We start from the raw sequence: 144179 nt of genomic DNA on the forward strand, positions 1-144179 counted from the left end.
ACACGGCAGCCAATTTGCGCTCAGCAAGGTCCCACGAACAGCAATGTGATAATTAACAGAGAATCTGTTTTTTTAGTGATGTTGATTGAGGGATAAATATTGGCCAGGACACCGGGGATAACCCCCCGCTCTTCTCTGAAATAGTGCCACCTGAGAGAGCAGAGAGAGCCTCGATTTAATGTCTCATCCAAAAGACAGCACCTTCGACAGTGCAGCACTCCCTCAGTACTGCACTGGAGTGTCAGCCTAGATTTTTGTGCTCAAGTCTCTGGAGTGGGACTTAAACCCACAACCTTCTGACTCAGGAGGTGAGAGTGCTGCCCACTGAGCCACAGTAAAATGTATATATATCTAGTAATCCAATCAGAAAAGAATAATAAAATCTTTCTTTCATCCCTCTTTCTTTCAAGTTTCTTTCATGTCCATTTCTGTCTCAGTGACTCTCTCGCCCCCCCCCCTCAGTTCCATTCTCTTTCCTGCACCCCTCAATTCACCCCCCAGAAGATAAAAAGTAAAGAAATCCATGATAAGATGCTGAATAGTCCTTTTCATAGCACATTTTCTCAGCCAACATTTTACTTTGCAAAAGTACAAAACTGGTTCAGTATAAATTTCAGTTCTCACAATTTTGAAAATGACAGAATAAACTCAACAATTAAGACCATTTTCCATGGCCCTAAGATTCCTACACCTATGCTTTATATCCATGAGATTTTTACGGTACATGTCTGAGATTCCCCTCACCCATTCTATCTCTCAGATACCCAGTTATTCTGTGCCAAGAGACCCCTGCCTGCTTCATATCTGCGATCCTTCCATCCTTTCCAAGTCTCCAAGATTTTACTTACTTGCTTTGATAATTGGCTCTTTGAATATTCATGTCTTTAGTCAATTTAAATGAAATTTCTTCTACTATTTTAAGAGATATGAACCTATTTATTTTAAACTGATTAGTGCCTCTGTAAAAATAGCAACTGCAACAATTCTGTAACTCCTCCTTCTTGTCCAACACCACCTGACTTACCTCCAACTCTGTGCCTCTAAAATCCCTGGCCTAGAAATTCGTCTCGGATGGTGGGACAAAACGTGCGGTATCAGATCGGCTGCCCATTATACACAGTGCTTGATATCCTGTTTCATTGACTGCAATGGAACTGAACATCAGGCGCTGTGTATAACGGGCAGCAGATCCGATACCACATGCTTTGCGCCACCATCCGAGACGAATTTCTAGGCCTCTATGTCTCCACTTTCCAAATGACTGACTGTGCTCACTATTCCTGAGTGACCCATCTTCATGCTTCACAGTTACTTAACACCCTCCTCTCCACCGCTGATTTAGATCCCCTTCCTCTTAGGAGCTCCCTTTTAATCTCAAGTCCTTTCCTGCCAACTAAGTCTCCCATGTATCTTTCTGTCACAACTCTCAATTCACCGTACCTCATTCTAACGGTGACCAGGGTGGAGTTTAATCTCAATATCCTCAATTGCAGTGGAAGTATTCTTATTTTCTTTACTAGCACTAACGATTCTTCAATATTCCATCTATTAATGCTCCCTACTCTTGAAAGTACAAATTTGATGACTACAACAGTGGTGATGAAGGGAAATGTAGGGATGGCAATGAAGCAGGCAGATAGAGCCACAAGGCAAGAGGTTGACGATAAAGATGTAACCAGAGTAGAATCAGATGGACAAGTCCCTACCTCCTGGGGGTAGCTTCATTATAGAAGTATCCTATATTGTCAGTTACAAAATCGTGAGTTGTTTATGATGTTAGACATATATCCAATACAAAATAGTGGTAAGCAAAAGCTGGTGCTCTATGGCAGAGGCTGCTGAATAATAGTAATCACATCATTTTTGTTTCGCATTCCTACCCTTCTGTACTCTAATCTTCTTAACTTGCCCATACACTTGGCATTAGAAAATAATAATGGAACAAGTGTGATGCTGACTAATCATTAAGCCTATGCATCAGTTACCTATGTAAAATGTTCATACAAAGCAATATTTTTCCCCATTAGAATAAGGGGGAATTGTTTAATGCCTGAGCAAATTCTACTTTTAAATTAATGCTTTTATTAAACAATGACTTATTAATGGCTTTTGGAAGTTTATTTGTTTTGTTAATGCTTCTAACCCCAATAACTAGGGCTGTAGAGAGGGCTTTAAACTAACTAGTGGGGGGGAGGTTCCTAGAGAGCAAAAAATAAAAATGACAACAGAGAAGGTCATAGACTTAGGTAGCAGGGGGAAAATTAAAAACCAGAGCGTGTCAGGAAGGGGCAGAAGGTATGGAGTAAAAGGTAAAGTAATAAAAAGGGCAAAAGCAGGAACCAAGTGTCACAAAACATATTTGAAAGTTCTCTATCTGAATGCACGTAGCATTCGTAACAAAATAGACGAGTTAATGGCACAAATAACTACATATGGGTATGATCTTGTGGCCATTACAGAAACATGGCTGCAGGGTGACAATGCCTGTGAATTAAACATACCAGGTTATTTAACGATCAGGAAGGACAGGCAGGAAGGAAGGGGAGGTGGGGTGGCTATGTTAATAAAGGAAGGAATCACTGTAATACAGAGAAATTATATTGGGTCAAAAGATCAGGATAATGAAACAGTTTGGGTGGAGGTAAGGAATAAGGGGGAAAAAACATTAGTGGGCGTAGTCTATAGGCCTCCGAACAGTTGCAACTCTGTTGGACGGAGTATCAATCAGGAAATAGTTGAGGCTTGTAATAAGGGAACATCTATAATTATGGGGGATTTTAACTATCATATTAATTGGACAAATCAAATTGGGCAGGGCTGCCTTGAGGATGAGTTCATTGAGTGTATTAGGGATGGGTTTCTTGAGCAGTATGTAACTGAACCGACCAGGGGGCAAGCAACCTTAGATCTGGTCCTGTGTAACGAGACAGGATTAATTAAAAATGTCCTAGTAAAGGATCCCCTTGGAATGAGTGACCATAACATGGTTGAATTCCATATTCAATTAGAGGGTGAGAAGGTTGGATCTCAAACAAGCATGCTAAGCTTGAATAAAGGAGACTATGAAGGTATGAGAGCGGAATTGAGTAGAGTGGATTGGGAAAATAGATTAAAGGGTAAGACGATACATGATCAGTGGTGTACATTTAAGGAGTTATTTTACAACTTCCAAAAAATATATATTCCACTGAGAAGAAAAAGGTGTAAAAGAAAAGACAGCCACCCGTGGCTAAGTAAAGAAATTAAGGATAGTATTCGACTAAAAACAAGGGCATATAAGGTAGCCAAATCTAGTGGGAGGATAGAGGATTGGGAAAACTTTAAAGGACAGCAAAAAATAACAAAAAGATTGATTAAGAAAGGGAAGATAGATTATGAAAGTAAATTAGCAAAAAATATAAAAACAGATAGTAAGAGTTTTTACAGTTATATAAAAAGAAAAAGGGTGGCTAAAGTAAATGTTGGTCCCTTAGAGGACGAGACTGGGAAATTAATGGTGGGAAATATGGAGATGGCAAAAACACTGAATGAATATTTTGTATCAGTCTTTACAGTAGAAGACACTAAGAATATCCCAACACTGGACAAACAGGGGGCTATAGGGGGGGAGGAGCTAAACATGATCAAAAGCAATAAGGAAGTGGTACTCGGTAAAATAATGGGACTCAAGGCAGATAAATCACCTGGACCTGATGGCTTACATCCTAGGGTCTTGAGGGAAGTGGCGGTAGGGATTGTGGATGCATTGGTAATAATTTTCCAAAACTCCCTGGACTCAGCAAAGGTCCCAGCAGACTGGAAAACTGCTAATGTAATGCCCTTATTTAAAAAGGGCAGTAGACAGAAGGCTGGAAACTATAGACCGGTTAGCCTAACATCTGTGGTAGGTAAAATATTGGAGTCCATTATTAAGGAGACAGTAACAGGACATTTGGATAATCATAATTTAATAGGACAAAGTCAGCATGGTTTTATGAAGGGGAAGTCATGTTTGACAAATTTGTTGGAGTTCTTTGAGGAAGTAACATATAGGGTGGATAAAGGGGAACCAGTGGACGTAGTGTATTTAGACTTCCAAAAGGCATTTGACAAGGTGCCACACAAAAGATTATTGCTTAAGATAAAAAATCACGGGATTGGGGGTAATATTCTGGCATGGATAGAGGATTGGCTATGTAGCAGAAGGCAGAGAGTTGGGATAAATGGTTCATTCTCGGACTGGCAATCAGTAACTAGTGGTGTTCCACAGGGGTCAATGCTGGGTCCCCAACTCTTTACAATCTATATTAACGATTTGGAGGAGGGGACCGAGTGTAATATATCAAAGTTTGCAGATGATACTAAGATGGGAGGGAAAGTAGTGAGTGAGGAGGACATAAAAAACCTGTTACTTCAGTTGTACAAGGTATTGGTGAGACCGCACCTGGAATACTGCATACAGTTTTGGTGTCCATACTTAAGAAAAGACATACTTGCTCTCGAGTCAGCACAAAGAAGGTTCACACAGTTAATCCCAGGGATGAGGGGATGGACATATGAGGAGAGGTTGAGTAGATTGGGACTCTACTCATTGGAGTTCAGAAGAATGAGAGGCGATCTTATTGAAACATATAAGATTGTGAAGGGGTTGGATCGGATGGATGCGGGGAGGATGTTCCCGATGATGGGTGAAACTAGAACTAGGGGGCATAGTCTTAGAATAAGGGGCTGCTCTTTCAAAACTGAGATGAGGAGGAACTACTTCACTCAGAGGGTGGTAGGTCCATGGAATATGCTGCCACAAAAAGCTGTAGAAGCTACATCATTACATAAATTTAAAACAGAAATAGACAGTTTCCTAGAAGTAAAGGGAATAAAGGGTTATGGGGAGCGGTCAGGAATTTGGACATGAGTCTAGGTTCGGATCGGTCATGGCCCTGTGGGTAGCGGAGCGGGCCCAGGGGCCGTGTAGCCTGATCCTGCTCCTATTTCGTGTGTCTAATTCTGTTAGATTCAGGAGATGGTTCTGTGATAGTAGATTGGCGGTTAGGATCAGATCAGCCATGATCTTATTGAATGGCGGAGCAGGCTCAAGAGGCTGATTGGCCTACTCCTGCTCCTATTTCTTATGTTCTTATGTACACTGTGTGCACATCACGCAGTATAAGGCTGCTGTAAAGTTTATTGCATAGAGACTGTTTTTTGCCCACAGGCTTTAGTAAAAAGTGGCATTAGTTCAGTTCATGTGTTTTATAGTTTATGTTCCTTGAAACTGCACTGTGGCAGTTGATTAAAAGGTTTGGAATAGCAACCAGAAGCTATAGACTTTTTAACAGCCTTACCAAAATGGAAATAATGGTTCAGTCAGTACCTTCCAAGCCCCTGAAAAGAACTATCCATCTCGACAGAAATATTCATTCTGAAACCGGCAAAACAATTTGTATACCTTGGTCATATATGGTCTAATAATGTGCTCAATGACTGAAAGGGACTGACACAAATGAAATAAGCAAGTTCAGCATCTTAATGACTCAAAAATAGAGACTGGAGACATTATGAAATTTGACTCAATACTTTGCTCAAGGTGCATATGTTGTAATTATTTCCTGCCTGCCACATTGACATATGACACCTGTTCCCAACGCCACTTCCATGAACTGGACAATGAACAGAGATTTTTTTTTAAACTGAGCAAAATCCCGAACGCTTGAGGTGCCCACTTGGGCACAGGTTCATGGTATTGAGTCGAGGCTGATCCATACACAGCTGAGATGGACAAGTTATCAAAATAAATGAAGATAGATTACCAGCGTGAGTCCTCTACCACAAGCTGAAGAAACATTATAAAGACACTTTGGAGCAGATCCTGTTCTAGTGATCCACCAACCTTGATGGATGGGGGAAGCTGGCAACTGTCGATATAAAATGATGCAGGGCTGTTCAACTAGGGGTGCAAAGCTGCACTCAGAAAATAGAAGCCAAGGGCTAACAGTGAAAACTACAGCAACATCAACCAGTTGCATCCCAGCAGGCACAAAGTGACTTTTCACGTGAAGTATATGGAAAACATAGTGCACTCGGAAGGGGGCTGGGGAGCAATTTCTCTCTAAGCGCCGAGCAGTAAGGGAAAGGCCGCTCACTGGTGGAAATTTAAAGGGACTACGCACTAAAAGTAACAGGCCGTGTAGAACAAAGCGCAGCTTACAGGGAACATTGCTCGGGAGTCCGGAATCGAGAGGGCTCGGGATTCGCTAGTGTCGGCAATCCCATCTCAGCAATTGGGGATTCTCAGTGTGGGTCACAGGGTCAACTCACTTATGTTTATGAAATTTTTATAGCCAACTCCCACTAAGACAACATTATTATAGAGCTGTAATCAGAGGCAAGGGCAAGGGCAAGTTGGTGCGTGTGGCTTAAATCACTTAGGTTTAGACATCAGGCTCTGCTCTCCTAACTCTCCTCTCAGGTCAGGTCGACAACTGTCAGCTTTTGGACTGGACATTTTGTTTTTTATGAGTACTGCTTGGAATTGTCAAAAAAGTAAATCAGACACCATCAGGGTCACCTCTTGATGTGATAACCTGATATGTCCTGGTGGTTCTCCCTGTGATATCCTGATATGTCCTGGTGGTTCTCCCTGTGATATCCTGATATGCCCTGGTGGTTCTCACTGTGATATCCTGATATGTCCTGGTGGTTCTCCCTGTGATATCTGGATATGTCCTGGTGGTTCTCCCTGTGATATCCGGATATGTCCTGGTGGTTCTCCCTGTGATATCCTGATATGTCCTGGTGGTTCTCCCTGTGATATCCTGATATGTCCTGGTGGTTCTCCCTGTGATATCCTGATATGTCCTGGTGGTTCTCCCTGTGATATCCTGATATGTCCTGGTGGTTCTCGATGTGATATCCTGATATGCCCTGGTGGTTCTCCCTGTGATATCCTGATATGTCCTGGTGGTTCTCCCTGTGATATCCTGATATGTCCTGGTGGTTCTCCCTGTGATATCCGGATATGTCCTGGTGGTTCTCCCTGTGATATCCTGATATGTCCTGGTGGTTCTCGATGTGATATCCTAATATGTCCTGGTGGTTCTCCCTGTGATATCCGGATATGTCCTGGTGGTTCTCCCTGTGATATCCTGATATGTCCTGGTGGTTCTCCCTGTGATATCCTGATATGCCCTGGTGGTTCTCCCTGTGATATCCTGATATGTCCTGGTGGTTCTCCCTGTGATATCCTGATATGTCCTGGTGGTTCTCCCTGTGATATCCTGATATGCCCTGGTGGTTCTCCCTGATATGTCCTGGTGGTTCTCCCTGTGATATCCGGATATGTCCTGGTGGTTCTCCCTGTGATATCCAGATATGTCCTGGTGGTTCTCCCTGTGATATCCTGATATGTCCTGGTGGTTCTCCCTGTGATATCCTGATATGTCCTGGTGGTTCTCGATGTGATATCCTGATATGCCCTGGTGGTTCTCCCTGTGATATCCTGATATGTCCTGGTGGTTCTCCCTGTGATATCCTGATATGTCCTGGTGGTTCTCCCTGTGATATCCGGATATGTCCTGGTGGTTCTCCCTGTGATATCCTGATATATCCTGGTGGTTCTCGATGTGATATCCTGATATGTCCTGGTGGTTCTCCCTGTGATATCCTGATATGTCCTGGTGGTTCTCCCTGTGATATCCTGGTGGTTCTCCCTGTGATATCCTGATATGTCCTGGTGGTTCTCCCTGTGATATCCTGATATATCCTGGTGGTTCTCGATGTGATATCCTGATATGTCCTGGTGGTTCTCCCTGTGATATCCTGATATGTCCTGGTGGTTCTCCCTGTGATATCCTGATATGTCCTGGTGGTTCTCCCTGTGATATCCTGATATGCCCTGGTGGTTCTCCCTGTGATATCCTGATATGTCCTGGTGGTTCTCCCTGTGATATCCTGATATGTCCTGGTGGTTCTCCCTGTGATATCCTGATATGTCCTGGTGGTTCTCCCTGTGATATCCTGATATGTCCTGGTGGTTCTCGATGTGATATCCTGTTATGTCCTGGTGGTTCTCCCTGTGATATCCGGATATGTCCTGGTGGTTCTCCCTGTGATATCCTGATATGTCCTGGTAGTTCTCCCTGTGATATCCGGATACGCCCTGGTGGTTCTCCCTGTGGTATCCGGATATGCCCCTGGTGTCATTCAGGGTTCTGAAATGGAGGGATCTGAAATGGGGGAACCTGAAATGAAATGTCCCTCAGTTTCCCCTGTTCCCCACCCTCTGATTCTTCACCCTCGATTTCCCCTCTTCCCCACTCTCACGTTCCCCTCTTCGCCTGCTCATGGGTGGCCTCCTGGTTCTTGAAACATGTCGCACAACAGCTGCTGGCACAAAATCATGAGCAAAAATACGCAACTACAGGGGACCCAACCTTTATAAAGTAAATGCAGTAATATTTGTAGAAGTCATGTGATCAAATGTCACGTGATCAGACATCACATGATCGTATGTCATGTGATCAAATCGCCAGGAATACCTCCAACCAGAGTTGGCAACCCTATGTCAACGAGGTAAGATTTTAAAATATACTTACTTGAATGTGGCGCCTGGAGTTGCAGGAGTGTTCCTCCTGACCCCACATTCAATGAACGCGGGCCACTGCTCCTCCCACCCTTCAGTCATCACCGATACCTTCCCCCACCACCCACCGGACATCGCTACTTCCCAATCTGATTGCGCCCCCTTCCCGATCCCCTTTAATTACTTACCCGAGGCCCAATTTCATGTGCGCCTCAGATCTCACCATTCAGGCACGGAGATTGATCCCTGCGCCCCCCAACACGCCCAGAGGAATTCCTAGGCCTGCACGTTTTATGTTCAGATTTTAGAGGAATAGCCAATTGCTGAAAACCTATCAGTGACATGCTGAATGCGAACAGTAAACTTAGTCTTGCTGATGTACTACAATCTTGAACACTGAATATAGTTGTATAATACTTTTATAAAGCAAACCAAACTGCTGCTGAGGTATTGGATTTAGACTGTCTCAGTTGATCATATATAGCTAAGTACTTTATATACTCCTCAATGCTTAATTTTGTGATGGCGTTCATTGTATTATCATTGATGTTGTTAAATAAACTGGTATTCATGTATCACTGTGTCTGACTTCACCTTTGATGACTGGCAGAAGCTAATCGCTTCACTTGGTCCTGTACTGCAGCTGCAGTAATTAGTTTGGTTGGTGAAACCATTAGTATAATTTAGACTGGGATATATAAGATGGTTCAAAGGTGAACAGGCTTATGCCATAGAAGTGAATGGTAAATCTCCAAAACAATTTTTTGATGTGAAAGTGTAGGGAAGGGGACAAAGATTCATCTGATATTCTTTGATTAATATTGATTAATTATTTACAGATTTGAGATTCATCAACTCTAATTCTTTTGATTTGCAGAAATTATTCTGCAAGGATTTCTGTTTGACTATTTATATCCAACAAACAGGCTTATCAAATTTTGCACTCAGCTCACAACTTATATTTATACTAAACTGAAATTTTAATCAATTCAATATTTTAATATTTTTGGTGCAATGGTAAACTGTTTGTTCAATTGACTAATGAAGTTTGTTTGTGTGGAATCATGTACACTACTTGAACAGCAAAGCCATTGTCTGTAGGTCTTGGCCTGTATTGAATTAACATTTACATAGATTTCTTTATATGCCTTTGTTTATTAGTCACTGCCTGGTAAACAGAGACATTTGTTGTTAAGTGTTTTGTGGATATTGGCACTGGGCCCTTCTTCAACACAACTTCTGTTTATACAATCCACAATGCAAACCTCTGATGCTGCTGTTAATACTGACCTGCAGGTGGCGCAACAGTGTTGTACTGAGCAGAAAGCTATGTATGCAGCTTAATGTCCAATTTAGAACATATAAACAGATGAATGATTAATTATCAGCAATAATGTCTAATACATTTACTTTCATTTCCACAGAGACCATAGTTAATGTACCAAACATTCTCCAAATGTCAAGTAATATTTAGAATTTCTATTTGGCCCACATTGTGGCAGTTTTTTGAGCAATATAATTGTTGAATGCCAACTGAACTCTTTAAATGCCAAAATATAGTTAGAATATATAGGTAGATAGAAAATGCAGGCAGAAGGATTTTAACCTGGAGTGGGAATTGTGCCCATGGTAAGAGAGACAAGCACCAAACCCCCTGACCTCAGCAGGATGAGGCCCAGGAGATTTTAACTTCCAGGTCTCACCTTCATGCCCCGATCAGTTGCCCTCCCGAAATGGACGGGAAGCAGAAACTGACCAGTGGGCAGGAGGGTAATTACAGGCGGCAGGAGACCACCGACCAGGACTGAAAGAACGGTCATCGGCACTCAGGTAAGGCGAGTGGAGGGGCTTTTGAGAGGGTCTCACGATTGGGAACAAGGGAGCCCAGGGCAGGGGAGGCCTAAACTTCCTTTGTGGGACCTGCAGGAGCACTCCTGCTCCTCCTGGCCCCACAAAGAAAGTAAACAAAAAAAAACTTTAAAGCGTATTTATTTGGGCCTGTTCTGGCCACAGATTCTCTTCCCGTGGACCCCAATGGTTTTCCCAGTGTAGATTGCAGTCGGAGGCTCAATGACATTATCGGTGATTCCTCTCCTATCACCTCATTGTTTATATTTTGTGCTTCGCCTGATCCCCTTGCCTCAAACTCATTAACTAAAGGCTACAGGGGGTTAGTATCAGTACTGGAGTATAGAGCAGGTGGAGTGCTCGACACAAGTGCTTGGGGCTAGGAAGAAAAGGATACGCTTTATAATGGATCCCCAAACAGTGGCTTCCAAGAGAAGTAAGAGTAACATGTCTTGGATTTGGAACTGAAGGCCTTGCTCGCAGGATTCAAAAAAAGTCAATATCCTTGCTGGCTAGCAATGCCTTCAACCAATTCACAAGGGCATAGGATGAATGGCAACTCCTCAAAAGTAGTGAGCCCCCTTATTATTGGTGGTTCACTTCCAGTTCTGGTTCTCTCCTGTAGCCAGCATTGGCCTGTAATCTATGGAGATGTTAGCAAGTGGCAGAGCAGCACCCCTGTTTTGTGGGTTGCCTGTCAAGAGCTCTGTATGTGGAACTATTGACCCCCACTGGAAATGTGGCAAGCACCTTCAGTGGAATGAAACTATGCTGCAAAAAGGAACAATTTATGTGCTGACTTGGCATGTCCACCTGAACAGAAAGGTGGAGCCTCAGTTTAACATCTCATCCAAAAGACGGCACCTCCGACAATGCAGCTCCCTCAGTACCGGTACTACACTAAAGTGTCAGGTCTGGAGTTTGTGCTCGAGTATCTGGAGCGGGGCTTGAACATATGGAATTCTGACTCAGAGGTGAGAGTGCTGCCACTGAACCACTTTCTCATCCACGTAGATGGCTTCTAATAAAATACTTTTGTGGCTATTTTTGCAAATGAAAATAGTTTAAAAAGTTAAATTTTTCTCTTTTTGTGTCATTTAACAAGATGAAGGATGATGAACCATTTTCCCATTTTTGACCAAATGACAGCATCAGGCAGTCCTAGGTCAGGCATGGAATAATTCGGATCAGTCAGAGCTTCTCCTGGTGTACATATCCTGAAAATGCTCCTGATCTGATCTTCAGTTTTATGTCATACCTACACAACAATTTGCACCCATTTATAAATCTGCAGTTGATTCACAGTAACACTCCCAAGTAATACATTGCACTTACTTACTCCAGCCTTAGGTTATAAAACCTCCATCTCTGGTTACTTAATTTTGACACAACTGTGTCTCAGGAGATTTGTATCAGGCTGGCATGAGCCCCTTATAAAACTCTCCTGCTAATTTTGTTGTTGTGGCAACTCAAAACTATGCCTTTGTCAGGGTAGTAATTTAATACTGCCTGCAGAATGAACTATATTTGGAGACGGATTAGTTTAAATAAACTGAGATGACATTTTCTTTGGAACAACATCTGCCTCACCCAGTGCATCAGCATGTTTTTTTTTAAATTCTCCGGTCTTCCTACCTGTCTATTCTCATGACTTACATGAGTGAACTTGATCAATTTGAGGGCAGTTTTATAAAGTGGCATCCTGGACACTAGGGACTGGATTAAAGGGGAAACACCAATGATCATTTTATTAAAATATCATGACTATCACCCACTAACCAACACTGCATCATCTATTCTTGTGACCTAAAGTGAAAAAAAATACAATGGCCAGACATATTTTCTTTGGTAACTTTAGCATGATGATAAGTGTAGACTGGCCTGGTATTTTTAAATATTTGTGTATGAGGGGAGGGGGGAAAGGCAGAGATGAGGGAAATTTACCCATAGATTTTGCATTAGTGCCAATCTCTGGTAGATGTAAGGACAGTGGTAACCCTTTTTATTGCCAATAAAATCACAGATGAGAAAAGTACTATTTGTGTAAATTATTCATAACTAATAGTAACAATCCCCACCCCATCCCATCCCACATGATTAAGAGACAATTTAACTCATTATTAAGAGTGGAACAGTGGAACACCCAATTGTAATTTGTGATTATATATCCTAGTGTTAAACATTGATTTAATCTAACTTGAAGTAGAGGGAAGTGGAAAAAAAATACCAGAGCTTGAAGGACTGAATGGCCCAGTTCTGTGCTGTAGTATTCTATGATTCTATATTTCAACAGTAGTATAAAAGTGTTCACATGAAGACAATCTTTATTTTGTTTTGCAGATATAGGCCTTGAAGCATCAATGATCCTTTTTGAACTGGACGCTAGGAGGATAATGTACCATCAAAACAAATAATTGCTAAGCACAAAGTTTCTAGCTCTTACTGTAAGAAAATGAGAGATTTAGGCCCAGCAGACAAGTTCCATGTGAGGAATTGCAGAATAATTTGCAATTTTGACCTGTAATTTCACCTGCATTACCAGTAACTTTGTAAGTCATGCTGCCATCAAGGCATCGAGTGTGGCACCAAGGAGCCCTACTAAAACTGAAATCAATGGCAAAAAACTGTTGAGGCTAGGTCAATTGAAATTCCAAAACTGAGATTGGTAGATTTTTCTTAGGCAAGGGTGTTAAGGGTTATGGAACCAAGTCGGGTAGATGGAGTTAAGATATAGATCAGTTATGATCTAATTGAATGGCGGAACAGACTCAAGGAACTGAATGGCATACTTCTGGTTCCTATGTTCCTAAAACTCTCCAGTGGCTGGAGTCATAAAGAAGATGGCTGTGGTTGTTGGAGGCCAACCATCTAAGCCCCAGAACATTGTTGCAGGAGTTCCTCAGGGCAGTGTCCTAGGCCCAATTATCTTTAGCTGCTTCATCAATGATAATCCCTTCATCATAAGGTCAGAAGTGTTGCAGGTCTACCCCAGGAATTCTGCCTTTTATGCCATTGCAAGGACTCAGTGGCACTTACGTCAGCTGAGAGCTGGTGTGAATCCCTTCAGAAACTCTGCCAAGTTTGTTTTGAACTGTCATCTTGATTTTTCAGCTGGCTGAAAATTTACCAACAAGTAACATACTCAGACTTTCTGCATACTGACCATCTTTTTGGAGAGGCCTAATTTTGGTTTGGAAACCAGGGACTAAATTCAGAATACTTGCCTGGAGCTTGAATTACTTAACCTACCATTGTTAAAAATACTGAGACAACAAGAGCATTTAGGTTGAGTACTGTGGTAAATTATGTATAACTGATATTTATTTATGAGTAACATCATTACAAAAAGGAAACATTTGCCTGACTCACTGTATGCCTCAGTAGAATTGTTCTCAGGAAATCTGCATTCCCCCCGCCTCATAATTATTTATAAAAATAATAAATTTCCTTCTGCAATGATAAACTGACAACAACCTTTTCTGGTAAACAAGGCTGTTGCCACAGAACCAGTCAGAAACTGTTCGGGATTAGTGTTAAATTTAGAGTTGTAATCAGTGTGGCAATATAGTTGGGTGTCCTGATAATTGTAAGATTATTGTTGCCACAAACTCCATTTCCTAGCCATGGACTCCATCGCTCTCCCTGGCCATGGTCTGAAGCTGAACCAGACTGTTTGCAAAACTTGGCATCGTATTTGACCCTGAGCTGAGCTTCCGACCCCATATCCATTTCAATTACTGAGACCACCTCCTTCCATTTCCCAAACATCACCCGACTCCAACCTTGCCTCACCTGATGCTGAAACCCTCATCCATGCCTTTGTGACCTCTAGACTTGACAATTCCAATGTTCTCCTGGCCGACCTCCCATCTTCCATCAACTTGAACTCATCCAAAACTCTGCTGCCCGCATCTTAACTCGCACCAATTCCCATTCACCCATCGCCCCTGTGCTCACTGACCTGAATTAGCTCCCGGTCCAGCAACATCCCAATTTTAAAATTCTTATCCTTGTTTTCAAATCCCTCCATGGCCTCGCCCCTCCCTATCTCTGTAATATCCTCCAGCCCTGCAACCCTCCCTGATCTCTGCCCTCCTCCAATTCTAGCCTCTTGCGCATCTCCAATTTTCATTGCTCCACCATTGGCGGCTGTGCCTTCAGCTGCCTAGGCCCTAAGCTCTGGAATATCTTCCCTAAACCTCTCCATCTCTCTACCTCCTCCTTTAAGAGCCTCCTTAAAACCTACCTCTTTTGGTCACCTGCCCTAATATCTCGTGTGGCTCGGTGTCAAATTTTGTCTGATTATGCCCCTGTGAAGTGCCTTGGGATGTTTTACTACATTAAAGGTGTTATATAAATGCAAGTTGTTGTTGTTGTAACGTGAAATTGAGAGATACTTAACAAAGTATAAAGAGACAAAGGCAGTCATTTGTAATGTACCGAGAAACTCTCCCAGAATAGAAAATACTGGAGCCACAGTATCTACAGGTTCTCAAAAGCCAGGGAGCAGATATGCAGCTTGAATCGTAACTAATCTTGAAAAGAACTCACCCAGTGTTTAACATCAATTAAACTTTATAACCTTAAAAGGGGCCACCTCTACATTGTAGTAGAATAATAAATTCTGGAGGGTTTGGTGTACTGTGGGAAGTCTCAATGATTTTTAGCACACCAGAAAGTCTGGATTTAAATATTTTTTTATTTAAGGCAAGTTCCACCTGCACATATCTCGCTTACATAAATAAATTTATATCTTTTATAGCAAAGGCCAAAAAATATATAAGGACATATTTTCTTTATTGCCCCCATCCCAACCTGGCACTTTCCTAATACACCTTAGCATTTAACAGAGGCCTTACTTTAAATTAACTTTCCATCAAGCTGTAAGTTTTTGTTAACCAAAATAAGCCAATCATACTTTTACATACTGATATAATTTTTTTTCTCTAAAGCAGTGTTATTGCAAAAAGTAAAGAATTTGAGGTACCTGGTCTGTACTATGCTTAGGGCTGTTATTCCTCAGCCAAAAGTGCTTGTCTGTGTTATTTATTATTACAATTATTTCCTATTTTTCGCTGATTACATTAGTTTCAACATCTTTTCAAGAACGTAAATGGACCTTTTTAAAAGCATCCAACATTCTAGCCCACTCCAAGGCCGTGATTTCGCCAATTGTGGCGAAAACGGTGTGGCCAGAGCAGACAGCGGCCTCAAACTCCGCGTCGTCTTCATCTCGCCTCCTCCAAGTGATTTTGCCCTGATTGGCCCACCCAGCTAGGTACCCGGCCAATTAAAAGGAAGCGGGTCAGATGACGTCATCTGACGTCATCAGCCGGTTTCCTTAAAGGGACCATGTCCACATTCATGTTGACAGTTGTGCTGTCAGTGTTCTACAGCACTGAGGTGCTGCAAACACTGACAAGCACTGCACAAAGGTGCACGGCTGCACCCAGGCTCTCCCATAACTCCCTCCATATGCTTATGGAGGGAGTCACAGTACGCAGGGAGGTTCTCTTCCCTTCCAATGGGCAGAAGAGACCTCCCCAGGAGACCAACGCAGCCTGGTTGCACATTGCACAGGAGGGCACAAGCAGGGATGTCGTTAGGAGGACCAGGCTGCAGTGGCGCAAACCTTTCAATGATCTCAGTAGATCACGAAACGTTACTGCCAAACCACACTCAGCCTCATCCTGCTGTGCCACTCATCACATCCCTATCACTCTGTCTACCCTACCTTACTCCTGCACATCTTTACTCACCCCACTTACCTTGCACCTCCACCTATAACTCCATATCTACATTATCCCTTCCCCATCTCACTAGCCACCCCTCACACTCACCCTCATCCTACTGCAAGCATACCAACTGAGAGCACACAAGGGTAGGCACTTGGGTGGTTTAGCCAATGGCCATGCAAAGTTACTGGTAATGTGCTGTCAAACATTGAAATCTTTATTTTGAACACTTTGCGTTCTTGGACAGATTTGTGTGCACCTTTGGAAGTGATTTAGTGAGTTGCAGTGAATGGTGAGACATAACGACCCCCCCCCCTCACTCAATGGTGATGAGTGTGAAAGGAATGGCTTGGACATTGTAGGGATGCTTTATGGTGCTGGTGTGGGGTGGTGCCAACCTGGTGCATCATGTGGCAAATGAAGCAAATCTGGCCATGGTAAATGAAGCAAATCTGGCCATGGTGAGGCCATCGCTGGTGTCCCGGGCAGCAATGTGCACGGTTGATGATGCCCTGTGTCCAGTGCAGCATCAGTTGATTGCGGAGAAGGCTGGTGTGGATGTTGGTGCTGCTGGTGTGCCCGGTGATGCTGGTGTTGGGGCTGATGGTGGTTGGATTCTGAGGACCAAGGTGAGATTTTTTCAAGGGCACCGATGCTGATGGAATAGATGGCAGATGAGGTTGAGATGACGGAATTAATCTGTCAATTTTGAGATAGGTTGTTCCAAGGAGGTGATAGTGGATAAAGAGATTACTTCAAAAGTGCGTAAAGCTCAAAAGTGGGTTCCAAATCATTAATGCTCCAGCTTCTGACATTGGAAAGTGGCCAGCTGTGAAATGGTAGCTTTTAGACCACTTTTGCAGCTTTTACCTATTCAAAGAAATGGAGAGTTGTTCAGAACCCAACATACTTACCTCTCGATCCTCGAGTGACGTGAACCTTGTGGAAAATTTGGGAAAATGCTTTGTACCTGGTGAAATGGTGATTAAATTGCTTTAAACACCCTCTTAACAAGCACAATTGCATGACCTGCCGCTTAGTGCCATGTCTGCAAAGCGCAGGCTGAACCGGCACTAGGGAAACTCACAAAGAGGCAGGTTTAGAGCGGGATACCGCTCTGCTGTCAATCTTTTTGATTTTGACAGCAGACCCGCCTCCGAACCCGCCCTCTGAGCGCCAGTAAAATTCAGTCCCAAGTGTGATCTTGGCTCAGTGCCAGATGCACTACATTAAGACCTTTCTCCATCTCACCAGTGGCTCTGTGATAGGGGCAGACAAAAGTAACAGAGGATGTTTTGGAACTGCACTTTTGAAAATCTTACTCCAAGTTTACCATTCATTTTTACCACTTCCGAAAAATGCAGATAAAGGGACGATAAAGGCAGCAGGAGTAAAGCTTTCTTTCCATCAGACAATAGTCCAGCTCACATGGTAGTAAATCAACCAGTTCAAATGCAAATACATTTGCTCATGCACCTGTACAGTTAGTTTCCCTAATATTGACATTAATTTGGTTTTGGTAGACCAACAAGTTAAGTTCCATGTAAATAGAATCTGCATAAGCTCAGTGTGAATGAGTAGTTAACTGTACTTGAAATCAATAGAGATGACGGAGTTAAATCCAGATGTGTCCCTCATCCAATTCCACACTATTTTACTGTGGTTAGTTGTGTTGAATAACCTTTCCTTCCCCACCCACGCATTCATCTGGATTTGAACCTTCTGAAAGCATAGTTTTATAGACTTTGCAAGTAATATGCTTCAGTGCTTGTGTACTTAGTACCTCCCTACCCATCAAACCTTAGAAACGAAAGATCACCTACACCCAATGGTAGGAGAAAGCTAAGAAAATTAACCACCACCCCATGACCGTGTTGCATTATTCGGCCAGGCTGGCTAGTCAGTAAGGAGAGCCCACCAATTTGTCCCAACGCTGGGATCTCTCAGCACCAGCAGGCCCCAGCACTGGGATCTCCCAGGACCAGCACACCCCAGCACTGGGATCACACAACACCAGCAGGCCCCAGCACTGGGATCTCCCAGCACCAGCAGGCCCCAGCACTGGGATCTCCCAACACCAGCAGGCCCCAGCACTGGGATCTCCCAACACCAGCAGGCCCCAGCACTGGGATCACTCAACACCAGCAGGCCCCAGCACTGGGATCTCCCAGCACCACCACACCCCAGCACTGGGATTGCACAACACCAGCAGGCCCCAGCACTGGGATCGCCCAGCACCAGCAGGCCCCAGCACTGGGATCCCTCAGCACTGGGATCACCCAGCACCAGCGGGCCCCGGCACTTGGATCCTTCAGCACCAGTCATCCCCACCACTGAGCTCCACAACTCAATGACACACAGAAAATTGAGTTTGTGTCCCACTCCAGGCACGAGCAAATAATCTAGGCTGATACTCCAACACAGTACCAAGGGAGTGCTGCACTGTTAGAGGTGCCACCTTTCAGAAGAGACGTTAATCTGAGGCCCTGACTTCCCCCTCAGGTGAATGTAAAAGATACCAGGGCACTATTTTGAAGAAGTTGGGACCACTGCTCTTTTTGATATATATTAATGACCTGGACTTGGTATATACAGGGCATAATTTCAAAGTTTGCAGATGATACGAAACTCGGAAATGTAGTGAACATTGAGGAGAATAGTAACAGACTCCAGGAGGATATAGACAGACTGGCGAAATTGGCAGACACATGGCAAATTAAATTTAATGCAGGAAAGCGTGAAGTGATTCATTTTGGCTGGAAGAATGAGGAGAGGCAATATACACTAAATGGTACAATTATTAGGGGGGTGCAGGAACAGGGAAACCTGGGGGGTTGTACCTAAACAACTCTGAACGTGGCAGGACAAATTGAGAAAGCTGTTAAAAAAAACATACGGGATCCTTGGAATAATAGAGCCATAAAGTACAAAAACAAGGAATTACATAGAATATTCAGCCCAACTAGTCTGTGCCAGTGTTTATACCTTCTCCCTGGCTGTACGGATAACCGTAGCTGTCGTAAAGACAGCGGGGTTTGATTGACAGCTGACGTCATATCCGGGGGCGGGATCCAACGCCATCTTGGCCATGCTTGAAGTAGTGTACTACGAGACACAGAGTCAGGACTGAATAAGTGGCACTCCACTACAACTGCTTGGGAGACTTGTAATTACGTTATTAAGATAACATTACACTGGCAACTGTCCGAGACTGAACCAGACTGTTTGCAATCGTGGTGTCGTATTTGACCCCGAGATGAGCTACTGACCACATATCCGCGCCATCACTAAGACCGCCTATTTCCATCTCCGTAACACGGCCTGACTCCAACCTGCCTCAGCTCATCTGCTGCTGAAACCTTCATCCATGCCTTTGTTACCTCTAGACATGACTATTCCAGTGCACTCCTGGCCGGCCTCCCATCTTCCACCCTCCATAAACTTAAGCTTATCCAAAACTCTGCTGCCCGTATCCTAACTCACTCCAAGTCCTAATCACCCATCACCCCTGTGATCGCTGACCTACATTGCCTCCCAGTTAAGCAACACCTCAATTTTAAAATTCTCATCGTGGTTTTCAATTCCCTCCATAGCCTCACCCCTTCCTATCTCTGCAACCTCATCCAGCCCTACATCCCTCCGAGATATCTGCGCTCCTCCAATTTGGGCCTCTTGCGCATCCCCAATTTTAATTGCGCCACCATTGGCAGCCAGGTCTTCAGCTGTTGAGGCCCTAAGCTCTGGAATTCCCTCCCTAAAACTCTCCACCTCTCTTTCCTCCTTTAAGATGCTCCTTAAAACCTACCTCATCTGCCCTAATAGCCCCTTATGTGGCTTGGTGTCAAATTTTGTTTGATAACACTCCTGTGAAGCGCCTTGTGATGTTTTACTACGTTAAAGGTCTGAGACAAGTTTAATGTAACTTCACTACTTTTGAATTCTATACCCCTAGAAATAAATCCCAGTGTTGTTAGCATTTTTAATTGCTTTGCTGACCTGCAATGCTGCTACTAATGATTTGTTCACCTGTATTCCTAGATCCCTCTGCTCTTCTGCCCCATTCAGTTTTTTATTTTCTAAGGTGTAGGTGATATTTCTGTTTTTCCTACCAAAGTGCATCACCTCACATTTATCTATGTTAAAGTTCATTTGCCACGTAACTGCCCAGTCTGTAAGTTTTCTAATGTCTTCTTGTATTATGTTGCATTCTTCCTCAGTGTTAGCTTGAAAGTTATGCTAAATCTTTGTCAAACACTGCTTAGGCCTCAGCTGGAGTATTGTGGCCAATTCTGGGCACCACTCTTTAGGAAGGATGTCAAAGCCTTAGAGGGGGTGCAGAAGAGATTTACTAAAATGGTACCTGGGATGAAAGACTTCCGTTACATGGAGAGACTGGAGAAACTGGGGTTGTTCTCCTCAGAGCAGAGAACGTTAAGGGGAGATTTGATAGAGGTGTTCAAAATCATGCAGGGTTTTGATAGCGTAAATAAGGAGAAACTGTTTCCAGTGGCAGAAGGGTCGTCAACCAGAGGACACAGATTTAAGGTAATTGGTAAAAGAACCAGACACGACATGAGGGGAAAAAAGTATGCAGCAAGTTGTTATGATCTGGAATGCACTGCCTGAAAGGGTGGTGAAAGTAGATTCAATAATATCTTTCAGAAGGGAATTGGATAAATACTTGAAGGGGGAAAATTTGCAGGCCTATGGGGAAAGAGCAGGGGAGTGGGACTAATTGGATAGCCCTTTCAAAGAGCCAGCACAGACATGATAGGCTGAACGGCCTCCTTCTCTGCTGTATCATTCTATGATTCATTTCTGCCGCCACAAATCTACCTCATCAAAACATGACTGGAAGTTGGTGGACAGTATAATTCGGGTGCCACCCATTTTTCTTCTGATTTACATTCCAAAAATAATAACAGCAGTGGCACAGAGCAGAGGAAAATCAGCCCTAGTGCCTTAATGGGGAGGGGAATTTAAAAAATGACAAGAAATGGAACAAGAAATGAGTAAATGACTATTTTTCTTTATTTTCTGCCTTTATTTATATGCAGATTAATTTTCCTGTAGAAAGTAGAAGTAGGAGCACTACAATATTGGAATATAAACAGATGTTGTAGCCTACCAATGCTGCTGATAATCTGGATTTAGAATCATTTCATTCATTTATTAGCACAAAAGGGTACCCTATGATTGTTGTTAAAAATCTTGAACTATTCCTATGGAATTAGTTAATGATTTGGTATAATTACACAAAGTAATGAGAATAGATGACATTTGTTAAATTTTTTTTACTAATAGATTTTTAGTGCAGCTATGTCAATTCTTCTCTAAATTCCTTCTTGCTACATCAGAAGATAATTAAGGGTACCTGCATGGGGTTAGAGACTGAAGACCAAATTGTGGCTCTTTCATTCATTAAAATATAACAGTTGCTGCTTAAAAACAGAAAGACTTGCATTCATATGTCTGATAAACATCTCAAAATACTTTTCACACAATTCATTATCTTGACATGTGGTGACTGTTATTATGTAAACAAACACAGCATGTATTTTGTGCTCATCGAGATTCCAGAAATGAGATGAATGACCTATTTTAGTTGGTATTGGTTGAGGGAGGAATGTGAGAAGTGAACGCTGCTAGAAAGCAGTGCCACTAGGCCCCTCGTCTACCTTATAAAAAGCAGTATTGGGCTCGACACTATCAGAAGGATATTGAGGCTTTACAGAAACTACAATGTAGATTCGCTAGGATGCTGCCTGGTATGAGGAAATAGAAATATGATGGAAGTGTTTACAATTATGAAAGGATTGGACAGGGTAGAAAGAAGCAGACTATTTCCAGTAGTTTAGGCCATTGGTTTTAAGATTAAATGTAAGATATTTAGATTAGAGGGAAGAAGAAACTTCTTTACACGGACAGTTTTGAGGCTGTGGAATTCACATCCAGGGTTAGTGTTTGAGCAGAAACTATGTCAACATTCAGGATTAGATTGGATAGGTGGATATGGGAACAGGGTGGGTAAATGTGATTAGAACTATTTGCTTGCATGGAAGGTCAACACCAACACAAACTGGTTGGGCCAAATGATCGGTTTTGTGTTGTAACTTCTATACATTTATCTATATATATATTTCTATATATGGATAGCAATGAAAATATTGGCTTAGCATTAACTGAGAAGGAGTGGGGAGGGAGAGTGCCAGCATGACCGTTGGGAGGAGGGAGGAATACCGACTTGAACTGGGGGAGTGAAGAAGAGTACCAGCTTAACTGGGCTGGAGAAGGAGAAAAGTGCCACTATGAACTGGAACAACTGAAAGAGAAGCAAGTGTCTCTGCAAAAGAGTGAGTCTTGGATGGGACACAGTGGGGGGGATTTTAACCCCAAAAATCAGGTGGGTTGGGGTCGGGTGGAAGGTTAAAGAGTTAAAAAACCAAATCCCGACCCGAACCCGGCCACTTCCGGTTTTAACGGAGGCGGTCAGCCAACCCGCTCCCAGGACGTGGGTCGCCCATTTAAATATTATAATGAGGCTGGCATGCCTCATGGTGATCCACCATTTCAAATTTAATTCTGGCTGGTCATGTTTCCCGGGCATCGGGCAACCCACCAGCTAAAGGGAGCCTCACCCATTCCCCCCTCAATAAGACACCCCCACGACCCTTCCTATCTCACCCCCACCAAGGCCTTCGATCTCCCCCGGTCTCACTCCCCGAGGCCTCTGATCCCCTTCCCCCTTCCCAGTCGCCTCCCCTCCGGTCCCAATACTACTCTGGCCCCCAACCACCACTCGCCGAAGCTCCTCCAGCCCCCAACTACTTAACCACCCAATGTTCCTCCAGCCCACAACCACCCCCCTGGTGCTCCACCCCTACCCCGATGCTCCTCCAGCTCCCAACCACCCTCCCACCCCGGATGCTCTTTCTCCCCGATTCTCCCCCTGCCCCCCGCCAAATCATCCGTTGGCCCTGATTCATCCCCTTGAGCAACTTCCGGTCCTGATTCACCCCCGATGATCATTTGGGCCCGATTCACTCCTCGAGCATCCTCTGACCCTGATTCATACCCCACACCCCGCACAGATCTCTCCCTGCCTCCCTCCTCTTTATGGCGTAGTGCCGCAAGCCTACCTGCCCAAAAGCCAGCCAGCCTCTCCATCTGGCTGGCTGAAGGCAGGAAACAGAGCTTTGAAATGTTAAACTCGGCAATGCCTGCGGGAAACCCTTTCTCCCGGGTTTCTCAACCGCTTTGTAGCCCTCACCCCACTCCCCACCCGTCTCCAGATTAAAATTCCGGCCAGTAGAACTGTGAATTAGATCTGGAGCAGGCAAAATATCTGTGCACTGAGGTGGTGGGGATTGGATGTGGAAGAGTGACTGTTGAGGTAACTTTTGTGTATGTATGGTCTGGTTAGACAATTGAAAATCCAAATGTTGCTTTGTTTTTCCATTTTTTATTATAAATGCATTAATTGTGAAGTATAAAAATGATTAAAATTAACTAGAAAGCAAAAATTTACAGGGAGGAATGACCGCAGACCTTCTAGAAAAAGAACCCATCAATGTGGCACCTTCAATATTTTCATTTCTGCTGCAGGATTTCCATGTTTTTTCCTCCAATACAAGTCAAGGAAAGTTCTGTATATCTATTGCTTATGTTACAAAGCCACTGTAACAACATGCTTTCACCCGCTAGGACTATTCTTGAGTTGTATTTTGGGAACTCTGCAGTGTCAGCTAGTATTCAAGGTTGGAATTAATGTATGGTCGATGTGCTGAGGGGGTTGGGAAGATGCTCGGAGAAACTTTGTAGGACCTTTCCTCGGGAGATTGTGTTGGGTACACTGTAGTGTATGTAACCGTTCCACCTTTAAGAGAACCGTTCCACCTTTAAGAGAACTATTTTAAGAGTTGCACTACTTTATCTTGGCTGCTGTATACTGTAATACCGGTGGTGACCACACCGGTATATAAGTGCTGTGTAATGATTTATTGGGCAGTTCCGCCCTGACCTTCAACCAGTAAAGACCTGTTAAAGTTTACTCTTGTGGTCTGTGTAGTAATTCTCAATATAACACACAGACTTAACAGTGGCGACGAGTACGATCTTACCCTGCGGCAGAGATACATCCAAGGCAGTTTAACGGGCGTTGAGAGGAGGCATCCGCCCTCATCATTCTGCTGAGAGAAGACTCGGGTCTGCAGAGCACAGGAAGAATTCTGACACGAAGCCTTCCATCAGCAACAGGCAGTGATCATCCCTTCTATCACGGTGGTGGGTAAGCCGATCAGCGACGAGCAGCAAGTCGGCCACGTTGACTGTGAAGTAGGGGAGGGAAAAACGGAGGATATAAGGGCGGAGAACTCAACCACGGCCGGGGAAAAGAGCCGGAGAGAAGTCGGGGCCAGAGGCGCTGAGACTGGGACAGCGTAAGGCACGGGAGCCGCGGTGAATGCAAACACAGCCGGTGCGAAAGACCGGGCTGCAAGCGGGCTGGGAGACGCAACAGCGTCGAGAGAGAGCTCGACCGCGACCGGTGAAAAAGGCCGGGCAGCTACCGAGGCCGCGAGGCGCAGCGACCGGGTCAGCATAAGGTGCGGGAGAAAATAAAACAAAAAAAACCGCGGAGAACTCAGCCGCAGCCGGGGGAAAGGACCGGACTGCAGGAGGGGCTGGGAGGCGCGATTTGAAAACCGCTGGGGGAGGGCGAACGCAGCAATACGGCAATCGCCATTACAGCCAGCGGGGGAGAAAGGCAAACGCGGGAAGCCGCCATTTTCGGAGGCGGGGGAAGAAGACAAGCGCGGGAAACCGCCATTTTGTAAAAGAAAAAAAAAATAATAATTCTTTTGTTTCTCAAGAAGGTTGCAAAGATGCCTAAGCGTGGTAACATCAATGATTTCGATCCCGATGTTGAAGATTGGGCCACGTATGTAGAACGCATAGAGATATATTGTAAGGCAAATAAAATATCAGATGAAGATAAAGCACTAACCTTACTAAATGCAATGGGTGCGAAGACATACGGGCTATTGAAGCATCTTCTATCACCAGCTAAACCGGCGGATCAGACTTTCGCTAAAATTGTGGCTGTCCTGAAAAATCATTTGAACCCCACACCGCTGATGTTAGCGGAACGATTTAAATTTTATGCGAAAACGCAACTGAAAGAGGAAAGCAACGCGGAGTATTTAATTGAACTGCGCAAGCTAGCGAAATACTGCCAGTTTGGGGAAAGCCTGACAGAGGCACTGAGAGACAAATTCGTGTGTGGATTGTCGAAAGAAGGAACACAAAAGCGGCTGCTTGAAGAGAATGGTCTTACACTTGATAAGGCTGTCTCTATTGTAACATCGCACGAAGCCGCAGCGAGAGGCACTGCGGAAATGCAGCTGAAGGCAGCGGTACTCAGCGTAGATCAAATGGCTTCGGGTACAACGAAATGTTATCGTTGTGGGAAGACAACACACGATCAGAACCAATGCTGGTTTAAAAACCAGGAATGTAGAAAATGTGGCAAGCTTGGTCACATAGCTAAAGTGTGCCGGTCAGGAAAGAAGACCAGCAACAAAAAGTCACCGCAGGGAAAGTGCAGAAAGGTACATAAGGTGGCTGAGAAGAGTTCGGATGAACAGAATTCGGATTCAGACTCCAACAGCAAGGAACTGGGTAGTCTGAGAATTCACAATGTGAGTAAGGAAGCTGACCGACAAACTATCTGGGTCACACTGCAGATAGCAGGAGTCCAAATGAAGATGGAATTGGACACCGGATCGGCGTTGACGGTCATGAATAAGCAAGATTACAAAAGGTTATTCAAACATATTCCCCTACGGGATACGAAGATAGTATTGCAGACATACACGGGACAAAGAGTATACCCCATCGGGAAGATAAAAGTCAAGGTGGTACACAAGGGCAAAGAACACCAAGGAATGGACTTATATGTACTACCTGAGGGAGGTCCACCACTTCTGGGACGGGAGTGGATCAGGAAAATAAATATGGACTGGCACTCCCTAAACGCAATAACGGTAGATTCCGAGAAAAAAGATGTCAAACCTGAACGATTGTCCAGAATATTGGATGAGGCTAAAGAGGTGTTCCAACAGGGACTGGGAACACTGAGAGGAATTAAGGCAAAAATCAATATTGCAGAACATGCAACCCCAAAATTTTTCAAAGCCAGACCGGTACCTTATGCGATACGACCTGCTGTGGAAGCTGAGCTGGAAGGGCTAGAACGTTCAGGAGTACTGTCTAAGGTGGACTGGAGTGAGTGGGCCACGCCCATTGTTCCCATCATGAAGCGTTCATCGAGTAACAAGCCAGGGAAGGTCCGCATCTGTGGAGACTTCAAGATCACAGTTAATCCGGTGCTTCACACGGTGCAATATCCGCTTCCGCGGATTGAGGATATCTTTGCTTCATTGTCTGGTGGGAAACGCTTCACCAAGATAGACCTGGCGCAAGCGTACTTACAGATGGAAGTTGAGGAAGAGTCGCGCCAGTATCTCACAATCAACACGCACAGAGGCTTGTATCGATATAATAGACTGGTTTTTGGAGTGGCTTCGGCTCCAGCAATTTGGCAGAGGGCCATGGAGCAGGTATTACAGGGAATTCCAAGCACTCAATGTTACTTGGACGATATCCTGATTACAGGAGATGACGATGAGGAACACCTTGCTAATTTGAAACTGGTGCTCACCAGGTTGAAGGAATATGGCCTTCGAGTTAATCGCCAGAAATGTGAGTTCTTTCAGAAACGGATCTCGTACTGTGGTCATATCATTGACCAGGAGGGGCTGCACAAGTCACCTGACAAGATCGAAGCTGTTGTGAAGGCTCCTGCTCCGGAAAATGTATCCCAGTTGAGGTCGTTCCTAGGGTTGATTAACTATTACCATAAGTTTCTGCCAAATCTATCCACGGTGCTGCATCCGCTGAATGCTCTTTTGCAGAAAGAAGTACCATGGAAGTGGAGCGAGGACTGTAAGAAGGCCTTTCGCAAAAGCAAGGCATTGATCACCTCAGAGGAAGTGTTGGCTCACTTCAACCCAACGCTACCTATTCGTTTAGCTTGTGATGCTTCTCCTTATGGTATTGGAGCAGTACTCTCACACAAGTTGCCAAATGGCTCGGAAAGGCCAGTCGCATTTGCATCCAGATCATTGACCTCCGCTGAGCGCAACTATGCTCAGATAGATAGGGAGGCTCTCAGCCTGGTGTGGGGAGTAAAGAAGTTTAATCATTACCTGCAGGGCCAGAAGTTTACACTGCTGACAGACCACCAGCCGTTAGTATCCATATTCAACCCTAAAAAGGGCGTTTCCATTATGACAGCGCAAAGGCTACAGAGGTGGTCCCTTTTCCTAGGGGCACACCAATATGACATCGAATACAAAGGATCAAAACAGCATGGGAATGCTGACGGTTTATCGCGCCTACCGTTGCCAACGGCAGAAGAGGCGCCTACAGTGGACCCAGTGGAGATGTTCCACTCAACCATAGTGGAATGTCTACCAGTAACAAATTCTACGATCGAAAAGGAAACAAGAAATGACCCGACTCTCTCACGAGTCTACGATTTAACGGTGAAGGGATGGCCAGCACATGGCGAACCACTGTTGCCAGCATTCTCGCAAAGAAGAGAACAGCTGTCAGTGTGCCGAGGAACTTTGATGTGTGGATCCAGAGTGGTGATTCCACCCAAACTCCAGCATAAAGTGCTAAAGGAGCTTCACGAGGGGCATCTGGGTGGAGTGAAAATGAAGAATCTAGCCAGAGCGTTTGTGTGGTGGCCAGGTATCGATGGAGACATCGAAGAAATGACCAAGAGCTGTTTAGGATGCCAGAAGGTCCAAAACGCCCCACCACAAGCCCCTCTACATCCATGGGAGTGGCCCTCATCTCCATGGCAAAGGGTACATATCGACTTTGCTGGTCCATTTATGGACTCAATGTTCTTAATCGCGGTTGATGCACACTCCAAGTGGCCGGAGGTAATAAAGATGTCCTCCACCACCACGGAAAAAACCACCACAGTATTAAGGACCATATTTGCCAGGAATGGGCTGCCGGAACAGATCTGTTCTGATAATGGACCGCAATTTGTGTCCGAAGAATTCAGGAAGTTCTTAAAAAACAATGGGGTTAAGCACTACACGTCCGCCCCATACCATCCCGCCACCAATGGATTAGCTGAAAGGTTTGTCCAGACCTTCAAGAAGGCCATAAAGGCCATGGGTAATGAAGACATAAATCTACAACATAAGGTAGATAACTTCTTGTTGGCGTACAGGAATGCAACACATGTGGTTGCAAACCAAACTCCCGCCATGATGTTTTTCAATAGAAGACTAAGATGTCGGCTGGATTTGATCAAGCCAAACATCAGAAGGGACGTAGAGAACCGGCAATTTCAAGGCATGAATGACAGGCCAACTAGAACCTTCCAGATAGGTCAACAAGTTTTGGCCCGGGACTACCGTACCGAGAAATGGCAGCCTGGAACTATTTGCACACGACTAGGACCGCTGATGTATACCGTGGACATTGGTGAAAGCATAATAAGGCGCCATGTTGACCAGATCATAGGGTCATCCGAAAAGGAACAACCTACTCCACAACTCTATACGTCTAATGATGAAGCAGAGATACCCATAGTATCTGCCTCCGATCCGGCGATACTGGAATCAGATGAACCCGACACTGGCCTTCAAGCCAAATCGACCTTGCCAAAAGAACCTACTACACCACCGAAAACTACTACACCACCGAGGCGTTATCCGGACCGAGTCAGGAAGCCTCCAGAGAGACTGAATCTGTGAACTGTTTTTACATGAAGTTGTGTATATATGTTATGATGTTATGTTTAATGGGGAATATATACGGTTAAGCTAAAAAGGGAGGATTGTAGTGTATGTAACCGTTCCACCTTTAAGAGAACCGTTCCACCTTTAAGAGAACTATTTTAAGAGTTGCACTACTTTATCTTGGCTGCTGTATACTGTAATACCAGTGGTGACCACACCGGTATATAAGTGCTGTGTAATGATTTATTGGGCAGTTCCGCCCTGACCTTCAACCAGTAAAGACCTGTTAAAGTTTACTCTTGTGGTCTGTGTAGTAATTCTCATTATAACACACAGACTTAACATACACCCCATGATGCAGTTTATTGTTTACCATGCTCTGTCAAAAAAAAGAGGCTGGATGGGTGGAATGGCCTTTTCTGGTCCCCAGCCTGTGCTTTAAACTCCAAATATATTACTGGTAATCCTTTCAACTTTTGCAAAAAAAAACTGCACTTCTATTTCACATTTATTGAGCAGCAATCTGCTGGTTATTCTCCCCAGCTTTTGATGCTCAATCCAAGGCATGGCCTGCATTGTTGCAGTGCATCCTTCTTGATTTGCATCTGCACACCATCAGCTAGCTCTCAGCACTAAAAAAAATGTGGCGGGGTTTTTTTTGGGATGAGCATTTTAAAATGGTAGCCCCAAGTGCAATAGCATCACAACTGTGTGAGGCTGAAGGGTGGAGTGGTCCCAGTGTGCACGTTGCTCTCCCTCCCTCTCTGAAGCGGCCGCTTTAAGAGGCCCGGGCAGCGCGCGCCCTTCTAGCGAGCTCGAGCCCATTCGGTGACGTCAGTGAATCATGCCGTCGGGCAATGTCCGCCATTTTGGGGAATCACGGACGGTTCGAGCGCGCTGTTCTTTCCGCTGTCACCTTCCCGACCAAGCCATTAGCCGCTCGGAATTGCAGAGCCGCCGCACGCCTCGCTCAGCCGGCCGGGGAAAGCTCGCTCCGTTTTATCTGAAAGCCATGGCGGGTAAGAGTGAGACGGGGTGTGTGTGTGTCTGGCGCCGGCTCTGGCTGGGGATGGATGGATGGATGGCTGGCTGGGGCCTGCTCACCTCTCCACTCCCGAGGGTGAGTGAGTGGGTGCGATTCGGACACTCTCCCTCCCCAACTTGCCTCAACGGCTCGTGTGTTTTTTTGCAGGGGTCGGAGGTGGCGGCGGCGGCAGCAGCAACGACTTGCAGTGGTGTTTCTCCCAGGTGAAAGGTGCCATCGAGGAGGATGTGGCGGAAGGTGAGGCGTTTGTCGGGGGCGAGTTGTCATCTTGCTGTCAAAGGTCACGCGTTAACTCATCAGCTGCTCCCGCAGACCGCTTGGTGTTGGTTCCCCCCCCCCCCCCCCCCCCCCCCAATGAGTGGCGCCGAGAGCTCGTCCCCACCCCTCCCGGGGCTGGCCTTTCTGCGGGCGGCCTTTCACACGGGAATGGCGCTCGGGAATCTTTTAATCTTTTAAGCAGCAGACCGAATAAAAGTTCCCGTTGGTGCGAGTGACGTAAATGTTCTGCGTCCGCCCCTGGTGTTGAGGATGGGTGAAGAAACGTGACGTGCTCCACATTTTATGTTCTGATGGTGCTTTTATAATTTAAAGGCAAAACACGAGACTAGATTTCCGGGGATCTGTTTAAGTGCACATATTAAATACATTGCTCTACACGTGCTTGAAGTAGGTTATAGTAATGTGTGGGATTTCTGGCACTTTTAGATACCAAGCGATTGAAAGCAGATCCTATTCAAGCGTTTCGAAACGGATATCCCTGAATTTAATGTTCAGGGAACTCCTGTGGGAACTTAATTATATGTTTTTTTTTAAATATCTCGTCAATACCCCAGTTTAAAATGTGGGGTGTATTAGAAAGAGAAGAGAAAATGCACTACTTTGTATACTAGTAGTAATCTCATAAATACAGCAGTGATGTGTCCTTAGCTTTTATATTTTTTCATAAGTAATGTATTTAAAATTAAAATATGATTAATATATACGGCACCATTATTGATCATCATGTTAATATGTGAACTCTAATGTTTATACTGCATGGCAGTAAAAATGTCTTTTATTTGACAAGTAGCTGCTGGTGAATTAATTTCTCAAATGTTCCAAGGACACTGATCATGAACCATTCAAGGATAGCTTTCTGTTAATTATGCCATCCAAAGCAATGAACAAGCTTCATTGTACCTTTTTTTTATATAGTCAACTGTTTATTATCTTGCCTAAATGCAGCAGATTATTCCCAGTACATACACCACTGATATAATCTAAATTAATTCATCATTATTGTTAAACATCAGAGTACTGCCTCACTGGAACATTCAGAAGCAGGAATGATCATTCTCATTAAGTGATATAAAGATGAGAGGTAGTGCAGTGATTTATGTCCATGGGGCAAAGCTAGATATATTGTATCAAGGGCATTGTTTCTAGTCTTGGTGTACTAATTGGAGGTTGCAGATTTTTTTCACAATCTGAGAAGTAAATGCACAATCCATAATACATGTTACTGTACTTTTCACCACGAAACCTGAGTTTGAATCTATTACTAAAGGAAAGACCGAGGATGGCTGCAATGGAAAATGTCAAAAATCACACCGGGAGTACAGGGTGCTCTTTGGGTTAAAGTACATTTTTGTAGTAGAGTTAAAAGGTCATTACTCTTTAGTTCAGCATACTATACTTGACCTGGGAATGCTTGTTGCTGATACTGGGTGTCTGTAATTGAAAATGCACAAAAATACACAGAAAATAGATTTATGATTTACTTTTAACTGTGATAACTAAGTTGTGAGCCCACAAAAAACCCTGTTTACATAGTCTCCCAATTGCTCCTATGGAGTAACAATCCTGTACAGGTATTACAAAGCAGTAATTCAATTGAGGGGTTCAGATTGTGGTAAACCACAGAAACTAGCTTCACTATTTTATGAATGTCTCTGCACTCCTTGAGCAAATTGCTATCATTCATTTTCTTCCTAGAATTTGATCTTGGGCATTGTGTATAATGTATGTATTTAGCTCAATGAGTTCACTTCCATTTCATGTTTTAGGATCCATTTTGTTATGTTGAGCTTTTCAGATAGCATTGGAAAGATGAAAGCTATGTGAGCATTTTGTCCTTTTTTTGAGGAATATTATTGGATTGTGTAGTAATATTTTGGCCAGATAACTTGAAATAATACAAAGTATAATAGCCTTGTAACTTCCTCTTGTCTGTTATTGCAACCATTATTTACTACAGACAACATGATGCAGCATAAAAATATGAAGAAAAGTGACATTAATAGAATTCATTGAGACTGAGGAAGATAAAACTTGCTGTGCTTTAATTTCAAATACATGTTTCTCTCCTAACCTACTAATTCAGTTCACTGGTTAGTACTAGTTGTGAAAATTCAGGTCAGTTTAATGTAAAAAAAAAATCTGTCTTGGTTTCAGGTGTGTTAATGTAGATAATAATAAATGGTATGAAGTGTGTTACAGAGCTATAGTATATTAGGGTATGGTTGACAATCCTAAACTGAGAGCATTCTTGTGTGGTATACAATGTTGCAGCCTCGAACATGCTCCCAGTAATTTTGTAAATTTTGTGTTATACACCAACTTTATTGCAATTTGTATCTTCTGTTACCACTGATAATTGCTCTCCAACTTTTGCCATATGGATGAGTTTTGCTGTTTTACTGCATTTTGTGCCATGAGTAAAAGCTTAATGTTAAGTAGGGTTGCAGTAGTGTCAATTGACAGGAAGAAAATATTTTACTAAAAATTAATGCTTTCGTGAGGGTTGTACTCTCTTTCGTAGCTGAAGGATGCTGAATATCTAGTGTAAGAAAGAACTTGCATTTATGTAGTGCCTTTCACGTTCTCGAGGCAGTGCAAACTGCTACACAGCTAATACAGTAAACTCGTGTTTAAACGGCACTTAATCATCCGGAATACTTTAATAACCGGCAAAATAAATAACCGTTAATTTTGCCAAATCCATCCAGCACTCGTTTTGCCGAGTCCAAGTCTCCTGCAATGGCCGAGTTAGTCAGTGGTTTTTATTTTTGTGTTTTAAAAATTGCCTTGGTAGGTATACCTCTCTTATCCAGAATTTTTCATCAACCGGCACCATCTTAGTCCCATAGGTGCCGGATAAGAAAGAGTTTACTGTAAATTATTTTTGAAATAACATCATTGTTTTGTAAGCAAAAATGGCAGCTGATTAGCCCACAGCAGGACCTCAAAATAACAATGAGAGGATTGACCCAGCTAATCTATTTTGAGATGTTAGTTGAGGGATGAATTAAGCAAATGTCCCCAAGTGCATTCTGGATATGCGCCCTAATTTTAAAAAAAATGAAGACAAAAGAATTGCCATACTTGTCTATCTTGTGTGTAGATGACAGTACTGCATTCTTGATCAGGCTGCTGATGAACATTTCCATCTTGACAGTATACAAAGGTCAAACTTTGACTTCTGTGCATTATCAGAATATATATGTCTAAATTTTCTATTGTGAATGTGGCGGGGAAACTGGGTTCAATGTAATTTTTTACCCAGAAAGGTGACGCTTAATGGTTTAATTGGTATTTATCTCACTGAATAAGAAGCAGCAGCTATTTGTGGGACGTTGCTGTAAGCAAATTGGTTGCTGCGTTTGCCTATGTAGCCGTAACTAAAGTTTTACGGTAATTCATTGGCTGTAAAGTGATTTGGGACATCATGAGGATATGAAAGGTGAAATATAAATGTGCGTTCTTATTAAATAAAAAGAAAAGAATTGGGATTCTTTTACTTGCTGAAGGGTACTGATGTTTGCACTGGGGTTGGATGACCACATTCTGGCATGGCTTAAATGTCCGAGTTTGGATATTGCATCATAAGAACATAAGTAGGAGCAGGAGTAGGCCATACGGCCCCTCGGGCCTGCTCCGCCCTTCAATAGAATCATGGCTGATCTGAACCTAGACTCACGTCCACTTCCCTGCCCGCTCCCCGTAACCCCTAATTCCCTTATCAGCAAGGAAACTGTTTATCTCCGTTTTAAATTTATTTAATGTCGCAGCTTCCACAGCGCTCTGAAGTAGCAAATTCCATAGATTTACTACCCTCTGAGTGAAGAAGTTTCTCCTCATCTCAGTTTTGAAAGGGCAGCCCCTTATTCTAAGATTATGCCCCCTAGTTCTAGTCTCACCCATCAGTGGAAACATCCTCCCCGCATCCACCTGATCAAGCCCCCTCACAATCTTGTATGTTTCGATAAGATCGCCTCTCATTCTTCTGAATTCCAATGAGTAGAGGTCCAACCTATTCAACCTTTCCTCAAGTCAACCCCCTCATCTCCAGAATCAACCGAGTGAACCTTCTCTGAACTGCCTCGAGAGCAAGTATATCTTTTCTTAAATATGGAAACCAAAACTGTACGCAGTATTCCAGGTGTGGCCTCACCAGTACCCTGTATAACTGAAGCAAGACTTCCCTGCTTTTATACTCCATCCCCCTTGCAATAAAAGCCAAGATTTCCATTGGCCTTCCTGATCACCTGCTGTACCTGCATACTAACCTTCTGTGTTTCATGCACCAGGACCCCCAGATTCATTTGTACTGTAGCACTTTGCAGTTTCTCTCCATTTTAGATAATAACTTGCTCTTTGATTTTTTTCTGCCAAAGTGCATAACCTCACACTTTCCAACATTATATTCCATCTGCCAAATTTCTGCCCACTCACTTAGCCTGTCTATGTCCTTTTGCAGGTTTTTTATGTCCTCCTCACTCACTGCTTTCCCTCCCATCTTTGTATTGTCGGCAAACTTGGATATGTTGCACTTGGTCCCTTCCTCCAAATCGTTAATATAGATTGTAAAGAGTTGGGGTCCCAGCACTGACCCCTGCGGAACACCACTAGTCACTGATTGCCAACCCGAGAATGAACCATTTATCCCAACTCTCTGTTTTCTGTTAGATAGCCAATCTTCCACCCATGCCAGTATATTACCCCCAATCCTGTGATTTTTTTATCTTGTGCAGTAATCTTTTGTGTGGCACCTTGTCAGATGCCTTTTGGAAGTCCAAATACACCACATCCACTGGTTCCCCTTTATCCACCATGCTTGTTACGTCCTCAAAGAATTCGAGCAAATTTGTCAAACATGACTTCCCCTTCATAAAACCATGCTGACTCTGTCCTATTAAATTATGCTTATCCAAATGTCCTGTTACTGCTTCCTTAATAATGGACTCCAACATTTTACCAACCACAGATGTTAGGCTAACTGGTCTATAGTTTCCAGCCTTTTGTCTACTTCCCTTTTTAAATAAGGGCGTTACATTAGCAGTTTTCCAATCTGCTGGGACCTTTCCTGAATCCAGGGAGTTTTGGAAAATTGCCACTAATGCATCCGCATTCCCTACCGCTACTTCTCTCAAGACCCTAGGATGTAAGCCATCAGGTCCAGGGGATTTATCCACCTTTAGTCCCATTATCTTACCGAGTACCACCACCTTACTGATTTTAATCATGTTTAGCTCATCCCCGCCCCCCCTATAGCCCCCTGTTTGTCCAGTGTTGGGATATTTTTAGTGTTCTCTACTGTAAAGACTGATACAAAATATTTGTTCAGCGTTTTTGCCATCTCCATGTTCCCCACCATTAATTTCCCGGTCTCGTCCTCTAAGGGACCAACATTCACTTTAGCCACCCTTTTTTATGTAACTGTAGAAACTCTTGCTATCTGTTTTTATATCCACAGTGACTAGATCAGTCAGGTCAGACCAGAGACCAACCATTGTTGTATGTTTTATTACAAGTTATCTGACAAAATATATGAAGCATAAAAGCTTGCTAACATTAACATTTAAAATAATGAGCTCAGAAGTAGTTCTAAAATTCAAGTTCCAGTTTGTTTTGAAGTAATTTGTAAAAACCAACATACAAATTTTATAGCCTGAGAATTATATTGACACATTCTTCACCCTGTATGCTCAGCTTGTCATGTAGCATCCTGGGAATTGTAGGCACAGGTGAATTTGGTAGCCCCCTTCAGCTAGCAGCATAAAAGCTCTGGGAACAATATGAACTTCAAGCCCAGATTTTTGACAGATCCCTTGCCTCTGAGCAAAAGCATTAATAAAAATGCTCCAACACAAGACAGCTTTATAGTAAGCTTAGGCAAGTTATTGTGAAAAATGTAATTTTTTTTAATGTTTAACAATATTCTGCTATTCTCCTTGAACTGCTGCAGTTGTGGTTATATTGCTCTCACAATGCTGTTAAGTAGGAATTTCAGGATTTTACTCAGCAGCGATTTAAACCAGACATTTTGTAATTTTAGCATCCTGTTTGAACAGGTGTTAAGCTTTGAACCACATATCCCTATCCATCTTGAAGACCATTTCCACCTCTGCAGTATTGCCTGGCTACATGCTACCTCAGCACTCTGGCACTGAAACTCTTATACATGCCTTCATCACCCCAAATTCGACTACCATAACCTCTTTACTGTCTTCCCATTTTTCATTCTCCATGAGCTCCAATTTGTCCATAACTTTTATCTTGACCCACACACAGTCGCACCCACTTATCACCCCAGTTCTTACTGACCTACACTGGCTCTCTGTGCTTGAATACCTTTGTTTTAAAATCCTTGTTCTTTATAAATCCTGCTCAAACATTGCCAGTTCAGACACGATGGGCTGAATGGCCTCCTTCTGTGCTGTAAATTTGTGATTGCTCCACCTTGCATCTGTAATCTGTGACCCTATTTACCCCTAGGAGCTCTCCTCTGACTCCAGTGCATTCTATGTTCCTTTTGCTCCACTGTTGATGTCAGAGCTATAAGTTGCCTCAGCTCTACTCTTTGGAACTCTGTCCCTGAATGTGTCCACCCCTTTCTACTTTAAAACCTTCTCGAGACCCATTTCTTTGACCACACTTTTGATTACCCCTTCTAATCTCTTCTTTTTTGGCTCAGTGTTATTCCTGTTTGTGAAGCATCTTGGGAGGTTTCTTTGTGTTAAAGGCATTATTTAAATGCAAATTGATAAACCTTAAGCATTTAAATAGGAAATAATTGAACCAGCGCTTTGAGGGCTCGATAACAGGAGCTCTCAGGCCAGATCTTGGGACACCCCTGCACTAATACATATGTTCTAGGATATCACCTTTTGAGAACTACCAGGTTTTTTCCACTTGTAACAATGGTCTTGATATGCCCATGTTTGTGAAGTTTCTAAATTAGTGTCTTTCACATTTGTAAAATAAACTCAGTGCTGGTGAAAGGCCCTCATTAATCTGTAATGCCACTATTAAAGAGCTTTGGTTGCACTTCACTGAGGACTTAAAAGCCTATATTTTCCATTCAGCATTACTTTAATGTTGGCAGTAACTCTGTTAAAATAACACTAATCAGAAAGCCACCTTGCTGGCTACCTGTATTCATTTCTATAGCTACTGTCTCTACATTTGTACACAAATTAAAGCATCCAAATTCACAGCCACTGTTTCCAACAAGGTTAGTTATAATCAAGTAGTGACAACACAAACCGGTTTCTTGTGAAGTGCAGGACACAGCCTATTTAGTTTTCAAGTGTATGCTGTGCACTACAGAAAAATTGCAAATCTGTCTGTCTTTTTCAAAATCTTCCATCTGCATTTATTTCCTGTCAATTTTTCCTATGATAAATTCCTATATCCACATTATTTTGGAAATTGCAGCACCAGAATTGCTGGGTGAGCGCATGACAATTTTACATAGTTAGCTTCCATTCTAAATCTGGATATAGCAATTTATAATGACATATAAAAGCAAGTATGGAATGTATGACCTTTTAAAATGGGGAGAAGATTACATATGCATGCCGTGATCTAAATATCCTTGGCCTCTAACCCAGCATCACCTGAAGACTGCACTTGGTCTTAACTCCCCAAGCTCAACGCCACAGGACATTGATTTAATATATTATATTAAAAAATCTTGTGTATACCTATACTGCTTGTCCACAAACTTCACTTCCGGTTGAAATTATTTTTGTCTCACTTTCATGCCAACATTTAACATTTGAAATTCCCTATGTACTCACTTTATATTTGAATTTCCTTATGTCAGCAGATGTCATTATTGAATCCTCCGATGCTTTTAGAAACAGTGGATGAGATTTTTTTCTAACGGTAACTGTAGTTTCTAGTGTCCAAAGAAGGGCTATAAACAAAACAAGTTACATATTTAATACCTTTTTATTAAAGTTTTTACTTGACGGTCTTTGCCACTCCCAAAAACCTGGGGTTCGACTTCCATATTTTTGCCCAAATAGTGACTTTGTTAGCGTAAGGCAGGTCTTGCAGTCTGAGCATATGCAGTGTGCACAGCTTTTCAGGATGCATCAGTCCCATTCAAGTTGGCCAAATGACGGAATGCTTCTCTCTCAGACTCTAACAAAATCTACTTGGTTGTTTTTCAAAATTATTTGAAGCTAGAGAACACATTTCAAAAGCTTTATTCAAGTAAAATTTGAGTAAGTGTGAGGTACATGTGAATTTACTGATGATGCAGCTGTTGGAGCTCCTGTTTTGCGCTTTAAGTTTATAAATGGTATAGAGAAAATGTCTTTTCCTAATTTTTTTTCAACAAAAAACGAATTGAATTTTGAGCCACCAAAGAGCTTCTAATTATCACACCTGCGTTTTGCTGACACAATGTGAACATTCTAAATGCTGACAACCTGTGCGATAGACCAATGTATTTTTTTGTTGTATTTTGATTTTTTAAAAGAAGCAAGTTGAATTCTGAAAGCAAACAAAAACCTTTTGAGGAAAATAGGGAGGAAGGGAACAGCTTGAGTAGGCAAGAAGTTGGGAAGCACAAGTGATGGAAGAGTAGTGGGGAACGAACAGGAAGGCAACCACTGAGGGCAACATTTTTTTCCCCTTTAAAAATGTCTGTAGCCATTGGACTTTTCTTTCCCTGGCTCCCTGCTCTGCCATGCCATCTGCCACCTCTCACTTGAAAGAAAAGAAGAAAATGCAGAGAAGCAGAAGAAGGGAGGGATGATGGAGAGAGAGAAAAACAAAGAGGAGCTAGGGAGGCAGACGATGAGAGAAACAACACAAAGACAACAGACAGGTAAGACTTGCCACATAGTGCTGCAGGAGATATTTTGTATTTTTTTTTTAAAAGGTATATTATGTATCTGTAAAATCACTGTTTCACAGCATTCCATTTGAAAATGCATTGAAAAGTCTTTTCAATGGGAAAATGCATTTAAAAAAATGTCAACATTTACCTCCGGAAGTTCGGCTTGTAGATGGTGCTGTAATGGTGTTTTAACACTATGTGCTGTGTCACAGGAGATCAACTAGTGTGTGTTCCATTTATTTGTAGTTTTCATAGAAAAATGGACAGTTTAGAATATAATCCACAAAACACTAGTAAAAATTCCAGAATATCATTTAATAAAAATTAATTTTGATTTATTCAGTCACTAAGTGATTGGTCCTGATGACCCCTAAATGGCATGAGCACCCCTATTGTTAGAAGATGGTGTAACCTCTCTGACTCACTATAAACAATGCCACAGCAGAGCTAATATACTAAGTCTTGCATATGGTGTGCACTTTCTGTCCATTTTATCCTCACTTCCCAATGTCCTGACTTTAATGTTCTTTTATGCCAGCATTTATAATGGAAACTGTATGTCAACATGTTATTTGACTGACTAAATTTGTTTGGTTGTTGCACTCCTCACTAGATGCACTCTGGCCCCAATCATCCAGGTTTGCCTGTTTTATTTTTTTCACCCAACTTTTCTTTCATTCCCAGGCTCCATGCCAAGTCTGAAGTTTAAACTATTTAATCTTTTAAATATTTTAATTGAACTGCTGCCACCCACAGCAGGTCCTGATTCTCTTTCCTGCCCCCACCCCGGTGGCTCAATGTGCAGTTCATCCTTCCTATTCAGGCTATTTTCTGATCTTTGCTGGTTTCCCACTGGGATACAAGCACTGCATCCCTTTCTGCTATGGCTGGTGTGGTCAAGGAATAGTCTAGAAGGGTTGTGAATGATGACGCTCCATGCTGTTCTGAATCCTTGAATACAGTGCCCTTACCTTTCTGGATTGTCAATTTATATTAAAGCACAATTAAAATTAGCCAGTTAAATAGCATTGAATATCAAGAGTCAATGCTTGCAGTATAGAGGTGGCCAACTGTTCAAAGCTCAAGAGCTGGAGGAAGAAAATTAAAAAGAAAATTTATCTGACCTAAGAGCTACAAGTATTCTGGGCTTTTTCCTTTGCAGTTTAGATCCAGAGAGTTATGGCAAAAGTGGATCTCTGCTGTTGAGACAGCTATGTTTGGGAGTGCTTCTGGTATTCCTAGAACCACACAGCTGGTATTCCTTTAGTAAAAGCATCGTAAAACATTTCCTAGTACAGATATATTCAGTATGGAGCATCTCACTCCTCACTTTTATACCTATTAGCTTCCAAAAATTACAATCATTCCTGCAATCAACAAGAAGCAAAACTCAACATAAGACTCAACAATGGCTAGTGACAAAAGTGTTAACTGCTGCAGCATTTGTAAAAGTGCCTATTTCACTTAAATTTGCCACTGAAAATTTCAGTAATCCCACCAAAAAATGTTAATCAGATGAAATGATTGACTTTTTTTCTTTGGCTGCCTTTGACAGTTTTCTCTCTTTCTCCTGAAGTCATTGAATCTTTAATGTGGTACAATTCTACAGCCACACTGATACATGAACAATGGCCATTTAGGTAAGGTATGAACCTTGCCATTTTGTGCCAGCAGACAATTAATTCATGTGGCATCACAGTCATATCCAGCCCTGCACTTATCTGATCTCCACACATGTACACTTTTAGGAGGTGTCATTGGACAGTGATCAGAAGCAGGAATGAATCCTGGTAAATTCTTCCCTCCTTTAATCTGGGAGTCCGAAGGTTAATTGTAACACATTTACCTCCGTCTTGGCTGAGACCAGTTAACTCAGCACAAACTGGGGATTGAACCTGGTAATACTCATCCTTATGGCTCAGCTACTCGCTGGGCATTGAAGGAGTCTGTGACAATTTTAAAGGGTATTTAGCCAGAACCATTGGGTATAAATCCAGGAAAAAGAAGTGAGCATATTGGTGTTAGATTTTAATGGCACAAAACCTATTTCTGTTTTGTCTATGCTAAAGTGACAATGTGGTGGCTGCCATGCAGATTAGTGATGAGCAGAAGAATTTTTGGATGTGATTACACTTTCAGCTTTCTGTATTCCAGTCTTGAATGTAACAGGGTACACAGTTGGAGGAGGCAGTTTTGTATACTTCAGTCCGAACAGTGAAACGCATGTATGTTTAAATTCATGGGTTCATGTAAATACTACTTGTAATGGTTGTTTATATGTTCACACATGCATTTGAGTGAGTTTTGAAGTGTGAAACAAGATGGTTAGCAAAATTACATTTTAATCTTCATGTGAGCCATTGTAAATTACTGCAGTATTCTTGCTCCTATACAAAAAAGTTACAGCAAGTTTGATTGACTTTGTACACATTACAGTTAGCAGTTTCCAGTGTGTTACATTAATTAAGTCCAGGAATTCAGTCCAGGAATTCTGTCAATAATAATTTGTTGTATATTGGACATTTTCATTCTGGAATCTCGACCATATTCAAGTAATCTGTCACAATTAGTTTTATTTGATTCTCTGAACAGGTTTTGAGTAGGTGCTTTACAAACTGCATAGATTCTTTTGCTCTCATGTTATTCACAATGCATTAATGACCAAGAGAAGATGAGTTTTGTTCATTTACTTTGGGAAGATTTGTATGTTTTGCCAATGCCAAGTCATTGCTTTGTTGCCCCATTGAATACCACATAGAAATAATAGCCTCAGTGACTTAAGTAATTGTTGAAAATTTCAGCTAGTAAAATCATTCTATGCTATGATTGACAACCTGCCTTTCTGTGCTAGTTACAGGTTTTCAAATGTGTATTGCTGTTGTACATTTAAATTCAATACTATCAGCCTGGAGCTTCTTCATCATTTTTCTTGGGTTCTTTGGTACACGTTATGCATACTTGTTTTTGTAGAGGGTCTAAGTTTTGTGTGAAATTCTGATCGACACTGTACGCCATGCTTTTTTCATTAAGGTTTTGTTATGTCTTGCTGAATAGTGCATAAATTATATAGATGCCTGAGCAAAAAATGTGAATTCAACAAAGATAATAAAACAGATTGCATTTGGATCAGATGTGGATCCTTGTGTAATTGATCAAAGATTGGCCATGTTTTTAGTCATAAGCTACTGTTTTAATTTTCCTTGTGGGTTTGGTTTCTGTGCTACTCTTAACTTAGTGGGTTTTTCAGAAAATACCATCCTGAGTGGTTTCCATATTGACTGCTAGAAGTATAGCAGAAAGAAAGTGGTCAATACAATTGATCATTGAGCTATACACCTTGAAAGTAAACTGTTACTAAACATGCCAAAGTGCTAGAGATAGGTGGCATATTTCAAAGGATTTTATGACTTCATGAAGTTTTGATGTACTCGCAAGTTACGGTTTTGGTCTAGGTACAGTGGGCGCAGAGGCTAAATGCAGCTCCGCAGGTAGAAATTTTTAGGTAATTCTGAAAGAGATTAAGTGTTTGAGATTGTGCAGCTACTCGCCTTTTCAAGAAGCATTTTACCAGGTTTTTTTTTCAACAAATCTGCAAAGAAAGCCACAAAGCCTCCGGGTGCTCCGGTTTCCTCCCACAGTCCAAAGATGTGCGGGTTAGGTTGATTGGCTATGATAAAATTGACCCTTAGTGTTAGGGGGATTAAATACGTGGGGTTACAGGGATCGGGTGGGATATGTGTCGGTGCAGGCTCGATGGGCCGAAATGGCCTCTATCTGCACTGTGGGGTTTCTGTGATTTCTGTGAACTCAATTGATGGATTTGCCTGCTTAATCCTATTACTGTAATAAATTAGTCCAAAACTGCTGTTTTTTGGGCTGACTTCAACAACTTGCTGCTACTACTTGTTTCTGTAAATAAACCTATTTAGTTTAGTTTACTCCTCCAGCCCTACAACTTTCCGAGATATCTGCGCTCCTCCAATTCTGGCCTCTTGCACATCCCTGATTTTAATCGCTCCACCGTTGATGGCCGTGCCTTCAGCTGCCTAGGCCCTAAGCTGTGGAACTCCCTCCCTAAACCTCTCTGCCTCTCTACCTCTCTTTCCTCCTTAAGACGCTCCTTAAAACCTACCTCTTTCACCAAACTTTTGGTCATCTGCCCATATCTCCTTATGTGACTTGGTGTCAAATTTTTGTTTGATAACACTCCTGTGAAACGCCTTGGGACATTTTACTACATTTAAAGGTGCTATATAAATACAAGTTGTTGCTGCTGCTGTCATGAATATCCTCTAAATCCAGAGGCAATAGACAAGCCTATTGTTCACCTGGGGCAAGCTGTCCCGGATTACTTTACACAAGGTCGTGCTTTAGTTGATAGCAAGTGTGGGTTTTCATAGTGTTTTCTCTGTTGAAAAAGTACCTGAAGAAGCCTGAATCATAACACTTGTATAAATGATTTGTTTTATGTTTTATGAAGAACACTTTTGTTTATTTATTTTGGAGATACAGGTACTGTTCTTGGCTATTTCTGCACAAGCAAGGTCAAGGGCTGGCATCTTTTCCCAGAGCTCTGTATTGCCATTCTGTAACTAGCCACTGGAAGCTCGAGGTGATGCGTTGTGCTTGTTGTCTAGTTGGCACCTGTGGCTGAAATCAGCTTGCTATATGATTGTGTAAACCTGAGCCTACCACTCCATGGGACAGTATGTTAGCAGAATGAATTGCCATCCATTGTTGGAAATACTGCTCCCTTTTTTCATGTGCAGAATTTAAAGCCTACTTTCAAATGTGTTAAAAGACCAGTTGTGTTGTGTGTGTATTTTTGGGGAGGAGGAAGAGGGATTACCTTGTGATTTTTAAATGCAGTCATTTAGAATTCCTTTCCTTATTGTGGTATAGTAGAAATGAGAAAATTGAGCTCGTCAAAGCCAAGCATTGTACAAATATCAAATTATTTTACATGGGGCTGAAGTGAAGTGGTAACCACTGACAGTACTACACGAGGGTGTGTTTAAAACTGCTATTTCAGAATTTTTTTTTTTAATGGTTCTGACCAAGACCTGATGTACAGTAAAACCTGATTAATTACGACCATCCTGGACAACCTTGCAAATTAGGAATTTCTATTAAGCTGGAAGCAACAAAAATCAAGGCTAGTCTGGTGTTTAACAACCTTTTATTTGACTAAATTTCGTACAGCATCTTGCAATGAGGGTGAATAAAGTATAACATCTTTAAAAATTAAAGCAAAATGCTCACATCTCAAGTTTTTTATGCAGTGAAGAATTGTGGAAAACTGAGATTCAGAAATGCTTTGATTATGTGCAACTAGCTTTTGAATCCTCAATTCCTTCAAACTGTTAAAAACATCCACTTGTTCATGCAGCAATAAATCACAACACTTTTTAGTTGAGCCATCTGGGAAATTGACTTCCATTCCTCCCTCACCCACATAATCCTAACAACAGGTGGGAACAAAGTCACACTGGTTCTTGAGCACGTTGACCATTGAATGCAATCAGATTGAGTGGCGAAAGCCTCGGGTTCCAGTACATTGCAACTTGTGTGGTGCCTGAGAGAACAATTCTTCTAATTGTGTTTTGAAGACTCTTCTGTTACTACATTTTACACGGTGATTTTTGTCAGAATTATAGCATTTCTACCTCAATGTATTGATTATGTTCTGACTAGTTACTACTTTTATAGAGTAGTTTTTTTAAAAAAGTGTTCATTTTAGTAGGCTTGTGACCATTTAGATAAATTGCACACAAGGGGGCAAGACCAAGCTTAAGAGACTGGGAGATAAGTGGACCAGGGCATACAGATGTAATTCACGCCCCATTTTAAAGTCATACATTGTTATTTCATGTATATCCATTATAATTTACGATATACACCTTTTTATAATGAGGCAGTGGGCATGGTTGAAGTACTAAATGAGTACTTTGCATCTGTCCTCACTAGAGAAGAGGATGCTGCCAATTAGCAGTAAAGGAGGAGGCAGTAGAGAAATTGGATAGGATAATAAAAATAGATAGAGGAGCTACTTAAAAGATTGGCAGTGCTCAAAGTAGAAAAGTTACCTGGGAAAAGTTGGGATGCATCCTAGGTTGCTGAGGGAAGTAAGGGTGGAAATTGTGAAAGCTCTGGCCACAATCTTCCAATCCTCTAGATATGGGAGTGGTGCCAGAGGACAGGAGGATTGCAAATGTTACACCCCTGTTCAAAGAAGGGGCGAGAGATAATCCCTGCAATTACAGGCCAATCAGCCGAACGTTGGTGGGGAAACTTTTAAAGACATTAATCTGGGACAAAATTAATTGGCACTTGGAAAAATATGGGTTAATAAATGAAACCCAGCACAGATTTGGTAAAGACAAATCATGTTTGATTAACTTAATTGAGTTCTTTAATGAAGTAACGGAGAGGGTTGATGAGGGTAGTGCAGTTGATGATGTGTATCTGGGTTTACAAAAGCTGTTTGATGAAGTGCCACATAAGATTTGTTAGCAGGATTGAAGCCCATGAGATTAAAGGGGCAGTGGCTGCGTGGATATGAAATTGGCTAAGGGACATAATGCAGAGAATAGTGGTGAACGGGTGTTTTTCAGACTGGTGGTGTCCCCAGGGGTCGGTATTGGGACCACTGCTCTTTTTGAGATATATTCGTGACCTGGACTTTGGTATACAGGACATAATTTCAAATTTGCAGATGACATGAAACTCGGAAATGTGATAAACAATGAGGAGGATAGTAACAGACTTCAGGAGGACATACAGACTGGTGGAATAGGCAGATACTTGGCAGTTGAAATTTTAATGCAGAGAAGTGTGCAGTGATTTATTTTGGTAGGAAGAATGAGGAGAAGCAGTATAAACTAAATGGTACAATTTTAAAGCTGGCGCACGAACAGAGACACTTGGGCGTGTATGTATACAAGTCTTTGGAGGTGGCCGTGCAAGTTGAGAAGGTTGTAAGGGATCCTTTATAAATAGAGGCATAGAGTACAAAAGCAAGGAAGTTATGTTAAACCTTTATAAAACACTGGTTAGGTCCCAGCTGGAGTATTGTGGCCAATTCTGGGCACCACACTTTAGGAAGGTTGTCAAGGCCTTAGAGAGGGTGCAGGGGAGATTTACTAGAATGGTACCTGGGATGAAAGACTTCAGTTATGTAGAGAGATTAGAAACTGGGTTTGCTCTCCTTAGAGCAGAGAAGGTTAAGGGGAGATTTGACAGAGGTGTTCAAAATCATGCAAGGTTTTGATAAAGTAAATAAGAGAAACCTGTTTCTAGTGGCAAAAGGTCAATAAGCAAAGTACACAGATTTAAGGTGATTGACAAAAGAGCCAAAGGCGACACGAGAAAAAAACATTTGCGCAGCAAGTTGTTATGAACTGGAATGCGCTGCCTGAAAAGATGGTGGAAGTAGATTCAATAATGGGCCATATATTCCGATGCCTACACCCATAGGGTCATCGGAAATATGGGTTTCGGGCATGCCAAATGTCTGCCCTAGAGAAGGGCCTCTGCTGGGAGGAGAGTTCCGCTTTGTGGAGAACATCCGTCTGCAGAAAACCCTTAGAAATCTTACGCCTGGTTAAAAACAGGCATAAGGCCGGCCTTTGCCAGCATAAGAGTTGAAGTTTTTTTTAAAATTTCACTAATTTATCATTTAAAAATACTTTAAAAAAGGTAAGTTTATTTTTAGCCCCGTAAAAAAACTTTTTTTCAAAAAATTAAATTTTTGTTTAACTATTTATAAAAAAAAAAGTGATTTTTTTTGGGGTGATCTCCTCCATTCATATATTTGACAGGTCTATCTGTCAAGTGTATGAAGGGAGATTCCCTCCTCCTTTTGGCTCCCCATGGCCCACATGATCCCAGGGATGCTACACATTTCGAATTTGGAGGCCCAGGAACGGAAGTATAGGCACCTCCTGGAGCCCTCCGGTAGGTCTGTAGATTTTTTTTTCCCCAGATCGGAGGCCTCTGCACGCAGGAAGTCTCCGATCAGAAAATACGGGGCATTAAATTGCAAAAGGGAATTGGATAAATACCTGAAAAAGAATAATGTGCAGTGCTAAGAGGAATGAGCAGGGGAGTGAGACCAATTGGTAGTTCTTTCAAAGAGCCGGCTCAGGCAAAATGGGCTTAATGGCCTCTTTTTGTGCTGTATCATTCTATGATTCTATGTAAACTTGTCACGCTGTAATTACACCCTCCTGCCAGTGGTGACGTGGCAGTGGCAATTTCTATTATAATTGTAGGCATAAGAACTAGTAATAAAAAGTTGAAACAAAGTTGACAGTCGACATCTACATTAGAAATATTTTCTAAGTAACCTCATTGGTGGGAATTTTCTGTTCCCCTTCCTCGTTTCAGGATTAAGCAATTAAAAAAAATTTTAAAAAAAAAATAATTCTTAAATAGTTGGGATCAAGTAAATGCCTTTTTATTTTTGATAGTTTGTAATCTTAAAAAAAAGTATGAAAAATTAGCAGTTATGTATGTTTTGGCAACACTAGGACTCTCACTAGATGTGTGTGGGTGATTTTGGGAGAGCAGGGGGAGAAATTAAAGTTAAGAATGAACATCAACTTTTCACCTTTTAATATTTCAATGTTTGGATTCTCAGTAAAGGCTTTTGTATCTTTTGAGTAGCCATAAAATTTGAAAAATATATTTTCCTATCTAGTGTTGATGTATCCTAGGAGTGGAAACTATACTGATGCTGACCAAGTCTTCAGTGGAAAAAATGAGTGATTTGGGATAACTCCATTAGATTGACTGTAACTTATTCATAGTAACTTGCCATTTGTGATGTATGCTCCTATTTATTTGAGTCGTAATGCTTATTTTTAAATACTAAGCTAAAAGTTGAATATCACTGTTCTTGGAAGTACAATTTCCTTATGGATACTATGTCAAGGTGCTAAATTTGCCATGCTAAAAAGATCTAAAAGCTTAACACCAGTTAACAAAACACAGTTAAAACCTATATAATTACTAAAAATATGGTTTGCAAGAAGTTTTTTTGAGAACCCACATGCTACCACAAAAATTTATGCATCAGGCATTTTCTGTTACAAAAGACCTTACTTTCCAAAGATTTCCATAACCTATTCCTATGCATTTTGCAAGGTGATTTTTCGCTGACGTTTCTAGCATACTAATGTTTTGTTTATATTCTAACTTTAGTTGCTCTGGAAATGTTTCAGTTAAGTGTGTTTAATGTAATATATGTAGTAGTCAACCTCCTGTGGCATTGCTCACGGGTTGCCTTGACCGCAGTTTTTGATTTTTACTGCAGCCCTGCTGAAGTCCCAGAACTCCTCTTCCCTGAAGAGTACCCCTGCTCAGATGCCCTCAATACTTCCCGAGTGGTTCTTGAAGTCTTAACCAATTTGGAAGAAGAAACTGACAGACATTCAAAGAATAGAATTGACAGATTTTCATGAAAAACAGTTACTTTCATCTTAAGCAAGCTTTGTAAATGGTAGGTAATTAGTATTACAAATATATTGTGAGGCTTGTATCTTTCAGTATTAAGGTGTGTAGTATTGTAACCTTGTGTCAGTCACATAATGCATTGCTTCAATAAATTTGCTGCATTAGAGTAATTGGTGAACTATTGTGTTTAGGATGCGGCAGGATGGCTGTAAATGTCAGAAACCACATTTCATTTCCTCCTATGAATGGTGCCACGAGATCTGTATCTTAAAAATACAGGAAACTTTCTGGTATCCGGCACTGACGGGACTGAGCTGGTGCCGTTAGATCAAAACTGCCATATAAACCAGCGGCAATGTTAAAACATAGAGCTTTTCTTCCGTGTGAATCAACAAACCCTGTTGCTTAGCAACAGCTTCAAAACAGTCGGCTGCAGCTGCAAGCGTCTCTAGCTGAAGCTGTTGCTTAGCTACAGACCTTGCAGAGCCTGACTTGGGGGGAAAAAAAAGCAACGAGAAGTAAAAAAACTTATAGAAAACGGCTCCTTAATTTTGCCGGTAGATAGAGCTTTCCGGACTTTTAACCTCTGGTTAAACGAAAGTTTCCTGTATTGAGCATAGTGTGCACTTCTTGTCACAAACATTACCTCTTGTAATGCCTTTTATGCCAACATTTATAATGGGAACCAATATATAAACATTTATAATGGGAACATAGTAACCCGAACCCTAAATGCACTTTAACAATGAAGCAATTGAATCATTCAAAATACTTTTTAAAGAAATGTTTATTCTCCATTTTTCCCTAACTGAAATTTCCAATGCCCAAAGTAAGGTTTTAAGCGAAGTTTTAAAAAAAAAAATTTTTTGCAACCGTATGATTATATGCATCTGTTGCATTGCCCTTTAGTAATTCAATTTAAAAAAACATTACTTCAGTGTCTCAGCTGGTTTCAAAAGCTTAGGATTTGATTGGATATTTTTACCTCCCAGTTGAAGACATTTTTCAACTGAGTGTGTGCAGTTTAAGGAATTCCCACCATACAAACTCTGCACCAGCTTGAATTGATACAAAAAGTATCCCCATAACTTTTGATAATTTGAGTTTATTTACTTTTTCCAAAGACTTTGAAAGAAACTGGCGATTGAATTCACAAAGCTTTATTTTATGTAAGTTTATTAACAAATGCTTTATTTCTATCATAAACCATTCATAGACAGACAACACATAAGAGCAGGTGTGGTTTCTTGTTAAAATAAAAAGATTGTTTTATTGAAATTTTTTCAGTCCCATATTTTGGTTGCAAATTCAGTTCTGAACCAGTTTTGAGGCTGACTTAATTTTTTAATGTATAAATAGGAAATTATGAACTATTTTTGAGCATTTGAGGGGGTAATTTTTTATGGAAATTTGTTTAATAAAGACAGTAAATCAGCAAACTCACTAATAGCATAGTTGAGAGAAATGTTCTGCTTCTGCATTGCTGGGAGTAAGGAGTATTTCTTGTCCTCTTTTTAATTTTAATGAATAAAAATTCATAGTGCACAATTTTCTGATGTATGTTTCGGTGTTGAATTACTTCAAGGTTAAGACCGGACCAAAAACAGAAGAAGCAGAAAGCACACAGTAGATCAGCCAGCGCTTGCTATGTGTTTCCAGTTTTTTCTATTTTTTATTTTGATTTCCAGTATCTGCAGTATTTGTTTTTTTTTATATAAGTAAAGATGGGAACATGCCGACAACAAGGGAATTGGTGGGGCTAACCAAATGCACAAAAGGTGCTTTGGATAGATAGGAGGAGCTGCTTAAACACAAGAATGTGGTGGTGAAGAATGGTGCCTGATCGTCCAAAAGTGGCCAACGGCACTTTAGTTCTATTCTCCTGGTAACCCCTCTCCCATAAGACCCTGCTCCCTTTCCAGTACTGATGGATCCCAGCATCTCTCCATATTGCCAGGCTCAAATCTTCTCCCCATCCCTGCTGCATGGTTAAATCCTTGTACATGCCCTCCCCATGCCTGACTTTGTTGCCCCTTGCGTGCACTTTTTGCACCAAGTGAAAGTTGTAAGTTCACAAAGCTGAAAGCCTGTTTCCTAGCACTTGGAAAAAGGGTTTTCGTTTTTCAAGACACTTAATGAGTTAATACTATATAATTGTATAGTATAATCGATTTAAGTTTCTGAAAATAGCATCAGTTTCTCAACTCAGCACTGCATAATTGACACAGAGAGGGAAGGTAGGCCAAAACCTGAGTAAATAGCCAACAGACCCAAGCCCCAAATCTGGGGCAGCTGGCGGTGATGGCGAACAGCCAAACGCAGGGCAGACAAGAAAAATAGCAGGCAGACCCAACAGACATGAGTTGTGGCCGAAAGAACCAAATAATGATTGGGCAGGATCGCCAGTGTGATACTGGTGCTACTGTGCCACCTAATGGAAGGTTCAGCTAAGAGTACTGAATGAGCGCCATAAATCAGGGCCACTGAAATGCACAAATGACAAAGTGTTAGCGCCCTCGATAATACTTCTTATCAGCACAAGGGCAGCAATGGGAAGGGGTCTGGTGTCTGGCAGTATTTTGAGTGGGGGAAGGGAGGAGGGTTCCAGGAACCCTGGAAATAGAGGGACTGAGCATACTGGAGATGGTCATGGGATCATGGAGCACTAGGGGTTTGTATGCACTGAGTGAGCACCAGAATCTGGGAGTTTAGGGATGGAGGAAGCGCAAATCTCGGTTGGGGAAAGGGTGTAGAGGGCACAGGTGAAGTGAGTGTAGGTGTGAGAGGGCGGTGGTGTAAGAGCGTTGGGTGGGGAAGGCGGAATGATTGGCAGGGATATAGGGAGAGTGGGAGGATGAATTTGTGCAAGGGGATGGTACAGGGTTAAGGGCTACCAGTGAGGGTGTAAGAGTACCCCTCTCAGATGATTTGTTCTGTCTTGCTTTCCCAGCACTGAATCACCTAATTCTTGAAGTGTTTATGCTTCTATGGGGCAATACAATATAAGCACTTTTAAAACAAACATGATACTCAAACAGCAATATGTTTGGTGGGAGGGAGTGTGCACAGTGCACAGATGGATCAAAAAGGTGAACAATGCATAGGCAGTCACAGTGGAGGCCATAAGCATCGGTAGGGTGAATGGAAGGGTAAGCATATCTGAAGGTAGGATTGAGAGGGAAGGAGAAGTGAGGAAGATTATGCAGCACAAGACAACGTACAAGGTAAGGGACTACCAGTGAGAGGGTAGGGTAATGAGAAGAGGGTCTAATTATTTTTATGCGAACTGTTGGATGGATAAATGCTGTCTCCTCTGACTCATAACAATCATGGAAGATCGACTATCTATTTGATAGTAGAATTGATAAGTGTTCCATCGCATTTCACCTGGAGGTGATGCATGTTTTCACTGTTAAATATCACGTAACATTAGTCAGCAGAATAGCTATTTATCTCTGGATGTTGAAGCTGCATGTATTTGGCAATAAGGAAATGGCAGAGAAATTAAACAAATACTTCGTGTCTGTCTTCACAGAAGAAGACGCAAAAAAACCAAGGCTCTAGCGAGAATGAGGAACTGAAAGAAATTAGTATCAGTAAAAAAAAAAAAATAGTACCGAAGAAATTAATGGGACTGTAAGACGATAAATCCCCTGGACCTGATGGCCTACATCCTAGGGTTTTGAAAGAGGTGGCTATAGAGGTAGTGGATGCATTGGTTGTCATTTTACAAAATTCCATAGATTCTAGAATGGTTCCTGCGGATTGGAAGGTAGCAAATGTAACCCCATTATTTAAGAAAGGAGGGAGAGAGAAAACTGGGAACTACACTGCTCCTTCCCTCTACAGACCAGTTAGCCTGACATCAGTAGTAAGGAAAATGCTAGAATTTATTAAGGACATGGTAACAGGGCACTTAGAAAATAATAGGATTGGGCAGAGTCAACATGGATTTATGAAAGGGCAATCGTGTTTGACAAATCTGTTAGAGTTTTTTGAGGTTGTAACTAGCAGAATAGATAAGGGGGAACCAGTGGATGCGTATTTGGATTTTCAGAAGGCATTCGATAAGGTGCCACACAAGAGGTTATTAAACAAAATTAGGGCTCATGGGATTGGGGGTAATATACTAGCATGGATTGAGGATTGGTTAACAGACAGAAAACAGAGAGAGTAGGAATAAACAGGTCATTTTCGGGTTGATAGACTGTAACTAGTGGGGTACCGCAAGGATCAGTGCTTGGGCCTCAGCTATTCACAATCTACATCAATGATTTGGATGAGGGGACCAAATGTAATATATCCAAGTTTGCTGATGATCCAAAGCTGAGTGGAAATGTAAGTTATGATGAGGATGCAAGGAGGCTTCAAGGGGATATAGACAAGCTAAGTGAGTGGGCAAGAAGATGGCAAATAGAATATAATGTGGAGAAATGTGAAGTTATCCACTTTGATCGGGGTAAAAAGACAAGCAGAGTATTTTTTAAACGGTGAGAGATTGGGAAATGTTGGTGTTTAGAGGGACCTGGGTGTCCTTGTACACGAATCACTGAAAGTTAACACTCAGGAACAGCAAGCAATTAGGAAAGCAAATGGTATGTTGGCCTTTATGACGAGAGGATTTGAGTACAAAAGTATATAAGAATAAAAATGTCTTGAAACAATTATACAGGGCCCTGCTGAGACCACACCTGGAGTATTGTGTACAGTTTTGGTCTCCTTACCCAAGGAAGAATATACTTGCCATAGAGGGCGTGCAGCGAAGGTTCACCAGACTGGTTCCTGGGATGGGGGGATTGTCCTATGAGGAGAGATTGAGTAGACTAGGCCTATATTCTCTGGAGTTTAGAAGAATGAGAGGTGATATCATTGAAACATACAAAATTCTTACAGGACTTGACAGGGTAGATGCAGGGAGGATGTTTCCCTGACTGGGGAGTCTAGAACCAGGGGTCTCCGAATAAGGGGTCGGCCATTTAAGACCGATGAGAAATTTCTTCACTCAGGGTGGTGAAACTTTGGAATTCTCTACCCCAGAGGGCTGTGGAGGCTCCGTCATTAGGTATATTCAAGACTGAGATCGATAGATTTTTGAATATTCAGGGAATCAATGAATATGGGGGTAGTGCAGGACAGTGGAGATGAGGTAGAAGATCAGTCATGATCTTATTGAATGGCGGAGCAGACTCAAAGGGCCAAATGGCCTACTCCTGCTCCTATTTCTTATGTTCCACACTATGGCCACCAGGTGGATCAGGGTTAGGGTTAGCAATGACCAGGCAGAAATTGTGTTCCTCAGTATGAGGTGAGTAGAAAGAACTTTTGGAATTCTAATTGTTTTGTATAATGTTTTGGTTTTGCTAAATGTTCTCTTGATTTTTCACCACCTTGTCTAATTTTGGATGGCTTCTGGTATCGGCCTTGTGTTCTAGTCCAGTCCTTTCCCACAGTAATATTTTGGTGGCTACCTTTCTTCTCTTTGGCTGCAATTTTGCTGGCGCTCAGAATGCAGGGTTAGAGGCGGATCTGCTGTCAATCAAAATGATTGACAGCGGGTTTGGAACCTGCCTCTAAGTTTCCAAAGTGTCGGGTCTGTGGTGCGGGAGGCATTTAAGATAGTTAAATGCTTGTTAACTACTATTTTGCCAGCCTATTTCTATTTTACCACATTTTTAAGGGAGTTCACATCGTTCGGAGATCACGTCAGGTAAGTAGACCGTTTCTCTTTGCCTCCCCATTGCTGTGAATAGGTGACAGCTGCAAAAATGGTATGAGAGCTACCATTTGACAGCTGTTCACTTTCCAATGTCAGAAGCTTGAGCCTTCAGGACTTGGAAGACACTTTTGAGCTGTATGCAGTTTGGAAGTGTTTGGAGTAAACTCTATCCACTGTATCCACTGTCACCTCCTTGGAGCAAGCTCTCTCCCCATTGATAGATTGCTTCCATCATCTCAACTTCAGCTGCCATCTGTTCCAGCAACATAGGTGCCCTTCAAAAAATTTCACCTGTGTCCTCTGAATCCCTCCACAATCAACCCCAACATCACCAGGCACACCAATATCACTGCAACATCAACCTTCTCTGCAATCACCTGATGCTACACAGGGCATCAGCACCCGACAACATTTGTTTATGGGATGTAGGTGTCGCTGGCAAAGCCAGCATTTATTGCCCATCCCTAATTGCCCTTGAGAAGGTGGTGGTGAGCCGCCGCCTTGAACCGCTGCAGTCCGTGTGGTGAAGGTATTCCCAGAGTGCTGTTAGGTAGGGAGTTCCAGGATTTTCACCCAGCGACGATGAAGGATCGGTGATATGCTTCTAAGTCAGGATGGTGTGTGACTTGGAGGGCAACTTGGAGGTGGTGGTGTTCCCATGCGCCTGCTGCTCTTGTTCTTCTAGGTGAAAGATGTCGCGGGTTTGGGAGGTGCTGCCGAAGAAGCATTGGCGAGTTGCTGCAGTACATCTTGTAGATGGTACACACTGCAGCCATGGTACGCCGGTGATGGAGGGAGTGAATGTTTAAGGTGGTGGATGGGGTGCCAATCAAGCAGGCTGCTTTGTCCTGGATGGTGTAGAGCTTGTGTTGTTGCAGCTGCACTCATCCAGGCAAGTGGAGAGTATTCCATCACACTCCTTACTTGTGCCCTGTAGATAGTGGAAAGGCTTTGGGTAGTCAGGAGGTGAGACACGCTCCACAGAATACCTAGCCTCTGACCTGCTCTTGTTGCCCCAGTATTTGTGGCTGATCCAGTTAAGTTTCTGGTCAATGGTGACCCCCAGGATGTTGATGGTGGGGGATTCAGTGATGGTAATGCTGTTGAATGACAAGGGGAGGTGTTAGACTCTCGCTTGTTGGAGATAGTCATTGCCTGGCACTTCTGTGGTGCGAATGTTACCTGCCACTTATCAGCCCAAGCCTGAACGTCGTCCAGGTCTTGTTGCATGTGGGCATGGACTGCTTCATTATCTGAGGAGTTGTGAATGGTGCTGAACACTGTGCAGTCATCAGCAAACATCCCCATTTCTGACCTTACGTTGGAGGGAAGGTCAGTGATGAAGCAGCTGAAGATAGTTGGTCAGCTGAAGATGGTTGGGCCTAGGACACTGCCCTGAGTAACTCCTGCAGCGATGCCCTGGGGCTGTGATGATTGACCTTCAACCATCTTCCTTTGTGCTAGGTATGACTTCAGCCAGTGGAGTGTTCCCCCCCCCCCCCCCGATTCCCATTGACTTCAGTTTTACTAGGGCTCCTTGATGCCATACTCGGTCAAATGCTGCCTTGATGTCAAGGGCAGTCATTCTCACCTCCCCTCTGGAATTCAGCTCCTTTGTCCATGTTTGGACCAAGGCTGTAATGAGGTTGGGAGCCGAGTGCTCTTGGCGGAACCCAAACTGGGCATCAGTGAGCAGGTTATTGGTGAGTAAGTGCCGTTTGATAGCACTGTTGATGGCAGCTTCTATCACTTTGCTGATGGTTGCGAGTAGACTGATTGGGTGGTAATGGCTGGGTTGGATTTGTCCTGCTTTTTGTGGACTGGACATACCTTTCCACATTGTTAGATAGATGTCAGTGTTGTAACTGTACTGGAACAGCTTGGCTAGAGGCGCAGCTAGTTCTGGAGCACAAGCCTTCAGCACGATAGCCAGGATGTTGTCGGGGCCCATAGCCTTTGCTGTATCTAGTGTGCTCAGCCGTTTCTTAATATCACGTGGAGTGACTCGAATTGGCTGAAGACTGGCTTCTGTGATGGTGGGGACCTCAGGAGTAGGCCGATATAGATCATCCACTTGGCACTTCTGGCTGAAGATGGTTGCAAACACTTCAGCCTTGTCTTTTGCACTCGCGTGCTTGGCTCCTCCATCATTCAGGATGGGGATATTCACGGAGCCGCCGCCTCCTCCCATTAGTTGTTTAATGGTCCACCACCATTCACGACTGGATATGGCAGGACTGCAGAGCTTTGATCTGATTTGATCTGATCCGTTGATTGTGGGATAGCTTAGCCCTGTCTATAGCTTGCTGCTTCTGTTTTTTAGCATGCATGTAGTCCAGTGTTGCAGCTTCCCCAGGTTGGTACCTAATTTTTAGGTATGCCTAGTGCTGCTCCTGGCATGCTCTTCTCCACTCCTTTATTGTACCAGGGTTGGTCCCCTGGCTTAATGGTAGAGTGGGGGATTCTGGGGAATACAATGCTGCTGATGGCCCACAGTGCCTCATGGATGCCCAGTTTTGAGCTGCTAGATCTGTTCTGAATCTATCCCATTTAGCACAGTTGCTGTGAGTGAAGATGTGCAGGAGTACGGTAGGGAAGGCAGAGTGATGGGGATGTGATGAATGGCACAGCAGGATGAGGTTTAGTGTGGCTTGGCAGTAACGTTTCGTGATCTGCTCAGATCATTGAAATGCTTATGCCACTGCAGCCTGGCCCTCCTGACGACATCCCTGCTTTTGCCCTCATGTGCAACCAGGCTGCGTTGGTGTCCTGGGGAGGTCTCTTCCGCCCATGGGAAGGAAAGAGAACCTCCCTGTGTGCTGTGACTCCCTCCATAAGCATATGTAGGGAGTCAGGCGAGAGCCTAGGTGCAGCTGTCCAGCTTTGTGCACTGCTTGTCACTGTTTGCAGGACCTCAATGCTTCAGAACACTGACAGCTCAACTGTCAAAATGAATGCGGGCATGGTCCCTTTTATGGAATGTCATCAAATGATGTCATCAGACCCGCTTCCGTTTAATTGGCTGGGAAACGAGCAGGGCGGGCTTAACAAGCCCAAGCTATGTAAAATCACTTGGAGAGAGCGGGCTGGAGCCGGGAGCAGGACCCACCAACCATCTCTCCCGCCGCAATCCCGCCTCCACTGGTGAAATCACGGCCTTTGCTCAACTTGGCACTATAAAACTGACACAATGACCGCTCGGTCCGCAGATCTTTTGAAGGCCATCCATCTTCAAACTCGCTTTCCCCTCCCCTACCCACCCCCCTTCCTTGAACCACTGGAGAATTTTTCACACTCTTTTTCACTCTTCCCCCTCCCCACCAAAAGTGTTTAAGTTTTCCTTCCCACCCACTCCTATTGATTTTATCCCACTGCCTTCTAATCCTGCATGACCTAAATGCCACACTTGGACTTCATTCCCCAAGTGCAACGCCACAGGACAGTGACTTTTAATATATTAAAAATGGTACGCTGATCTATTTTAATGCTGGGTGGAAATTGACTCATTCAATTTTGGAATTATAGGATGCTGGTGTACCGTTGTACTACTTTATTTGCACTAACAAAATAACTAGTGCATTAAAACCTATGCCTGGGCCTATTGGCACTCTATAGGAGATATTGGGTAGGAAATGGCTTCTTCTGTTGTAGCACAAACCCTATAGATAAGTAAATGGATGTTGAGGTTCAGCCATGATCCAATTGAATGGCAGTATAGGCTCGAAGGGCTGAATGACATGCTCCTGTTCCTTTGTTTCCCCCCCCCCCCCCCCCCCCCCGAATCATATTTGTAACAATTACCTTCTCTGAAACTGTATTGGTGATGCTGTCAAATACTTGTGAACAGCCATCGTTAGTTGAAGTACCAAACTATTGCTTGCCGACTTAAAGATAAAGTAGAGCACACATTAGTAATATAATTACATAGAAATCACAGCACAAGAGGTTCTTTGGCCTAACCAGTCCATGTTGGTGTTTACCCTCCACGTGAGCAGTTGTCCTAATCTCGTGATTCCACCCTGTTTCCGTATCCCTCTATCCCTCTTTCCTTCAATCATCTATCTAGCCTAATCTTAAATGTTGACAAGGTCTCTGCTTCAATCACTAATTCAGATTGTGCATTCCACAGCCTCATAACCCTCTTGGGGTGGGGGAAAATAGCAAGTTTCCCCTGCTCTCTATGCTAAATCTCTTGCAATGTAGTCTTTTATCTATGCCCCCTTGTTCTAGATCCCTCAATCACTGGAAGCAATCTATTTCTCCCCACTCTGTTGGATCCCTTGATAAAAGTTTAAACACCTCTTTCAAATCACTAATCCTTTCAAGTCTTTGTATTTCCTTGCATCAAGCAGCATTCTCATCAATCTGCTCTTTGCCATAATGTGTAACTCAAAATTACACTCCGTACTCTAGCTATGGTCTTACTAAGGTTTTATATAGATTATTGTAACACAAACACACTGTCTCTGCCAAAAAACAAATCATCATAAAATTTCAAATTTTCTTGAAGGGGCCTGTGCACAGTAGTGCTCTGAAAACAATGGCACAGGCTTCCCCTTCTGTATTTAGCCCAATTTCCACTCCGACTAGATTGCTGGGCCCTAATGGCCAGTTCAATATTTACATAGTGAAAATGGCAAGAAGCCTGGTGGAGGTGGTGATTGTCTTATTAACTTGTTATTTGCATATGCCTGCTCTCTCATGGGCACATTTGATGCTGTTGGGAATAACCCCATGAAAATCGGGGAGGTGTGTCTGCAGCTCCATTTCAATTGCTGCTGCCCCCTTCCCTCAACCTGGTTTCTGCCAGGCAGGAGGAGTTAAAATCAAGGCCATACATTTTCAGCCCTGTCTGCACTAGATCAGCTGGAAATCTTTGACTGTGATGTAGAAGGGAAGGTTTTAGATCCCTAGGACAATTGGGACACGTTCTGGACAGATAGAGGTTCAGAATCAGATTAGTATCAATGTGCTGGGAGGGTAAATAGGGCAATGGAAGTAGATTTAAAATAAGAATGGCAAAGAAGAAAAGCAGATCAGAAATAAAAATAATAATTAGCGTAAAAGATCAAACCAGCAAAGGAAATTGCAAGATGGGCTTAACCTATTACAGTGCACATAAATGTGTGCTGGAAGCATTCATAACCAGATTATTGTCATTGAGGCTTTGTAGTAGGGGTCCTAAGACCCTAGTTAAACCAAAATAATGGAGATGAGTAGAACATGTAGGGTGTTGGTGTTCGAAGAGGACAAAACAGGAAAAGGATAGAGTACCTCTGCACGTGGAACAATTGGGAGATAAAGGAAGTAGGTCCATTGGTACAAGATGAGCTTCTCGGTGAGTTACTTTGGGTGGAAGTAAGCAGTGCAAAAATAGCTCCGAGGGATTGCGATAGACATCCAGGCCAAAACAGAAAGGAGAATGAATTACTTTGAGGAGAAAGAAGGTATGTGCAACAGAAGGTCACACTTGTAGGATACTTCAATCAATAGTATAGACTGGGACCATCCAAGCAGTTTAGAGTCTGAGCTAGTGAATATAATGTATGACTTCTTTCTGACCCAGTACATTGGTGAATGCCACATTTTGTCCTGGTAATGGCAAATGACCCAGGTAGCATACTGGGAACAGAAGTAGTGGAAGCCCTGGCAACAGAGACCATAATATGATTCAAATTTTACATAATCTGCGACAAACCAATATCCAGGTACAGGTATATGCAACTCGAAGGGACAACTTCAAGGGAGTGAGTGACTAGCTTTAAAAAATCAACTGGGACGTAGTACTCAAAGCCTCCATTGAGGAGAAATGGAATACCTTTAAAAATGTATTATTCCGCATACTGAATAAATACATACTAAGAATGAGCAAGTAAAGGCTCAACAAATGTGATGCTAAATGGATTAATGAAACAGTATGTAGTGAAATAAGCAAAATAAATTCTACAAATCCTAATTGAGGGAAACCAGTGGGAAGAATAGTGGGACCTACAATAAATGTAAAAATGACTGGGGGTAAAGAGGTAACTAGAAATGAGCATAACTGTAGAAGCCAAATGCATAAAATTCTTCTAGTATTCCAGTAGCAAGAGGAGAATTGAAATCCCTTAAGGGGTTGAGACTGGTTATGAACTAAAAATAGTTAACCTAATAAATTATAAATTCCTGTAAGTTTTCATTGCCAACGACACTAGTAGCATGCCACCCATCATAGAAAAATCTACATTTAAACTTGCAAAAAGGACCTATGTGGTCTTGAATGCAATTAAAACCTGGGGCCAATGGAATATGCCAGTGGGTGCTAACAGCTTAAGAACTAAATCTGCTCATCATGAGGGTTTCAATGAATACAGGAGCGTTTACACAGTATTGAAACCAAACCAACATGTTGGCCATTTTCAAAAATGACAACAAAATAACCTGTGTAACTGTAGACTTTCTAGCCATGCATTAATAATGGGGAATTGGTTATTGGGAAGAAACTTGAGAAAGTAAAAAAGTCATAAACAATTATATAGTCCCTTATTACATCTGAGAAACATCTCAAAGTGCTTCACAGGAATGTTAGAATTGCAATCAATGTTGTGTAGAAGAATGTGGATTGCCATATGAAAATAACCTAGTACGTTGCAGCAAGCACGGTTTTCGAAGAATAAGGTCCTATCTGATCAACCTTCTATTTTGAGAACGTGACATCCTGTGTAGAACTATGATGTATATGTACTTTGCCTATACTTTTAGGAGGCTTTTGAAGAAATTCCACATGGAAAAACTACTACATAAGCTCGAGGGCATAGGTGTCTTAGGTGAAACTTGGAAGTGGATAAGGAATTGTTGAAAGAAAGGAATCATCAGGTACTTGTTAGGGAAGTGATGTTGGACCAGAGAGTACCTTCATTCCAGGGTCTGCTGTTTCTTTTTAAAGGCCTGTTGTGGCTTTGTTTTTAATCCCTCATTGTTTGCTCTCTTCCCTTTTTATTCTTGAACCTGCTCCTTTTAATTTCCACATCAGTTCTGCCTCATTGTTTTTTTTAACCCATTCAATGTCATGCTCTTCTTTTACAATCTCAGTTGCCACCTATTTCTATTCCTGGGCCTGCCTCTCTCTCTCTGAAGCATCTTTCCCACTTTTCCCCCCAAATTTCTCAATTATTTTTAGCTTTGTTTTCAATTGTTTTCTTTTCTCTATGACAAAATTGAACAACTTCTCTCCACATGCACCCTGCAATCTTCACTATTACAATCCCTTTAAATACTCACTACCCCATTACTTCCTTCACCCTTCAACTACTCACTACACTCCCAATTACTGACTACAGTCCCCGCCCGCTTATAGCTGGCACGTTCATGCGAGTGAGATTTGCCTGCTATGCACAATGGATGGTATAACATGGTAGCATTAATAAAAGAATCATTCCAGTCAGTTGCACTTGAGTGGCTGCTGAGCAGAATTTGTATATGCAAAAAGGAGATTTGTTTTAACTCTCATATGAAAAAAATTGCATTCCACCAAGTCTGGTAGTATTATATCTCGCTCTTCAAATTTCTGACAAATCCTGAGTTATTTTGCATTATTGCTCAGTGTCAGTGGGAAAAATAAAGAAGCAGCACCAGCAGATTCAAAACCAATTTCATATAACACATAGTACTGATTGGGCAGCAGTGACTTAATCTGAGGGTTCAGGTACTAACAAACTGCTGAAGTTCCACCACCACGGTTTCTAATGTCACCACTCAATGGAGTTGCTGTCTTGTAATTCACTTACCCCAACCTACTATCTCCTGTGTTGTGGGTGTGGCTTTTGAACATTTTTCTGTGATACTAAATCTGCACTGTAGAAAAAATGGAAGCCTAAGGGAAGTGAAGTCTGCAAATTAGTGAATAAACACAGCTGTTTCTGCCCAAACTAAACAGAGCACTCGAGACGCTGTAACTGGCAACTTTGAAATTGACATTAATGCAAATGGATAATGGTTATTGCTTTTTGGCTGATATAAATGTTTAAACATATGTTTTAAATGGTGGGGGCTATAACTCCCAAACATACCTCCTGATGGCTTGGTGAGGAGGGGTGGAAAGGAGGCTGCCTCACAACTGGGTCCTATTCTGTCCTCAAGCAAGGGTCAGAAAATGTGAGCAGATTGGCCAGCTTTAGATTGTACAAGCACTGACTAATATCTGCATCCTCTTCAGCAGAAAGGTAATAAAAGTTGAAGAGAATTAGAATAAAATTAGCTTTTTTATATTGATTTAAATTCTGCAGATTTCAACAGAAGGTGTAAAAATGCAGCTATAAGCAGTGTACAATATAAATTTAAACATGGAAGGTTCAGATCGTTTGACTTATTGGTCTGTGCATTTTGTAAAATAGGCTTGTCAAAACATTGTGGTTGGCTGAGGGATAATTTAGTGAACATGTGACTTCAGCTACTTGAGATTTCCTCAGAGCAGACGTGCTGCAGTATTCCAGAAAGAAGAGAAGAAAATGGATAATGCTTAGTTTCATTTGATTGGCTGCTTTACTGATTGTCACAGTATGTTAGACACGGTCATACTGCTGATTTGAACTGGAAAAGCAGTGTTGCATACCAGTAGCTTACAAGAAGATGCAAAGATTTTGATTTTTTTTCAGATTATTGTCAAATTGAGTTGAACTGTGTTAGTAATTTATAAGATACAGAATTTTGTATAATGTCAAATGAGAACCAAAAACAGTATACTAAGGTGACCGTTGCATTGATTTTGGGTTTAAAATTGTTGGCAATGAACTGGACAGCTCTGTTTAGTGCAATGGCCCCTGTCTCAGCAGCATCTTGGGAATAGCGTATGGGGCCTGCACTGTAATGCTGTAAATGCAGAGTCCACCCTTCTCGTGCCTGTTCTTTCTGATCGAAAACATTTAACTGTTCTATGCAATGCAGGCATCTAGGAAATCTCTAGCAAAAGAAAATGTTATAACAGACGAGGGTGTTCAGCCAATTCGACTGTGGTGGTGTCAAATGAGGAATTTAAAGCTGCATTTGCATACTGCAGAAGATGAAATGCTTTCCTTGCAATTTCTCTCAGGTGTTTAAGACTTCTACCTCTGGTACTAATTCACTGATGTCAACATCATCCTTTGATCAAGGTATGGAATATAAACCAAGGATTCCAAACTGTATTCTAGCATCTTGAAAATTCATAATTTACTGTTAAGATTTTTGCTGGTAACCTTTTGTTCCCATGGGTTCTTCAGCATGCTTCTTCCCCTGTATTCATGTTTTAAAATAATTGCATCTCAAAGGGGAAGTCTGCAGAAGAGAATCTCATTCAGCTGCATTATTGAAGCCAAACTTCAAATGGATAGTGCTTTCTGTACTTAATGTTTTTAAGAGAATTTTTCAGTTTCCTTTGAGTTGCATGGGTTTGCCTACTTCTCTGTATACAGTAGTATAATGCCAGAAATGATGTGCTGTCATTTGAGAAACATTTTGTATCTGTCACTTCATTCTCTTAATAATTTGTGAAACCGCTTTTTTTTTTGCAGTATTAGAATATGCTTTCCACAAAAGAAATTTATACTTTAATTTGGGGCTCATTTATAAACTTTGCTGATTTGACAGTTTGGGTTTTTTTTAGCACTGTTTTTCAACATGTAAAATAATTATTATAATCCTTTTTATGTTCTTTCATATGAAGTGATCTAGATAATATTTCGCTATCTGTGGCCTTGTTTGATTATCTTGTGTATTTAGTAAATTATCCTGAGTGCCCTCACTGCAGTCAGGGAGTGGTGGAGACAGAGATGCACTTCCTCACAGCTTGTGGAAAATATCAGGGCATCAGGGAGAATTTCTACCAAAAATTCTCACAAATATGCCCTGAATTCAGAAATTTGAATGACGACCAAAAACTCCCATACCTACTAGGGGAAGAGATAAACTGTGTAACACTAGCGGCACACTATGTTACAGCTTGCCATAAACAGAGGGACAACCAGTAACCCTAAGAAAAAAGTATATATAAATTATACGAATGTATATTTATACACTCGGGGATATATCTGTTTATACACTGTATGAATAGATCTGCGTTTGTGTTCAACCATAAATGTATTTTGATGCTTTGGCAACATAAGATGTACCTTATCATGCCAATAAAGCGAATTGAATTGAATTGAATTAATAGCCATAATTTTTCACCTTTTCTATGTCAACCACCACTATAAATAGAGCCTGTGGGCCAGGAACATTTAGTATGAGTAGGTAGCATTGTCGGTGGGAAATAATGTACAGCAACAAGTATATGTGAATGAAATTTGGTGATCATGCTTTTGTAGCACCCATTATACTGTATAGTATGTTGAAATCTATCTACTTGCCTTTTGAGCCAGTGCAACAAAGGTTCACTAGATTGATTCCTGGGATGAGCGGGCTGTCCTATGATGAGAGATTGTGTAGAATGGGCTTATACTCTCTGGAGTTTAGAAGAATGAGAGGTGATCCCATTGAAACATACAAGATTCTGAAGGGGATTGACATGGTAGATGCTGAGAGGTTGTTTCCCCTGGTTGGAGTGTCTAGAACTAGGGGGCGTAGTCTCCGGATAAGGGGTAGGCCATTTAAGACCAAGATGAGGAGGAATTTCTTCATGGAGGGTTGTGAATCTTTGGAATTCTCTGCCCCAGAGGGCTGTGCATGCTGAGTCTTTGAATATATTCAAGGCTGAGATAGATAGATTTTTGGACTCCAGGGGAATCGAGGGATATGGAGATCGGGTGGGAAAGTGGAGTTGAGGTCAATGATCAGCCATGATCTTATTGAATGACAGAGTAGGCTTGAGGGGCCATATGGCCTACTCCTGCTCCTATTTCTTATGTTCTTTTATGAAATGTATTCTTGTAAATTAACAGAAAATTCATTTTACTTAATTCTCACTTATTCCCAGTATTATAAACCTGCACACTTAACTTTCAGTTAATCCCCTGTATTCTGCTTTAGAATAGAAGTAGCCTGGAAGCAGAGGTTTACTGCAGAGCTCGCCCTCTTGTGATATGATGTTATGAACAGTGCTGTTCGGATTCTGTTGTCCTGATGCACGATATTGCAGGAGGAAAATTACTGTGCTGAAATTTCTGTTTGCTTCTAACTACAGGAAACTTTCGTTTAACCAGAGGTTAAATGTCCAGAAAGCTCTATCTACCGGCAAAATTCAGGAGCCGTTTCCTATAAGTCTTTTTACTTCTCGTTGCTTTTTTTTTTCCAGTCAGGCTCTGCAAGGTCTAGCTGTTGCTTAGCTACAGAGACGCTTTTAAGCTGCGGCCGACTGTTTTGAAGGACAGGGTTTGTTGATCCACACGGAGCTCAAAAGCTCCGTATGTTTTAACATTAGCGCTGGTTTCTACGGCAGTTTTGATGGTACGGCACCAGCTCGGTCCCGTCAGTGCCGGATACCAGAAAGTTTCCTGTAACAGCTCTGAAACCTAATGCAGGATAATCACAACTGAGATACACCAGTAAGTGCATGTACATCCCTTGTAACATTTAGAACATAAGAACTAGGAGCAGAAGTAGGCCATTCGGCCCTTCAATCCTGCTCTGCCATTCACTAAGATCATGGCTGATCCTCCATCTCAACCCCACCTTCCTGCACTATCCCCATATCTCTTGATTCCCTTAGTATCCAAAAATCTATCTCTGTCTTGAATATACTCAACAACTGAGCATCCACACCTCTCTGGGGTAGAGAATTCCAAAAATTCACAACCCTTTGAGTGAAGAAATTTCTCCTCATCTCAGTCCTCAATGGCTGACCCCTTAGTCTGAAACTGTGACCCCTAGTTCTAGATTCCCCAGCCAGGGGAAATATCCTCCCAGCCTCTACTCTTGTCAACCCCCTTAAGAATTTTATATGTTTCAATGAGATCACCTCTCATTCTTCTAAACTCTAGAGGATATAAGCCTAGTCTACTCAATCTCCTCATAGGATAATCCCCCCCATCCCAGGAATCAGTCATGTAAACCTATGTTGCACTCCCTCTAAAGCAAGTATATTCTTCCTTAGCTAAGAAGGCCATAACTGTGCACCCTACTCTAGGTGTAGTTGCACCAAGGCCCTATATAATTGTAGTAAGACTTCTTTACTCTTCAACTTTATTACAAAGGGATTAAAGTACATGGCGGGAATTTTCCGGGGGGTCAGCGGGCGCAATCGGTGGCGGGTCAGGTGGGAAAGTTTCTTTTTGACAGCGGGTCAAGACCCTGCCGCCACGTGCCTTTATCAAATGTCGGGTCTGTCCGCGCTGAGCAGACACGCAGCAGCGGGGAAGGCATTTCAGGTTATTATGACCTTGTTAACAGAGGATTAACAACAATTTTGAGCTCAACCTTTAGAATTTACCAGCTCAGCAATGGGGTCCACGCTGCTTGGGGATCACGTCTGTTAAGCTGGGCGGGAGTTGAATGGCCATGGAATCATCTCATTACTTGACAGCTTGAAATGTGCTATAAAAGCTCCCATCTCACAGCTGTTTACTTTCCAAGCTCAGAAGCTGTTGCTTACTGCATTTGGAAGACCGATTGAACTTTATGCAGGTTGCAAGTGTTTGGAGCAAACTCTTTATCCAGTGTCACCTCATTGGATCAACCTCTCTCACCACTGACATTATTTCTGTCATCTCAAGTTCACCTGCCATCTATTCCATCAGCATGGGTACGGTTTATACTCTCACCTTGGTCCTCAGAATCTGACCACCATCAGCTGCAACACCAGCATCACCAGGCACACTAGCAGCACCAACAACAACACCAACCTTTTCCGCAATCACCTGATGCTGCACAGGATAGAGGGCATCAGCACCTGACCACCTTGCTGCCAGGGATGGCCTCACCATGGCCACATTTACTTCACTTGGCACTGTACACCCTGGCTGCCACATGATGTGCCAGATTGGCACCACCCCACACCATCAACATAAAGCATCCCTACAATGCTCAAGCCATTCCTTTCACACTCGTCAGCATTGTGGGGGCTGCCATTATGTCTCACCATTCACTGCAACTCACTAAGCCACTTCCAAAAGTGCACACACATCAGTCCAAGAACACAGTGTTGAAAATAAAGATTTCAGTGTTTGACACCACATTAACAGAAACTTCACCTGAACATTGGCTAAAACACCCAAGTGCCAACCCTTGTATGTTGTTAGTTAGTATGATTGGATTAGGGTGAGTGTGAGGGGTGGCTAGTGAGATGAGGAAGTGATAATGTAGATCTAGAGCGATGGGTGGTAGTGCAAGGTAAGTTCGTGAGAGTAAGGATGTGCAGGAGTAGGATGGGGATGTGATGAGTGGCACAGTAGGATGAGGTTGAGTGTGGCTTTGCAGTAACGTTTCGTGATCTAATGAGATCATTGAACGTTTTGCGACACTGCAGCCTGGTCCTCCTGATGACGTCCCTGCTTGTACCCTCCTGTGCAATGTACAACCAGGCTGCATTGGTCTCCTGGGAAGGTCTCTTCCGCCCTTGGTAGGGAAGAGAACCTCCCTGTGTGCTGTGACTCCCTCCATAAGCATATGGAGGGAGTCATGGGAGAGCCTGGGTGCAGCAGTGCACCTCTGTGCAGTGCTCGTCAGTATTTGCAGCACCTCAATGCTGTAGAACACTGACCGCACAAATGTCAAAGTAAATTTGTGCATGGTCCCTTTAAGGAAACTGGCTGATAACGCATCATCAAATGACGTCATCAGACCTGCTTCCTTCAATTGGACCGGGTAACGGGCTTAACGAGCCCAATCAGGAGAAATTCATTCTACAGAATGAATGCTGGAGCAGAATGAGTGTCGGGACCTGCCACTGACTCGCCTGTCACTGACCTGCCAAGGTAGGGAAAATTGCGGCCTAACATACCATTTGCTTTCCTAATTGCTGTACCTGCATGTTATCTTTGTGATTCGTGTAAAAGCACACCCAGGTCCTCCTTAAATCAACATTTCCCAGTCCCTTTCCATTTAAAAAATATTCTGCTTTTCTATTATATGTAGAATTATGGTAGAGTATAAAACATTAAACCTGGTCCTTTTTTGTTGGATTTTGTTTCAAATTTTAAAAATATGTACACCTGGAATTTCTGCAGGGCTCTCCAACTTCCATCGTAACTTTGGCAGGAGATTGGTGGAAATGGCTGTTTCTGCCAATCTGCTACTGAAGTTATAGCATTAGATTGATAGAATGCCACAGAAATTCCAATCTATTGACTTCCTGCCGGTATAAGACGTGGGTCATTCTGGGTTGTGTGGTGATGCAGGAAGGGCAAGAGAGAGCTGAGGAACTGTTCTGCTTTACAAAGGTAAATTGATGTGGCCATTTGCATCCCACCTGCCTTCCAACTTTTAATGATTTAAAGTGGAGCTTTCCTTCAGTTTGACAACTTGTAGTTAAAATGGATCTCACAAATGTGGCTTTAGTGACTCAAAGTACTGTATGTGTATCTAAATGCTATGAGTGCACGTGCTGCATCTTGACTGTGGTTTATTTTACAGATATGTTTTACCTTTGGTGAAATTGTGTGTTTGCGTTGAGAGAATTTCACCAGTTAGAGTTAATCTTCTGAATGCTCAAGTATCATTTTATTTGTGGCTTTGAGTATAAACTAGGAGGTACTGTATGTGTTTGGAGTTTTAATGTGGTCACAATTCAGATTTCTAAATCCCACTGTTCCAGGTCATGAAACTCATCCTGTTTAATGTAGTTGTAAATTTGATACTGTATTGTGAATCCATGTGGTCTGACAACTGTTGGTATTTCATTTGATGCATTCAGGGATATTAACACTTGTCACTGAGAACATGGTAACTGGAAAATGAAAATGAAGCAATGACGAGCAAAATCTCCCTATTTTTAAAGAGTTAACCAATATCTGACATAAGCAAGAAAACTGCCAGTGCATGGTGATTTTCTTTTGTTTGTTATCATGGATATGCTTCCAACTGCCTTGTATGAGTAGATAAACTTCCACCTTTTTAAATGAATAAATAAATGCTGTGGTAGATTTATTGTGATGCAGCAGTCATGATCTCTAGCCACCATCTGCACTGTGAATCAAACAAAAGTTCTGCCTGAGTGGTAGGTGGGGCCCTTGCCACCAAATGAATGCTGTCTGAATATTTATGTGGAGCCCTGTCATCAGTGGGCATGTGCAAAAGGATTTTTTTGTTGTAAAGAAATGTGTTCAACCTCTCGTCTCATCTTACAATAACGGAGTGATTATTTGCACAAACAAATTTGATTTGTTCTGCACACTGTATGGGGGAGGAGCCTAAAGACCATCCTGCCCCCCCCCCCCCCCCACTGGAGCCGCTTATGCGCACCCATCGTTCCAACTGCGCATGCGCCCATATTTCCTGAAGGCCCAGCACAAACCTCGGACTGGCTGGAGGCCCAGCTCAAACCCGTTCACCAGCTGTAGGCCCAGCTTGTGGGGGTGGAGGGAGACTGTCAGGAACTTGTTGGGTGGGGGGGGAGAAGGTCAGGACTTCTCTTGGTTGGGGGAGGGGGGGAGAAGGTCCTAACCCGGGAGGGTTTGCCCTGTCTGTTCTCTGAAAGCAGTAGTGTTAGCACGGTGAGGTCTAGAGCCTGGCTGTCACAATGAATGGATCAAATTACACATTGTAAAGATCTTGAATACTGAGGCAGGCAGGATCTAATTACACATTCCAGACACATTGTTTGTTTGGTGTGTCTTGTCCTCCAAGGGGACCAATCAGAAGTTTAGTATTATAAATAGTTACAGCCTTGCAACAGAATATTGGATGATGGATCAATAATTCTGATCTTTTCTAATAGAATATCCCATTCCTTTTAGAAAAAAGATTGTGAAACAAGAGAGCGAATTGAAACTTAGAGGTAGCACCCCTCTCCAAACTTAAAGTATATTTTTTTAGTGGTAGAGGAAGCAATAGCTCTGCTCTGTATTAAAACCCAGAGAGGGGGGGAAAGGTCACTTTCTGTGAGTATGGGTAAGCTGCACCTCCATTAGCATGAAACTGGACCCCTCAACCTGTCACGTAGTAGACCATGTGTGATGTTGATTGCTTATTGGGCCCAAAATACTTTGAGATTAGTGGTAGAGTACACACCTAACAATTTGTTACCCAAGCTTTATAATGGTCCCTTTTAACTGGGACACTAATAACTATGGTAGAGTAAATCATCATGAAGGCAGGAATGATGTATGAGGAGAGATTGGGTCGATTGGGCTTGTACTCACTGGAGTTTAGAAGAATGAGAGGGGATCTCATTGAAACTTATAAAATACTTGCAGGACTAGACAGACTAGATGCAGGGAGGATGTTCCCGATGGTCAGGAAGTCCAGAACCAGGGGTCACAGTCTAAGGATAAGGGGTAGGCCATTTAGGACAGAAATGAGGAGGAATTTCTTCACCCAGAGAGTGGTGAAGCTGTGGAATTCTCTACCACAGAAGGCAGTAGAGGCCAATTCACTAAATATATTCAAGAAGGAGTTGGATATATTTCTTAAGGCTAAAGGGATCAAGGGGTATGGGGAGAAAGCAGGGACCGGGTACTGAACTTGGATGATCAGCCATGATCGCATTGAATGGCAGAGCAGGCTCGAGGGGCCGGATGGCCTACCCCTGCTATCTTCTATGTTTCTATATCTGAGACCAGGACAAGGATGCCAAATTTGAATCATCTCAAAATTAAAGGACAGATGGCTATCCTAATTAGATTTTTGTTTAAAAAAAATAAAAAAAATTTGGATTTTGGTAATTTATGATTAAGTATCCTTAATCCCATTTGACAGTTTTGGAATTTCTCATAAATGTACAGAAAAAATAAATGTCCAAGTTCATTTTTTAAAATTTAAATCGGATTTCTGCTATTGATGCTTTATTTTGTTTTGTAATACGTGGATTGGGCTGAGCTTAAGGTTACAGACTTGGGTGTGTATTTATATTCAGTTTTTATGACTGGTTACCTAGCTAATTGAAGTACCTTTGCGTGTTATGGAATGAATTCCTGCCATGTTTTGAATGCTATAGTAAGACGACATATTTTAATATGGGGGGGAAGCATCAATTCCATCAGTATGTCCATTAAAGACTGTTGGAATCCTTTTGTTTTTAACTGGTATTGCTTTAAGATGAATGTTACCGAATCATGTCTTTCAAAAGCAACCTGATGAAATGTGGTATTATCTTGTTTAGTTTTTTTGTGAATCCAGCTTTTTTAAGGCATAGTGTACGTGACTGCAGTATTTTCTGTTAAGCCTGAGTAGTGAGAATATGGATTCTGAAGCACAGATGGTCGGCTGTTCCTTCTACTTGCAAAATATTTAGGGGAGGGGGAGGGAGATTGAGTGCCATTTCCCTTATGAAAACATTACTCAACTGAAGACAGTATATTGTTAATGAGCTTAAATTCAAAGCCTAATCATTGCAGATTGAAAATTAAGGTGTCATAGTTGTTTCATCACCTGATTCCGTCCCCAGAGAAGTTAATATTCTGAATTGGAAAAATAGGTCAGATGCAGGGTGTAAGCAGTTTACTGGTGGGGGAGAGGGAGTTGTGATTCAAAAGAATGAGATTAAAAACATGTTTTTACTGCATTTTTTAAAAAGCTGCATTATTTACTTGTGCTTTCTGGCATTTCATTCTGCATTAAATTGCACCGTTTACTGGTTGTGTTCTGCAGTAGGATCTTGATAGTGAAGGACAATTAGCCTGAACACTATCTAGAACTAGTATTTAAGTAATTGTGCTTTTTTTTTGTTTATGAAAAGTAACGTCCAGTCTGCGTGTCCTCTGCACTGGATTATATTATGTTATTTGTAGTGGTGCCATCGGCATGCAATCAAAAAAAGAAAGTTAAATAATTGTGAATCATCTTCAATAGAATCCCAGACTGAGAGGGGGGTGGTGCGAGCAGTCAGGTTCATTTCTTCATCTGGTCTTTATTACCTGTTTTGTTGACAGTTGGCTCCAGTTGCAAATATGTAGTCCCTTTTCTCCACATGCATGATTTTTGACAAATGCTTGCACTTGCCTTATACTTCCTCCCCCCCACCCCCAATAATTTCTTCCATACGTCACCTTTGCCAATTTGGTCCAGAGCTTGACCTTTCACACTTTCTGTGCATGTGCACTCCCCTTATTTAAAAAGATTCATCAGTCACCCAGATGGGCTGGTTGTCTTTTTTTTATATTCTGACTGGGATCGTCAATACTTAAAAATAACTGACAAACTTGAACTAAAATGTATTTTTAATTTGAGCCAGCAAAATTCAGTCAGAAATGTTTGCATCTCTTGGAAAGTGGCTTATAGGGTGGGGCCTCCAACAGTACAGCCAGTTGCCGTCAATCAAATACTTCCAGAAATAACCTCAGAAAACATTACTTATCTGAGGTATGTGTGTATGTTTGTATGTATTTATAAAATATATATTAAAAACATACACACCTGGCTGCTTTCAGGATTTTCCACAAAACAAATGTGTTTTTCTCTCCCCCACTTCAGCTGGATCAACAAATCTTGTGTAAACAAGAATTTGTTTTTGAATTGAAATGTGAAGGATAGGACATCATGGCCTAGAAATTTGTTTGTGCCAGCCTGCCGGCGCAAACCAGGTTCGGCAAACTATCCCTGCGCCAGAGTGGTTAGGTCTGAGGCACATCTGATATTGGGCCTCAGAGCAGCACGCTGCAGGTGCCCGCTGTGCGTTGCTGGCAGCAGCCCTCAAGTAGGTCCTGGGAGAGGGAGGAAACAAGAGGGAGGGTTCAATTGGGGTGCGCCAATGGTTTTAGGCACTGGACACCAGCAGAAGCACTCAAACTCCTCCTAGCTCCATATTCGGGTAAGTTCTTTTATTTTAAAAAAATTTACTTTTTTTGGTGGCCTTTAGCGGTTCCTTAAATTTCTTGGATCTATGACTCTCTGTAGCTGTCTGTCATTTAACTGTCTCTGTTTGACTCACTTTGATGCTTTTAATGCCAGGATGGTCCAGCACTCAGTTAATTAATTATTTTAAAGTACAGTCACTGTTGTAATGTAGGGAACTGCAGCAGTCCGTTTGCACATAGCAAGGTCCACAAGCAGCAATAAGATCAACACCAATTAAACTGTTTTCAGTGAAGTTGGTTGAGGGATAAATGTTGAATAGGACACTGGGAGATATGCTGGATCTTAAGGTATAGGACATTATACGTTGATGTAGTTCAAAGTTAGAGTTGAAGCATCTTTGGTAAAACAGTGTAGCTCATATTGGAAGCTAACCATTTGGTATGTTTATTTTGTTTGAAACCACCAAAATTAAATTTCCAGTGTGTTTGAAGGAGATGTTTTCAGTGCTAAGTTTTTTAATATTCCATTACAGCGGATATAATTTCAACTGTTGAATTCAACTACTCTGGAGACCTACTAGCAACTGGAGACAAAGGTGGCAGAGTCGTTATATTTCAACGGGAACAGGAGGTTGGTAATGAATTTGCATTTGTTGGCACAGAAATTAGATCTTGGTAATTAAAGCCATAAATTCACAAGGATTGGTGAAGTAATTGGGAGTTTAATTTTGAGGTTAAACTGACTCTTAATTTCTACTAAATTTATTTTTCATTAATTGAATATTGTATCTTCATAAATATAAAGAATAATGGCATTGTGTTTTAAAAAGCTGTAATGCAATAATGGTCGTGTTACAGGCCATGCTTTACTGTTTCAAACACACTTATTGGATATGATCTTTTGTGTTTATATAAACTTCCATTTTGAATTGTGTTTTCTACTGCTGACATCACAGTTTGCTGGATTCATATGATATACTGCGCATATTAAGCAAGGGTGTTTCACCTTCTAAAAAATAAGCTATGGAGGCCAGTGAGGCTTCTGATATCTGCTACTGTTTTTGGTGGGATGGCGATGCAGAGAAAAATGGTAGTTTAGTTCAGTATTTGTAATGTGATATCTCACTTTATCTGTTTTGATAAAGCAGAATTTGTTATACAATGTGAATATTTTCCTTAACTATAGTGAATTTGACAATATTAGGTTTCTGTTTTGTTTTGCACTTGTACTTGACCTCATTAGAACACCTCAAATCTTATTACAGCTTGTAAAATGTACATCATTTGTTGTATGTCTGTGAATTGTTGGATTTCTAGGTTGACCTTTTTATGACTCACGCCATACTTTTTTTCTGATGAGGTGAATGCTGTGCTCAGCAACATCAAAAGTGACTTGAGAATGAAGGATTACTCAAACCCAATATACCATGATTTGGATGCAGTGTGAAAGTTCTTGTACTCTGCCCAAAAAAGAGTCTTGTTCCAATCTCTAACAATCCTCTCTATTGCACCAATGGGAATTCTCAACTGGCAGCATTCGCCATACTTTTGGCCCTGTTTTTTATATAGAGTTTTTGAGAAGATAAGTGTTTGGCATAAAATAGAAAATTGAGCTTCTTGGTAGCGATTAGAACACTTTTTTAGGAAAAACTGAAAATTCAATTAGGCCTAACAAATCTGACTCTTTAATGGGTTTGTCTTCCCATCATATCCTTCAAATCGTGGTCTCTCTTGAAACCTGTCGAATTACTCCATTGCGCAAGTCTAGTGGCTTTTGGGTCAGACAAAGTATTGCCTGCTTTCCATTCTTATTCCGAACTTCCTGATTTTCTATCTATTTCCCTGGTAATTGAGCATTTGGCCATAGTAAATAATTTGCCTGGATTGGTTTTGTCAGCTCCTTTCATTATCTTGAAAATCTGTCAATAGAAAACAATTTATTTAAATCAACTTTCATCTTTTCTCTCAATGTAAATTCCTAATACTGAAATCATCTTTAGCCGTTTATCTGTATATCTTCCCCAGGGCAATAATATCCTTCCTATGATTTAAATGACCTGAACTGTACATACAACTCCAGATGGTCTGATCAGCACCCTATACAAAAGCAATACAACCTCTTGATCTGTAATCTCTGTCCCTCAGCTTATGAAGCCTTTTTTGTCATTGTACTGCAGCCAAGCAATATTTATTCACAATTCCTGATCATAATGATGTATGACTGTGTATAATTTACCACATACTGCCTCTTTTTTGATTCCTTGTTCTCCTATGAATTAATACTTGTCTGCTTTCAATTTATTTGACCCAACTATATCAATCCTTTTGAATCAGGTTGCATTGTTTCTCATTATTGGCTCTGCCTCCCATTTCTGTATCATCTGCAAACTTGGAGATTTTGCTTGTTTAAACTTTGCATAAAAACAGCAAGGGGGCCTCAAGACTGACCTGGTGGTTCACTACTTGAAGCCTCAATGGGATTTGGAAGTTCCATGAGATCAGAGGAGATATGAGGCCAATAATATCAATTAATGAAGCACTAAAAGGAAAAGGTAGCAATTGGTTGGGTTTGAAACGGAGATGAAGAACTGAAGGGAGCAAGATTTTGATTGCTCTGTTGATGGTTCAGTGCAAGTGAAATGATTGTGTGCTATCTAAACGACTTGATTCATTTAGTATGAAATAAATAGAAGAATGGATACAGTTGGATAATGTGTAGAGGCCATTGATGTGGAGGAAGAATAGAGCTGGGGTGGTGGGGCGAGGGATAAATCGGGAAGAATCATCAACTGCAGCACAGATAGTGATTTGAGAGGAAACTAGAAAGCTATAAGCATAATTTTGGTGGAAGATTTTAAGCTTTATTAGCTATAATACGAAGTTTTCCTTGAACTTCCGATGAAGTGTTTTAACAATCCACTATGTTCTGTTGGAGCTAATTACATATTTAATCAAAAAACTTTTATCTTTTTATTGTATTCTACAGCATTAAAAATGGAAATTCTGAACTATTGAAAATAGTGTGTGTGTTCTACATAGGCCTTTGTAGATATATTGGACTTTGTATTTAGCTGGCTACAATATAAAGGTTAAAAAACTTGAGCAAATTCTATTTTCATAAAAACAAATTTTATGCTGTATTAAAGATGTACAGGTAGACTATCCTTTATCCGAACTTCCGAAAACCTCTAAAAACCGAAAGCTTTTTCGTTCAGCGTAAGTCGTGCGCACGACATGACCAGAGTGGCGCACGACTTACGCTGAGCAGGGCAGAGGGTCACAGAGTTCCCTCCTGGGTAGGAGATTGCAGGCCGAGCCAGGCAGTGTGAAGGAGGTACCGGGAGAGTGAACCCAACAATACAGCGGCCGGTCCGATATTCTTTTCTCCCCCGACCCGCCCGATATTCTTTTCACCCGAACCGCGGCCCGTCCGATTATTCTTTTCTCCCCCCGGACCCGGACACCCCCCCCCCGACCCCGACCTGAACCGCGGCTCGTCCGATATTCTTTTCTTCCCCAACCCCCCTCCCCACCCGACCTGATTTGCGGGCCAGCTTAGTAGAAGTCAGCCGATATCTGGCTTTCCAGAGAAGCAGGAAGGGGAATGAGACACGGAACAGTTGCAAGAGGTAGCCTGAACTTTTAAAATTTATATGAAATACAAATTTCCCAGTCTTATAATAATACCTTCTGAAATCCGAAAACCGAAACTCAGCTGGTCCCAAGGCTTTCGGATAAGGGATAGTGTACCTGTATTAATGTTGATAAAGCTAATTTAACATGTTATGTTGTAATATAACTTCGTTTGTTTTTGCAGAGTAAAAACAGACCTCATCACAGAGGCGAATACAATGTTTACAGTACCTTTCAGAGTCATGAACCAGAGTTTGATTATTTGAAAAGTCTAGAAATTGAGGAAAAAATTAATAAAATCCGGTGGTTACCCCAACAGAATGCTGCTCATTTCTTGCTGTCTACAAATGGTGAGGTTCAGATTTTCATATTCTATATGTAACTATTTTTGTGTTGCGATCAAATTTTAACATTGTCTTTTATACCACATTTTTCAGTGTCCAGATTTGATATTCTAGACCGCATGCTTGAGGACTGCTTGGTGAATTAGCTCCGTAGATCTCACAGGGCATTGGCAGAGATGGTATATTTAATGTATCTACTCAGTAGTTGGGCAAAATTACTGGCCTGGTGTGTCTAGGTAGCGTCTGGTGTGATACTAAGCCATAAAGACCAGGAAGTCTGATTAAGTTCCACACCTGTGATAAGTTAACTTAACCAAGGCAGCAGTCGGGGTGTTATAATTGTCCTCGGGAGCCCGAGGCTAGAGAGGATAAAACTCAGCAAGAGTTTCTGCTGTTGATTATTATCCAGTGACCTTGCCAGGGAAAATATGCGTGTGGATGTTGAGCTACAATATGATTGAGCTTGGCTATGATGCCTTGTATGGTTGAATCACCACCAGCAGTTACTGCCTATCAACATACTATAGGAATTAAATTACCTGCTGTCCAGGATATCTACCCCGAGAGGTGCCGGGGAAAGGCCCTGAGAATCATTAAAGACGCGAGTCACCCCAGCCACAACCTCTTTGCCCTGCTCCCGTCTGGTAAGAGATACCGAAGCATACGGTCTCGTACCAGCAGGCTTCGAAACAGCTTCTACCCCCAGGCCATAAGACTCGAACGTATAATTTATTATTATTTATTACTGTTGTTTTATTTATTACTGTATTTCTATTAGTATTTTATCATTGTTATGCCATATTTATTCCAATGTTGAGAGGACTCGTAAAAATCAACATTTCATTGTGCAGTACACACGTCTGCTGCATATATGACAAATAAAATTGAATTGAAATTGAAATGGATATTTGGGCAAGACGATGGAGGGTTGCTGACACCACTAGAACTATACCCTGGTATCTTCAGGAGATGAGGGAAGAAGATTTGGGATGGAGGGAGCAAAAATAATTTGTCTTGATGTGTATATTGATGAATGTAAGAAGAAATGTCATCCCTGAATAATTTTGTCAAGTCTGCTAAAATATTATGGGTATGGTAGCATAGTGGTTATGTTACTGGACTAGTAATCCAGAGGCCGGGACTAATAATCCGGAGACGTGAGTTCAAATCCCACCATGGCAGCTGGGGAATTTAAATTCCGTTAATTAAATAAATCTGGAATTAAAAAATAAAGCTGTTCTCAGTAATGGTGACCATGAAACTAGCGGATTGTCGTAAAAACCCACCTGGTTCACTAATGTCCTTTAGGGAAGGAAATCTGCCGCCCTTACCTGTGGTTGACTCTTAACTGCCCCTCTGAAATGGCCTAGCAAGCCACTCGGTTGTAACAAACCGCTACAACAAAGTCAGCACTGGGAGTACCTTCACCACAAGGACTGCAGTGATTCAATAAGGTGGCTCACCACCATCTTCTCGAGGGCAGTTAGGGATGGGCAATAAATGGCAGCCTTGCCAGCGACGCCCACATCCCGTGAATGAATAAATTTTCTTAGTTTGTCCTGAATAAATTGCAGTTCAATTATTTTTTGAGGTGACTGGGGCTCATCAGGATTCTTTTTTCTTCAATATTTCTGCAAAATATTAATTTTGACAAGTGATTTGAATAAGATAGTGACCGTATGAGAGTTGAATTAACTTGCATCTTTGAAATGAAAGAAAGAAATTAAATTTATATAGTGCCTTTCATGACCTCAGAACGACCAAGTGCTTTACAGCGAATGAAGTACTTTTGAAGTGTAGTCACTTGTAATGCAGGGAAACGCGGCAGCTAAATTGCATACAACAAGGCCACACAAACAGCACTGGGAGAAATTGCTAGGTAATCAGTTTTTGATGGTGGTGTTTGAGGGTTAAATATTAGCCAGGACACGGAGCAATCCCCTGCACTTCGAATAGTGCCGCAGAATCTTTTACGTCCATCTGAGAGGGCAGACTTGATTGCTATGTTTAAATTACCTCACTGGTGATTGCTGATACTTTTGTCTCGTTCAAAATCATTTTGTTTGTCTAATGTAAATTCAACTCCCTTACTGCTGGATTTAAGTAGTCTCTATTTCATAATGTTCTATGTATTTTAAATGAAAACATTCATTATAGCATTTAAGATGTTGATCATAATTCTTTTCAACTTATTGACCTTTTTTAACAGAGTATTAATGGGGAGACCCTTATAATATTTCAAGGTTTATGACCCTCATTGTGTTTTTTAAACTCCTTTTGTACTTATCAAGGTGAAGAAAATTAGTGCTGGGGAATGGAACTCTTCCCATTTGAGGCACCCAATGTCCACATCCAGTCCACTCGGGTCAGGTGCAGAATAAAGCACCCTGTACTCTGCCGAAACAAGGTGCCTTAACCCAAACTCCTACTGCACCAGTATGGCACTTCCCATTTCCTATGCCAGCCATCCTGTGGCCTCTGAGATTGCCAATTGGTACTGATTTAGGGATAGTTTTGTGCTATAGGCCCATGCCATTGTTAACTGAATTGATACTGCCCAAATTAATTTCACCTAGGACCCTTGTAGCTAGCACACAGAGGAGACTTTCTTCCAGAATGCGCATCCCTTTCCAAAGAAAAATATTGAATTAATGTATATTGTAATGTAATGGCAAACAATGATGTAGAACAGCAATGAGAAACATTTAAAATGGTGTTCAACAAAGTCCAGGAAAAAAATATTCTGCTAAAAGATAAGAACAAGCTAAACACTCATGAGACGCCATGGATGAATAAAGCCATAAGGGAAAAATTGAGGATAAGGAAAGAGGCATACATTAGGTACATGGACAGCAGGGGAGAGCATGGTGAGGGAGAATATGAAGAGATTAGGAGAGAAGTTTAAAAAAAATAATTAAAAAAAAACAATTAGGAAGGCAAAGAGGAACTATGAAATTAAGTTATCAAGGAGCATAAAACAAAATAGTAAAATATTTTACAGGCACATAAATTTTTTTAAAAAAAGGAAGGTCGGAATGGAAATAGGGCCACTTAGGTGATGGACAGGATAATATCACAAGCGGCGATAGAGAGATGGCAGAAATATTAAATAATTACTTTGCTTCGGTATTTACCAAGGGAGATAGAACAGGTGGACATGACATCAGATGATGAGATAACTGCATTTTAAATAAAAAGAGGAAATATATTAAATAAACTAAGAGGATAAAACCCCTGTCTGGACGGATTGCATCCATGCATTTTAAAAGAATCTAGGGAAGAGGTAGCAGCGGCATTACCACACATTTAATAATTTGTTAGATAAAGTTGTAGTGTCAGAGGACTGGCGAATAGCTGACACAATACCTATATTTAAGAAGGGAGATGGAACATGTCCAGGGAACTATAGACCAGTCAGCTTAACATCGGCGGTAGGAAAAATAATGGAATCCCTACTAAAGGAGAAAATAGAAGAACATCTAGAAACCAAAAATATAACGATGAATAGTCAGGATGGAGTTCAAAAGGGAAAGTCTTGCTTGACCAAGCTCAATTAATTTTTTGAAGAGGTAACAGAGTAGACATGGATAATGCAGTAGATGTAATTTATCTAGATTTTGAAAAGGCCTTCGATAAGGTACCACATAATAGACTAATGAATAAGGTCATAGAATGTGGAGTCAGGGGACAAGTAGCAGAATGGATAGCTAGCTGGCTTCAAGACCGAAAGCAGAGAGATGGGGTAAAGGGTAGCTATTCAGAGTGCCAGGAGGTGGGAAGTGGTGTTCCACAAGGATCAGTGCTGGGACCACTGTTGTTCACAATTTATGTTAACGATTTAGACTTTGGAATCAAAAACACAATTTCTAAATTTGCGGATGACTTCAAATTGAAGGGGTAGTCAATACTGAGGAGGACTGCAACAAATTACAGGAAGACATTAATAAACTTGCAGAATGGGCATAAAATTTGTAAATGAATTTCAACACCGATAAATGTGAGGTATTACATTTTGGTAGGAAGAGTAAGGAGGTCACATATTACTTGGAGGGTGCGAGTCTGTGTGGGGGAGAGGAGCAAAGGGATCTCGGAGTACAAATACACAAATCACTAAAAGTAGCGACACAAGTCAACAAAGCCATAAAAAAGCAAACCAAGCACTGGGGTTTATTTCTAGAGGGATAGAATTGAAAAGTAGTGAAGTTACGCTAAACTTGTATCGAACCTTGGTTAGACCACACTTGGAGTACAGCGTACAATTCTGGTCGCCATATTATAAAAAGGATATCGAGGCACTGGAGAGGGTGCAGAGAAAATTTACAAAGATGATGCCAGAAATACGAGGGTATACCTATCGGGAAAGGATGAACAGGCTGGGTCTCTTTTTTCTCTCGGAAGGCTGAGGGGTGACCTAATAGAGGTCTTTAAAATTATGAAAGGTTTTGATAGAGTGGCTAGAGAGAGTGATTCCACTTGTGGGGAAGAGCATAACTAGAGGCCATCAATATAAGACGGTCACCAAGAAATCAAATAGGGAATTCAGAAGAAACTTCTTTACCCAGAGAGTGGTGAGAATATGGAACTCATTACCACAGGGAGTGGTTGAAGCAAATAGTATAGATACATTTAAGGGGTTTAGATAAGCATATGAGGGAGAAGGGAATAAAGGGTAATGCTGATAGATTTAGATGAGGAAAGACGGGAGGCGGCTCGAGTGGAGCATAAACGCCGGCATGGACTGGTTGTGCTGAATGGCCTGTTTGTGCTGTATATCCTCTGTATATCCTATGTAAATGTTATTGATTGAGGTTTTATCTGTCTTGTTTGATATTCTCATTAATCTTGAGAATCTCACATTAAACCATGTCACCAAGAAATCCTCAAACCACTCAATTATAGATACTCTTGGGATAAATAATTTCAAAGAATAATACATTGTGTGTTTTACCTTGTGATTTACAGATAAAACTATTAAATTGTGGAAGATCAGTGAAAGGGACAAACGAGCAGAAGGCTATAATTTGAAGGAAGAGGATGGAAGATTTAGGGATCCTGTCAGAATAACCACACTACGGGTATGAGACACTGATATGGTTGGTTTGAGATGTGGTCATCTCTTATTTGTTTGGGTATTGTCATTTGTGATAATATTCTTGACGTGTGCTTGTATATTGACTATTCATAGTGGTCCAGAGAGAAGCTCCAGATTGTAAGCGGTTTCTTTAAAATAGAGTATAATTGCTTCTTAGACCCTTTTCATGCACACACATACATAATGGATTAGATTTGTATTCATCAAAATTGAATTGATTCAGTTTGAATTGTTAAAATTTATATTAAATTGATTTGCTGGTGTATTTTGTTTGAGTTATATCAAGGTTGTACTCCTCTTTACAACAGGATCTAAATGATCAGATCAAATGCATATATCATTCCCATGTCCCATAAACCTGCTCAGACAAATTATCTACATTTCTGTCTATGATCAGTATTGAAAATAGTATTTTAATTGGTTGAATACTATGTTCAAACTGTCCAAAAGAGGATGTTCTTGCTTAATGCACCAGTAAGTGATGAGGTGTTCTCTAATAAATCCTGAGTTTAATTGAAATGCAACATTTTCACCATTGTTGCACAGCAACCAACACACAGGAAAGTCATTAAAGTCAGATTTCAATTTGGAATAGATTCATAGGTTTAGTTGGTAGCAAAGGCCTACACTAGATGATACTTCTGGGAATGTTGTACAATCATAGCAGTCCTCCCTCCCTCTCTGGGGGAAAAAAAAATCTCATTAAATTTTAATTTGCAGGGTGATCAATTTCCAGGTTTTTTTATTTGGAAGTAAATCTAGGCAGTTAATGTGAACAACTTGACTTGGACTGGTTTTCCAAAGTATGCAGCCGACTTGTGTGATATCAGTTCAAGACAATAAGTTTACATGTACCCAAGGCATCATGATATTGCCTGGAATGCTACAATGGACTACTAATTGGGACATGCACTATGGATTTAACCCAAGTATTTCAGTGTTACAAACTTTATTTTGTATCTTACTGGCTCTACTTATAAGCCCAGTTATCACAAAGGAGGTTTGTTTTATTTGGTTGCGACACAAAAATCTGCTGATTTATACTTTTTGAATTTAGATAATATGGATTAGACATGAATTACAAAATCATAGATAGCAAGCTGAAAATAATTGTCTTGGAATAAAACCTAGATGAGGCAAAAAGCATTATATCAAATTTTGGATTTTAACTATATAGGCTTTTTTATTGTATCCTAGAAAAGGGCCCCTGAGTTTAGTAGAAAACATAACCTGAGGAACGCAGTGTAGTACTAGGCAAGAAACTGGTAACTTTTTGGGTGCTTTGCAAATTCTAACTTCTAAAATTCAAAGTGGCTGAGTAGAAATATTTAATTGTTTAAAGATTTTTTTTTTTTCTTTTACTCAATAGGTGCCAGTATTGAAACCTATGGACTTGATGGTAGAAGCAAGCCCCCGAAGAATATTTGCAAATGCGCACACATATCACATTAACTCCATTTCAGTAAATAGTGACTATGAAACCTACCTTTCAGCAGATGATCTTAGAATTAACCTATGGCATTTAGAAATCACAGATAGAAGTTTTAGTATCCTTTTTTACGATATTCCTGTTGCAGTATATTGTGATGTCTGATTCTGTGTTAATCTGTATTTATCAAATATTCCATTATCCAGACCAGCATTTCAAGTTTTTGAGAGAAAATCTAGCATTGTGTTTGTAATCTGTGTTCTGTGCATTTACCATCTCGCATGTTGGATCCAAGATTCAATGCTATTTGTGGGGATTAGTAAATAGCGATGCACCTCAACATTTTTTTCTCTCAAATCTAAATTTCCTTTAACTAGTGTTCCCTCTCCTTCCTAAATTCTTAATTCTTGTTTTATTAATATTGTTGCCTTTGAAGTTGAGATTTAGTCAATTGTGTCTGCTGTTTCTTGTATTGATACCCTATTTGAATGAGGTATGTACATTATACTCGACGTGATTTTTGTTCTAGATGTTATCTGGTTGCATGAGAATCATTTTCTTTCATCCCTAATTTATTTTGAGTCTGACCAGTAAATCGGGTATGGTGGTGTGATTTATGCTACTGGACTAGTAATTCAGAGGTCGAGACTAATAATCTAGAGAACGTGAGTTCAAATCCCACTATGGCAGTTTCAGAATTTGAATTCAGTTTAAAAAATCTGGGATAAAAAGCTGGCATCAGTTAAAGTGGCCAGGAAGCTGTCAGATTGTCATAAAAACCCAATTGGTTCCCTAATGTCCTTTTTAGAGAAATAAACCTGCTGTCCTTACCCAGCCTGGAATCTGTGGGCTGAATTTTCCCTGCGAAGGCAGGACTAGAGGCGGGAGAGCTGGTTAGCGGCTTCCGGTCCCACTCCCGTCTGCAGCCGCTCTCTGAAAAAGATTTTCCGCAGATTGGCCTTGTTAAGCCCGTCCTGCAGGGTTCCTGGCCAATTAACAGGGAGCAGGTCTGTTGACGTCATTTGATGACGCGTCCTCAGCTGGTTTCCTTAAAGGGACCACGACCACATTGATTTTGACAGTTGTGCTGTCAGTATTCTGCAGCATTGAGGTGCTGCAAACACTGACAAGCGGTGCACATCTGCACCCAGGCTCACACATGACTCCCTCCATATGCTAATGGAGGGAGTCACAGCACGCAGGGAGATTCTCTTCCCTTCCCATGGGCAGAAGAGACCTCCCTAGGAGATCAACGCAGTCTGGTTGCCCATTGCACAGGCAGGGATGTCGTCCGGAGTCCCTGGCTGCAGTGGCACCAACCTTTCAATGATCTCAGTAGATCACGAAACATTACTGCAAAGCCACACTCAAACTCACCCCGCTGTGCCACTCATCACATCCCCATCACTCTGCCTTCCCTACCCTACTTCTGCACATCCTTACTCTCACCAACTTACCTTGCACCTCCCCAACTTACCTTGCACCTCCCCATCCCTCTCTATCTACATTATCACTTCCCCATCTCACTAGCCACCCCTCGCACGCACCCTCATCCTACGGCAATCATACCAACCAACACAAAAGGGTTGGCACTTGAGAGGTTTAGCCAATGTTCATGTGAAGTTTCTGTGAATGTGTTGTCAAACATTGAAATCTATATTTTCAACACTTCACCTTTATTGGACAGACCTGTGCACACCTTGAGAAGTGTCTTAAATAACAACAGAAAATGCTGGAAAAACTCAGCAGGCCAGGCAACATCCGTGGAGAGAAATTAGAGTTTCGGGTCTAACCCTTTTTCAAAACTGGAAAGGAAATGAAATAGATGGAAAGGCAGTGCTGCGAGAGAACAAAAGAAGTGAAGAGACATTAAGAGGTATTCAAAACGAGACGAGATGGTGATAGGACTAGTGGAGACAAAAGATGGCTCCGATTAGGTGTGAAATGTTCTGGCAGAATGAGACAGCTGCCATGTGGGAGAGAGGAAAAAAAAGGAAAAGGGGGGGGGGGGGGGAGGGAAAAACCAAAACAAAGGGGTGGATAAAAAATATAAGTAAAAATGTAATAGGGGCCGAGGTTATGATCTGAAATTGTTGAACTCGATATTGAGTCCAGAAGGCTGCAAAGTGCCTAATCGGAAGATGAGGTGCTGTTCCTCGAGTTTACGTTGAGCTTCCGTGGAACAATGCAAGAGGCCAAGGACGGTGAGGTCAGAGTGGGAATGGAGCGGTGAATTAAAACCGGAAGCTCAGGGTCACCCTTATGGACTGAACGGAGGCGTTCCGCAAAGCGGTCACCCAATCTGCGTTCGGTCTCCCCAATGTAGCGGAGACCGCATCGTGAGCAGCGAATACAGTATACTAGATTGCAAGAAGTACAAGTAAATCGCTGTCTTACTGAGTTCGTGAATGTTGAGACATAACTCTTTTCCCCCCCAACTATTGTGATGAGTGTAAAAGGAATGGGCTTGGACATTATAGGGATGCTTTATAGTGCTGGTGTGGGATGGTGTCAACCTGGCGCATCATGTGGCAGCCAGGGTGTACAGCATCGAGTAAATTAAATCTGGCCATGGTGATGCTATTGCTGGCCTCCCGGGCAGCAATGTTGTCGGGTGCTGATGTCCAGTGTAGCATCGGGTGATGGCAGAGAAGGTTGGTGGTGTTGGTGTGCCTGGTGATGTTGGGGCTGATCGTGTAAGGATTCAGAGGACCAAGGTGTGATTTCCCCCCCCCCCCCCCCCCCCCCCCCCCCCCCCCAAGGGCACCGATGTTGCTGGAATAGATGGCAGCTGCAGTTGAGATGTCAGAAGCAATCTGTCAATGGTGAGAGGTTGTTTCAATGAGGTACCACTGGATATAGAGTTGGCTCTAAACACTTGCAAGCTAAAGAAATCTCTCTCTCTTACAAATACAGTAACCCAACAGTTTCTGAGCTCTGAAACTGAACAGCTGCAACATGGTAGCCTTTATACCACTTCTGCAGCTGTCAGGTTATCAGATAAATCAAAGCAGACTCAACTCACGCCAGGGCATGTTCCCTGAGCATCGGGTAACCCGTGGGGGAGCACATAAAATTACAAGGTAGGTTCAAAATAGCATTAAATTGGCTGTTAATAAGCCATTTAATGATCTAAATTGTCTCCCCCACTGCTTGGTGTCGAGTCAGCTCTGCGCAGACAGACCCAACACCTGGGAGACTCACATGGAGGCGAGTTGAAGGTGAGTTTCTTACCCGCTGTCAATCTTTGTTATTTTGACAGTGGACCTGCTTCCAAACATGCACGCTGGCAAAATTCAGCCCTGTGACTCCAGTCCCACACCAAGTCTTAACTGCCCTCTGGTGATCTAGCAAGCCACTCAGTTGTATGAAAGCACTATAAATCCTAGAACTTCCTACCTAACAGCATTGTGAGCGCACCTTCACCACACTGACTGCAGCAGTTCAAGAAGGCCCACCTTCTTGGGGCAAGTAGGGATGGACAATAAATGTCGGTCTTGCCAGTGACGTCCACATCCCGAGAGTGAATAAAAAAGAAACTTCATGGAAGGGGGGGGGGGGGGTGAAAAATACAGAAAGAGGCAGACTGTCCAAGAGGCAGAGTGCCAAGCATACAGAAAGAAAGAGTACTAAAGCCAGAGAAAGATTCACAAAAAAGCAAACCATTGAGAGGGGAAAGAGTGAGACACAACCCAGAGAAAGACGAAGGGCTGGATTTTGATACTAGAGGCGGGACTACAACTTTTGGGGTTGTAGTCCCGCCTCCATCGAGTTGTGGCCAACCCACGCGATTTTCACTTGATTGATCTTGTTGAGCCTGCTCAGCAGGCCAATTAAGGGCCACCCGGCAACAGGTGACGTCACAGATTGACATTTCATCTGTCAAGAGCTTTTGACAGATGAAATATCAGCGTTTGACAGCTCTTTGAAGCTGTCAAACACTGACAATCTGTACACTAAGTTAATTCCTTCCTCTCAGGCTGATTTAGAGATCTCTCCAGAACCGAGAGCTGAATGCTGCAACTTTTGACAGCTCGCGGCCATTCTGCTTTCTGTGCCGGTGAGATGGGGGACTTCCGAGACCTGAAGGAAGGAAGGAAGGCTGTAAAGGTAAGTAAAACTTCTTTAAACACTTTACAGACACCAAACACACTTACCTCTGCACTCATGCACCCATCACTCACCTGAACACTGACATCTCGAACCCTCCAAGTCCCTCAGCCCGACGGTCCGCCTCGCTAACTTGGCGTGGTTTGGAGCCGTCGGGAATCCCACACTTCAACAATAAAAATAGGGATTAGGCTAATAACAGGTAGTTAACAGGCAGTTAATTGGCACTAATCCCCTTCCCGCCTCGGAGGTGGATCCCAGCAAAGGTCGGGTATCCACCTTCTTTGAAACTGGCATGGAGGCGGGTTGGGGGTGGGAAGGGTTCGTGCCCCCCCCCCCCAATTTCACAATTTTAACCCCCCACACGCCTCCAATCCTGCCTCCACGGCCCAATGAAAATCCTGCCCGAAGTGTCTGGTCGAGAGAAATTCATATGCAGTTCTGCGGGCAATCAACTCTTATTTTAAAAAACCTTTGTTTAAATGAGGCGGAACAAAATTATTTTACCCCTGCACTCCACCTGACCAAATATGTTGCTCTTGAGGCAATTACCATGATGTGCTCAAGAACAATTGACATTAGCTTGATGTTTCTGTTGCACCTCACACACACACACACTCTTGTTCGCTCTCATACGCTTGCTTTCTCATGCTCTCTTTTGCACTTTCTTGTAGTCTTTCTCAAGTGCCCTCTTCTCTTTCTCGCATGCTATGTCTCGCTCTCTAACTCAAATTATTACTGTTCCTCTCTTTCACTCCAGCACCCTAATTAGGGAAGCAGAAAATTGTCTGATGTCTCCCTTGTCGGCGTATTTACGCTATACTAATTTATTTACTGGATTTCTTTTACTATTCTGATGTTGCCTTGCACACAGCATTGTCTTTGGAGTATTCCCCCTCCAAATCACACACTAGACTGGCTTGGACTTGCATCATCTTTCCTTCACAGTCACCCTGAGGCAGAATCCTGGAATTCCCTACCTAAAACCATTGTGGGAACTCCATCACTACAAGGAATGTAGTGGTTCAAGAAGGCCCACAACTATTCCTTATGGGCAACAAAGGTCAATGATCCATAAATGTAGGTTTCCCACATCACTCACGTCCAGGAACAAAACAAAATAGTGATTTTTAGTCTTGATACAGTACACTTTACTCATTCTGAATCAACAACAATAGAAAAATAACTTAAACCTCTGTTGCTATATGGCAGCATTTTCTTCATCTTTCCCTTTTCCGCAACCCAAAAACCAAAAAAAACTTGTTTTTATATAGCGACTTTAATGTAGTAAAACATCCCAAGGCACTTCATAGGAGTGTTGTCAAACAGAATTTGACACTGAGCCACATAAGATATTAGGGCAGATGCAAGGTAGGTTTTAAAGAGCGTCTTAAAGGAGGAAAGAGGCGGGGAGATTTAGGGAGGGAATTCCAGAGCTTAGGACCTTGGCAGCTGAAGGCATGGCTGCCAATGATAGAGCGATTAAAATTGGGGATGCTTAAGAGGCCAGAATTGGAGGTGGTCAGCTATCTCAGAGGGTTGTAGGGCTGGAGGAGATTGCAGACATAGGGAGGGGCAAGGCCATGGAGGGATTTGAAAACAAGGATGAGAATTTTAAAATTGAGGCGTTGCTTAACCGAGAGCCGATATAGGTCAGCGAGCACGGGGATGATGGGTGAACAGGACTTGGTGCGAGTTAGGACACGGGCAGCAGAGTTTTGGATGACGAGTTTATGGAAGATGGGAGGCCGGCCAGGACTGCGTTGGAATAGTCAATCTAGAGGTAACAAAGGCTTTGATGAGGGCTTTAGCACCAGATGAGCTGAGGCAGGGGTGGAATCAGGCAATGTTACGGAGGTGGAAATAGGCGGTCTTAGTGATGGCATGGATATGTGGTCAGAAGCTCATCTCGGGGTCACATGACACCAAAGATGCAAACAATCTGGTTCAGCCTCAGACAGTTGCCAGGGAGAGGGATGAAGTTGGCGACTAGGGAATGGGACTGAAGATGATGGCTTTGGTCTTCCCAATATTTCCAATAAACACTAAATTGGGTTTAAAGCAACAATTATTTGCCTTTGTAATTTTGTAGCTAATTTAGGAAGTGATGCATTATTTTTATATAATGTACATAAATGGACTGGTCTGAGTCTTGCATGATTCTAGTTTTGATCCCTGGTTTGCATTGAGGTAGCCAGTCTGAGCCAGGAAGCAGTGGGAGTGCTACAGATGTGAGAATAAGAGTGGGCTTGACCCGATGCCCTCATAATTGAACAGGCGGCTGACCGTCCAGCGTCATGTATTAAGACTTCCATACAAGTAACTTAGGCATGTTGGCACTCAAGCATACCACTCAGTAAGTTAGCCTTTTCAGGTGAGAACATTTAGGACCCAAAATGCATAGCAACATAAATATTTAGAAAAGCCAAAGCACAAAAACTTGGATTGCTTTCCGGTAGCACTTATTTTCCCTGAAATCGTTTTTCCTCATATAACTGTTTAAAGTTGCCCACAGAGACCATGTTAAAGCAAACTAGTGCACACATTGCAAAAGTAACCTTTTAATTTAAACTATTGTGTGTTATAGCACCAACTGGATTATAAGCAACACAGGATATGTGATCTTTGGAAAATCTCACTTGGTTTAATTTTAAGAAGTGAGGTGATATTGCTGAGCTTGCTTGCATGCAACACAATGTGCATAGATCAGATTACCAACCTAAATGTTAGTGAATTCTTTATTTCCTTATCTTCTGAACATGCTGAGTAATCATTGTGCAACTAATAATCTTGTTCTGAGCTTTAGTAATTTTGCTGCCTTCCCATCTTGCCTACCTTTTAATGTGGAAATTTTGAAGATGTATTTCATATATCTATACATTAGATATATGTAACTTTTTTTTAAATGTACATTTAAATGTTTCCTCATTTAATTAAACTTTTCCTTAACAAACTTTGCTAAAGACATTGTAGATATTAAACCTGCCAACATGGAAGAGCTGACAGAAGTTATTACAGCAGCAGAATGTCATCCACATCAGTGCAACGTGTTTGCCTATAGTAGTAGTAAGGGGACTATACGACTGTGTGATATGCGTGCTGGCGCTCTGTGTGACAAACATTCAAAATGTAAGTATTCACTATTTAGCTGGTAAGCTGCACAAATTATGTACTTCACCTATAGCAATGTCTAGACTTGGTTTTTAAGATTTAATTTGTGATTAGCCAATGCAAGTCTTGTGTATTTTCAGTAATGGCCTGTTTTTTTTTTTAAAGCCTCGTCTCAAAACACAGCCAAATTCCGCTAGCTGTTCTGACCCACCCAACTGATTATCTGCTCCATTCTTACCATAATCGTTAGTAAATACTTGTATTCTCAGTCCTCTCAGATCCTGAGATTTGTGTCTCCAAACTAGGTGATGGTATGCTTACAATGTCACCCCACCTACGGCCGACTCCATTTTGATCTCTTATTTCCCCTCGGTCTTGCTGTCAGTGGGAACCGGCTTTAAGTTTCTTTAGTGCTTTTAAAAACATTAATAATTTGAATATTTGTAAAATCACTTAAAGAAACTTTAAAGCTACGTCCCTCTGACAGCAGGAACCCAGAATTTGTGTCTACAGAACAAGGTTACCTAGAAGGGAAAACTGCGGTTAAAAGCCTCATCTACCCAAACCTGACCACCTATCTACTGTTGACTCTTCCCTCCCACCAGCCAGTTGCGCACGTCCTCTTTCCCCCCACGCCCCCACTAGGCATGAAGAAGTGACATATATTCTGAGAATTTTCAATAACCCCCATCCATCTGGAAGATCTCCAAATGCTCCCTTACCCTAATTTGCTCTCAACCAGCGAAAATAATAAAACCCTAAAGGTTCACATAGGCACCAAAGTGGAAAGCTGAAGCATGAAGAGCTGTCAACAACTTTCCCACATTTATATACAATGGCCCGGATTTTGCGTTGTTGATAACGGTGAGGCTAACCGCGCTCAGTTATTATGTAGTACTTCCGGAGTATGCACATGTGCAGTTAAATGCGGGAACCCAGAAGTTGCAGTGCAAGTTACCCTGCTCCACCATAGGATGCAGCACGGTGGCATAGTGATTAGCACTGTTGCCTCACAGCGCCAGGGACCTGGGTTCGAATCCGGCCTCGGGTGACTGTGTGGAGTTTGCACATTCTCCCCGTGTTTGCGTGGGTTTCCTCCGGGTGTTCCGGTTTCCTCCCACAGTCTAAAGATGTGCGGGTTAGGTTGATTGGCTATGATAAATTGACCCTTAGTGTTAGGGGGATTAAATACGTGGGGTTACGGGGATAGGGTGGGATATGTGTCGGTGCAGGCTCGATGGGCCGAAATGGCCTCTATCTGCACTGGGGTTTCTGTGATTCTGTGAACAGTACCTTGCCAATAGACTCAGCGTTGAAATCAATGCAAGGGTGTGAAGTTGCAGTACTTAACCCACTAGTTACCCACTAAACACACCAGAAAAAGTTAGGGCTGATGCATTCAGGTGTAAATGAATTTTTAACAATGTAATAAGTCAGTTTAAGTAAAGGGGAAAAGTTAAATATTTGGGATTCTGTTGGTTTAAGAAGAGTAAAACAAGGTAACACTGCAGTAGGAGTAAATTGGCACAGCAGGCAGTGGAAACCAGTTCTCTAACCAATCAGCAGGGGTGACTCATTTGGCTGTAAACAAACAAACAGTATAAAAAGACCAGTGCTAGTGCGAGCAAGCACTGAGTGCGAGTCAGCAGAGAGTGCTGTGAGTTTGGGTAAGTGTGGTGTTAGGTGCTCTTTTCAAACTTTACCTCTGTGGGTTGTAGTTAATAAGGCCTTTCTGGTGCAGAGTGACTGTTGGTAAACCATTTAACTGGTGTAATTAGAGGGATTGATTTAATTTAAATCCAATTAATTAAAGGGGATACTAGCATCTATAATCGGGCAGAGGGTGTCCATAACTAACAATAAAAAATTTAATTACACAGAATGGAGCAGGTGATGTGTTACTGTTGCGAGATGTGGGAGCCGGTGGACCCCATTGAGGCTCACTGTGATTACATCTGTGACAAGTGTCTGCTGCTACAGGAACTCCAGCTCCGTGTTGATGAGCTGGAGTCTGAGCTTCAGACACTGCGACACATCAGGGAGGGGGAGAAGTACCTGGACTCTGTTTCAGGAGGTGGTCACACCTATGAGGTTAATTAATTCAGATGTAGCCCATGGTCAGGGACAGGACGGTGTGACTACGAGTGAGGCAGGTACGGGGATCCAGGAGGTAGTGTTGGAGGAGCCGCAGCCCTTGCTCTTGTCCAACAGGTTCGAGGTTCTTACTCCCTGTGGGGACAGGAGCAGGGACTGCAGGGAGGATGAGCAACCTGGCCACAGCACCGTGGAACGGGGGGCCATTCAAGAGGGGGGAGTAAATAGAAATGTTGTAGTGGTAGGGGATAGTATTATTCGGGGGATAGATAGGGTTCTCTGCAGTCAAGAGCGAGATTCCCGAAGGCTGTGTTGCCTACCCGGTGCCAGGGTTAAGGACATGTCCTCTGGGCTGGAAAGAAACTTGCAGTGGGAGGGGGTGGATCCAGTTGTCGTGGTCCATGTTGGTATAAACGATGTAGATAGGACTAGGAAGCTGGTTCTGTTAAAGGAGTATGAGCAGCTAGGGGTCAAATTTAAAAAACACAACCTCAAGGGTAATAATCCCTTATTACCTGAGCCACGAGCGAATTTGGCTAGGACAAATAAAATTAGAGAGTTAAATGCGTGGCTCAAAGACTGGTGTGGGAGAAATGGGTTTTGCTTCCTGGGACACTGGCACCAGTACTGGGGCAGGAGGGAGCTGTTCCGTTGGGACGGGCTTCACTTGGCCAGTGCTGGGACTAGGGTCCTGGCGGATCATATAACTAGGGCTGTAGAGAGGGCTTTAAACTAACTAGTGGGGGGGGGGGGAGGTTCCTAGAGAGCAAATAATAAAAATGACAACAGAGAAGGTCATAGACTTAGGTAGCAGTGGGGAAATTAAAAACCAGAGCGTGTCAGGAAGGGGCAGAAGGTATGGAGTAAAAGGTAAAGTAATAAAAAGGGCAAAAGCAGGAACTAAGTGTCAAAAAACACATTTGAAGTTCTCTATCTGAATGCATGTAGCATTCGTAACAAAATAGACGAGTTAATGGCACAAATAACTATGGGTATGATCTTGTGGCCATTACAGAAACATGGCTGCAGGGTGACAATGCCTGGGAATTAAACATACCAGGTTATTTAACGATCAGAAAGGACAGGCAGGAAGGAAGGGGAGGTGGGGTGGCTATGTTAATAAAGGAAGGAATCACTGTAATACAGAGAAATGATATTGGGTCAAAAGATCAGGACAATGAAACAGTTTGGGTGGAGGTAAGGAATAATAAGGGGAAAAAAACACTAGTGGGCGTAGTCTACAGGCCTCCGAACAGTTGCAACTCTGTTGGACGGAGTATCAATCAGGAAATAGTTGAGGCTTGTAATAAGGGAACATCTATAATTATGGGGGATTTTAACACTCCTATTAATTGGACAAATCAAATTGGGCAGGGCTGCCTTGAGGATGAGTTCATTGAGTGTATTAGGGATGGGTTTCTTGAGCAGTATGTAACTGAACCGACCAGGGGGCAAGCAACCTTGGATCTGGTCCTGTGTAATGAGACAGGATTAATTAAAAATGACCTAGTAAAGGATCCCCTTGGAATGAGTGACCATAACATGGTTGAATTCCATATTCAATTAGAGGGTGAGAAGGTTGGATCTCAAACAAGCGTGCTAAGCTTGAATAAAGGAGACTATGAAGGTATGAGAGCGGAATTGAGTAGAGTGGATTGGGAAAATAGATTAAAGGATAAGACGATACATGATCAGTGGTGTACATTCAAGGAGTTATTTTACAACTTCCAAAAAATATATATTCCACTGAGAAGAAAAAGGTGTAAAAGAAAAGACAGCCATCCGTGGCTAAGTAAAGAAATTAAGGATAGTATTCGACTAAAAACAAGGGCATTTAAGGTAGCCAAATCTAGTGGGAGGATAGAGCATTGGGAAAACTTTAAAAGACAGCAAAAAATAACTAAAAGATTGATTAAGAAAGGGAAGATAGATTATGAAAGTAAATTAGCAAAAAATATAAAAACAGAGTAAGAGTTTTTATAGTTATATAAAAAGAAAAAGGGTGGCTAAAGTAAATGTTGGTCCCTTAGAGGATGAGACCAGGAAATTAATGGTGGGAAATATGGAGATGGCAAAAACAGTGAATGAATATTTTGTATCAGTCTGTACAGTAGAGGACACTAAGAATATCCCAACACTGGACAAATAGGGGGGGAGGAGCTAAACACGATCAAAATCACTAAGGAAGTGGTACTCGGTAAAATAATGGGACTCAAGGCGGATAAATCACCTGAACCTGATGGCTTACATCCTAGGGTCTTGAGGGAAGTGGCGGTAGGGATTGTGGATGCATTGGTAATAATTTTCCAAAACTCCCTGGACTCAGCAAAGGTCCCAGCAGACTGGAAAACTGCTAATGTAACACCCTTATTTAAAAAGGGCAGTAGACAGAAGGCTGGAAACTATAGACCGGTTAGCCTAACATCTGTGGTTGGTAAAATTTTGGAGTCCATTATTAAGTAGACAGTAACAGGACATTTGGATAAACATAATTTAATAGGACAAAGTCAGCATGGTTTTATGAAGGGGAAGTCATGTTTGACAAATTTGCTGGAGTTCTTTGAGGAAGTAACATATAGGGTGGATAAAGGGGAACCAGTGCACGTAGTGTATTTAGACTTCCAAAAGGCATTTGACAAGGTGCCACACAAGATTATTGCTTAAGATAAAAAATCACGGGATTGGGGGTAATATTCTGGCATGGATAGAGGATTGGCTATCTAACAGAAGGCAGAGAGTTGGGATAAATGGTTCATTCTCAGACTGGCAATCAGTAACTAGTGGTGTTCCGCAGGGGTCAGTGCTGGGTCCCCAACTCTTTACAATCTATATTAACAATTTGGAGGAGGGGACCGAGTGTGACATATCAAAGTTTGCAGATGATACTAAGATGGGAGGGAAAGTAGTGAGTGAGGAGGACATAAAAAACCTGCAAGGGGACATAGACAGGCTAAGTAAGTGGGCAGAGATTTGGCAGATGGAATACAATACTGGAAAGTGAGGTTATGCACTTTGGCAGGAAATATCGTAGAGCAAGTCATTATCTTAATGGCAAGAAAGTGGAAAGTACTGTTGTACAAAGGGATCTGGGGGTCCTGGTGCACGAAACTCAAAAGGTTAGTATGCAGGTGCAGCAAGTGATTAAGAAGGCCAATGGAATGTTGGCTTTCATTGCTAGGGGGATAGAATATAAAAATAGGGAGGTATTGCTTCAGTTGTACAAGGTATTGGTGAGACCGCACCTGGAATACTGCATACAGTTTTGGTGTCCATACTTAAGAAAAGACATACTTGCTCTCGAGTCAGTACAAAGAAGGTTCACCCGGTTAATCCCGGGGATGAGGGGATGGACATATGAGGAGAGGTGGAGAGGTTGAGTAGATTGGGACTCTACTCATTGGAGTTCAGAAGAATGAGAGGCGATCTTATTGAAACATATACGATTGTGAAGGTGTTGGATCGGATGGATGCGGGGAGGATGTTCCCGATGATGGGTGAAACTAGAACTAGGGGGCATAGTCTTAGAATAAGGGGCTGCTCTTTCAAAACTGAGATGAGGAGGAACTACTTCACTCAGAGGGTGGTAGGTCCATGGAATATGCTGCCCCAAAAAGCTGTAGAAGCTACATCATTACATAAATTTAAAACAGAAATAGACAGTTTCCTAGAAGTAAAGGGAATTGAGGGTTACGGGGAGCGGGCAGGAATGTGGACATGAGTCTAGGTTCGGATCGGTCATGGCCCTGTGGGTAGCGGAGTGGGCCCAGGGGCCGTGTAGCCTGATCCTGCTCCTATTTCGTGTGTCTAATTCTGTTAGATTCAGGAGATGGTTCTGTGATAGTAGATTGGCGGTTAGGATCAGATCAGCCATGATCTTATTGAATGGCAGAGCAGGCTCGAGGGGCCGATTGGCCTACTCCTGCTCCTATTTCTTATGTTATAATTACTTCTCTGGCGCTGAAAGGCCGAAAATGTATTTATGGGGGGCGGGTCAGCTGGTTTTCGGCCCCGCCCCCAGCTGCCTCCACTCTGCAGACGTGATTTTCCCTTGTTAAGCCCGCCTGGCCAATTAACAGGAAGCAGGTCTGATGATGTCATTTGATGACTCGTCATCTCCTGGTTTCCTTAAAGGGACCATGCACAATTTTATTTTGACAGTTGATCTGTCCGTGTTTGACAGCATTGAGGTGCTGCAATCACTGCACAGAGGTGAACACTTGCACCCAGGCTCTCCAATGACTCCCTCCATATGCTTATGGAGGGAGTCCTAGCAAGCAGGGTGGTTCTTTTCCCTTCCAAGGGTGGAAGAGACCTTCCCAGGATACCAACTTACCTTGAACCTCCACCCAACCTGCTCTCTACTTTATCACTTCCTCATCTAACTAGCCTCCCGTCAGCCTACTGCAAGCACACCAACTAACAATACACAAGAGAAGGCACTTGAGAGGTTTAGCCAATGTCCATGTGAAGTTTCTGGCAATGTGTTGTCCTACAGTGTAATATCTTTTTCCAAAAGTGCCCCTTATTGGACAGATCTGAGCGCACCTTGAAATGTCTTATTGAGTTCCAGTGATTGTTCAGTCATAATTCCCCCCTGTCACGCTATTGTTTTTGTGTGTGTACATAGAATGGCTTGGACATTAAGGGATGCTTCACGATGCTGGTGTGGGATGGTGTCAACCTGGCACATAATGTGGCAGCCAGGGTTTACAGCATTAAGTGAAGAAAATCTGGCCATGGTGATGCCATAGCTGACCTCCCAGCCAGCAATTTTGTCAGGGGCTGATGCCCTGTGTCCAGTGCAGCATCAGGTGGGTGAGGAGGAGGTTGGCGCTGCTGTTGTAGCTGGTTGTGGTGCTGCCGCAGATGCTCTTCCTCCAAATCTGATGACCAGGATGCGAGGATGTAAATGATTCCCATCCCGTTGCTATAGATTTCAGTTGAGGCAAGAAGCTTCCAAGCGCACACAAAGTGGCCTGAAATTATTCCAATCAGGTAACACTGCAGATGGGTGTTAGCTTGAACAGCCACAAGGTCAGTAGATTTGCAAAATCTTATCCCAAACCTCCAACAACAAAGTTGTTGAATTTGAATGTCCGCCATGTTACAGGACCGCTTTAAGTGCTGCATCAATGACTACAAATCATGTCCTTGAGAAACTCATCTCCTTGCAGCTGGCGTATTGCTGACAAGATGGGAAACAGCAGCTAGAAGCACAAATTTAACTACCAGTTCCTGTCGGGTCAGTTTGGGAGCGGCTGACCCGACACTCATGAAAATTGCATAGAGGCGGGTTGCCAGTCTGAAGCCATTTTTTCCAATTTTCGCTGCTAACCTGCCCTCCTCGGGGCTATTAAAATCAAGCCCAATATGTAATTTTAAAGTGTGATGTCTCAGTCCTTCAGAATTGAATTAGTGTTGGAGATTTCTTTAAAAAATTTAAATTAAAATATATAGGACCTGAAATTGCGGTGTCTTCGACCTGTTGTATTCTCTTTGAAAGGCCCCGGAAGTTCCGGATTTCCGCATGCGCTTGCGCCTTGCCGGATCATCCAAACCAACTGAAAAATGAGTATTGCTAGCGCAGAGTTAGGCTATTTGCCCAACAACTGCCCAGCAATTGCCCATGCAACTCTTAAAGCAGGCAGAGGGCCTGCTTTCATCAGTGTAAGGGTATATGTAAGGCGTAAATACAGCATTTCAAAATCCAAAATTATACACATACACTTTAAATGAGTTTATGCAAATATTGGCCTGGATTAAGATGTTTAAAATTATTTAACTATAAAAATATAATTTTTATTGAGGTTGGTGCAATGAAGAGACTTGTGAATGAAGTTGCAATTCAGTACATTTATAATAATTAGAATTCTGTAATTTGTATAACAGTGACTGCTGCCAACGACCAGAAGTTGTACAGAAGCGTTCTGCGCATTAAGCTGGAAGCTGATATCAATGATGTTTCTGCTTTTTTTCCCCAGACCCCGTGAGTCCCGAAGGCCCGCTCTGTTCCTGGCATTTTTTTCCCCAGACCCCATGTGTCCCAAAGGCCCGCTCCATTCCCGGAATTTTTCCCCCAGACCCCGTGAGTCCTGACGTAAACAACCAAAAAAACTCAGACTGCACATGCGCAACTACTTCAACTTCATTGGCAGCAGTCGCGTCCATTGTATATCATTAGGGGATTCCCTTAATGATTGCAATGGAATCAATCCTTCTTTATCGTTGGAGGTCCAGGCCCACGTGATCCCAGGGACGCGTCCGAACCGCCTGCGTCCCTGGGATCCGTGGGCCTTTACGCTGCCGTCAGCCTGGAGGCCCGAGACCGCGCAGCGTGGACGCCTGGAGGTAAATTTGTATGTTTCGCGGGTCGGAGGCGTTTTCCGGACCGCAATTTTCATGCTTTTTTTTTAAAACTTTTTTTCCTGTGTCTCTCTTAATCTCATCTTTATTTCCTGCTCTTTATTTCATTTTCTGTACATAATTTAAATTTAATTTATACTTCCTGATTTAGACTTTGCATGTCTGTGAGGATTCTTCAACCTGATTGGTTGAAGTGCCTTGCTGTTGCTTGTCCTGCTCACACTGCTACAGATCCCCTGTAGAGTGCGCTACGCTGGATCAGACACCCGATGACAGCAAGTCTCCACTCAAAAGCCTGTGAAAACTATGTGGGCAGTGTCAGCCTAGTGAACGGCAAGTGCCGTTTCTTCGTCGCTGACAGCAAAATCCAGCCCATTAAACTATGATTGACCTCTGTAATTCTCTTCAGGCAAGATACCTTTGCGAGTGTGCAGTTTGTACCCAATTCTCAGTTTTTCTCTTACAAATGCAAGTATGGGGTTCTCTGTTGGAAACTTGTCATCCTCTTCCTCCAAGAGATATAAATACAAGTGAAAAAGGGCTGCCTGGCAGCTCACGTTGTACTACAGGCTTTTATGTTACACCATCAACTACCCTCCAAGCTGCATTTTGTGACTGAGGTAATTGTATTTCAAAATGTCAAAGCAACAGTGCCTCAGGAGGATGTGCTACATCAGAGAGGCTGTGACAGATTTATGCTGTGTGTTTGAAGTATATCTCCAGCCATGTTCCAGCACAGGCAATGCACTGCCAGTGACATTGATGATGGCCCTCAATTTCTACATGTCGGGACCTTCCAAGCAGCCACGGGACATCAACCACATCTGTTGGCTGCCCACAAGTGCCCAAAGACGGATGCCAGCCTGTACTTCATTGAAACAGGAGACAAAAAGAAAGATCTGCTCCATAATAAATGAAAATTGCAGCCTCTGTGGATCGACCTAATTCTACAGTCACCAGATAACTGATGCATAGTTTGCAAAACCCAGCCAAATGATCTTTGGCCCTATGAACAATTGGCACCAAATGATCTCTGGCCCTATGGCCAATCAGCAGTATAGTGAATTTCTTAGCATATCGAGATTCCCCGGGTGTGGGAGGTGGGGGTCATACCCCACATGGTCTGCTCACAACTCACTCATGAACTGTAAGGTATACAACTCCCTCAATATGCAACTTGTGTGTGACTATGAACACAGAATTATGAATATAAGTTCTCGCTACCCTGGTAGCAAAGGTGCCTGAATTATTTAGTTCAGGAAGAAGATTGCAAAGTTAGCTGCTAGGAGACCAAGTATACCTTTTGTAGCCAAGGCTATTGATACCTGTCAGATCCTGGAAAAGTATTGTTACAGCCAGGCATATGCAGTTACCAAGATCATAATTGAATTTGCCATAGAAATCTTAAATCAACCCTAAATGTGCTTTGACCATTCAGGGCTATGCTGCAATACAGTGCTGTGAAAGTCTTAACCATTGTGGTGTATTACATGCTGCAGTTTTGCCCTGTAGGTTCCCTCGGATCAAACATCACCCATGACAATAGCTCCGGATACACAACTGCTTAAGTGCTGCCAAGTATTTTGTGTGTGTGAATCATAGAAACTTACGGCACAGAAGGAGGCCATTCGGCCCATCGTGTCTGCATCGGTTGGAAAAAGTGCTATCCAGCCTAATCCCACTTTCCAGCTCTTGGTCTGTAGCCTTGCTGGTTACGGCATATCAAGTGCATATGCAAGTACTTTTTAAATGTAATAGCAAAATACTGCGGATGCTAGAAATCACTTTTTAAAAATGTGATGAGAGTTTTTGCCTCTACCACCCTTTCGGGCATTGCGTTCCAGACCCCCACCACCCTCTGGGTGAAAAATTTCTCCTCCACTCCCCTCCAATACAATTACTTTAAATCCATGCCCCCCTGGTTATTGACCTCTCTCTCCTAAGGGAAATAGGTCCTTCCTATCAACTGTATCTAGGACCCTCCTAATTTTATATACCTCTCAAGTCTCCCCTCAGCCTCCGCTGTTCCAAAGGAAACAACCCCAGCCTATCCAATCTTTCCTCATAGCTTAAATTCTCCAGTCCTGGCAACATCCTCAAATCTCCTATACCCTCTAGTGCAATCACATCTTTCCTGTAATGTGGTGACCAGAACTGTACACAGTAATCTAGCTGCGGCCTAACTAGTGTTTTATACAGTCCTAGCATAACCTCTCTGTTCTTCTATTCTATGCCTCGGCTAATAACGGAAAGTATCCCGTATTCTTTCTTAACCACCTTATCTGCCCGTGCTACTTTCAGGGATCTGTATACATGCATTCCAAGGTCCCTTTGTTCCTCTACACTTCTCAGTATCCTACCATTTATTGTGTATTCCCTTGCCTTGTTAGCCCTCTCCAAATGCATTACCTCACACTTCTCTGGATTGAATTCCATTTGCCACGTTTCTGCCCACCTGACCAGTCCATTGATAAATTCCTGCTGTTTTCCTCCCTATCAACCACACAGCCAATTTTTGTATCATCTGGAAACTTCTTAATCGTGCCCCTTACATTGAAGTATAAATCATAATACCACAAAAAGCAGTGCATTTGATGTAGTCTACATGGATTTTAGCAAGGCCTTTGACAAAGTTCCACATTGCAGGTTGGTCAGATAAGTAAAAGCCCATGGGATTAAAGGGAAAGTGGCAAGTTGGATCCAAAATTGACTCAGTGGCAGGAAGCAAAGGGCAATGGTCGACGGGTGTTTTTGTGACTGGAAGGCTGTTTCCAGTGGGGTTCCACATGGCTCAGTACATGTAGACTACATCAAATGCACTGCCCTCATTGACCTGCCTCGTTACCACCTCAAAATATTGTCAAGTTAGTCAGATGACTTTCCATTAACAAATCCATGCTGACTGTCCTTGATTAATCCTTGACTTTCTAAATGATGATTTATACTGTCCCTCAGAATTTTTTCCAATACTTTTCCCACCACCGAGGTTAGGCTGACTGACCTGTAATTACTCGGTCTATCCCTGTCTCCCTTTTTAAACAATGGCACAGCGTTAGCAGTCCTCCAGTCCTCTGGCACCACACCTGTAGCCAGAGAGGATTGGAAAATGGTCAGAGCCTCTGCTATTTCCTCCCTTGCCTCTCTTAGCATACATTTCATCTGGGCCTGACGATTTATCTACTTTCAAAGATGCTAAACCTCTTAATACTTCATCTCTCTCTCTCTCTCTCTCTCTCTCTCTCTCTCTCTCTCTCTACCCCATCCAATAATATTTCACACTCCTCCTCCTTAACTACCGTATCACCATGCTTCCTTTTTTACTGATTTTTGTACTCTTGAACCTAATCTACTACTTTTAATGTGCTCCCCTAGTGGCTGTGTGCTGTTAATTGAACCCTCGGTTGGAAGTGCCACTCTACTTCCTTGAGCAGTTACCAGCACATTAGCAGTTATGGAACCTACCTGGTCCCGCACCCTTTCTAGCATGTGTACAGTTAATAGAGTGGGATGGTGGATAAGGTCTTAGTGTGCAATTGGCAAGAGAGGCAACACCCTCATTTGTGCCAGCTGCAGACATGATCTTGCTGGGCACTGGCTGACCACATCTGTGTGACCATAAATCTGATGACACTAACGAGATCTGTGAAGATGTTGGTGATCTGGAAACGAGAGGAAAATGCATTCTCTAACCGAGCTTAAGGCATCTGCTGCAGATGTCATTAGAATTGTAACACTCTATGGTGAAATATATTACATTAAATCTTCCTTCATGCTTGTATAGATGTGGCCTAGAGACCCCTCTCCAATGCTGCGATACATCGCGGGTTGGTAGGTGGGGGTCGGACTGACTATCAATCAGGAGAGAGGGTGGACCAGGAAACATGGCGGGGGGGGTTGGGGTGGTCGCCCGGTCGTGGCAGAAGTTTTGCTTGTGGGGCCATGGGCACTGCTCCTGCTCCTCCTGATCCACAAGCAATGCTATAAAAAGCACTTGCCAGTTGGATCCGGCTGCTCCCCCCTCCTTAGTTGTTTGGTTTCTGGAGCGCTGGAAAACCTGGGTGGCTAGTGTTGAATTGAAATCCCTGCCAAAATATCAGGAACGGAGCCTCATTTGCATATTATAAATACGGATCTGCCTCTCCAGACTGGGTTACTTGGATGTGTTAAAACTGAAGCTGGCGGGTTGGTTGGGGTCAAGTTTCACGAATTGCCGAATTAGCCCCCCACCCCAAGCCCGTTGCTGCAGGGGGGGGGGGGGGGGGGGGGGTTAAAATACCCCCCATTCTACCTGTTCTATACTTGGAGAAAGGAAAATTGCATTACAATAGTTAAATCCCATGCAAAGTGCATTTTATGAGAATTTGTCATGCCGCCTTGTGCTTGAGTGCATGTATTTGTTAGTGAATGGGTACTTGGGTAGACAGAGAAAATAAGAGAGTGATATGTACCTGCTCACACCTTGTGTGATGGGGAAGTTGGAGTGCTTTGCCTCTCTGCCACCATCCTTGACTCATGCAGTACTGGCAGAACTTCAGGTCAACATTGGCAGGATGGAAGTAATCCTTTTCTGCGTGTGCCAGAAACTTTGTGCCTTAATCCCTGATTCATTCCACATTCCTGGCTTCTCACTCAGGCTGGACCAGGTAGTGAGCTATCAGATAGTGGTCTCCTTACCTAAGGAAGGATATAATTGCCTTAAAGGGGGTGCAACAGAGGTTCACTAGATCGATTCCTTGGATGAGAGGGTTGCCCATGAGGAGAGAATTGAGTAGAATAGGCCTATATTCTCGAGTTTAGAAGCATGAGAGGTGATCTCATTAATACTTAAATTCTGAGTGGGCTTGACAGAGTAGATGCTGAGAAGCTGTTTCCCCTGGCTGGAGAGTCTAGAACTAGAGGTCATAATCTCTGGATAAGGGGTCGGCCATTTAGGATTGAGATGAGGAGAAATTTCTTCAGAGTGTTGTGAATCTTTGGAATTCTCTACCCCAGAGGGCTATGGATGCTCAGTCGATGCGTATTCAAGACTGAGATCAATAGATTTTTGGACACTAAGGGAATCGGATATGGGGATAGTGCGGGAAATGGGGGTTGAGGTAGAAGATCAGCCATGATCTTACTGAATGGCGGAGCAGGCTCGAGGGGCCATATGGTGGTCTCCTGCTCCTGTTTCTTATGTACCTTACTATCATGCTTGACTTTGAGATGACCTTTTAAATAAAAATAACTTAGCAAGTTTGCCCGGCATTGATCTTTTTGAGTAGCACTCCTTTTGGTTAGTAATCTCTCTCGCCACCATGTCTCTTGTGTTTTTCTTGCTACATAAATTTATTAAGTAACTAGAAAATACAAATTTCTAACTTTTGCTTTTCCTTCGACTTCTAGTTTTTGAAGAACCAGAAGATCCAAGCAGCAGATCATTTTTCTCTGAAATCATCTCCTCGATTTCAGATGTGAAGTTCAGCCATAATGGTCGGTACATGATGACAAGAGACTATTTATCTGTTAAGGTGTGGGATGTTAATATGGAAACCAGACCAGTAGAAACATACCAGGCGAGTTACTGCATTGGTATTTTGAATTATTGGTATTGCATTATGCTTTAACTTGAAAATCATTCATTTTTTTACAGTTCTGTTCCTTGAATTGTGCTTTGTTTTTGATGTCTTTACTTTCCAGGTGCATGAATACCTGCGGAGCAAACTCTGTTCTTTGTATGAGAATGACTGCATCTTTGACAAGTTTGAGTGCTGCTGGAATGGTTCAGACAGGTAATCTGTTGTGTATTGATGTGTTGCTGTTCACTGCCAACCTGATAGCAATCTTGCGTCTGAGTTATGGGTACAAGCCACATTCCAGGACTTGAGCACATAAACTAAACTGACACTTCAGTACAATATCAAGGGAATGTCGTGTTGTCTAAAGATCCTGTTCTTTTGATGAAATGTTAAGCTGAGACTGTCTGTTGGTTCAGGTGGATGTTCTGTCGATTCAAAGAAGAATAGGGAGTTTTCCCAGTGACTTTGCTGACATTCATTCTTTACCCAACATGACCAATAGCAGATGAAAAAAATCATTCACCTCATGGCTGTGGGATTTTGCTTTGCATATAATGGCTGCTGTTTACGTACATAATTTACCATGTCAAAAATTAATTTGCATGTGAAGTCTTTTGAAATGTGTGAGTGATATGAAAAGGTGCTATATAAATGTAAGTCTTTCTGTGTTGGTCTCAAAGCTGTTGTACCAAACTGAAACTCAGTTTGAACCTTTTTTGTAGTTCTTGCAATAGAGTGAAAACTGACTTAGGACATAAGAACATAAGTAAGAGCAGGAGTAGGCCATACAGCCCCTCGAGCCTGCTTCGCCACTCAATAAGATCACGGCTGATCATCGACCTCAACTCCACTTTCTCGCCCGATCTCCATATCCCTTGATTTCCCCTAGAATCCAAAAATCTATCTATCTCAGCCTTGAATATACTCAAAGACTCAGCATTCACAGCCCTCTGGGGTAGAGAATTCCAAAGATTCACAACCTTCTGAGTGAAGAAATTCTTCCTCATCTCAGTCTTAAATGGCCTACCCCTTATCCTGAGACTATGCCCCCTAGTTCTAGACACTCCAGCCAGGGGAAACAACCTCTCAGCATCTACCCTGTCAATCCCCTTCAGAATCTTGTATGTTTCAATGAGATCACCTCTCATTCTTCTAAACTCCAGAGAGTATAGGCCCATTCTACACAATCTCTCATCATAGGACAGCCCTCTCATCCCAGGAATCAATCTAGTGAACCTTCGTTGCACCGCCTCCAAGGCAAGTATATCCTTCCTTAGATAAGGAGATCAAAACTGTGCACAGTACTCCAGGTGTGCTCTCACCAAGGCCCTGTACAATTGTAACAAGACTCCCTTACTCTTATACTCCAACCCCCTTGCAGTAAAGGCCAACATGCCATGTACCTTCCTTATTGCTTGCTGTACCTGCATGCTAGCTTTGTGTTTCTTGCACAAGGACACCCAAATCTCTCTCAACACCAACATTTGAAAGTTTTCCTATTCTTCCTACCAAAGTGAATAACCTCACATTTCCCTACATTATACTGTATCTGCCACCTTACTGCCCACTCACTTAGTCTATCTATATCCCTTTGCAGACTCTGTGTTCTCCTCACAGCTTACTGTCCCACCTAGCTTTGTATCATCAGCAAACTTGGATACATTACACTCAGTCCCTTCATCTAGGTCATTAATATAGATTGTAAATAGCTGAGGCCCCAACACTGATCTTTGCGGCACCCCACTAGTTACAGCCTGCCAACCTGAAAAAGATCCGTTTATTCCCTACTGTTTTCTGTCCGTTAACCAATCCTCTATCCATGCTACTATATTACCCCTAACCCCATGAACCCTAATCTTGTATAATAACCTTTTATGTGGCACCTTATCGAATGCCTTTTGGAAATCAAATATACAACATCCACTGGTTCCCCTTTATCTACCCTGCTAGTTACATCCTCAAAAAACTCTAAAAATTTGTCAAACACGATTTCCCTTTCATAGAACCATGTTGACTCTGCCTAATCATGTTATGATTTTCTAAGTGACTTGATACCACTTCCTTAACAATGGATTCCAGCATTTTCCCAATGACTGATGTCAGGCTAACTGGGCTGTAGTTCCCTGTTTTTTCTCTCCCTCCTTTCTTAAATAGCGGTGTTACATTTGCGACATTCCAATCCGCTGGGACCATTCCAGAATCTAGGGAATTTTGGAAGATCAAAACCAATACATCAACTATCTCTTCAGCCACCTCTTTTAGAACCCTAGGATGTAGGCTGTCAGGTCAAGGGGATTTGTTGGCTTTTAGTCCCATTAGTTTCTCTAGTACTTTTTCTCTACTTATATTAATTACGTTAAGTTCTTCACCCTCATTAGACCCTTGGTTCCCCACCATTTTTGGTATGCTTTTTGTGTCTTCTACTGTGAAGACGGATGCAAAATATTTGTTTAATGTTTCTGCCATTTCCTTATTCCCCATAATCATTTCTCCTGTCTCTGCCTCTAAGGGACCAACATTTGCTTTTGCTACTCTTTTCCTTTTTACATACTTGTAGAAGCTCTTGCAATCTGCTTTTATATTTCTTGCTAGTTTTCTCTCTTCCCTTTTTTATAAATTTTTTGCTCAACCTTTGCTGATTTCTGAAACTCTCCCAATCCTCAGGCTTACTATTATTCTTTGCCACATTATAAGCTTCTTCTTTCAATCTAATGCTATCCATAACATCTTTAGTTAGCCACGGTTGGATCACTTTTCCCATGGAGTTTTTGTTTCTCAATGGAATGTATTTTTGTTGAGAATTACGAAATATTTCTTTAAATGCTAGCTACTGCTTATCTATCACCATACCTTTTAATCCATTTTCCCAATCTACCTTGGCCAGCTTGCCCCTCATACCTATGTAATTGGTTTTATTTAAGTTTAAGACTCTAGTTTCAGACTTAGGCAAGTCACTCAGAATTTTGAATTTCACAATTTTATCATATTATGATCACTCTGCCCCAGAGGATCCTTTACTATGAGATTGCTAATTAACCCTGGCTCATTACACAATACAAGATCTAAAATAGCCTGTTCCCCGGTTGGTTCCATGACACATTGTTCTAGGAAACTGTCCCGAATGCATTCCATGAACTTGTCCTCTAGACTACCTTTGCTGATTTGATTTGTCCAGTCTATATGAAGATTAAAGTCCCCCAAGATTATTGCATTACCTTTGTTGCAAGCTCCTACTATTTCTTGATTAATATTCTGTCCAACAGTATAGCTACTGTTAGGGGGCCTATATACTACTCCTACCAGTGTTTACTCCCCCGCCCTTTCCCCGTAGCCCTGCAAATGTTTTCCCCTCAGGTACTTATCCAATTCCCTTTTGAAAGCCATGATTGAGTCTGCCTCTACCACCCTTTCAGGCAGTGCATTCCAGATCCTAACCACTTGCTGCGTAAAAGTTTTTCCTCATGTCGCCTTTGCTTCTTTTGCCAATCGCCTTGAATCTGTGTCCTCTGGTTCTCGACCCTTCCACCAATGGGAACAGTTTTTCTCTTCTGTCTAGACCAATCATGATTCTGAATACCTCTCTCCTCAACCTTCTCTGCTTTAACATAGAAACATAGAAGATAGGAGCAGGAGTAGGCCATTCAGCCCTTCGAGCCTGCTCCGCCATTCAACGAGATCATGGCTGATCATCCGAACCCTAGCACCCGGTCCCTACACCGACAGCCATCCCACACAAGCCCTATCCCCGTAACCCCACGTATTTAATCCCCCCCTAACACTAAGGACCAATTTTTTGTCATGGCCAATCAACCTAACCCGCACATCTTTGGACTGTGGGAGGAAACCGGAGGAAACCCACGCAAACACTGGGAGAATGTGCAAACTCCACACAGCCAGTCACCCGAGGCCGGATTTGAACCCGGGTCCCTGGCGCTGTGAGGCAACAGTGCTTACCACTATGCCACCGTAAGGAGAACAAGCTCAGCTTCTCCAGTCTATCCACATAACTAAAGTCCCTCATCCCTGGAATCATTCTCGTAAATCTTTTCTGCACCCTCTCTAAGGCCTTCACATTCTTCCTAAAGTGCGGTGCCCAGAATTGGACACAATACTCTCCAGCTGAGGCTGAACCAGTGTTTTATAAAGGTTCATCATAGCTTCCTTGCTTTTGTACTCTATGCCTCTATTTATTTATGAAGCTCAGTATCCCATATGCTTTTTTAAATGCTTTCTCAACCTGCCCTGCCACCTTCAACGATTTGTGCACATATACCTCCAGGTCTCTCTGTTCATGCACCCACTTTAGGATTGTACCCTTTAGTTTATATTGCCTCTCCTTGTTCTTCCTACCAAAATGTATCACTTTGCCCTTTTCTGCATTAAATTTCAACTGCCATGTGTCTGCCCGTTTCACCAGCCTGCCTATGTCTTCTTGAAATCTATCACTATCCTCCTCCCCTGTTCACTATACCTCCAAGTTTAGTGTCATCTGCAAATTTTGAAATTGTGCCCTGTACTCCCGAGTCCCAGTCATTAATTTAGATTTTTAAAAAGTGGTCCTAGTACCAACCCCTAGGGAACATCACACTATACCTTCCTCCAGTCCGAAAAACAACCGTTCACCACTACTCTGTTTCCTGTCGCTTAGCCAATTTCATATCCATGCTGCCACTGTCCCTTTTTTATTCTATGGGCTTCAACTTTGCTGGTAAGCCTATGATGTGGCACTTTATCAAATGCCTTTTGGAAGTCCATATACACCATGTCAACCACATTGCCCTCATCAACCCTCTCTGTTACATCATCAAAAAACTTGATCAAGTTAGTTGAACATGATTTGCCTTTAACAAATCTGTGCTGGCTTTCCTTAATTAATCCACACTTGCCCAAGTGACTGTTAACTTTGTCCCTGATTATCATTTCCTAAAGCTTCCCCACTACTGAGGTTAAACTGACTGGCCTGTAATTACTGGGTTTATCCTTGCACCCTTTTTTGAACAAGGGTGTAACATTTGCAATTCTCCAGTCCTCTGGCACCACCCCTGTTTCTAACCAGTATTGGAAGATTATGGCGCGTACCGCCGCGATTTCCTCCTTAACTTCCCTCAGCATCCTAGGATGCATCCCATCCCGGTCCTGGTGACTTCTCAACTTTAAGTTCAGACAGCCTTTGTAGTACCTCCTTCATATTAATGCAGGTGGAGCTTGGCTATCCTGCTCAGTGAAAGTCAAACTACTGTTTGCTTAATTTATAGAAAAGTTTTATGTTCATGGAGACATAGCTTTCCCATTTTGCTCAATTAGTATGGAACTGACTCCCAATCTATAGACAAGAAAGAAAAACCAGCAAGAAAAATTGAAAGTGAGAAAAAATATAGAAGGAAAAGTAGGCAAAGACTTCATATGCCAAGTGGTGGTATCCATAATTACAGCTTATTAAAATTATAGTGACAACCCTGGCTGTGTTCCACTAATCATGGGTGCTGCCTGATTTAGCAATAGGATGATGTAGAGGAAGTTAGTAATGGCGTGTCCTTCCATAATGCCATCAATGATTGTCATTACGCCAGATACTAGTAAGCAGTTCTGCACTCTCACTCACTTTCTGAAAGCCACATATTTCATTTGGATATTTGAGTTGAACTGACATTTAGTTTACATTTTTTTTTTTCATAAACAGTGCTATCATGACTGGCTCATACAACAACTTCTTCCGGATGTTTGACAGAAACGCCAAGCGGGACATCACACTTGAAGCATCTCGAGAAAGCAGTAAACCACGTGCCATCTTGAAACCGCGTAAGGTTTGCACAGGTGGGAAAAGGAAGAAAGATGAAATTAGTGTTGACAGTCTGGACTTCAACAAGAAGATTCTGCATACAGCTTGGCATCCTAAAGAAAACATCATAGCTGTTGCAGCAACTAACAATTTGTATATATTCCAGGACAAAGTAAATTAAAATTGGCTTGTATTTGGACAAGACTTGTTCTTGCATAGTTAAGCCTAGCCATTTTTTCTTTAAAGGAAAAGATCTTGTTCTCCAAAATTAATAAATTTGATGCACATACCTCCTTGCACAGAGGAGAAGCATTGACCTACCTATTCATTCGTACTTGTGATGCATTTCTGCCTTCAGTCAGGATGTTACTTTCCATGGCATAGATTCTCTAGACGTGAGAAACCCACCAGAAGCAGACTGGAAGGACAGTGCTGGTCACATAAGGCTATCTCTCCAATATTGATTTATTTAATCAAGTCTGAGCTTTCCTTTATGATAAAAGACCAAAAGTGAAACACAAGGCATACAGTCTGTGTAATCTATCCTTACTGTGTAATTTTTGGCCTTTCTGAACATGAGTTGTGCTTGATTATGCCTGTAAACATTCCTCCTCTGGCCCCAGTCTTTTTGGCTCCAGTGCCCTGAGTTTGAACACTTTAATGGGCTTTGAGCAGGGTCAGCGGACATGTGTTTTTTTCTCTTGTATAATAACATTTACTCACTGACTGTATCTATAACCACACCACCTGGTGTAAAAACCACTTAATAAAATAACGGAAATCTTAAAGAAATGTGTTTCTAAATCTGAAGATATGTATGCGGTTTTGTGATTCTTTTTGCAATGTGTACTGGAAAAGCTGGTTTGAAGTGACTGAGTTTAACATGGATTAGTGCATGTTACACTTTCTCTGGACAGCAGAATAAGTGACATTATTGTATGATACTAGAAATTTGATTTCATTTGCACCGTATTTCACAGAAGCGATAGCTGAAAAAATTAACTCCATTATTATGAAAAAAAAATTATATTTTTATAGTCTTCAGAAATTGTTGTTTTTTGGTTTGTTTATCTGGATAACCAATTCAAATGGAAGTGGAGAAGTTAAATAAGTTGTCTTACACTTCCTGCAAATGACTATCTAAAGAGTGCTTCCTTGAGCTATGATATTGATGAAAATCATCAGTATTTCCTATACTTATCATACATTTCAGCCTCAGATTATTCATTGCATTGTAGTAATAATGTTCTATTTATCTATTCTCTTCAATTGAAAGAAAATTGTGGCTTTTTTTATCCACAATGTTTGAGCAAAGGAAAGTTATAATATTCACCCTAAAGCTGTATTTATTCTCACACTTGCTATCGCTCTCGCTCTCTCACGTGCATTGGGGGGTCCGGGGCAGGACACCCGGGATGCCAGGTTGCCCGCAGCCAGCCACCTTGAGAGGCTGGCGGCTGGCAGGGCAGCCTCGGGTTGGAGAGGTCGGCAATCGGGAGGGAGAAGAGAGGATCGACAGGCGATGGAGAGTGGTCGGGGTGCAGCAGGTGATTTGGGGGGTAATTGGAGAGGTCGAGGCTCAGCAGGCGATGGGGAGTGGTGGGGGTGAGGGGGATGCTGGAGGATCATGGCCGGCCTCATTATCGGGGGGGTGGTTGTCTCCGATCGCAGGGGGTGGGTTAGGCAGGGACCCTGGATCCAGGAGGTAGGTATAAAGCCACTTGCCTCCTGGATGCAGCAGTCCCTGCCTCTGTTTAACTGCCGGGTTTCACAAATTGTGTGAAACCCGTCCCCGGGCAGCTAAACACAAAATGGATGTAAAAAAGAGGCTTCCGGCCTCATTACAATATTTAAATTAAGGTAACACCCCCCCTGGGAGCGGGTTGGTTGCCTGTCCCGCCTCAGGCAAAAACAAGTGGGCAGGTTGGAGGTGAGATCAGGTCGGGAACCCCATTTTTAACAATTTAACTTCCCCCATGCTCCAAACCACCTGTTTCTTTTAGGGGAAAATTGCGGCCTGTGTCCTGTCTTTTTCTGTCCCTTTTTCAGTGTGTCTCACACAATTTGAGTTGGCCTTGGTATAAAAATCATGGAAAACAAACAACTTGTATGTTCATGCACCATTTTGTCATCAGTCCCCCTTCCACCCAACCCCCATTTCTGTAAAAATAGCTGGTAAATAAAGTTTGTATAGCTTGCTTTGACGACATTTTTTGAATTTTCATCAGTCATCTTAAATTTGACATTGTGTTCATACAGTAAACGCACTTCTCATTCCCCTCAAACAGTTTGTGTTCACTTTTTCCCCCCCATATAGTTTTTAGTTCAGGTTCAGACAGTATATTATTTTTCTTCCCTCTACTCATTCTGCAAGCGTTTTTTTTTTAAAGAGAGTAATGAATTTCTACCCTTATTTCCCCCGCCCCCACCCCGTTCTCTTCCCTCACCCGCCAGTCCCAAAGACTTCCTAAGCAGAAACTGCAACTTTGATCAAGTAGTGTTTAAAACTATTCTTTACTATAATTTCTATCAAAATATTTTTCAATATCATAGAACATTTTTATTAAGTCCTTAGTAATTAGCTTGCAGTGCTTTTTGGCATAAGCAGTTATAATGCATGCATATGGAAGGGTGTTCATGGTAAATTACTCTGACAAGTTATTGAAACTAAGAAAATTGAAAGCAATAATCATTTCAAAGGATCCTGTAGCGTTTTGCATGAAGTGCACAGACAACTGTATAAATCAATGTTGCAATGAATTTCCTGTCCATGGATTGGCATTCTTAATACTTCCTTGCAGCTTCTAATGTGTTCTAATTTACTGAATGTTAAAATGCTTTGAAAATATAAGTAGGAACATTGTATTACAGATGTAAATGAGTTGTAATGCCATATTCAATTTAAAATGCGCTTCATTTTAGCACTTTTGAGCATTAGGTTTGACCTGGTGCCAAAACAAGTTCAAGTGTGCTAAAACCGTAATATTGCATGTGCCTTTTTATTCTTTATTTTATATATATATACATATAATTATTTAATACATTTTAATTGTTTGTATAAAATCTGTTTAGATTTTAAGATGTACATGGTAAATGATAAAGTTCTAAGTAAATGGATCCTTTTTAAAACTGTATGGCACAAGATTTGTGGGAGTAATTAGTTTTGTAGATTCAAAGTTGTCAAGGTGGAATTAAAATTGGGAATTTTAGTATAGGATGAAAAATCAGTCTGCTCTATTTCACTATTGTTCCACAATAATACATTGGCTTCGGTTTTCTTTCCAACTTACAAGATTAAAATCTTGAGGTAGCCATTTCTTTAGGGCTAGTTACTACCAATTCATATAATTTCATTTAGGCTGCATCACTTGGTGAACAAAATCTTTTCACTGGTCCAGTTGTTTATATATTTCTATTTCTTTCACGATGTGGAGGCCAGGAAAATTTGGTTTAGAGCTGTGTTTAGTTGATGCATCAGAAATTTCATAGTTTATTAAGAATAATTAAATATCCGAATGTATTCAAATCTTCATTCACTTTTTTTTTAGTTTGTTTAATTTTAAGTTTTTTTTTAATGCATTTTCTACATCTTGTCCAGTTAGTGTGTTAACAGATTAAATGAAAGCCAAATTGTCTGGATCATAGTTTGTTTCAACTAATGAATTTGCTTATGGGTAAATGTTGCTTTTTTCAGGCACAAAGCTGCCTCGAGTGTGAAGCCAGTATGCTGTTACCTCAACAAAATTTTCCAATCAGTGTAGAGGATAAATTGCAATAATGTGTTCAGATATAATAAAAATGTGTTTGGAAAAAGTGTACTTATTTAGGAATGTTTCCATAGTAGATTTAACGGGGGCATTAATTCTATGGGCGTGTACTTTCTACTATTTACCTAAATATCGCTTGCAAAAACCACTTAGTATTTTTCTGAAGAGCTATTATGTAAAACTAGGTAATCCAGGTAGAATCATAGAACAGTACAGCATTCGGCCTGTTGAGTCTGTGCTGGCTCTTTTGAAGAGCAATCTAGTTGGTCCCACTCCCCTGCTTTTTCCCCCATGTCCCTGCAATTTACTTCTCCTTCAAGTATTTATCCAATTCTTTTTTGAAGACTTCTTTTGAATCTGTATCCACAAATGGGTCATGGAAAAATACAAACAGCCAACTTCTCCCAGTTGTATCAATTAAGTAGATACTTTTGGAATATAATTTCTTCCAAACATAAGACATAGGAGTAGGTCATTTGGCCCCTCGAGCCTGCTCTGCCATTCTTGGCTTCAACTCCATTTCCCTGCCTGCTCCCATAACCCTTGACTCCCTTACCTTTCAAAAAATCTGTCTACACCTTAAATATATTCAATGACTCAGTCTCCACAGCTCTCTGGGGAAGAGAATTCCAAAGATTCATGACCCTCAGAAGAAATTCCTCCTCATTTCCAATTTAAAAGGGTGCCCCCTAGTTCTAGATCCCTCCACGAGGGGAAACATCCTCTCTGCATCTACCTGTTAAGCCCCTTAAGAATCTTATGTTTCAATAAGATCCCCTCTCGTTCTTCTAAACTCCAATGAGTACAGGCCCAACTTGCTCAACCTTTCTTCATAAGACAACCCCTTCATCTCTGGAATCAACCTCGTGAACCTTCTCTGAACTGCCTCCAATGCAAGTATATCCTTACTTTAAATGAGACCAAAACTACACAGTACTCCAGGTGTGGTCTCACCAATGCCCTGTACAGTTGTAACAGGACTTCCCTACTTTTATACTCCATTCCCTTTGCAATAAAGGCCAACATTCCATTTGCCTTCCTATTTATTTGCTGTACCTGCATGCTAACTTTTTGTGATTCACATACAAGGACCCTCAGACACTCTACCTCAGCATTTTGTAATATCTCCCCATTTAAATCATTTGCTTTTTTATTTTTCCTACCAAAATGGATAACCTCACATTTTCCCACATTAAACTCCATCTGCCAGATTTTTGCACACTCACTTAGCCTATCTATATCCCTTTGGAGACTCTTTGCATCCTCCACACAATTTGCTTTCCCACCTATCTTTGTATCATCAGCAAATTTGGCTACATTACAATCAGTCCCTTCAAGTCATTAATATAGATTGTAAATAGTTGAGGCTCCAGCACTGATCCCTGTGGCACCCCACTAGTTAGTGTGCCAACCTGAAAATTACCCATTTATCCCGACTTGTTTTCTGTTAGGCAATCCTCTATCCATGCTAATATATTACCCCCAACCCGTGAGCTCTTAACTTGTGTGGTAACCTTTTTATGTGGCACCTTATCGAATGCCTTCTGGAAATCCAAATACACGACATCTACTGGTTTCCCTTTATCCACCCTGCTCGTTACATCCAAAGAATTCCAGCAAATTTGTCAAACATGATTTCCCTTTCATAAAACCATGCTGACTCTACTTGACTATATTATGATCTTCTAAATGTCCTGCTACCACTTCCTTAATGATGGACTCTAGCATTTTCCCAATGACAGATGTTAGGCTAACTGGTCGGTAGTTGCCTGCTTTCTGTCTCCTTTCTTAAATAGGGGCGTTACATTTGCGGTTTTCCAGTCCGCTGGGACCTCTCCAGAATCCAGGGAATTTTGGTAGATTACAACCAATGCATCCACTATCTCTGCAGCCACCTCTTTAAGACTAGGATGCAGGCCATTGGGTCCAGGGGACTTGTCTACCTTTAGTCCCATTAGCTTGCCTAGTACTTTCTAGCGATGGTGATTGTTTTAAGTTTCCCCCTCTTTCTTTTCCCCCCCCCCCCCAACCCCAATTGCTCCTTGATTATCCATAATTGGGATGCTTTTAGTGTCTTCTACCGCGAAGACTGATACAAAATATTTGTTCAAAGTCTCCGCTAGTTCCCATTATTAATTCCCCAGACTCATCCTCTAGGGGATGAACATTTACTTTAGCTACTCTCTTTATATACCTGTAGAAGCTCTTGCTGTCTGTTTTTATATTTCTTGCTAGCTTATTCTCATAAGCTATCTTCTCTCTATCATTTTTTTAGACATCCTTTGCTGGTTTTTAAAAAAAAATCCCAATCCTCTGGCCTTTCACTATTCTGCGCAACATTGTATGCTTTTGTTTTCAATTTTATACCATCCTTTACTTCCTTAGTTAGCCACAGATGGTTCATTCTTCTGAGTCTTTCTCACTGGCATCTTGTCCCCCAATTTCAATTTGTTTTCAGATCAATTGTAGAGTGTCATTTTAGTGGGGTTTTTGGGGGGGAAAAAAATCTGTTAAAGCTCCAGGGATATAAGGGGGTCTGTGGTTTTTGTGAGTGGTTACTTCATTTACTGCTTGGCAGCAGCAGTAAATTGATGATTATGAAAGGATTCTTAATTTTCCCTTCATCTCCAGTTATCAATGCATAGCTACTGATGCACTAGTGTAGTCAAAGAAAATCACTAATTCATTGTTTCTTGAAATATATACACACTCACACTTGTGGTGAAAGCTTTAACTTCAGTGAAAATGGTAATGCTCATCCTGAGGAAAAATCACCTGTTCCTAAATTTCCACTAACTTGATTTCTCTTGCCTTTTAACTGTAAACTGATGTCTGACCTAAATAATTTGAACTTCCAAATTTTTCCTTGGTCTGTTATAGGGTCCAAAACCATTTATTTATCTCATGCCTTTACACTTTTCACTATTGCTTCATATAAAGTTAACACAAGGTTTTAAATGTTTGGTCATCCTGATGTGTATGCACAGACAAATGTATGGTGATCAAGATTTGGTTGCAGGGCTTAACAATCCTATGAAGCAAAAAAAAAAGCCCAGTTGGTATTTTTTAATATTTCAATGTGTGGATACAACATGCTTTATTCCCAAATGAATTTAGCGACCTGCTAACATTGTGTTGATTGATTTTTGTACCAAAGTAATGGCCATTGGTCCTACAAATTAATGTACATCAAATGAGATTAAGCAGCTCATCTTAACCATCTAGGGAAAAAACACATTACTCTTCACCACCTCCCACACCATCTAATTGTCTTGAAAAGATTTTGAGCTCCAATTCCCCCAGCCAAAAGACCATTCCAAGTATTTGATCTTTGTGTGAATAACCTGTTACTGGTGTCCTAAATTGTCCTTTCAATCATTTTAGCCTAAGCCCTCTTGTTGCACTGCCTTTGCTTACCTTGAAGTAGTTCTCTAGACATACTTGATCTGTAGCATTTAATATATTTTTTTTAAATAGTCTTCTCTTGATTGCCTCATTTGAAGGAAAGAGTTCCAATCTTTTCTTTCACCCAATCCTTCAAAAGTAGGTATCAACCTCATGGTTCCTCTGTACCATTTTGAATGGCTTGAATGTTCCCATGTGTTGTGATGACTAAAACTGAACCCAATATTCAAGGGGCATGACATCCTCTGGCTTATATTCTAGTAATGTAATGTAATGCAGCATTCTATTTGCTTTATTGATTGCTTAACATTGATTTGACCTGTTGAGTGTTTCATCTATATTCACACCCAAAATCTTTTTTTAACTTCTGTATCTATTTCTACACCATTGTAACATTTTGAGACTTTTGCCTATTTTCCCTGGAAAGGTTTTGGTTTAAATTATATTATGCTTCTATGAAGTTAGATTCAGTTTACAAAGGGTCAACCTCCAGGTGGATGTAACTTATTTGGAAAGCTGTTTAGGATAAATTAATGGAAACACTGGATAGATCAACTGTTAAATGTGTATATTCTCCTACATAACATCAGTTATGAGACAATGAGGAGCCATTGAACATAGCCCAGCACTGTTTGCAGCTTTAATGCAGAAATTGTTTTAATTCAATACCTCCAAAGGCTAGTTGATACAGCTCTCACATCAAGGAGGAGAGGATTCTAGTTTGAGGCTTTAATTGGCAGCTTGGTAAGCCATTCCTCAACACAGACTAATAAAGGCTGGCCTTCCCTCAGCTCTGTCACTGAGTCTAGGAACAGTCCTAGTGAGACTGGTTCCACAAGTCAATTTGGGAAATACATTGGCCCACAACAAAGGGCAAAATCACATACAGGAAACTTTTTATCCGGGACTGGCGTGCCGGTTGATCAAAAAGTCCGGATTACAGAGAGGTATACTTACTAAGGTACGAGAGCCCTGTACACGGCAACAGACCCAGGCGTCCCTGTTGCATGGCAACAGGTGCAGGAACCCTGGTTACACGGCTACAGATCCAGGTGTCCCTGTTGCATAGCAACAGGTGCAGGAACCCCAGTTACACGGCCACAGATCCAGGAACCCTGGTTACACAGCCACTAATATGAAGTAAAACTTACCTGAACCTACTCCTGAATTTTGCCGGTTAAGAGAGATTTCTGATTTATTTAGGTGCTGGTAAAAAGCGTTTCCTATATTTCTATTACTTTGATGGTACAAAGAATGATGGGAAATGGGTAAATCTTGCTGTGAAAACTATTAATTTTTCATGTAGCAATAAACCCGTTTTGTTTACAATTAACCTTGTCTCACTAGAGTCCTCATAAGTCTGCCTCCCATAAAGAAAGGAGAATGCAGGTGGCAAGATCACAGAATCCAGTACATAGATCATACTATTCAACTGCATATAGGGTAGATTGTAGGGGACGGGTCCATTTATGGAAGTGACCAGAGATACAGAACCACAAAGAATATCTAGAACAGATGTGAAATTTGTAACAACCATTACAACCTAGTGTACATATGACACCCATTTTTATTTTTGGGGGTGGGGGTCCAGAACAAGGGGGCATAACCTTAAAATTTAGCTAGACCATTCAGGGGTGATGTCAGGAAACACTTCTTTACATAATGGGTAGTGGAAATCTGGAACTCTGTTTCCCCCTAAGAAGTTGTTGCGGCTAGGTCAATTGAAAGTCTCAAAACTAAGATTGATGGTTTTTTGTTAGGTAATGGTGCTAAAGGAGTTGTGACCAAGGTGGGTACTTGGAATTAAGATACAGACCAGCCATTATCTAATTGATAATGGCTCGAGGGGCTGAATGGCTTATTCCTGTTCCTATGCAGAACTGTGCACTTTGATCTAGTTTGGAAATATAAAAATTCTATACAGGGTATATAGTTAGAGAATTTTTTTTAATCTATTTGTATATTGACTTTAACTCTGTAATCTATATAATTTTTGTTGACTTATTTAGTAACTTACTTTTGCGAAAACTTTAAAATCTTTTAAAATTAACAAAAAAATAGACACTCTTGTTTGCTGTTCAAGCATCTTCCAAAGAATGCAATAATAAGAACTCCAGTTAGTATCTTAGTATTTTATATAAAATTATGAAGCATTGCTCTGTTGGCAATTTGTTCATTTTAAATGTTGGTTTTATTGCCCCAGTCTTCAACTTTGCTACTGTTGGCTTTGTTATTTTACAAGGTTTGCGTCAGAGAGCTCTACACTAATTTCTGTAGTGGCGTCATTTGTCTAGCACAAAATGAGTGAAGATAATGGGCCAGAATTTGTTGGCAAAATAATGGCAAGTTTAATGCGCACATTGATGTGTAAATAACCTGGCAATTTGTGGATAGAAAAAGATACCTTGTGAGTTGCGAATCACCACAAGTTGTTGGATGATTTGCGCCGTTCTGCCGTTACTCTCGTGAAAATGGACATTCGCTGTCAACCACCCTATGAATTTCAAGAAATTGCTGCATTTGCGCTATTAAAATAAATTAAACTTGCTGCAGAAAATTAGGGATGGTAGTTAATGACAGAGGGACTTTTTTAATGATGCAATTTATGGTCCTGCAATGCCACACAACCTCTCCAGCCCAGAAGGGGAACAATTGAAACTGGATCTCATTCCTGCAGGTAGTAAATTGTTTTTTGAGGTTTTTTCTCTCAATCCAAATTTTCTTTCCCTCTGGGCTGGATTTTGCTGCCGCTCAGACTGCGGGTTTGGAGGCAGGTCCGCTGTCAACCCGCCTCCACGCGAGTCTTCCAGGTGTCTGGTCTGTCTGCGCAGAACTGACCAAACACCAAGTGGCGGGGGAGACAATGTAGATCATTAAATGGCTTGTTAACAGCCAATTTAATGTTATTTTGAGCCTACCTTGTAATTTTATGTACTTCCCCTACGGGTTACCCAATGCTCGGGGAATATGTCAGATCACCCTGTCGTGAGGAGTCTGCTTTGATTTATCTGATAACCTGAAAGCTGCAGAAGTGGTATAAAGGATACCATGTTGCAGCTGTTCAGTTTCAGAGCTCAGACACTCTCTTGTTAACTGCATTTGTAAGACACATAGAAATTCCTTTAGCTTGCAAGTGTTTAGAGCCAACTCTATATCCAGTAGTACTTAATGGAACAAAATCTGTCACCATTGACAGATTGCTTCTGTCATCTCAGCTGCCATCTATTCCAGTAACATCAGTGCCCTGGGGGGAGGGGAGAGGGGAGGAGAGGAATCACACCTGGTCCTCTGAATCCTTCCACAATCAGCCCCAACAACAACACCAACCTTCTCCGCCATCCCCTGATGCTGTACAGGACACAGGGCATCAGCACCTGCCAACATTGCTGCCCGGGAGGCTAGCGATGGCATCACTATGGCCAGATTTACTTCACTTGACGCTGTTCACCCAGGCTGCCACATGATGTGCCAGGTTGACACCATCCCACACCAGCACCATAAAGCATCCCTATAATGTCCAAGCCATTCCTTTCACACTCAACTCCTCCAGCCCCCTACTATTGTGATATGTCTTAACATTCACTGGAACTTACTAAGACACTTCTCAAGGTGCGCACATAACTGTCTAATAAAAATATTGATTTCAATGACTGACAACATATTAACAGAAATTCACATGAACATTGGCTAAACCTCTCAAGTGCCTACCCTTGTGTGTTGATAGTTGGTGTGCTTGCAGTAAGATGCGGGTGAGTGTGAGGGGTGGCTAGTGAGATGGGGAAGTGATAGAGATAGGGATGCGTGGAGGTGCAAGTTAAGTTGGTGTGAGTAAGGATGTGCAGGCATAGGGTAGTGAAGGCAGAGTGATGGGGATGTGATGAGTGGCTTTGCAGTAACGTTTCGTGAGCTACTAAGATCATTGAAAGGTTGGCGCCACTCCAGCCAGGGACACTTAACGACATCCCTGCTTGCGTCCTCTTGTGCAATGTGCAACCAGACTGCGTTGATCTCCTGGGGAGGTCTCCCGCCCATGGGAAGGGAAGAGAATGTCCCTGCGTGCTGTGACTCCCTCCTTAAGCTTATGGAGGGAGTCATGCGTGAGCCTGGGTGCAGACATGCACCTTTGTGCAGAGCTGATCAGTGTTTGCAGCACCTCAATACTGCAGAACACAGTCAAAATCAATGTGGTAGTGGTCTCTTTAAGGAAACCGGCTGATGTGTCATCAAATGACGTCATCAGACCCACTTCCTGTTAATTGGCCAGGAACCCCGCAGGGCAGGCTTAACAAGGCCAATCTGCGGAAAATCATTTTCAGAGAGCGGCTGCAGACTGGAGCGGGACCAGAACCCGACAAACCAGCTTGCCCGCTGCCATCCCCCCTCCACAGGGAAAATCCAGCCCTTTATTTCTCTTTCTGTACCTAATTTGACTCGAATTCACCCTATTTCATTCTCCGTCATTTCCATTTTTCTCCATCCTTAATTCTCATTGGTTAAGAAGATAGGCTGATGGTCCCAGATGCCCATTGATCAGCTCACACTTCCAGCAATTTGAGACGTAAAACATTTTTGAGTTGAAGGGTGAGAAAACAAATCTAACAAATTGGGCACACCAGGAGATGTCCCGCTCCAGCAAATTCTGGCCCATTGCTTAAGATGCCTATGTTGTTTCCTCGCAGGAAAGCAATTTTAATCTTGTGGAAATTCAGCTGGCTGTCTGCACAAAAATTATCCAGCATTGTAACTCCTTTCCTCACTACATGAATTTTCTCCAAGAGTTAGTGTAAGTTAGTAAAATGGCATTATCACAGTTGTAAGTGTCATGAGACAAATTCCTAGAGGTGGGTGCACATGCCTTTTGCAAGCTTAATTAGCTGTTCCATCAGCTTCTTGCTACAAAGCTTTTTGAAAACTACTAGGAGATCTCCTGTGGCATTGCTCAATATGTTTGAGGCTATGCTGTTGCAAAGTTGGGGGCGTGTATCTGGGAAGGAGTTACTGCATCGTCGAATATAATAGCACAGGGGGAGCCCATTTGGCTCATTGTGCCTGCACCAGCTCTCAGCAAGAGCTATTCACTTAGTCCCTAGTCAGGATTAGTTTTAGTTTAGCACTTGCAATTGCACTTCTGAATCAGAAGGTCATGAGTTCAAGCCCCACTCCAAGATCTGAGCACATAATCTAGGTTGGCACTTCAGTGGATTACTGAGAGTATGGCGTTATCAAATATTAGCACGTACAGTGGTTTCGTGAATGGCCCAGAACTTCGGGTCTCCACAGGTGAGTACGCACGGGGTACTCACCCGTAGGCCCAATGGAAGTGCCGGTTTCCTGCATGTGCTGCGCATGCGTGGGAAACTGGCACTTCCGTTCCCCTGAAAGAAGGGGTTCAGAGTTCGAACGCGTGCACAGGAGAGGCTGCGCGTGCGCATCGAACTTACGTTTTTTTTGCAGGTTTTCCCAGGAGGGTAAGTCTCCAGAAGTTACACATTTAAAAAAGCAGTTGTAAGGCCTGCTTTTTACAAGGTAAGTGGTGAATTAATTAAAATTAAAACATTTTTTCCACAGTTTATTATTTTTAAATACTTTAAAGAAAGGTAAGTTTATTTTTAGCCCTGTTAGAAAATAAAAAAAATTTCAAAAATTTAAATTATTGTTTAAAATAGTTATTTCATGTAATTTATAGTTTATTTAAAAAGCGATTTTTAAAATTTATTTGAAGACTTAGTGATGTTTTGGGGCCCGTAGTATTAAGTTTTGACAGCTCTTGTCAAATTTATGAATGGGCATTTCCCTGCTCCGATTGGCTCCCCATGGTCCACGTGATCCATGGGGACGCATCGAACTAACTGCGCCCCTGGGATACGCAAGCACTGCGCGCCGGCAGTTGGAGCAGGCCCAGGATCGCAATTCTACGGGGGCCCACAGCTCGACGGCCGCCGCGCAAGGTAAGTGTAGGTCGGGGGCTTGCACCTGTGGGAAGCCCCCGACCTGAATTTCTGGGCCATTATGTTACTGGACTAGCAATCCAGAGAATAAGAGTTCAAATCCCTCCTTAGCAGTTTGAGAATTTGAATTTAGTTTTAAAAAAAAATCTGGAAATAAAAAAGCTGGTATCTGTAAAAGTGATCATGAAGCTGTCGGATTGTCCTAAAACCCAACTGGTTCACCACTAATGTTCTTTAGGGAAGGAAATCTGCCATTCTTACCCTGTCTGGCCTATATGTGACACTAGTCCCACACCAATGTGGTTGACCTTTAATTGACAGCTGGAATAGCCTAACAAGCCTATATCCTGAGAATGAACTTAAATTTATCATCTTCTGGATGAGACGTTAAAGCGAGGCTCTGCTCAAGTGGTTGAAAAAAAAATCCCGTTGCACTATTCAAAAAAAACCCCAGCAATTTAGGACATCGGCAACAGGCCCTTCATACAAAAATCAAATACTTGAAATGGTCTTCTGTGACGGGGGGGAGTTGATGCAGGAAATCTTTTCATTCAAGACAGATGGTGCGAGATGGTGAAGAGTAATGTGTTTTTTGCTTTATACCCTGATTCCACGAGTCTCTGGGTGCAAATCTATAGTGAATTCCACTACTAGATTTCAAAGTTTCATAATCCTGTGAATAAAACCTACATCATTCTTTTCCACAAATGTTACTGAGTTAAATTCATGCTTTACCTAGTTTGGATATTTTGTACAAAAGAATTGTTACTCTCATTACTCCTATAATGGTTTACCTGTGTATTTTCCTCCAAAGAAATTTTACATCACTAGTAGAGGATGGGTTGGGATTACTAGCAGCCACTGCGGGCATATTCTACGAATAGCCAATCTTGCTGTCAATCTGAATAATCTGGCCATGGTAGTCACAGGATTGAAGTTGTAGTCTACCAAAAACAACTTGCATTTATATAGTGCCTTTAACGTGTAAAACATCTCAAGGAGATTCACAGGAGCATTATCAAAGAAAACTTTGACACCAATCCTCAAAAGCTTGGTCAAAGAGGTAGGTTTTAAGGAGTGTCTTAAAGGAGGAGATGCGGAGAGGTTTAGGGAGGGAATTTCAAAGCTTAGGGCCTCGGCAACTGAAGGCACAGCTGCTAATGGTGGAACAATGAAAATCAGGGATGCGCAAGAGGCCAGAATTGGAGGAGCGCGGAGATCTTGGCGGGTTGTAGGGCTAGAGGAGGTCACAGAGATAGGGAGGGGTGAGGCCATGAAGGAATTTGAAAACAAGGATGAGAATTTTAAAATCGAGGCAGTGCTGGACTGGGAGCCAATGTAAGTCAGCGAGCACAGGGGTGATGGGTAAACGGGACTTGGTGAATGTTACGATACGGGCAGCAGGGTTTTGGATGAGCTCAAGTTTATGGAGGACAGAAAATGGGAAGCTGGCACATTGTTGCGCCTCTTCTGACCGCAATAGGTCTGGGAATTCTCATGATCTTGAGCCTTGGATTCTTTATAGAGCCACAAGCCTCTGACAAAAATGTTTGAGGTATTTGAAACACAAATGGTAATTGTATAGGTAACTTCAATTTTCTTGTAAATTTTTACTTTGTTACAAACATTTTCTCGTAAGTACCCTTTGGAGAAAGCAAAAGACTTTCAAAAAATATTTGTAATGATTGGGTTCGCTTTCTTTTATGGATTGCTCTTTTTTTTATTCGCTTATGGGATCTGGGCTTCGCTGGCAAGGCTGGCATTTATTGCCCATCCCTAGTTGCCCTTGAGAAGGTGGTGGTGAGCCGCCTTCTTGAACCGCTGCAGTCCGTGTGGTGAAGGTACTCCCACAGTGCTGTTCAGGAGGGAGTTCCAGGATTTTGACCCAGCGAAAATGAAGGATCGGCGATATACGTCTAAGTCAGGATGGTGTGTGACTTGGAGGGGAACTTGGAGATGGTGGTGTTCCCATGCACCTGCTGCCCTTGTCCATCTAGGTGGAAGAGGTCGGGGGTTTGGGAGGTGCTGCCAAAGAAGCCTTAGCAAGTTGCTGCAGTGCATCTTATAGATGGTACACACTGCAGCACGGTACGCCGGTGGTGGAGGGGGTGCCAATCAAGAGGGCTGCTTTGTCCTAGATGGTGTCGAACTTCGAGTGTTATTGCAGCTGCACTCATCCAGGCAAATGATTTGTTTTGCTTATGGCCTTAGTACAGGAAACTCTTTTTTACCAGGCACCGATGGGACCAGCGTGGTGCCGGTTGATTAAGAAGTCTTGATTACAGAGAGGTGTACTTACTAAGGTACGAGAGCCCCGTACACGGCCACAGATCCAGGCGTCCCTGTTGCATGGCAACAGGTGCAGGAACCCCGGTTACACAGCCACTAATATGAAGTAAAACTTACCTGAACCTACTCCTGAATTTTGCCGGTTAAGAGAGATTTCCGGTTATTTAGGTGCCGGTAAAACGAGTTTCCTGTCGTTCTTCGTTACTAGTCTTTCTATCTGCTTTCCTTAATTTGTACAATTTGCTTTCCTTGATTTGAACGTTCTATACCTACCACAGTGACTTGATGCTGCTATGAAAATAACATTTGGATATATACAGGCATGATGCCCAAAACGCGATATGGTAGACTGAATACGTGGTAAATGCAAAGTTTTACACGGCTTGTCTGCTGACTTAAACCAGAATTGTTTTGTAGTAAAATTTGGTTTCCCGTTGCAGATGCCAGTTCGGTTCTTCGTTTTGGCTGAGCACTGAACAGTATTTCACAAGACTGCATGCTTTATCCAACAAAGCATTTTCAGTATCAGAATTTTTCCGAACCTGTTTCCCTCTATTCTTGTTGAGCCAGGCGGCCAAAAAATTCTCCTCCTTCAGAACGTTTGCTAGTGTAGAGGGTGTTTAAGATCCTGAGCTAAATTCCTTTTTCTCATTTTAGGACTGTTCCTATCTCCTGCAAAGTTTCTGCATTTTTCTAAAATGCTGAAACTGAATGCAACTCACTTGCCATGATGTATCACTCTATGGTGCAGGTGAGTAGGTGGTTTTTATAGCATCACTTTGAAGCCTTTGTAATGTTTTTTTGGAGCTTGCAGCTGTGTAGTAAGGTAAAAGCAGCTAACAACCTGTGAAATTTTTCACATACGAACATAATGGGAGTCTGCTGGAAATTGATCAGTACAAGCATGAAAAAAGTAAAGCCTGCAATGCAATGCAATCTGGCATGTGAAATTACAATTTGAGCATGACCATTAAGCACTTGATGTGCCTCAATAATTCCGAGACTCGATGTTAGCGAAACAAAACAAGGCTTTTATTAACTTAGAAAGTAACACGTAAGAGAGAGAGGTATCTTCCTTCTGGAGACTGAGGCCAGACTGAGCTAGCTTACAAAAGGGGCCAGGTATGGGCGGAGCCCTACACACAGCACATTCCAATAAACAATACAATGAGGACTGGGGGAAGGGAAATGACACTGAAACCGACCACAGTCACAGGCAGTGATGAATGGAATATTTCATCACAGCACTGTAATTCTTAACCCAGATGATTGAATAAGGAAAACCTTAACTATAGATTTAAAATTTGAAACCAGGAATTTTGACCTTCCAAGCAAAATGATTTTAATTGAATTAACACTGCAACAAGTAGAAATAATTTTGCATATGGATTCTTCTCATTCAGTTATCCTTCACTAAGCAAAGAATTAGTAAATCACAAGAGCATGGCCTTTTATACAACACCCTATCCAGTCCTTGCTGTCCTAAAGTGCTTGGCCACTAATGGATTCTTTTTTTGAAGTGCACTCAGTTCTACCTGTTGCAGTCAGTGATCTTGACTGGCACCTAGCAGGGTTCCTCCAGGCAGCTAAGTGATAGGGAAGTGCCTAAAATTCCCCAAGCTTGAGAGAACTGGCTTCCCAAACCTTGAGCCATCAGGTGGACCAACTCTGGTATTATGCTTTGCAGTAAAGCTGCACAACATAGGTTATCACTGACCTTCCCTTTTGTACTTTCATCCCCTCCCCCTTTTCCTAGCCCCTAAACCTGCTTTCAATTTCCTGCTTTTTTCCAGTTCTGAAGAAAGGTCATCGACCTGAAACGTTAACTCTGTTTCTCTCTCCACGGATGCTGGCCTGCTGAGTCTTTCCAGCGTTTTCTGTTGTTATTTTGGATTTCCAGCATCCACAGTATTTTGCTACCACATAACCTGTGACTGGGTATGGATGTGGATTCAGCTCTTGCTGGATGTATGCTAGTCAGAGCACATGATGCACAGATGCCACCCAGCCCTGGAAAAATATCGAGCAGTGTGAATCCCATCCCTGGGAAACTAAACAACAGGTCACCTCTCAAACCCTGCAGCACACCCATGCAGAGGGAGAGATGACTTCATGCCAATGCGCACACACAAGTCCAGTGTTTCTCGGCTGTACAGGGAAAAGTGACCCATTCCAAAGCGCCCCTGGAGGGAGAGGGGAATAGTCTCTTTGGTAACCTGTGTTGCTGCCACCCATGTTGGCCTTGGTCCTGGCACTCATTAAATTGCAGCAGGGTGCCGGGCTGATCGATCGCTGGCGCAGACAAAGGAAATAAAAGAGTGCATTTCAGAATTTTTTGTACTTGCCTCAACCACCTCGCCTTTAAGTATCGCCCCCGCAGCACCCGGCCTCCTGATGAACGACTCCTGCAGCTGCCGGTGTTTCCGCCTGGCGATGCTGCAGGGGGCAGAACCGAATTTTGGGTCCGGGCCACTACTGGGGTGATGCACAAGGTGATAACGTCACGATCTCCAGGTGAAAGAGATTGGGACGCAACGCCATACTGCCGCCGCAAACCTCCTGCCGAATATAGCGGGAGTCGATCTTCTCGCCACGCCTGGTCGGTAAGTGCTAAGCCCCCCAGAGACGATAACACGAGGCGCTAAGGAGGCCAATTTCAAGACCTGTGTCTTTTTGAGAATATGTACTACCACAATAACAACTTGTATTTATATAGCACCTTTATTTATTTTTTATTTGATTATGGGATCTGGGCGTCACTGGCAAGGCCAGCATTTATTGCCCATCCCCAGTTTTCCTTGGGAAGGTAGTGGTGAGCTGCCTTCTTGAACCGCTGCAGTCTGTGTGGTGAAGGTACTCCCACAAGGCCTTAGTAAAATGTCCCAAGGCACTTCACAGGAGTGATTATCAAACAAAATTTGACACCAAGCTACATGAGATATTAGGACAGGTGAGAGGTAGGTTTTAAGGGGCATCTTAAAGGAGGTGAAACAGGTAGAGAGACTGAGAGGTTTAGGGAGGGAATTCCAGAACTTCGGGCCTAGGCAGCTGAAGGCACGGCAGCAAATGGTGGAGCAAAGAAAATAGGGCTGCACAAGAGGCCAAAAATGGAAGAGCATAGGGTTGTAGGACTGGAGGAGGTTACAGAGATGGGGAGCGGGGGGGGGGGGGGAGACCATGGGGGATTTGAAAACAAGGATGAGAATTTTTAAATCGTGTTGTGTAATACTAATACTATATTGATGTGAACACCAGTGTACAAGTTTTCTCTCTTATTTAAAGAAAAGTACCTGGAGATTTAATGATTAAATGCTTGCCAGCTGTCCCATTTCTTGAGATGAATTGTGGGGGGTGGGGGGGAGGACATTGCTGTAATGTATGTACCTTTTAAGGGGGGGAACTACTTTTTACAGCTCATGTATACTGTAGTACCGGCAGTGACCACACCTGTATATAACGTTGAGTAGTAATCTGTACAGATCAGTTGCAGTCTGAGCCACGTTGAGTAAACACCGTTTGTACCGTTCTCCGCAGTCTGTGTCTGATTATACATGAACGTAACATTGGCGACGAGGCAGGTTCGAACCTACCTGCAACTCTGCATCACCTCCCGGGGATTCGTTCCTGGAGATCAGTGGATTGGAGGTCAAGGCCAGAGACTCGGGCGTCAACCATGGGCAACCGCCCAGTCATCCAGCAGAGACTCGAGAATTGCGGGGGAGGCTGTCGAAAGCCAGGCTTGGCTTTCCAGTCGAGGTGGTCCAGTGAAACGGGCTGGCAACAGGTAGTGCGCAGACCCTTCCCGGACAGCGGTGGGCTAGAGCCCGACCGAGAGGCACAGCAAAGGGCCGAGTAGCGTCCGAGAGAGAGAGAGAGGGAGTGGGACTGGCAGATACCTTAAGGGACAAGTTTGTGTGTGGGCTTCAAAGTGAAGGAACCCAGAAACGGCTTTTATCTGAAAAGGACCTTACGCTGGAAAAGGCTTTCAGCATTGCGGTATCATATGAAGCAGCAGCACGGGGCGCTGCAGAGATACAACAGAGACCGCAAGAATATGGCACAAACGAAATGTCATATGGAACAGAGAAGTGCTATCGCTGCGGCAGAACAACACACGACCAGAATGATTGCTGGTTCAAAGACAAAGTGTGCAGACAGTGTGGAAAAGTAGGACACATAACACGAGTCTGCAGGTCGGGAAAGAAAACCAGCAATAAGAAACCGACCAAAGGAAAGTACAAGAAGGTACATAAGATAACGGAGAATAGTTCAGACGAACAAAAGAGTGATAACGATTCCGAAAGCAGGGAACTGAGTTGTCTGAAACTACATAATGTGATCACAACGGAGGATCACCGAACCATTTGGGTCACTCTCAAGATAGCAGGAGTCCAGGTAAAGATGGAATCGGACACAGGATCAGCCCTAACAGTCATAAACCGACGGGACTACGAGCGGCTATTCTCACACATACCCTTGAGAGACACACAAATTATTTTGAAGACATACACGGGGCAAAAAGTCTACCCCAAAGGAAAAATAACGGTGACTGTTATATATAACGGTAAGGAAACACCAAAACTAGACCTGTATGTATTGCAAGATAGAGGACCACCATTACTGGGACGTGAATGGATCCGGAAAATACAACTGGATTGGCATTCCATACAGGCACTGACTGTGGCTGACAAAAAGGATGACGACGTCACACCTGGGCGACTGTCAAAGATCCTAACTGACGTGAAAGAAGTGTTCCAGCAAGGACTCGGAACACTAAAAGGCATGACAGCGATGATTAAAATTGAAGAAAACGCAAGTCCAACATTTTTTAAGGCCAGACCGGTACCTTATGCGATCCGCCCAGCCATCGAAGCACAGCTGGAGAGTCTGGAACGTTCAGGTATACTGTCCAAGGTAGACTGGAGCGAGTTGGCTACACCCATCGTCCCTGTGATGAAAAAGTCGTTGAGCAGCACGCCTGGGGAACCAAGGAAGGTTCACATCTGTGGGGACTTTAAGGTAACAGTGAACCCGGTCCTTCACACCGTACAATATCCACTTCCGCGGATTGAAGATATTTTCGTCTCGCTATCTGGAGGGAAACGCTTCACTAAGATTGATCTGGCCCAAGCGTATCTGCAAATGGAGGTAGAAGAAGCATCAAAAAAATGCCTCACAATCAACACCCATAAAGGTCTCTACCAATATAACCGGCTGGTATTCGGGGTAGCATCAGCTCCGGCTATTTGGCAGAGGGCAATGGAACAAGTCCTGCAAGATATCCCAGGGACCCAGTGTTATTTGGACGACATCCTGGTTACGGGCGAAAATGACAGTGATCACCTTGCCAACCTGGAGCAGGTGCTCACTAGATTGCAGGAATATGGGCTCCGAGCTAACCACCCCAAATGCGAGTTTTTTAGAAAACAGATCTCGTATTGTGGTCACGTTATCGATAAAGAGGGGTTACATAAGTCCCCAGAGAAGATTGAGGCTGTAGTCAAGGCTCCAGCACCGGAAAATGTGTCACAACTGAGGTCGTTCCTCGGGCTGGTAAACTACTACCATAAGTTCTTGCCAAATTTGTCTACAATACTACACCCACTGAACACCCTACTGCAAACTGTGGTGCCATGGAAGTGGAGTGACGAATGTAGACGAGCTTTCCAGAAGAGCAAAACACTAATCACATCGAAAGAAGTATTGGCCCATTACAACCCGGCATTACCAATTCGGTTGGCATGTGATGCGTCACCCTACGGCATTGGAGCGGTGCTGTCGCACAAATTCTCGGATGGCTCAGAGAGGCCAATAGCCTTTGCGTCACGATCACTAACCTCAGCCGAGCGTAACTACGCCCAGATTGACAGGGAGGCCCTCAGCCTAGTGTGGGGAGTGAAAAAGTTCAATCACTATCTGCACGGGCAGAAGCTCACCTTGCTGACTGACTCACCAGCCTCTTGTCTCCATTTTTAATCCAAAGAAGGGCGTTCCGGTGATGACTGCGCAACGACTACAAAGATGGTCACTTTCTAGGGGCGCACCACTGAGATTGAATATAAGGGCACGAAACAGCATGGAAATGCTGATGGGCTATCATGCCTGCCACTGCCTACTGCGGAGGAAGCACCAGCAGTGGATCCTGTCGAAATATTCCATTCGACTATAGTTGAATACCTACCGGTAACTAACGCTTGTATCGAAAAGGAAACCCGAAATGACCCGACACTGTCTCGGGTATATGATTTGACGTTGAAGGGATGGCCAGCACATGGCGACTCACTGTTGCCAGCATTCTCGACAAGGAGAGAACAGCTGTCAGTGTGCCGGGGGACCTTGATGTGTGGATCCCGAGTGGTAATTCCACCCAAGTTAAGGGAGAGAGTGCTCAATGAGCTTCATGAGGGTCATCTGGGAGGGGTAAAAATGAAAAGCCTAGCCAGGGCTTATGTGTGGTGGCCGGGAATCGATAAACAAATCGAGGACCCAACCAAGAGTTGCTCAGGATGCCAGAAAGTCCAAAATGCACCACCAGAGGCCCCTCTACACCCATGGGAGTGGCCCTCATCTCCATGGCATCGGGTGCATATTGATTTTGCTGGTCCATTCATGGACTCAATGTTTTTAATAGCCGTGGATGCGCACTCGAAATGGCCTGAGGTCATCAACCTGTCCTCCACCACCACGGAGAAAACTATTGCAGTTCTACGGACCATTTTTGCCAGGAATGGCTTGCCAGAACAGATTTGCTCCGACAACGGACCACAGTTTGTGTCCGAAGAGTTCCGGGGGTTCTTGAAAAAGAATGGGGTAAGGCATTACACATCCGCCCCGTATCATCCAGCCACAAATGGATTGGCTGAGAGGTTCGTACAAACCTTTAAGAAGGCAATAAAGGCTATGTACAATGACAACATTCCGCTGCAGCACAAGGTGGACAATTTCCTGTTCGCCTACCGGAATGCGACACATGCAGTCACCAACCAGGCCCCAGCCATGATGTTCTTTAACCGAAGGTTAAGATCTTGCCTGGATTTGCTCAGACCAAACGTACGAAGAGATGTTGAGAGTAAGCAATTCCAGCACATCCATGAGAAGCCAACAAGGAGCTTCAATGTAGGGCAACCAGTCTTGGTCCGCGACTACCGAACAGAAAAATGGCAGCCAGGAACGATAGGCACACAGCAGGGCCCACAAATGTACACAGTGGACGTTGGGGAGAGCATCGTGAGACGCCATGCTGACCAGATCCTAGAGTCACAGGAACAAGTCAACCTCCTGCCTCGCCCATACGTACCTGGTGATGAACCCGACGTACGGGTAGCATCTACCCCAGAAACAGTAGCATCGGAAGCTGATGAACCAACCGACGACGGGGCCAGAATCGCCTCCGCACCAAGAGCAAGACACTCGGGAAAGGCGCTATCCAGACAGGATCAGGAAGCCTCCCCAAAGACTGAATATATAAATAGACTATTTTCAGCTAATGTTGCATGTTAAAAGTGTTAATTGTAATTAGTTTGATATTTAATTGTTAAATGAGTGTTATGGTACTGTTAATCTAAAAGGGGAGGAATTGTAATGTATGTACCTTTAAGGGGGGAACTACTTTCGACAGCTCATGTATACTGTAGTACCGGCAGTGACCACACCTGTATATAACGTTGAGTAGTAATCTGTACAGATCAGTTGCAGTCTGAGCCACGTTGAGTAAACCCCGTTTGTACCGTTCTCCGCAGTCTGTGTCTGATTATACACGGACGTAACAATTGCTAGGTCACTTGGTTTAGATTTTAGCATTTCTGGAATGGGTCCTCCCTTTCTAAAAGAGGTTCTCTTCATGTTTATACTTTTAACATTAAGACAGAGCTAATGATTTCCACCACAAAGCATAATTATATAAGAATGTAAAAAAGATACTGATAGAACACTCTTTGGCACACCAAGCTGGCCATTGCACAGACCATGTACAAATTGCACTATCATGGTCTCTACCACACATCTTTTTAGAGAAAGCTCTTAAAAATTTCTCTCGGAACCCCAAGGGTAATATAGCAAAACTTGAGTGTGTCTCTCTTCACGCCTCCACTGTATAACCCTGACTGTTTTACTTTCCCGAAATATGCTGATGGACCCAATAGCACAGGAAATGCACAACTCCATGGAGTGCTTCCTCATCTCTATGTATTGTTAGAACCTACAATCACATCACCTTCACCAAATATTTAGCTTTTTCTGGAGCCAAATTGTGGGGAAATAATTCTAATCTTTACCTTCACTTGAGCTTGTAATTTTTCTATTTGCATATTCATTCTGTGCCCAGTGGATTCTGTCATAAAATTCTTAGAGGCAAATGTTCCTGTGATTGATTTTTTTTCTTGCATGATTAGGAAATCCTTTGCAATTATTGTCTAATTATACCCTTGTTTTTCATTGTCGGATTAACAAATATTAACCTAGTCAATATATTAATGACTGAGGCTGTGGCAAATACAAGAATTTTCTCCTGTTAGGTTTGTCGATATTTGTAAAAGTTGTGTTAACACAGATCTAAGATGGATTACGCTCACTATCTTGAATCTAAAATGGCTGCTGGGAGATGTTTTGCCTGCCTTACAACCATCATTGATTTAAGTGCAGTTTGGATTACATATTTTAGCTTCAGAACTGAATTACTGGGATCGTTATCGGAAGTCACAAGCGTTTGGTTGCATATAGTGCAGTGATCAACCAGCTGAGATGTCAGATTAGCGAGTGTGCATATACTTTATCACTGAACCTTGGAGGTGAGGCTCAGCTTTAGTGGAGACACAGGGTGGGCGGTAGCGGATCGCTGTCTGTTACACAACCGACCCGATTTTCCTTTACGGTGGTGGCTGGTCTGCCCCTGCCAAAGTTGAACTTCACCCCACTTGTTTAAAGCTGTATAGCCTCACGGGATCAATTTCGATACCTATTGATATCTTGGCAAATCTGAACAAGAATTTGTAAGTCATTCCCAATAACGTGCTAAGTATCTGATTACTCATCCCTAATGTGAGGGGTGACCTAATAGAGGTCTTTAAAATTATGAAGGGGTTTGATCGGATAAACATAGATGTTTCCACTTGTGGAGGAGTTCAAAACTAGGAGTCATAAATATAAGGTGTTGTGTCTCCTTGTGTTCTTATACTATATATATTACAGACACTTTTAGCTCATTTTAGTTAGTGCTTTTACTTAGCTTGTTACAGTGCTGCTGCATGGTGCGGCGTGATACAAGATGTCCGACGCTGCACTGTGCACTGCCCCTGCACAGTGTGCCACATAGCAATATAACTACACCATACCAAAGTAGTTCCATACCAAAGTAGTTCCATTTAACGATGTGCTACTATAACAATGTAACATCCCTCTTTCTCAAAAAAACAAAAACATGAAATTTAACAATTTAAATTAACATTATATCTAAACTATTATCAACTACAAAGAATCGTGAGTTTCTTTTTGTTATTCGCGATATCGCTCAGGTGGTTGGATGTTGTCCCTCCATCTTGTGGATTTGGTGGTGACCATTCCTCTCTGCGGTGTTTTGGTGCGTTCCGCTCTCGTTGTTGTTGTTGGTGTCGCCTTTGGAGTGTGCATGCTCGTGGTTGTTTGATTTGTAGTGCTTGTTTCTGGTGTTGTCAATGTTGCTGATGTTGTCTGCTGCTTATCCAGTTCAGGTGAAAGTCTGATGTGGAGTCTGTTCCGTCTGTATTGGTTACCAGGTTCAGTCTCTATGAAGTAGGATCTTGGAGTATCAGCTTTTCCAATGACCTTGGCTGGATTCCAGGTTTTCAACACCGGGTCTTGCACATGCACCGATTGTCCATTCAGCAATTCTGGTAGCGTCTTTGCATGTTTATCGTAATGTTTGCTTCCTACAATTTGTGCTTCTGCCAGCTTTTGTCTGAAGCCCTCCTGGTCCTGGGGAGGATGTATTTTTGCTGGTAGTGTAGTCTTAAACTTCCTCCCATTCAGCAATTCCGCAGGTGATGTCATGTCTGCTTTCAGTGGTGTTGATCTGAGTGATGGGAGGGCAAGGTCTTGGTCTTCCCCCATCTCACTACTTTTGATGAGTGTTCTCTTGACAGTCTGGATCTGTCTTTCGATGAACCCGTGTCCCCTTGGGAAATGTGGGGATGAGGTTATTATTTTGAACCCATACTTTTCTGCCAGAGCTCTGAATTCATTCGATGTGAACTGGGTTTCATTGTCACAGATTACCTTTTCCGGGATTCCTTGTTCGGCAAACAAGCTCTTTGCAATCCTGGTGGTAGTTGTGGCTCTCAAGTCTTTCATCCTTCTCACAAAAGGAAACTTGGAATAGTAATCTGCCACTGAGATACCATTCTTGATTGCACATGAAGAGATCTGCCCCAACAGTGTGCCATGGTCTTGATGGTATTTCACTAGGTATCATCTCCTCTTTCTGTTGTGCATTTCTGTATTTCTGGCATATACCACAGGCAGAGACCATCTGTTTGATATTTTTGTACATGCCTATCCAGTATACAGTTGATCTGGCTCTCAGCTTGCATTTCTCCATTCCCATGTGGCCTTCGTGTATGAGATGGAGAAGTTGTGTCTGCATCGTCTTTGGCACGATGATCCTCGATCCAGCAAGGAGAATACCGTCTTCTACTGCAATATCGTCTTTAATCGTCCAGTATTGACGAATTGTCGCCTGTACCTGCTGGATTCTCTCCGGCCGCCCCTGTATTACTTGTTGTGTGAGCAGTTGCAACTCTTCATCTTTGCTAGTCTCATCTCTGATTTGACTGAGTTTTGTAGGGGTAACATTCACTAGGTGGTGGATTTTTACTGTTAGGCACTCCACCTCGCGTTTCTCATATGGTGATAATCGAGACAACACATCTGCTAGCACCATTTCCTTTCCTGGCTTATATTTAAGCGTGAAGTCATAGCTTTGGATCCTTAGAAGTAGTCTTTGCAGTCTTGCAGGCGCTTTGCACAGATTCTTCTTAGATCTGTTCTAGAGGACGATGGTCACTCTCTCTATTGTAAATCACCTGCCATATAGGTATGTATGGAATTTCTCGCATCCGTACACTACTGCTAATAGTTCTCTTTCTATGTTGGCATATCTCGTCTCTGCTGATGTCAAGGCCTTTGATGCGAAAGCTATCGGCTTTTCTTCCTGCACCAGAGCTGCCCCTAGTCCTCTGGTAGAAGCGTCTACTTGCAGAGTGACTGGTTTTCTTCTGTCATAATATGACAGACTTGTTTCTTTGCACAGCAGTTCTTTAAGTTGTTTGAAATTCCTTTCATGTGATTCAGACCACTGGTATTCGGCGTCTTCTTTCAATAGCTCTGAGATTTGTTGTATGTTCCGACATGTGTGGGATGAAAGAACTCATGTATTGGACCAAGCCGAGGTAACTCCTCAGCTCTTTCTTGTCTTTGGGTGGTTTCATTTCAGCAATCGCCGCAATCTTCTCTGGATCTGGCTTGACTCCCTCTGGTGTATAAATCATACTGAAGAATTGGCATTCCTTGACTTTAACTATGCACTTATCTGCATTTAACTTGATGCCAGCCTTCCTGGTACTCTCCATGGCCTCATGTAGGTGCATATCATGGTCTCTTTCATCTGCTCCATAGATCTGAATATCATCAGCTATTCCTAGAGGCTGTGAAGGAGCTATATGTCTCATCTATTTTCTGTTGAAAGATATCTTGACTGACCTTTAGCCCAAATGGTAGCCTTAGGAATTTGTAACACCCAAATGGTGTGTTGAATGTTGTCAGTGATGTTGATTCCTCATCCAACTTCATGTTCCAATATCCATTTCTGGCATCTAGTTTTGAGAAAACCTTGGCTCCTGCCAGTGATGGCATAATCTCTTCTAGTGTTGGGGTGGGATAGTGGTCCCTCTTTATCGCCTGGTTTAGATCTTTGGGGTCCAAACATATTCTGAGACGCCCGTTTGGCTTTTCTCGTACCACAATTGAGTTTACCCAGTCTGTGGGTTCAGTGACCTTTTACGATCACTCCCTTTTCTTCCATCTCCTTTAGCTCCCTTTCAAGCTTCGTCTTCAGCTCGATGGGTACTTTTCGTGGAGCATGGATAACGGGCTTTACCTCTGGATCGATGGTGATGTGGTATTGGAAATCTCCGGAACATCCCACTGTATCATCGAAACATTCCGGATACATGTCTATCAAGTCTTTTTTACTCTTGATTTGTGGGCGGTTCTCCAGTGGGGTGTTGCTGTCTATCTTCAGTGGCGTTTCCGTCAGCTCGTGATGCACTGAGATCAATCTCAACTTCTCGCAGCTGTTTAATCCCAGGATCGCTGGCCCCTCCATGTCGGTGACATAGAACATGCAGTTGATGTTCTTTCTTTTATGTGTCCCTTTGATAAAGGTTATTCCGAGTTGTTTAATCTCACTCCCCCCGTATGCTGTCAGCGTGACATTACTTGCCTTTAAACAACCATTTTTCGGGTAGCCATCTTCCCTCAGGTTTTCGGGAAAGATCTGCTGGTACAGTCTCAATGGGAGAATGTTGCTCTGAGCCCCTGTGTCCAGCTTCAACTTTAAGTTGATGGTTGTGGGCTGGCCTTTGACCTTTTTTTCGATTTGGATGATCGTGTGCAATTCTCTCCTCGGAGTATTTTCCACTCTGGACATCTCGTGAAGCTGTATCTTTATGGTTTCGATGTTTAGTGCATTGTCGTGATCATCACCATCATCATCATCCTGCTCATCCATGGCATGGATATTGTGTTTCTTTCTCTGGTTCTGCTGTCCGCCTTTGTTTTTGATGTATGTTCCTTCTTTCTTCGTTCTACACTTCTTTTCCCAGTGGTTTAGTTTGCCACATGCATTGCAGCTTGTTCCATATGCTGGACATTTTCTCTTGTCTGTGTAATCGTGCGGTCTGCCACAATTTCTGCACATGTTTCCCCCGTTGTCATGTGCATGTCTTTGTGTGTTGTACTTTTCTCTCGCTGCATCCACTCTGTTGTCTGTCTCAGAAGCCGTCAGCATGTCAGCCGTTTGAGAAATCAACGTTTTCATTTGCTGCTTCATGAGCTCTCGCAGTATCTATAGCCTCTGTTATTCTGAGCTTTTCTTTTCCTATCAGGGCTTTTTGTACCTCTACATGCGCTGACCCCCATATTAGCTGGTCCACAAGCCTTTCCTCCATTTCCTTAAATTTACACTTGCTGGCTTCATTTCTCAGCCTTGTCAGGAAATTGTCAGCTGTTTCACCGGGTTCCTGTCTTAGATTCTAGAATTTGTATCTGTGTATACGTTGATTGGATTTAGGCTCTAGATGGTTGCTGAATTTATCAAAAATTGTCGCAGGGTTTTCCTTTTCCTCTTCAGTCAAACTCCAGCTATTATACAAATCTAGACCTTTTTCTCCTGTCTACAACAGAATGTAACTAACCTTTTCCTCATTGGTAGTACCCTTCAGGAAGCTTTTGAATGTAAGGTCACATTTCTGTTTGAACTTGCGGAATGCTTCTACTACATCGTTGGCTTCCCAGTTCATGAGGGGTTGCATTTGCATAGCCGTCATTTTAGTTTCCCGTACGATTCACTCTCAATCACCTCATAAAATCACTTTTCGTCTTATTCGTAGTTCGTATAGCACAATTTTGTACTCGCTTATACCGCTGCCACCATGTTGTGTCTCCTTGTGTTCTTATACTATATATATTACAGACACTTTTAGTTAGTGCTTTTACTTAGCTTGTTGCAGTGCTGCCGCATGGTGTGGAGTGATACAAGATGTCCGATGCTGCACTGTGCACTGCCCCTGCACAGTGTGCCACATAGCAATATAACTACACCATACCAAAGTAGTTCCATACCAAAGTAGTTCTATTTAACGATGTGCTACTATAACAATGTAACATAAGGTAATCACTAATATATCCAATAAGGAATTAGGGAAACTTCACGAGAGTAATTAGAATGTGGAACTTCCTACCACATGGAATAGTTTAGACAAAGAGCATAATGCATTTAAGAGGAAGCTCGATAAGCACATGAGGGAGAAAGGAATAGAAGGTTATGTTGATAGGATGAGATGAAGTATGGTGGGAGGAGGCTTGTGTGGAGCATAAACACCGGCATAGACCAATTGAGTCAAATGGCTTGTTTCTGTGCTGTAATTTCTATGTAATTCTATGTAAAATTAGCATTGCATAGAACTGTCTTCATAGTTACAATATTAAGAGAATCTGTATTATCATGCAGCTCAAGTTATGCTGCTTTGGTCATGATCAAAAGTCCTAGCATCAGAGGAATTTAAGAGTATAAAGCAGAGCTCTTTCTATGTTCTGGAGTTCTCTAGATATCTAAAGGCTGGGTCAGTGTTAACAACAAAGTGGTTGTCACACATATTTCAAGCGTAATGTTGTTCCACCTGAGGCAAGAAACTATTATCCCAATATCTAAGAAGGAACTGAGGATACAACTGGTTGCTTGGTCGATATTCTAGATATAAGTGTTGTGAAATTCTCACGGTACTGTTTAATTGCCTAATATGCTTGCTCTTGAAAATTATTTAAATGTAAATAAATTTCATTAGTCATTTTAGCCTGTACAAACAGTTTTGGTGTATATTTCCCATCAGCCTGATGTCTTAACAGGAATCCTATGTAAATTCCAGTATGCAAATTGCTGCAATCAGGTTTAGATACAAACCATGCTCATTATTTGTCTTGCAGAGATAATGTAGACTTCCGACTATAAATGACACAACTCACTTACAGAATCTGCCATTAAGCCAATTGAATAAGAAAATAATGTTTGGGGAAAAAAAACAGACCCTAATGACGGGATGTACACAAAATCACCACATTTCCATGATGAGGTGAGAAATGTTGTGGTTTTACCAAACACTGTGTGGGGTATAAACACCAGCACAGACTAGTTGGACCTGTTTCTGTGCTGTATATTCTATGTAATTCTACATAATATTTGGAACAATTGAATATTACTAACTTTGTAATGTTTGCTGAATTAAACTCAGACTTTTTAAAGCTGAAATCCTACTGTAATCAAAAGATTACAATCCAGCCAGTAGTGTTAAAACATTCACCTGATAATTACTGATGAGGAAGGCCATTAGTTCATTTTAGGTCATGCACCCAGAAAGAAGATCTTCCTGATATTGCTCTTAAATCTACCTTTTGCTAGTTTGAACCTGTCTCCTTGTTCTACTTTCCCAGTTTAAATTAATTTTCTGGGTTTACCTTTACCACACCCTTAACTACCTTATTTGAGTCTAAGATCACTTCTCGGGTGCTTCCTTTCCAGACTCAAAATTATTCCAGTCTTTCCTCCTAACTCGAACCTTTTACATCGGGGATCGGGCTCCTCTCTGCACTGCCTCCTGCACTTGAATATTTTCCTTGTTTCTCTAATATAGACATCCCAGCTATCCAGTTCTGAAACTAAAATATATAATGAAACTCGCACCTAAATCAACACGCACCTAAATCAATGATTAGCTGGTTGTAATGTAGACAAAACAACTCCCAGCAGCCATTTTAGATTTCAGAAAGTTAGTGGAATCCATCTTAGATTTGTACATATGCTTAAAAGTTGTGTTAATACAGATCTAATATAGATACTTCTGCTAATTTTTACATGATAGCTATTATTAAAAGGTATAATTCACTGTGTGCCATCAGAGTATTTGAGTGCTCTACTGGGATATGCACGTACCATAGTTTCAGTAATCAAAAACTGAGCAAACTACTTTTGTTGCAAAATTAATTGGGAAATCAGAAATTCTTTTAACATCAGGGAATAACTTGTGATTTTTGATGGATATATTGTAGGCAATAGCAGAGAGTGAGATTTGCAAGGTGCTCGAGGGGATGGAACTGATCTAACATTGCTGACTGCAGCCAACTTAAATGAATTATTTGAAGTTTTAACATGGCATGCAGAGCACAGCACTGCTTTCCAGTATAACGGTACATGCTGGGGTTCTGCCCATTCACTCTGTAATTGTAATGGATTATTCTTTCCTGTTAGCATCACAGACCAAAATAGATTTCTCTCAAGAGCACGTTGTGATTTTCAGTGCAGTGGTTCCTTTACATCTTGCACTATCCCATGGGATTAAGTTGCAAAATTTATCTGATCTACATTAAGTATTTATCGGTTTATGCTTGCATCTAAATTTATAAAGCATTTGATGTTTTCTTCTGACAGCGTGCAGCCTCCTGTACAGCTGTCGAATTAAGCTATATTGGCATTCCCACTAGGAAGATGAGAAGAGTCTTTACTTCTCATGTGAAGATACTGGTAATATTGTGAACATAATTTCTCACAATAATTGAATGGGATTTGTGAATATTGTGGAAATTGTACAATCCCTCGAGTGAAGTCCTAGTAATATTAGTTTCACACAAATGGAGGATACAGACTAGGAATTGGTTATATTGGATTTTGACATGAAGAGTGGCAAAACCACACTTGGCTCAGTTGTAGCTTGATGTTTCATAATAGAATCTATGGGCTACTTACATACATTCAATTGTTATGCATCCATGATTTATATTTAAAGTGTTTGTATTTAGCAAAGGAGGCAGAATGGAACTGAGTAACAGTGAAAGATCCTCACTGTCCTTTTACAGTTGGAACTTGGGTTTGAATCAAGCAAAGACTGACTGAAATGAAAAGATTGGGTAGGAGTTCTGACATGAAGTAAGTATTCTAACCATTTCCTTGTAGTTGTAGATTCATACTACAAAACTGGGCAAAATCTGTCTCCGATTAGCATTAAATTGGCAGTTTCACTCAAGTGATAAAGGTGACTGGTACGTATAATCTGGAGAAAAGTCACACTAGTGCAGGAAGGCCTGCTTCTCGACTGTTGTGAATAAGGTAAATTGTCGTAGAGTAGATGAAGCTTTATTCTGTATCTGGCCCTTGCTATACCTGACCTGGTAGTGCATGGTGCTATCTCTAAGTACTTGAGCAGAAAGTGTCCCGTTCCCATTTCTTCACTTTGAGTACAAAAAATAGGCAGTAGGGTCTTGATTATTATTTATTACTTCTTATTCAATATGTATCCTCACAGGTAGCAAGTACGTTGTGCCTGAAGGTAACTTCAGATATTTTCCACTGTGCATTAGCTTAACAAATTCATAAACATTTAAAACAATGCGATTTTGGTTTTACTTTCTGGAGATGGGCAAGGCCACATTTATTTCTCATCGAACATAGATTTATTAAAATGAATGCACAGAGCAAAGTATGAAGATGATCTGCTATGAAGGTGTGTAACTTGGAGCTTGTAGATTATTTTTAAATTTTGGGCTGGGGGGAGGGGACTTTATGGTCATGCCTCCATTTTTGAGGAGAGTTAGAAAGCAGGATTGTGTGTTAATCACTTTTTATACATAAATACTGAACAGTGAGAGTAGCTCTGGGACGTTATGACCTACAGATTAAGTTGTGCACTACTATTTGGTGGAGCTCGACGTATATGAGCATAGGATACCGGAATGGGAGGGAGAAGACTGGATGGTTGGCCCATGGCTGAAGATAACTGCACTAATTTATCTTGCAATAGCTTTGGGAATTCCCAAGAAGAACCGTTAAGAAGTAGTGCTGGAGTGATTTGGTGATGACCAAAACAAAGGTGGACTTCCATACTGTGGAACAAAGTTCAAATCTCTCAATCGGCAGTCAGACTTGAATTAGCCCAATGAGTGACTACTTTTTTTTGCCTGGCCTCTTGGATAAATTGCTTCAGAATAGCAAATTGCCACATATCTAAAAGAATAAAAATAATTATGGGTATCTTATCCCCCCCTCCCTCCCCATAACCTAACCTGAGCAGGAGTGACAGCACCTCAAGAATTCTACAGCTTCAAAATAGCCTAGATTCCTGAAGGAGATTACTATAAAGCCAAGAAGGTAAGTGGGGTGTAAAAAGGGAGGTAATATTGAAGACCAATAAATATATTATTTAGTCTTTTGGGACACCTTCATGGGAAATTAATGGCTTGAAGAACAAGGATAGTGAAGATGAATAGAATGGGCATGACTCCTTAAGTTGGAAGCAAGGTTAAATATTCTACAGGTAGGAAAT

At 42.3% G+C, this 144179-nt stretch overlaps 1 protein-coding gene across 6 annotated transcripts; it reads left to right on the forward strand.

Moving 5' to 3' along the window:
- The first annotated feature begins 29725 nt into the window (after window positions 1-29725).
- On the forward strand, window positions 29726-114464 carry ppp2r2d (protein phosphatase 2, regulatory subunit B, delta). Of its 6 annotated transcripts, none has more exons than XM_085994702.1 (11): window positions 48536-48629; window positions 61041-61154; window positions 63222-63427; window positions 73672-73769; window positions 76956-77121; window positions 82078-82190; window positions 83577-83754; window positions 90711-90875; window positions 104700-104869; window positions 104994-105085; window positions 110553-114464. In XM_085994702.1, exons 3-11 carry the CDS (start codon window positions 63337-63339, stop codon window positions 110830-110832), a joined length of 1353 nt encoding a protein of 450 aa, XP_085850828.1. In that variant the 5' UTR covers window positions 48536-48629; window positions 61041-61154; window positions 63222-63336; the 3' UTR covers window positions 110833-114464. The 6 variants fall into 6 exon arrangements, with proteins under 6 accessions (XP_085850827.1, XP_085850830.1, XP_085850828.1 ...); XM_085994705.1 differs by having other exon boundaries at window positions 48537-48629; window positions 63367-63427; XM_085994701.1 differs by lacking the exons at window positions 48536-48629; window positions 61041-61154; window positions 63222-63427 and adding exons at window positions 29726-29986; window positions 30160-30249.
- Window positions 114465-144179: the final 29715 nt, after the last annotated feature.

Source organism: Somniosus microcephalus, chromosome 8 (assembly GCF_052327205.1).
Source record: "Somniosus microcephalus isolate GS21.2 chromosome 8, FLI_Smic_1.0, whole genome shotgun sequence".
Lineage (NCBI taxonomy): Eukaryota > Metazoa > Chordata > Chondrichthyes > Squaliformes > Somniosidae > Somniosus > Somniosus microcephalus.

Coding starts and splice junctions, on each gene's coding strand:
- ppp2r2d (XM_085994701.1), top strand. CDS start 29,812: ATGCCGTCGGGCAATGTCCGCCATTTTGGGGAATCACGGACGGTTCGA. Junction 104,870..104,993: donor GACCAGTAGAAACATACCAG/GCGAGTTACTGC, acceptor TTTACTTTCCAG/GTGCATGAATACCTGCGGAG. Junction 105,086..110,552: donor TGCTGGAATGGTTCAGACAG/GTAATCTGTTGT, acceptor TTTCATAAACAG/TGCTATCATGACTGGCTCAT.